General features: G+C 44.9%; 2 protein-coding genes and 2 long non-coding RNA genes across 12 annotated transcripts; 2 read left to right on the plus strand and 2 right to left on the minus strand.

Moving 5' to 3' along the window:
- The first annotated feature begins 23,642 nt into the window (after positions 1-23,642).
- On the plus strand, positions 23,643-25,546 carry LOC141942180 (uncharacterized). The gene is made up of 2 exons (XR_012628557.1): positions 23,643-23,715; positions 25,356-25,546. It is a non-coding gene; the product is annotated as an uncharacterized LOC141942180 (long non-coding RNA).
- LOC141942179 (uncharacterized) lies at positions 25,146-28,274 on the minus strand. 2 transcript variants are annotated; one of them, XR_012628556.1, is made up of 5 exons: positions 28,088-28,274; positions 27,114-27,223; positions 25,762-26,061; positions 25,573-25,657; positions 25,146-25,468 (listed from the first exon to the last, which is right to left on the minus strand). It is a non-coding gene; the product is annotated as an uncharacterized LOC141942179 (long non-coding RNA). The 2 variants fall into 2 exon arrangements; XR_012628555.1 differs by lacking the exon at positions 28,088-28,274 and having other exon boundaries at positions 27,114-27,775.
- Positions 28,275-31,834: 3,560 nt separating this feature from the next.
- On the minus strand, positions 31,835-61,262 carry G3BP2 (G3BP stress granule assembly factor 2). 2 transcript variants are annotated; one of them, XM_074866994.1, is made up of 12 exons: positions 61,056-61,262; positions 51,902-52,020; positions 48,409-48,490; positions 47,209-47,382; positions 46,217-46,307; positions 45,192-45,294; positions 43,563-43,743; positions 42,477-42,575; positions 38,107-38,209; positions 35,881-36,009; positions 35,573-35,691; positions 31,835-34,803 (listed from the first exon to the last, which is right to left on the minus strand). In XM_074866994.1, the coding sequence occupies exons 2-12, from the start codon at positions 51,994-51,996 to the stop codon at positions 34,531-34,533; spliced, it is 1,449 nt and encodes a 482-aa protein (XP_074723095.1). In that variant the 5' UTR covers positions 51,997-52,020; positions 61,056-61,262; the 3' UTR covers positions 31,835-34,530. The 2 variants fall into 2 exon arrangements, with proteins under 2 accessions (XP_074723095.1, XP_074723096.1); XM_074866995.1 differs by lacking the exon at positions 42,477-42,575.
- Positions 61,263-64,410: 3,148 nt separating this feature from the next.
- USO1 (USO1 vesicle transport factor) lies at positions 64,411-101,667 on the plus strand. Of its 7 annotated transcripts, none has more exons than XM_074866997.1 (25): positions 64,411-64,565; positions 64,995-65,081; positions 65,200-65,264; positions 71,395-71,474; positions 77,216-77,316; positions 79,300-79,402; positions 79,562-79,617; positions 80,260-80,380; positions 82,084-82,262; positions 83,043-83,183; positions 84,000-84,088; positions 84,847-85,001; positions 85,252-85,463; positions 86,316-86,336; positions 90,418-90,528; positions 91,201-91,319; positions 91,713-91,894; positions 92,849-92,970; positions 93,979-94,117; positions 95,367-95,530; positions 96,119-96,208; positions 96,996-97,082; positions 98,683-98,781; positions 99,255-99,470; positions 100,668-101,667. In XM_074866997.1, exons 1-25 carry the CDS (start codon positions 64,500-64,502, stop codon positions 100,743-100,745), a joined length of 2,883 nt encoding a protein of 960 aa, XP_074723098.1. In that variant the 5' UTR covers positions 64,411-64,499; the 3' UTR covers positions 100,746-101,667. The 7 variants fall into 7 exon arrangements, with proteins under 7 accessions (XP_074723098.1, XP_074723099.1, XP_074723100.1 ...); XM_074866998.1 differs by having other exon boundaries at positions 85,258-85,463; XM_074866999.1 differs by lacking the exon at positions 86,316-86,336.
- The last annotated feature ends 41,552 nt before the right edge of the window (positions 101,668-143,219 follow it).

Here is a 143,219-nt window from a genome sequence, read left to right on the forward strand (position 1 = left end):
GTTAAAGCAGTGCATTTTAAGGACTGTAAAACATGTCGCAAAATCTAAATGTAACAAACAGAATATGAGGCCCAAATTCTTAATTTATTAACTCCACAATCAGTATACAAACCAACTCTGAGACAGCACTGTTAACATTGCTACTGCATTGCATTTAACACGCTTCTTTAAACTTTTTTGCATGACAACCTTGTGTAGGAGAACTCAGAGCTGGGTGACCCAAGCATCAATTTCCCCTTTGGAAAGGGAAATTGTTCTTGTGGGCACTGGTGAGGGAAGGCAAGCTCAGCTTCAGTTTTGTGAGGCTAGCTCATACCAGCAGATCTCATGACTCTCGCGTGTTCCTCCAGTTACTAAGAATTCTATAGATAAACTTTATCTGAAGGGAGGAAGTTACCGCCGGATGCTGAGAGTCAGGAAGGACAGCAGCCTATTGCACAGAGCAATAGCTTTAGAGGAACAGACATTTTCCTATGCAGATGGGAAAACAAGATGGTTAACCACTCAAATGCCATGCTGCTAATTCAGCCTGCACTGGGCTTACTGCTTTGGCAAACTGGAAGGGAAGGCCTTTTCCCCTACAATTGAAAGGGAGAAAAGTAAACTATTGGGAGCATTTTGATAGCCTGAACTGACAGAAATTAGAAACCTTGAATTTAGAGGCTCTGAGGCAGGGATTCTGTACCTTGCACTGCAGCAGGTATCAAGCCTTTCCCTCTGCTTTTGACTCCCCATACATAACCTCAGCTGCTTGGGCTTAGTGATTACCCAAGAACACAATGCTCAGAACTGATAGCTGCTGATCCAGTCCCGCTGTCAAAGGTCAAGGCAGCTAGAGAAAGTACTGTATGCTCAAGAGTCGATCACACAATTGTTTCAAGAGTCACTTGGGCTATCTTTGGATGGCACTTGAAAAATCAAGCTGATCTGAGAGAACACAGATAACCAAGGCATTCTCTTTTCAGAAGTGCTCTGCTCAATCATCCCTTTTTGCACAAGTAGGAGATCTGAAGGCAAGTGATAGCACCTCCCATATCAGGCTGCCAAGCCCTGAATGATATTTGTCAAAATTATACTTCTGACAGATGGCTCTGCTTCTGTGGCAATAAGGCACACAATGCCCATCCCTATGCTCAGAGTCACCTGTTCAGAAGATAGCTTCAAATGTATGCCATGTCTCTTCCTGGGAAATGTCTTAACCTAGATGAGGCATCTTTTTGTGGGCTTTTCCCTTTTTGAAGTAAAAAAAGGACAACTTTTTTGAAGGAAAAGGAAAACTTTATGTATTTCTCTATTTGAGAATTTGGCTTGAGCATGTATATTGACTAAAATTAATTTCAACAGTACATTACTTTTTCTTGATCATAAAGAAAAGATCCCACTACTATTCCTTCAGAAAATAATTTCAATAGAGAACTAGTAAGATATCTCCCTTTCTTGGTTGACTGTCACTCCGAAAATTACTGTTGATTTTATAGTACAAGTTTGACGATAGAATATTGATCATCTGTAGATGAAGAAACAACAGAGCTGTAACAAACGTGAAGAGACAACAGTGTCTGAAAAACTGTAACTTCCTTTCTGGTAGAGAGCAGTGCCTACTGAGCTTAGCTACTGAAGATTCTGCTCATCTAAAGCCTATAGCAAGTACAATGAAAAGACAGACAAAAAATTGCTGCTCTAAAGAGACCCTAAAGAGACTCTAAAGAGACCCTAAAGAGACTTTCATGTAGGAGGGTGAGAGCTAGTTCTCCCTGACACTTCCCACTATCCTTCGCACAGGATTTCCAGACTCTCTGATCAGAGCGTAAGTGCTGGGCAAGCTGCTTGAGCTCTGCAAACTGCTGTACTCACACAGAGGCTCAACCTTGCAACAGACCCTCTTTGCCCATGCCCAGTGCATCCAAGCAGACACTAGGCATTGGTGCACAGTGTGCCCAGTGGCACTTGCGTATCAGAAGCACTGCAGCAGATTTAACAAGCCAAGGAACAGGAGACCTGTTTTCTCAGAGGAAATGTTCTCTCCCTGACATAATGGAAAGAAACCACTGCAATTTTAGGATACTTAAAGAAGAACACTGTAACACATGTCTACAAGTGATGCTGCTCCAAGGCCCATTTTGTCTCCCAGAAAAACATCTGTCCCCAGGGGCGGCACCAATATAGCCTGTAACAGATTAAGCGTGGCAATATCACAAAGCCACAAAGGTAGACAGAACCTCCTTGATTTAGCTGCTAAACAGATAACATAGGGAAAAAAAAAAAAGAGTAAAGCCTTCAAGCGGTTATCCCCCCATTAACCACTTCTCCTCCAGAGAGCTGAGACAAGGAAACAGATTCAAGGGCAAGTGCCTCACGAAGCCCACAGACAAGCCTCCCTGAACTGAAAATTAAAGAGTGGTTTGCTCTATTCCAGCATAGAATAATCCAGGCTCTTGGCTGGCAGGCAGACACAGAGCTGGCTCTTCTGTAATAACTGAAACAAGTGGATCAGGATCTTGTTTACAAAGAGCAGCCACCTGAGTTTGGAGATGGTGACCTCAAACCTCAGAAGCTGGGAGAACTTGAAATATTCCCAAGGCTGCAACACAATGTGTGTAATCCAGCCCAGGCCTTTGCCCTAACTACTTGGGTCTGCTGGTTTATGGGGGAGAGTTACAGTTCATAGTTCGCAACGTCATTTTATTTTTTTAATGCTCTAGGATTAAAGTCCTCCAGAACTTGCTCACCTTAAGGAACCAAGGCCCATCAACTCAGTCTTTACACAACCAACAACTTGTCACTTGGCCAGCCTCTACAGAGGCCTTATATCTGCATATCCTGATAAGATAAGGATACATCAAAGGTGTGACTAACTCCCGGATTGTCTTTCTGAGCTCCTTTAGCTTTGTCCCTGCAGCATTGTTACTTTGAAGTACAAATCATTTGCTCCCTACTTATATAAGCCCTTCAAGGAAATCTCTACCTTGTGTTAAGTGCAGTCTAGTTGTCCCTCTGCCAGAGGTAAGTTACAACACAAGGCCTGCCTGGAGCCCTCGAGGGAACAGCATGCCATAATAGCTTATCAGCATTAACAGCTCTGAGGCACAAGTCACCCCATGGCTTGGGTGTCACCTCACTAATCACTTGGTGCAATGCTCCCCATAATAGAGTGACTGGCTAATTCTGGACCATAGTAAAGCCTGAAACAACATCTGTGTTAGTACACATGTTCTCCAGGGTTTTCTATTCATTAGTTTATTTTATCACCTCTGCTGAAGGCCACCTTGCTCATTCCTTCATGAAAAACAGAACACTATACACAAATAACCTTCATCTGCTTCAGCGCCAAGCCCAGCAGTTCCCAAGCGCTTAGTACAGGTTAGTTAAGCAAAATCTCTCCAGTTCAAGAATAAACACAGATGCCTTCTGCAGACTCTGCTGAAGAGGTAGCAGACACCAGCTACTGGCAATAGTGAAACTAGTAGTCCTAATTGCATTTGCCCCTAAAATGAACACAGAATCTTTAGGATTATGGTACTGAGGTACTCTTGCTTACACAATTTGAGGTTTCAATGGAGCAATTTTCAGTTACAAATATAACCAAAATACAGGCCAGCAAACATACTGGTTCAGAACCAACTGCAGTAAGCATCAGTGCTGTGATGCACAGTCTGAAGGCATTGAGCAAGCTTACACCTTTATACAACAAGAAGTTAACACAAATACCTCACAGGAGAAGAGAATAAAGTCACAAATAGACGTTATCTCCCATGAGCAGACTCACCACAAACAAAGTAAAGAGCAAGAAAGCTGCTCACTTTCCTTTGCCCCTTTGTACTGGTCACAGGACAGATCAAGGGTCCTGAGTGATCCTTGCTCTGGAGGAAGACAGGCATTTAAAGAGGCAGTCACACAATTATGCTGGGAGTTACAGTAATATTGGCTGCTTGTTTGGCATGCCAGGTGAAAAGGAGCAGAAACCCTTACACATCCCATTTGGACGCTAAAACCAAATAGTGCCATTTCCATAATCTGCTCCTCACAAACTCCATCTCTGGTGAAAAGCATTTTTTTAATAATGTAAAACAGATCTGAGCTGAATCACAGTGCTGAGCCCCACTAGTGCAACACACCTGTAACTGGTAGTCCCAGCTTCTCTCATTCCTGAAGCTCTTAGCACAAAATTACTTTCTTTCACCTCTTCATACCAGCTTGTCAGATGTCCCACGTGCTATTTTATACACGTTTTGAAGTCTTTGGCAGGGTAGTTGGGCTAAAGCACAGGCTGCTGTAGCCAAAGTTAAGCAATTCTTCCCCAGAGCTGGGGCTCTATTGCATAGGTAGACACCACTCCAGAGCCATAGAGTCAATCAGAGGAGCAGAGTCACTTCATAACTGTAACATAATCTTTCCTTCTAAGGTTTTGATATGCTTTCTGGACAGGACATGGTTAAACAAAGTGATCTGCACAGCCTCAGATGACAGAGCTGGTGGCAGTCTCTTGGTTGCACAGGTTAGCATGTTATGTGTTATCCAGTGGTAACTTGATTATTCTAAAAGCAGAGTCACCCAATTAAGAATGCCTTAAGGGTGAAGGATGTTTCATGCTTTCTGAACTCAAGCTGGTCTCCCTGTACACCTGCACCCAAGAGACACAAACACCTGCTAGTCCCATCGAGTCCTCTTTATAACATTTATATATTTCCCTTAACAAATCAAATATCTGGAAAAAATGGCTTGGCAATGAAATTATAAAATCCACTGGAAGCTACAGAAAATTTTGATTTCATCCTTTGAAACCACCTTGATATTCAACCGTGCAGAGAATTCAGTGTTTGAGTGGGTTATTTTTTGGGTGATGGAGGGGGGTTGCAAGTCTCTTCATGCACTGAGCATATTGATGCTAGAGGTGCAAAAAGCAAGAGCCATTCCAGACAGGGAAGGGAAAGGAGGGGGCAGTGTGAAGCATGGATACGGACCACGTAGGCAAAACAGGAAGCTCCAGCCGAAGAGGAAATGCTTCAGTGCTGTCTTAAAAATATTTTTCTAACTCCAGGCAGCTAGAGAGAGGTGAAAGAAAACCAGCTTTCTGCTGACTCAGCGACCATGTTCTGCATGCTCATGTTCTGCAGCATACAGACTGTTGTGCCTTTCTCCCAAGAGAGGGCTGCAGCTTACAGCAGCTTGCGCTACCACTGTACAAGCAGCTGGAGGGAGGAACCAGCCTCCTGACAGCAAGCTCCGAGCACACACACTTTCATTTCATGTGCACAGTCTGCATGTGTCATTTCAGGCAGTTTCTAGAAGTAGACAGGGCACAGTCGTAATTCTTTGGTGGCATATGTTATTCCACATATTTGGAAGAAGCTTGTTCAATGATGAGATTGGCTGCGTCATGCAACATCATTTCCAGTCTCTGTTTGACTGTCAAGACACTATATAGGGGGATGCTGTACAGTGGCAGCCTCAAAAGGCTCAGCTGACACTTCACCAGCAGATTAGTTTCCCCAGGACACTCAGAAAGAATCTTCTGACATAAAGGTGCTAAGATAAAATGGATTAATTGGATCACAATGAACCATTGTGCACATTCCCATTTAGAAATAAAGTACCATTCGTTTGTCTTACCTTATTTTAGTGCATGTGTAAGTAAAGAGGAAGCAGATTCCTTTTTAAGGGTTAGGAGATCCTTAAAAGTGTGAGCAATAAGGAAAGGTTAGAAGTAGCAAGTGTCTAGAGATAAGAGCCATCCTTGTGTATCAGGTTGTAATGCCAGATGAGATGTCACACATATCACTAGCGCCTTGGCATGGTCACAGCCACACGGCTCCCTTCCTTCTGTGAATTAAAATCATTACAGACATTTAGCTATTCAGACACAGACTTTCTTCAAGCATTCATGAGTACTGCCCGTGAATGAATGACAGGATCAGAATCAATAAGCACTGTTCTTCCTAGCTCAGACATCTCAAGAAATAATTGAAACTTCATGGACCTCAGTTGCAACTGTCCATTTAGTTTGTTAAATACCAGGAGATCTCTTGTGCAAAAGCAAGTCAGCTTCTTAAAGCCAATTTGGATAATCCCATGATCCCTGGAACAACAAACGGGCAGAATTTCCAAGTACAAAGATGGCCCTGTAGTCAACATCTCTGAAGTTGAAAGACTCTTTGTTTCATGCAATCAGTATCATCTCAAAGTTTTCTCAGAAGCCAATGCAAAGAGGACCTCACTCCAACCTCCATTTTGTAGAGGGTAAACCTTTTCAGCTAATGTGCAGGGCTCCTTCAACACAGGGAGTAGTTGTTGTAAGACACACACAAACCCAAAAACACACACGCAGGCACACATGCATGAGCTACCCAACCTGATTTTGTTGCTGTGGGCGTTCAGAAAAGTCCATTATCCATTTTGCTGAGTAGTCTTTTTTTTTCCTACTCATGGTGAAAGGCAGTTTTCAGTTCACCATCAATGGTGATCTCAAACTGACAGGCCAGTGAAACATTGCATAAACCACAAAGAAGTTTGCTTTCCTTGGCAGCACGCCCAATTCTGTCATATTAATGCTCTGCCAACAACTATTGTCCTTGACAAGTGACTCTGCACCGGCAGAACAGGATCCACTGCAAAAAAATTCTTCCCATGTGCTAGCATCTTCTGAGCGTTTAGGAAGGCTGAAGTATCTGCCAACGCTAGAAAATTCACATCCCCTATAAAACAGAACTATTTTAAAAAGCTCGGGGTAGTGATTTGGCATTGGAAGGAAGAAACATTGTCCAGGAGAAATTAGGCACAAAATGGCACAAAATACAACCAGAAGAGACCTAGGCAGACTCCACAGAGCCGAGCAAGACATAGTAAATTGGTGGATGAGGCTGTCTTCCATTTGTGCTCCCTAGGGGTTTTTTTTGTTTGCTTGTTTCCATGTAAAAATTAGTTTTGGAGAAAAGGAAGTGATACATACAGATCCAGGGACTTGTCTCCTCCTTTAGAGGAATTAAGCCTGCAGCCAAGTGGCTGCATGCACCTCTTTACTTTTGTCTATTGCTTGGAAGAGAGAACAGAGGTAATGAGGAAAGGGTATTCACACTGTGCAAGGATAGGCAGTCAAGTTAGCAGACCAGTTAGTACACAACTGGCTTCTTTAGAGGCTGGCTTAGGGCAGGAGGTAAAAAACACTTTGGGGACTACTAAAACACCGTGTTTTGCTAACAGTGAAATATCCTGTCCAGGTTCTACTTTGTTAATACCCTGTCATTTGTGATGAAACAAAGTGCAGAAGCATTTCCAAATATGAGATCGAAACATTTTCTTTCAGTGAAGAGTAAATTCTTCTTCCTCCCATTGCAGAAGCTCTCCCACAGAAAGCTTTCATTCCATTTAGCTGCATTTTCCAATGAATAAAATGCTTTGTTGTGAAGTTGTCAGCCCGCCTAAGTGAAGCAGGGCACTATCAAACTGCTTAAATACTGACAGTAAGAATTTTCCTTTTAAAAAAAATGAAATGAAAGAACATTATATGAGTCATAGAAAACTTCCCTCATGTAAAAACAGAGCTGAAGGGGGATTTCTGGGAGCCAGTGAGACCCGAAAGTACAGAACTGGCATGCTGATCCACCCATTGGTGCCAGTACAGGGCACTTAACCTTCGGATAGCTATTAGCTTCTGTAGAGGGACTGCATCTCAACAAGGCCTTGAGGAAGTCTGTAAGTACTACTTTTCACCAAGGAACAGAATTACCTGAGCGTGCCCAGCTTGTGTTCAAAGAGAGACAATTTTCCACAACAAGAGTGACCTTGGTTACGGCTGCTGCATGTCAACACACTATATGCTGCTGAACCAAAAAGAGAGGTGGCCTCAGCCAGCTCAGTGCCCCAGTGCACAGCACACCACTCTGACTCGGGGGGGCCCTGTGGGCAGTTTCTTGAACTCCCTGAAAGGTTTTCCTGTGCTCAAGGAGACATTCATGTTTCCTACAGATAAGTCAGAATGTGTTAAGTTTGAGGTCATGATGTGTGTAATAGGCAGAGAAACCTAGGACTTAAAAGGACACCCATCCATGCTATGCCGGCTGCTTCTGAGGGGAGAGATCTCATAGCATGAGAAGTCAAATGGTTCAAATCTGCACTCTTTTGCCTTTCAGCTAGACAAACTTCCTGACACTTTGTCTCATCTACAGAGGAATCTTACCCCCCATCACTTTCACTCTGCCTTTAAGACAGCAGAGGAAAGGACACATGTTCCTCTTGAAGCACCTATAAATCTTCGAAGAGAACATCATGTGTCTGTTTTATTTATTTTTATTGATGATGCTATTATCCCATTCCTGCTTTGGAATATTAGGCAAACCTTCCTTTCTCTGATAAAAGAACAAAACCACCCTTTGCATATCTAAAGCAAGATGATAAAAGAAGCTCCATAAATGGTTTTGCTGTGTTTTTGTGATGGAATGTGTGTGCCAGAAGAGGATGTTCATGAATGAGATCTGAGTTTTACGGAAACACATTACACTTGCAGAATTTAAAAAGAAATCCATAGTTGCTGTGCTCTGACACCTGTAGCTTTTGCTAGTCTTTGCATAGACCTTTTCTCTTTTCATACTTACACAAGGCTGTGCTTCCTCTCCCACATCAGGGGACTGCCTGTGAGTTTTGAATAGAGTCACTTCTTTTCATAAATTAAGAAAGCGTTACCATTTTTGTGGCTGAGAATCACCTATGCATGAACAAAGCTTTAAAGACACAATTTCCGAAGGTGGCTGGGGATTTGACTACTCAATTAAACCAAGAGAAATTGAATGTCCCAATCCTCTGAGGTGCTTTGGAAAAATCTCTTGCTAAATGTAGCAGCTTAATGAAGATCTAAAGATACATAAAGACATTTTCATCTTTTTTTTCTGAAAAATCAAGGGTTACTTTCACACAGCGGAAACTTGACAGGCATTAAAGAATATCACTAATTCTTACTGAGGCAAATCTTACTCCATTCTTCTGGACTACAATCCAGTTAGTGGCCATGTTGTTTCTTTCCTAAAGTGTGGATAAATTATATGGCATGGGCAGCATATCTGCTGCATTTTGGGGCTGCCTTTCCACAGGCAGCATAGAGAATGGCACATCAGCAGTCTGCTACACACTGTTTGGATCATGGCAACTGCAGATGCAGAAGGTGTTCATACAGGTCAGGTGGCTTTGTTCAAGCTCACACCTCCATATTTCCATTCCTATAGATAATTACAAGAAGAATTTGCACTAGACAACTGACGCAAAACCTGTCAGAGCACTGACGGCACCAGGTGGCCCTTGCTGGCCTGACCAACTACACCTGCTGCCTCCACCACACACCCTCTGCCTATTGGCCCAGCAGCCTTATTTAGGCTCGGGCTCAGGCACTTGCTTCTTTTTTGGAGCTGTGCTGTTTTTTGGGGTTTTGGAGTGTTTTTTAGACTGTGTTTTGCTGTCATGCTGCTTTGAATGTGTTTTGGGGCTGTCTTATTTTTGTGGGGTGGTCTCTTAAAAGTTTAGGCTGTGGCTTGCTGTGGTTGCCTTCATTAGACTCATTGTGCCTGCTTTATTTAAGTAATGTGGGACTGTGCCCTGTGCTGCTGAGGGCACTGCCCTGCCTGCTGACAGTTAGCCAGAGATTCTGGCTTGCCTTCTCTTAAGTAACCTGCTTTTGCTGCTCCTTCATATAGGCATGCTAAGCTTCAATCTATCACTGGCAGTGCATAACAACAAAGGGGCTTCAATAAAATGCCTGAGAACCAGATCCCTGCTTGCTACAAAGTATAAGGTGCCATTGTACTTATAAACATACTTTAAGCTTAAGTGCAGCTGTAAGTGAGGATTTGATTGCTCTGTAAATTGTCATCACATTTTGTTGGCTGGTATATCCAGCAGGAGTCTACAATGATTTTAGAGAGCTTTGCTATCCCATTACTGTTTATATGTTGAAAGCTCTTTAATTTATAGTTTTGTTCAGTGCAATAAATTTTTTTCAGTTAGTCTCTTGGTTTATTTCATTTTAGAACTGTATACATGAGCTTGGTGAGTCATCTGGTAGTGAAACATGGTGAGAATCAGAGAAATGAGATATGTGCTGATGGGTTGTTCTGTTTATTGATAGGCCATATTTTCCTTAGCAGGAGGTATAAACAACAGATGACTTACTGAAAGAAAATTTGTGAAAGATGACTGATATTATCTATGTAAAGGTTGTCTATGATATTTAGAAAAAGTGATTTGCACAAATTCTGAAGCTCACACAATAGTTGAGGATTGCAAAATACATCCGTCTGGTAACTCCTTGATGTTTTTCAAGGCAGAACCTGTCAAGTGGTTTGGCTTAAGTGATAACTCAATCCAGATGTTGGTCTACAAGGGGCAAACATATTTACTAGGCAGAATAATTCCCTGGCTTTCTTGGTGATAAATTCCTCAGACACTCATCTTGTGAGAAATGAACACACTACTCGGAACAGTAGCAACTTTGCAGGAAGCTCCACATCTTATCAAATGGCTCGCTTAAACAAGTTGTTGACACCCACCCAATAATGACATCAAGCTTTGTTTTTGCCAAGAATTCATGGTGTGGGAAAGAGGGAATTTGGGCTCATTCTACCTTCCAGACTAAAGTTTCCTGCAATCTGATGTATTTACTAAGCAGGATGCAAGTCGAGGTGATTTACTACGAAGGGTAATGCAGTCTGTCAGCAGTCAAGTGCCTGAGGTGGGGGGAGCTTTGGGATTTATTTGGAGAACCTAATTAAGGAAAACTCTTTTCTCCCAGAAAGGATGTTAACTAACATGATTTTGCACCTGTAAGCTCCCTACAGACATTTGCTTTTGCTCTTGGTCATTCCCTGGGTGCACTCTGGGGATGTTGTAACACTAAGTCAGTCAAATCAGCAATGAAACTGGGAGCTGTACCCTGTTGCCTAATAATTCAGATAACTGCTTCCTTGACATTGCTTTGTAACTGGTTGAAAGTGAAGTGTGCTGTAGAAAATATGCAAGTATAACTACTCATGTTGCTGGAAAAACACTGCTAAACCTGTTAATGAACATGTGGGTGGATAGGAAATAAAGCAGCAGTAGTGGAAGATGTTTAAAGTAGTCTGAGACTTGCTGTAGAGTATTTAAGTCACCTCTTGTTTTCTGTGCAGCTTAGTGCAAAGCTCCCATTCCTGGCTCTATTCTGAGCATAATTATCTTGTCTTTGGTTCTACAAATTGAAGTTAACTGACAATACTGATAGCTGCTGCCCCACCAGGGAGTGTATGTAGGGAGAAATACAAATCATACAAGTCACAGGGAGGATATTTCTGTTGAACTACAACCTTTAAGTTGCAGCAGGAAAATGCAGACAGAGAGTGTTCAACCTACCTTCCCCACCTGTTGTCTAGAGACTTCAGCCAAATTCTAGTCAATTGTTTCTTTTAATCTATTCCCTGCACAGAAGGATTTTTGCGAAGGTGGAACCCAGACCCACGAAGAGAAACCTGTCACTGATTTTTCAATGGTGTATTTCTTTTATTAAATCTTTTGCTGAGTTAAAGACAGCAGCCCTTGCCACAAGGGAAGGTAATTGTATTACAAAGCTGGTCTATAGGAAACTTAGTGGAGATGGTTTCTATTAAAAAGCACCTGCAACAATTTCATGACTTAATTCAAAGGCCACCACACTGAGCAAGGCAAATGCTAAAACGGGAGGGTGTGGATTAAGCCCTGTACCTTCAAGTATGGCCATGAACATGTCTTCCCTGTAATGTAATCTTCTGGTACCACAGCAGTTAAGTATTTCAAAATGGATACCTGCACCAGCAAGTCTTTCTGTGCTCCTGCTGAGAATATTTTCTTGAATGCTGTGAGGGGCTTCCAGCAGGCAGGCCAGCTCATGAAAGCACTGCCTGGTACTCTGATGGGTCTGAAACTACAAGACACATGGCTGGGTAGTGCCTTGCTGTACTCTCCTACTATGTTCAAGAGGTGTGTACAGGAGCTGACAGCAGTGCCCTGTGGACACGTCAGGGGTGTGTGTTGTGGCAGGCTGTGTGCAGGGCTAGACTGAGTAACCCAGTTGCCAAACCATGGGAACCATGAAAAACTGTACCAGGCAGGCTTCATGAGGGCTCTGCTGCTGGTATAGCTATGGAGTGAGGGTTCAGACAAGCCCAGAGTGACTTACTGCACGCTGGCAGCTTAGTGCTAGCAAAGCTTGTGACTGGGTACAAACTTGGGCAGAGCAATGTGATGTTTCTGCAGGTCATTGTGGACTAGCTGGAGAGGTAGAAAATCACTCCCTGGTTTCCTTACAGAGCTTCTTGGGTCAACAAGCTGTTCTTCCAAATAAGGGTTAAGGAAGTAACAAAGGCAGACTTGAGCTGGACTGCCTGGGTTTGGTTCCTCCTGTTACAGCAGTAAGTTTAATACTTGAACTAGTTCTCATTTTAAAATTAAGTTTTGCTTGAGATGACAGAGTTCCTTAAGCAGTCTTTTGTAGAGATAATGGCAAGATAAGCTTCTCCTGCTGTGGTTTCTAAGTAATAGCTTTGTTTTTATGACAGTTTAGGAGTCACCACAGTGCTGATCCCTTTACTTATCTGAAGTGTGACATGCATGAGCTCTGTAACTGGCTTGCTATGATCAAGGATGGGTCTATGTTCTTGGTAGTAGCTCTCTTAGGAGAGAAACTGGAGCCTGGATCTAGGAGTATTGTGGTGCTTGCCATATGGCTGTTTCTCCCAGTTCCATGCATTGCCTTATGTTCCATTTCCAGCATGTTTCTTCTAGTGAGGTGACACCACCTGCTGCCAGCCTGCAAAGCTGCCGCTTTCTCTCCCTGGCCACTACAGCCACCTGCCAAGAGTCCATGCTGATAATGCACTAAAGCTGAGGCAGGGAAATTCAGACAAGAAATCGTGGACTTAGTTTTCTCTTAAATCTTTTCCCGCATCTTGGTGGCAAGGTTGCACATAAGGTATAGATTTAAATAGATGTGCTGAATGCCTTTGTGAAATCCTGACCAGATTTGGTAATTGGGAGATGAAAAAGCAAGTATTCATCTTGTCTGCTCCTGTTCTAGGATTTTGTGGAAGGTCATAAGATCATCAGCAAACAGGAGATGACTCTGTCTCCAAATCCTCCTGCAGAGATAGAAAATAATGCCAACCCAGGGAGAAAGTGCAAAGGTGTGGAGGCTTTCATGACTTCTTATTACAGCTGTGATAGTAAAAAAACAAACAAACCAGCATGACTTTTCCCACCACGGTCACAGGCATTTCCCTTCTGTGATAGCCTGTTAGGTTTAGGGGGTTTCTAGAACAGACTGTTGAAAACATCTCCTTTACAGCCTACATCCTTAACTGCCCAAGATAATGATCAGATTAGCAGCAACTGAAATAACGGAGAGGCATAAGATCATCAGCAGACATTCATGCAATAAAAGCAAATAGACAACAAAGAAGCACCCAGAAAGCATTATTATTTCTGGATAATTTCTGTGAGCAGAAATACCCAACCTGAGGTGGAAGTGACCAGGCAGAAATTGCAGCCATGAGAAGACTGGTCTTGCAACTTGGCCAATATGTGAGAAACAAAAAGTCATCTTAATCATCAGCTAACTGAGAAGCTGCAGTGTGTTGCAGGAGCAGAATTGGAGTCTGTTTTTTACTTAATCTTCATATTCTTTCATATATGCTGGCCAGAGTAATACATTGCCATGTGCTCGCCAGTTTGTTGTCACTTCTACCTTCAGTTTCAAAATTGCAGCCAAAATCTCTTTGTAAGGATCGCCATCTCTTTTTGCAATGATAATAGATATTGGGACAATCTTGAAATTTGTCTTTAAATCTTCTAACTGCTTCCTCCAGGATGGGTGAAATCTGTGACTAGCAGTTACCAGCATAAAGGTGACATCAAACACAGAATGTCATGTTCAAATTTTAGTGGATTTATTGGAAAATAATACAGGGTTTAGGCAGTTAGCTGAAAAAAAAACAGCTAGAAAATTGGGATTGAAGGAGGTTCTACTGTTTCCACTGCTCCAAAGTTACATCAAATTTTCTTAATGCTGTAGAGCTGCTGAAGGGCTGTTAGTACTTTCAAACATGCTTTTACCTTGCAGGCAGCCACAGTCTTTGTATTTGGCAGAAGCAGCCTCTGATAATTTTTAAGCACAGTTTACCCAGACTACAGCATCTGGCAAGATAACTATCAGCAACTGCCTGAAGAAATGTGTTAAAATAAGCATCTGTTTATTCTGATGCCTAATGAGAAAGCAGATAGTGTTTTGCAATTTTACACTTAAATGGTTAAGAGCTTTGAGAAGTAAATGACAGTAAACAGGAGAAATGTAATGGAATTGTGTTCATTTAGTTCAGTTACCTCTTCTACAGATTGTCAGCAGCGGGGACATGTAGACCTCAGAAATGTGAGACTGACCAAGAGCAAAAACAAGCCGAACCCCAAGATGGTAACACCTGGGGGGAATTTCTGTCTGGTAGTGGAAAAACAGCTGTTTTTCTAAAAATCAGTTTCTGCTGTTGTTAGCCTGTGTTCACCCACTTCTTGGATTTTTGACCTAAATGCTGATTTGTGGAGGTATAGGTATTTGATTCTCCTTTAAAAATCAACTGCTAAGTTCTTGGGTTTTGGGGTTGGGAGTTGGGTAGAAGATAATTGTAATTATTTCAATGGAATTCACAACTCAGCAATGAAAATCGGTGCTCTAAAGAAAACTGGCCAGATTCACCTATTGGAAGGTTTCATTTTTTTTTTTCCCTAATTTACTAAAGGACTACATTTTTTAGAAAGCTTGCTAGAGTTAATTGTCGGTTAGAAACAGAAGATTGTTTGCCCCTGTTACAATTTGACTGGCAGTGGTTTAAATAGATCCTATCAAAACAAAGCAGTGCTTTAATCGTAGCTGATGCTTTTAAGTTTAAATGAAGGCTTTGTTTCCTAAGTTCATTAAGCTATCCAACTGCAATTTCTTTTCTGAGGAATTCAGGTCCAGGGATATTTTAGATTACCATGAAAAGATTCTCATTTAAACTACAGAAATGAAAACAAGTATGTGCAGAAGGGTTTGCCCTAGGTCACCTGAATTTAGCTTCATTATTTTAGCAGAGCCAACTTCCTTAAGAAAATCTGAGGTTATGATAAAGAGTTATACTGGAGAATATATGTAGGTAACATAAAAGCTGTGTATAGGTATAGATACATATATATGTAGAATTTCCAAATAAATCCTGGTGTGACAGTATAGCAGATGGATTAAATGCAACAATGCCAAACTCTTGAAGGGAGAAAGGGACTTGGAAGATACCAAAGGGTACTTCATCAGTCTCTGAAGTGGGTCTGCAGCATCTGCGCATACTTGATGTTCCTCAAGAACTGAGTCACTCTGTCACTGATTACACCAGTCAGTGAGCCAAGACCAGAAATCTGCACAGGTAACACCTAATGTAAACATGAAAGGGAGTGAGGTGTAGGACACAGCAAAGAATTGCCATGGGACACCTGTCAAAAGTTGTTTTGGAGTGACTGACCATGACAGCCACCTGATCTTGCCATTTCTTGAATGCTTCAGGTTAGCACCTCTTGACAGAACACAGGTAGTGACTTAGCTGTAACCATGATGGCCAACAATAGCACTGAGCCCTTCTGAAGGGAAGAGTTTTATCCAGTGAAGGTTTTGTAACTACAGGCATCTTTTGGACAGAGTGCCTGTTTTGAGCAGTATGTTCCATGAGCCATGGTGGTGCCCTGCACACACACAGTCATCTAGCCAGAGGTTTGGTCAGTATCTGGCCTGTATGCTGGATTTATGTTGACACTATTGCGTTAGAACTGTGCCATGATCCAGGCTGTCTTTGAGAGAACAGGGAAAACAGCATTAGTGCAGGATTTAACACGAGGCATCCTGTCTTTTCTCAGTGAATGTGAAGAGATTTATTCAGTTCTGGGTGAGCATATCGATTCTGAATTCAGGAGTACTCAGCTACGGCAAACCATGCCCTAGAGCAATTGTTCCACTTTGCAGTCTGATTAAAGACTTCCTTAAACAAATTGATGTGATGTGGTCCATCTTCATAAGTCACTTTAGAAATTTTAAGGACTTAACACTAAGGGTTTTGAAAACTTCAAAAGCTAACTAAGACAGTGATGGCAGAACAGTGTTACTGCCTTTATCAGCTCATGTCTAAATTCAACATGTAGCAAGATGGTCTGCAGAAATAGTCATCTCAATAAAAATCTCACAAACCAGTCTCAACCAAATTGCACTCTTTGTTTCAGTTGAGGTTTGCTCCTAAAGCACAGAACTGTGGTGAGTGTACTCTCATCTGTAACCCACTTCTCATCAGCATTATAGAGAATCTTTCAAAGGGAAAAGAAGGAACAAGAACGTTGTTGCTGCATTGTACCCTCTGTTCCCCTGCTCCAAAGTTAGATCTGGTCTACCACAAGCCAGCCTCCAGATTCTCTCTCTTCTGAAGGCTAGCAGAAGAATCCCCCATATGGGGATTTCTATAGCTGTGCATTGTTACTGCTTCTTTAGTAGCTGAATTTCAAGCTTTGCATTTTTTTCATCTTGGTATGAGTCATTATAAAATGCAGAATTCATCTTCATTTTGGGGTTCAGTGAGATCCAAACCATTATGAAGAAAAAGATTAACAGATTTATATTTTTTTGTATCATGAGAATTTTCCCATTCCATGACTATGAACATAGTGTATTATAAAAGACGCAACTTTACACGAGGCAAATATTTGAATTAATTCCAGTAGAGCAAGAAGAAATTGTGGGTTTGGTACCAATACATCACTTGTTCAGGAAAGGGACTAGCTACCAGTGCCCCACTCCACTCATTTCTGTGGGAAAGCCTTCAGGATCCCTCTTACTTCTCCAGATACGGACTTCAGAAAAGTCCTCCTGCCACCAAAGCTGAGGGAAGCTGATTGTAGCATCTTGTGAGAACTGCTAATGCTATTGAAGAAGCAGCCTCACAATTAGATGTTGAGAAGGTCCTAAGATGCATCACACTGATGATCTGTGTTAGCTCACAGTCCCCAAAGCCAAACTTGAATTTTCATATGTGAATAGCATCACTGCATTGTTTTGCTAAGGGAAGGTGCGGTGTCACGACAGCTTTCCTCTCGGGCATTTAAAAATGTTAATTTGCATTACTCAGCTTTTAGACTTGCAAAAGTATATGAGTAAAAGTACTGCCACATTTATTTTGACAAAACAATAACGTGAGCTTATGGTTTATTTTTTCTAGCATTTATTTGACCATCTTCTAGCAAAAAGGAAAAAAAAAAAACCTCTGGTTCTATATTCTTGCTATGTTTTGAAGCTGCTCAAATGTCAAATTTTATCACATAAGGCTGGTTTCCAAAGATAAGTCTTTGTATTTCATGACAAAAGTTCTTCCTGCTCAGGTACCGTTTCATTTAACTATACTTGTCCATCTTTCTCTATGAGATGTTCATACACATTTAGACTCACCTATTCTGCCATGCAGTGTGGATAAAAAAAGTGCTTAAAATGAGTAAAATATCCACTAAAAAAACAGGTGGTTGTTTTACAGGTACAAGCACTACCTTTAGCCAGCGTTTCACACACAAACACGAAGAAGATTAATGAGCATGAAAGGCTGAGTTACAGGTATATGTATATCCCCAGTTCCCCTGACTTCAAATTTCTGCCTGGGTACAGAAAAGGGGGTTTTATTTTTGTGGAAACTGAGGCAAAAGTGAATTACCAAAACAACCTCAATCAACACAGCAAAGTTAATAATGTACAAAACCATTCTATCCACCCTTGGGCCTTTCTATGTATGATGACATAGTGGTTCTTATAATGTGCTTTTGTAAGAAAATATTTGTATTATCACATGCATCAGCAGGGGTGGTACCAAACTATCCCCCTGGCGGCCAGAAGGTGTTTGGTTTTTACAGGCTTTGGATTTTTTTAAAAATCCTCATCCTGTTCTAAATATGGGAAAATGGCATTCACATCTCTCTTTTTTTAAGGTCTGTCTCAGACTACTATTTTCTGGTTTAGAATGAAGGAAAACTATTTTGGTTTGGTGCTGACATAGAGGGAAAAGATCCCTGTAGAAGACTGGTGCTGTAAAAACTGAAATAAACCTTCCTGGGTCTTATTTAGCTTAAATGAAGACTCAGCATGTAGCTGGCATACAAAGTTTCATAGAACTAAAAGAAGATCCATTGATGGTAATGAAGAATGGTTTCATCCTAGCTGTAACTTGACTGATTTCCCCACAGGTCAGTGATCTGCAGGGAGGGTGAATGGTTATCTGAAAGCAAGCACAGTTGGGTGCGAGGGGTAAAAAAGGAAAATCAAGTTGATATAGCAGTGGTTAGTGAACACGGTTTGGGGCCATGTGGATCTAATGCTGAATATCAAGGTTATAAGAAAAAAGTTTGTACACCACTGAGTCAAGTTCAAACACTTTTCACATAGAGAGGGAAGTAGAATGAGTCGCCTTGCTAGACAAAAACCATACGGGTGAATCTCAGTGGAAAGATTTGTGGCAAAAAGGATGTGAGCTGGTGTGAGCCGATATGGGTAGCACCAAAATCAACTACAGAAATAAGTGTCACACCTACTTTTGGCTGTATCCGAGTTTTGGGCAGCCTGCATAGGCTGTCACAGGCTGGATGTTTTCAAGTAATAGTGAGCAGCTAGAGGTCCAGACAGCCTCAGCAGGAACCACAGCTGCTCTTTGCTCTCTGAGCACCCACTCCTGCCAGTATCCATTTGTGCCTGACCGGGACCCTGGGGAGAAGGACTGGCGGAGGGGTGGCATGACCAAAAGGTGCATCTGCATGCCCTGCCCATGCTGCGAGTGTCCCCTGCAGCACCCCAGTCTCTGGCAGGGCCACAGGGATGCTGGTGCCACAGGCCTGTTGGAGCGCTGGGCACCAAGCCCTTGGCTCTTTCCAAAAAGTCTGTCCTTCTGGCTGTTTTTCTGGATGATAAATGCTGCTGTTACTGCTGGGTATAGGTACAGATTTGGATAATTTGGAGTCAGATCCAAAGGTGCTTGAAAGCTAAAGCCGCAAGTTTCCGTGCCTGTGTTTGGCAGGTCACGAGCATGGCTTGGCAGCGAGTCCTGCTCTAATTGTACTGCATAAGTACTAGTTCTGCTCGCCCTCCACGGTATGTTTAACAACAGCTAAACATACTCCTTTTAGGAACATGCTGATACGTGCTCACGAGGAAGCTGACACATGTAAGTTACCGCCTGAGGTCAAAAATACTATCCAGAGTAATTACCTCAACAAAATATATCAGTAAGAAATACATACTTAGAAATAATAATCGCAATGCCAAGATTTCATGATTTTAAATATTCTCTCTCTTTCCCTCCAGAGTTCTCCTAGCTATGTAGGCCAACCAAAACACCGCAGTGATTGTGTTTAATAGTGGCATAAGGATAACTGAAAGTCATTGTTTCCTCCTACATTATTCAGTACAGCAACATACTGAAATTGAGCTTGTAACATATATTCACAGAATAATTTTTATATTGCATTAACAATCTTTGACACTAATGCTAATTCTTCATTAGAAGAAACATGATAAGCAAGCTGATTTAATATGCAGTTAGCACTGAAAGATTTCGAGCACATGAGATTTTTGTTACTGTTTGACAGCTTTGGGTATCTAACGCTCTGCTTAGTCACAGAGGAGGTGCAGACAGCCGCACAGCTTTTCCCCTCCCTTGTCTAAACTGCAGTGCTGATGCAGAGACCATTTCTTTGTGTAAATGCCCGGACGTTTAATCTTCATGCCTGTTTTATTTGAGGTCTCTCTCTGCAGACAGTGCAGAGGACTGGAGTGGACAGGAGCAGAGAAATGAGAGAATGCTTATTTGCTGGGTTGTTAAATTGAGCAACTAAGTCAACATTCCTGAGAGGCATTGCAAAGGTCGAGAAGAATTTGCGGGGGGGAGGTTGTTGCTGCCTAGTCAGTGACAAGCTACCTTAATTAACAAAACTTAACATCACAAAGATGAAGTGGCAACAAAACTTGTTTTAGTAACAGGAAAATCCAACCAAGAAAGGGTGAATTTGTACAGTACGGGACGGGGGGAAGGGGCGGGGGGGGGGCGGGGGGGGGTGGAAATAAGAGTGCCCACAAGCTATTACGTTTGGCACCAAGGGCCGGTTTTCCCGGTCTATTATTTCACCCGAGGCCGAGCCTTTAAGAGCAGGAGGGCAGATTTTCAGGCGCGGCGCTTGCTTGTGAGATTCCCTCGGGATTTCAGGAAGGCGCCGTTTCTGTGGTTCGCCCGTGGAAGGCAGTTTGGGCAGGTGGACGCTAGAGGGGGCACCGAGTCTCCCTGTCTGTCTGTCTCTGCCTGTCTTGTCTGTCTGGGAGCTGCAGCCTGAGCTAACACGCCATCCCTCTGCCCCTCCTGCCCTGGGCCGTCCGTTTCTTCTGTTCCTGCAACACCCCCGTCCCCGCACAGCTCAGGTGTTTGAACAACGGGCCGGAGAAGTGACCCAGCGTGTGCAGGCAGAAGAAAGGGAGCACAAAACAAGTACTGGCCAGGTGACGGACCCGTGTCCTTCAGCAGCAAAACAAGGGCTGTGGACACCAGTTTGGCTGGGGAGATGGGGGTGCTTGGGAGGGGGACTCCCCAGCTGCTCTGCATGGCTGAGTCACGCTGCCGGCCAGCAGCTAAGTCCTGAAAGACCTGGAACATGTCAGTCAAGTTGCTCTCAGTTACAGGCACCGTATTCTCAAAGCTTGGAGGAGCTGACACAGATTGGGCTGACAAGTTACATCATGCACTGCCAGACAATGCTTTTCAGCTCTTCAGCACACTGGGAGGAGGGGAAGACACATATAGGGCTTAACGGCCTAGAATGAGGATACTGAACAAAATTTCGATGCTCCTAAAACCAGCAGATATTTACCTGACAAGTCTCTCAGATGAATCTGTGACAAGAAGTAGGAGGTGGAGTTGGTACCATTAACTCACAATTAACCGTTGGCCTGCAGGAAAGAAGGGATTTCCTTCCTCCTCCTTTCACCCATCTCTCTGTCCGATACACGGAAAGGAGCGCAGTTCTTCTCACTGAGGCTTTGCTGTAAAGCAATGTTGGCGAACAATCAGGAGGAAAACCAGACGCTCGCCGACAGCTATACTTGGGGGAAAAAGAGATCCATATGTTTCATCTTATCTCATTTTCTCCTCCTAGCATTCGGACAATTAAAACAGAAAACCAGAGAGATGCCCAGGGGTGGGGAAGCAAATCCCAGACAGGGCATGAGCTCAGTCCATCAGGAATGTTGACTTAGTTGCTTGATTTAACAACCCAGCAAATCTGCGTTCTCCCATTTCTGTGCTCCTGTCCCCTCCACTCCCTTGCATGGGTTTGATCTGGGGGAACTGGAAGTCCTGAGTTTTACTCTGTGTTTGGTCCATGTTACGACATTGTATACCTGTTCTTGGTTCTCCTTGTCTTCCCGAGCCTGGCTGTTCTCAGTGATCCTGTGTCCCTGGGGCTGTGTGGCCATCACCCTCAGTGACAAGAGAGACCAACTGGTGTCTGTGTCCCTGTCTGGGGGCCAGCCCCATCAGGAGCTGAGCGCTCCCACAGGACAGTGACCCTATCGTTTGTCTGCCCTGACCCCGGACACAGCTTCTAGCTTCAAAGGCTCAGGGGAAGGTTCTCTCTTGTGGGGAGGGGGGTAGGTGTGGGGGAAAGGAGGAGGCTGGAGGAAAGAAAAGTGTCCCCAGATTGCTGGTTCATCTGGAAGGTAGAGCGAGTACCTCGCACAGGGGATCAGAGTGATGCGGCTGAGCCAGTGGGAAAGGCAGGCATGCTCTCTGTGTGCACGAGGGATTCACTGCAAACTGCTGGGTGATGCATCTACAGGAATTGTCAGGGGAACTGGTGGTGCTCATCGTCTGCACCGTCGTGTCTGGGCTCCGTAAGAGAACAGGGAAAGGATGAACAGAACAGTTCTTTTTGTTATGTTCAATAGGCGCCAGAAGTCCTCAGCACTGTTTATGTCCAGATGTTGATGATGCAGCATGATGCCCTCTGACGCTTCCTCACCATGATGGTGTCTGTGCTTCCTCACTCACCCCGTGGCCATCATCAGTCACCTCCTGCAGACATGGCTGCCCCTGGACAGGCACGTGTCCTGCCCCAGCCCCTGTGGGCAGGCAGAGACCTGTTCTCTGGTGGATGGGGGAGTTGGCGAAGGTGCTGGTCCTCCTTCGGGAAAAGAAGGTCTGAGTGTGGCCAGATCCAGCCTGGCCCTGGGCAGCCCCTTTGGGCAGGGAAAGCGCTCAGCTGTGTCGGGAGCATGACAGGTACCAGAGCCCACGGGCTGATGGGTGAAGTTCTGCTCCCTTGCAGTGACATGATGCAGCCGTGGAGGATCCTGGAGAGGAAATGTTTCATCCTAAAGGTTTTAGTGGAAAACTTAAAGAACTCAGGCATAGGACAGACCTGGGACCGACTCTGCCAATCTGAGGCCACTCTGCAGCTGCTCAGTGCATTTCTGGCCTATATATTTCTGCAGCTCCTTGTCTGCCTTTCTGACTAACTCTTCATCCTGAGGGAGTCTTGGGCATGCTGTGAACACCCACAGAGCCCCTGGAGTGCTGCGTCAGCCCTGTGCAGGGCTGGTGGTGGGGACGCCGAGGCCATTTGCGGCTCCCAGCCTGCGGGGCTGTTGCAGAAGGCTGAACAGCAGTCGGCAAAAGCCCCACGCGCAGGCGTGGGCTGGTGAGAAAATGCCTTGGTTTCAGGGGCGGTTTCGATGGAAGGTCTCTGCAGCTCAGCCATACCACCTCGGCAGTAGTGTCTGTGCGATGCAGCCTGGAGGCTGTCACCCTGCAAGTGGCTCCCCGACCTCCTGCAGTTCATCAGTGCCACCCTGGGAAGGGAGATGCCTTTTTCCCCACTCAGCCCCAGGGACGACTGTTCCTCAAGGGACACGTGAGGGATGGGCATCCCTGCAGGTGCGGCAGAGGGGACGGGTGCCTCGGCTGAGCTTCACTGCTTGTGGCACTGAGGCAGCACTGCAGCCGCCTCATCTCCTGGGGGGACAGATTGCTTGGGTTGGTTTTGCTTCCATTTTTTTTCATGGAGAAGCTTCGATCCTTGGGGAGAAAGGTGTTGCCCAGCTCATAACCGCTGCCTGCTGGGGCCTGGCCTCCCATGCCTGCTCACTGCCGGGTCCCTGCCTTCCTCCCTTTCCCAGTGCCGCTGCGGGCAGCCCTGCCCCGGTGCCCTCAGCACGGCCTGGGGGCTGGGGTAACCGCTGCAGCCGGGGCATTTCCACGGGGCCAACACCTGACTCGTTTGTTTGGTCCATGCCCGCCCGGGGAGATTTGTGGTTTCCTCCAGCCTTTGTTTATTTCGGTTTGGGTTTGTCTGCTTGGTTGCATTGGTTGTTTGGTTGGTGTTAGCTTGATAATCGCTTTGGTTTCTGTTGCAGTTTCTGCAGTGCGGGTCTCTAGGGGAGCCCCCTTTCAGGACTTTAGGGGCTGAGAAACATCCCTGTGTCCCCCCACACGTGTTGTGGTGCCGGGCCGAGGCCGGTACCGGAGCAGGGCGGGGCGGGGCCGGTACCGGGGCGGGGGCGCCGGCGCGGAGCCAGAAAAGCGGCGGAGGCGGCGGAGCGCGGAGGTGTTTCTGTGCCTGGTTCGGCGTCGGTCGGCAGCGGAGCAGGTGAGGGGCCTGGGAATCCTCGTCCCACGGGTCCGGGCTCTGCTTACCGGGACCGGGGGCCGGGCGCTGCCCCGGGACAGCCGGGGAGTTGCGGGGAGCAGGGGCAGCCCCATCCCGCCGCCGGCTGCTCCTCGCTGGGGCCGGGCAGCCTCTGCCGCTCCCGACGCGGGTCGGGCAGCGGCCGCCCGCGGGGCTCCTGCGCGGCCGGACGGGTCCCGGTGCCCGCACGGGCGGGGAAGGGCCCCGGCTGCTGCCGCCCGGGGGTTCCTGGGGACGGGCTGGGGGGGGAGGTTCCTCCTCTTGGAGAAGGTGGTGGAGGGGTCCCCCCCCCTTGGAGGAGGGTTGGGGAGGGGAGGAAGGGTGTGTCCCCCCCTCTTGGAGGAGGGTTGGGGAGGGGAGGCAGGGTCTCCTCCCCCCCCCCCCCTTGGAGGAGGGTTGGGGAGGGTGAATGGGGAGGTTTCCTCGGGAGGAGGTTTGGGGGGGCGGAGGGGGTGGTTCCCCAGGGAGGTTTGTGGGGGATGTTCCCCTGGAAGGGCTTGTAGCCTTCCTTACCCAGCTGGGCTGTGTTCCTGGGTGCCTTGGCAAGGCTCCCCATGGGGGGTTCAGGTGAAATAAAGCCAAATAAAGTGATTCCCTACATCTGCTGGAGCTGCCCTACAGAGACATGGGGCTGGACCCTCCCTGCAGGGCGGGGTGCCTCCACCCCAGTTCCCAAGCACTCCCCTAAATTCTATCTGGGAACCCTGGGCTGGGGGTGGGCTACACTCCCCCCACCTCTTCACCATCACATCACACATGGGGTCAGAAAACAGAATTTCAGTGCTGGGTTTTAATCCCCAACATGGAGATTAAGTGCTGTGTTCTGGGGGCTTGGATACATGCAGAGCAGGTTGTGTTGGGAGCTCAGAAAGGGACCCAGTCACGTTTTCAGCTGTTGGAAAGGGAGACCAAGGCCTGTGTTTGTGGGACTAAAAATGGAGACAAAGTCTTGCGTTTTTCATGTTCTGAAAACAGAGACTAAGGGCTGCACTTTTGGGCCATAAAAACAAGCTCTGGGGTCTCAAAAGCAGAGGCAGAGCCCTGTGTTCTGAAGTGCAGAAAAAGACTAAGTCATGCGTTTTCAGCACTTGAAAATGTAGGTTAAGTCGTGTGTTTCTGCAACTCAGAAAAAAGCCTAAGTAGTACTGTGTTTTGGGGACTTGGAAACGGAGGCTCAGTTGGCTGTTTTCAGCTCCCAAAACAGAGGCTCAGGGAGAACTGGGTGGGAGATGGTGAGGAGGGGGTGTTGGGATGTGGGTAGGGTGCAGGGACCCCCACTGGAGGTGGGGGTCTGGTCACACTGGTCCCTGAAGTTAGGGAGGCTGGCATGCACCAGGCCAAATTAAACATCTGAGACAGTCTCTGGGGCAAAAGGCACTTTTCACACCATCTTTGCGTGTCCAACTCTTTATTCCAGGGGTGTACAAGCACCAGAATAGTTCCTGAACAATATACACAAACTAATTAGACAATGTGTGTACAGTTATGACAGTTCATATTCATATACAAGTTGTGACAGTGATTGATTTACGACCATGCCAAGATTGGTGCAATTAGCTGGAGCTTTAAGTGGGTTGTAACAAGAGGGAGCGTTTATTAAGGCAGAGCTGGTAGCAAGAAGCAGCAGCATTTCTGGAGCTGGAGCTGAAACAAGCAGGAACGTCCATCAGCAGGAGAACCTCATGGCCAGAGCTGGAGCTTCAACAAGCTGGACCTGAAATTACCTCAGACTGAAACAAGCTGGAGTGTCCAGGAGCTAGAACTGAAATAAACTGAAATAAAGCAGCAGGAATTGAAATTACTTGGGGCTACAAATACCTTGTGCAGTAACGTGGTGAGGACCCCATCAGCAGGAGCTGTAAGAAGCAGGAACATCTCCTGTCCACGTGTCCATTAGCTGGAGCTGTAACAGGCCATGACCGCTGTCAGCCAGGGCTGCGCTCCCAGCACCACTGGACAGCGGAGCGTCCGCTCTCCAGAGCCTCTGTTAGGGAGAGCCGAGCTTACCTGTGGCTGTAACAGGCAGGAGTGACTATGAGCAGGAAAATCTCATGGCTGGAGCTGTTAACAAGCCGGAGTGTCCATCAGCTGGATCTGTACTCTGAGGCAGGGCTGGCCCTAGCAAGGAGCTCCGACAGCAGGGAGCCCGGCCTCTTCCCTCAGGGTCTAAATCCACACCTAGTGCCTCTCTCTGCATGGAGGGTCTCTCCTGGTCCCGTTCCCGAGGGCAGAAGGGAGGCAGGGGGGACCCCAGATCTCCTGGGGCAGGTGGGCACGGGCAAGGCAGCATTGGCATCTCCTCTGTACCTGTGGAAAGGGAGTGATGCACCACACAGCCCTGAACGGCCCCACGTAACCCATGGGAGATTCCTGTCCTCCTCCTGGACATGGGCAACCCTTCCTGTCCGCCTGCCCCTTGCTCTTGGCAGAGGCTGCCCAGCACTGCACCCGGGCAACAGGGAGGGGAGCGAGAGATGACAACGGGAGAGCTCGGGGCTCAGCCTGAAAAAAAAAAATTCCTCCCCAGAACAGCAGGTGAGAAAGCACACCTTGCTGAAAGCCCTTTGCTCAGGGAGGAGCATTTCAGGCACACAATGACACCAAGCAATACTGGGGCCGATGACGGGCTGTTCCCCTCCAGGGCCCAGCCTGGCACAGCATTTGCCCCCCACCAGCCCCTGCCCAGGAGCGGGACTGGGGGAGCCACAGGCTGCACTTTACATCCTGCTAAACACCACTGCCAAGCCCAGTTCTAAACATCAACTAAAGCTGAACTCACCAAAGTGCTAAACATCACGTAACGCTGAACCAGGCCAAGTGGGTTTCAGGAGAGGCCCAGAACAACCCGGAGCCCCATGTGGGAGCAGGACAGGGCTGTCCCCAGCCAGGCCGTGGCCGAGAGCCACAGCAGCTGCCCTGGGGCAGCTCTGGCACAGGAGCTTCCCGCAGCTCCCCCCTGCCGCCCGCAGCCACCAGGCCCAGACCGTGGGGCACAGCCCATCCCTGGCCTGGCCTCTGCCCAGGGAGCACTGCCGGCACAGCCCCGGACTGCCCTGCGGCTGGACACACAACACAACCAGAAGCCACAAGCTAAAAAATTTTCCTCCCAAGCCAGGCTCAACAGAGATGCGAGGTGCAGCCACCACCCTGACCCCACTGCAGTCTGGGAGCGGTGCCGGCCTTGAACCGCCCCGCAAACAGGACCAGCACCAGCAGCTCCACGCATGGCATGTTCTGCTCCTCAGCTGCCCAGGCGAGGCTTCCTCAGCTCACGTGTGTTTGGGGTGGTCCTGCGTGCCTGACCCTGCCAGACACCCCCAGAGCACGGCCCAGCTGCCCCCCTGCTTCAGGGCACTCACCAGACATTTCCTCCTGCGTCGGTGTCCCCGGGGCTGCCCGTGTCGGTGCCGTGCTCCTCGCCCTGGCCCAGGCTGAGCCTTTCGGCTGCTCCCCTGCGCTGGTACCTGCGCTGGAAAACCCCCTGTGAGGAAGCGGCGGCCGCGTCTCAGCAGGGAGGCCGCAGCTCTCGCTCGAGCAGGAGCTCCCAGCCCCACTCACGCCTACAGGCTTGCCCCGCTGCCCGGCGGAGCCTGGTGCCAATGCCCCCGCCCCGAGCCACTGCAGGGGCCGGGGGACCCCGGGGCGCGGCTGGGGCTCCCCCCCTCCCGCTCCCCCGGCTGCACAGAGGCTGCTGCCGGCAGCTCGACTCCCGCGCTCCCCCCTCCATCAGCGCCCTGCAGGCAGCAAAATCCAGCCAGTGAATGCAAACCCGGCTTTTAAGGACTAAAGCGGAGCGCAGTCGGTCAGTGCCCGCCCCCTGCTCCCCCCTCCTTTCCTGTGCACATGCAGCAGGGGCCGGATCCCCGCTCCTGAGCGCCCAGAGGCTGCGGCGTTCTGGGCAAACCAACCCCGGGGCCTCCCGGGGAGGCGCCTCCGGGGCAGGCTGGGCCCAGAGTATTTTCTTCCTTTTCTTCCCCCTTCCCTGGCTGCGGGCCTCCGCCTGCTCCCCTCAGTCCCCACCGCCCCGTGCCCTGCCCCGCCCTTCACTTGCTCTCCCGCAGCGGCTCTGCCTGCGCGGGGCAGCCCGGGGCATGGGCGGAGCCGTGCTGGGCGGTGCCTCCCGGTGTCGAGGCTCAGCCCCGGCTGCGCTCCGCTGGAGGCGCTGGCGATCACGGACTTTCCCCGGGTTTTCCCGGTACTGCGGGTGCGACCGGGCGGCTGTGGCTGCGGAGCCCCGTCCGCCCGACGGGCCCGGCTGGCGGCGGCACGCAGGGCTCTCACGGGCTGGGGCTGCGCAAACAGAAACAGGCGGGGAAACCGCGCACGGACACACCGGCACGGCGCGGGGTCACCGCCCGTCCCGCTCTCTGCCGGGTGACACGTTTATCCCCCAGGGAGGCACTACCCGGAGGGCCCAGCCGGGCTCCCGGCGCGGCCCAGGGCCGCAGGCCGGGACACACCCGGGCGCGGGCAGCGCTGGCCCCCGCAGGAGCCCGCAGGCCGCTGCGCCCGCGCGGGCTGCCCGGGCACAGAACGGACCCGCTGGGCTCCGGCGCGGCCGCCCCGCCCCGGCGGTAGCGCCCCCTGGCGGCCGCCGCACGTCACTGCAGCTCCCCCTGGCGCTCGGCCTCGGAATCACGAGCAGCGCGCGCCCTCCCCGCGCGCGGCGGCGCCCCCTGGCGGTCAGAGGCCCCTGGCGGCTCCGAGCGGCTCCGCAGTGCCCGGGCCCGGCCCCCGCCACACGCCGCGCGTGGCGCACCCGGGTACCCGCCGGCGGTGGGGGGACACACACCAGTGCCGCCCCCCCCCCCCCCCCCCCCCCGCCTCCAGGCCCTGGCCGCTGCCACCGGGGCGCGCATCCCCCCCCGCCGCACCCAGGTGGTGCGAGACATGACCCCCCCCCTCTCCCCCCGCGCGGTAGCGGCCACCCCTGCCGGGGGCACCGGCCTGGAGAGGGAGGGCCGGGAGGCATTTCCCCCGCGCCCGCCGTTGCGGTAGGGAACCCCTGTCCAGCAGCCCGCAGCCTGTCCCCTCTGCAGCCCCCTCGGCTAAAGGGGCCGGTTTCTGCATCAGACCCGATGCAGAGGAACATTAACCTCAAGCCTAGACATGCTGGCCAGGACTTGGAGCAACCTGGTCTAGAGGAAGGTGTCCCTGCCCAGGGCAGGGGGGTTGGAACTAGATGATCTTTAAGGTCCCTTCCAACCCAAACTATTCTGTGATTCTATGTTTTAGATGCAGAGTTTTTATTTATTTCTTTCACAGAAGCAACTCGAGGGACTCTGAGCCCTGGTGCAGCACTGAGTGGCTGAGTCTGCTCTGCACACCACATCCTTCCTCCGACCCGCTTCCCTGAGCTATTTTTCTGCCCACAACACAGAAAATTCTGTGTTCTGCTCCAACTCTTGGGGAGATCTTCCAATGGGGTCTGGCAGCGCCATGGCTTCATCCCTCCCCAGCACTGCACTGCCCGGCTGCAGCCTGCAGGGAGCAGATCAACAGGGGTAACACACCAGGGAAAAACTCACCGCTCCTCGCAGCTCTGTGAAACAGCAGCAGCTTCCGCTGCACCTGGCAAGGGGAAAGCCGCCACGCTCCAGCCCGGTGCAGTGGTACCACTCCTGCCCCTGCGAGGCTCCCACCCAGCTGTCACACTCTGCCCAGGGGCTTTGCTGCAGAGGGGAGCTGGGCCAGAGAGAGGACTTGGTCCTGATGATCTAAGTGATCGCCTCCTCCCTACCCAAGCAGACGCCCAAACACCCCTCACCTCCTCCCGTGCCCTCCTGGCAGAGCACACCCGCTCCATACCTGCTGCAGGCAGGGCACAGTGACCAAGAGCTGACACAACAGCTCCTGCAAGTTTGTGCATCTGGTCCATCAGGACAAACATGGTGACAACACATTGCCTGGAGCAGCATTTCAGTAGCTGCACTTTTTGCCGTCACCCCTGCAGGGCCCAACAGGGCTGGGAAGGTCTCACCAGGGGCTCAAATCCCACCAGATGCTTTGTTTTACCAACTCCGGGTTTAATTTCTGCACCTTACCTCTTGGGGGGCTTGAGGACTTCAAGGTTACGGAAAGGTCTGCAATTAAAACTGCATTGAAATAAGGCAGCCCAGAAGGGCATCACGTCAGCACCTGCAAAAGCTGCGGTCAGTTTTAATTCACACGTGCAAAAACACACAGACACTGTCCTTCACACTGTTCCCACTTGCCAGAGGGAACAGCAAGTGCTGCTGAGACAGCGTCAGAAGCACCGATACCGAGATGCCTCCTCAGCCCAGGAGACACCACTCAGAACACGAGTGAAAGGTACACTGACAGCCTGGGCTGGTTTTCTTCCCCTTGCAAGAAGCCAAACTTTAACCACGGACACCAGGAGGAGCTTTCCCAAGGATTATCAGGCAGCCTGCAGTCTTCTTCCATTATGTCCCATAAATCCACTTTTCCAAGTTGTATTTCCCCACATGAAACACAAAACCCCAGCAGTCACTGTGACTGCAAAGGCCTCTCTAAAGTAACATCCACAAAAGTATATAACGGTACCTGAGTGCGGGCTCTGCCCGCACGCAGTTACCACCAAGGGAACAGGCACTGTCTGACATCCTTCAGCTGCCCCCAGCATCTCCTCACTTTTTTATCTCCTCTAAAAGCCCCCCAGCCATCACTACAGTGTGCATATGGATTGACTTCTACCTTGCTCCGTTTCAACCACATAAAAAGAAAAGAATCTGTGCAGGCTGATCATGACACAGAGTCATTCACAAAGCCTAAACATCAGCTCAGGTGCTGATAAAATGTTCTCCTGAACAATTTTAAATATGTAAGACTTCATGACACAAGTAAAACTAGGTCCTGGCTGACCTTGTTTGGTTTCAAATACCGTTATCTCTGCCACCTCCTCCCCAGCCCCAGACAAATATGACTCTGCGGGCCTCCACAGTTGACCTTCTACAGCGGTACGAAGGTCTGAGCGCTGCAGGCCCTCAGGAGACGGCGCCCAGGGCATCGCGTTTCTTCGGGGGTCTTTGGCGCCAGCAGATCTCATAGCTGTTGAGGCTGCTCCTCGGAGGGCTTTCTCGTGACTTGGGCTTAGGGGTCCTTCTGCAGGATCTCATTTTTTCTTTCCGGGATTTCAACTCACACAACTGTGCAACTTTTCAGACACTGCTGTTTAGCAGAAAATATTACAGCCAAGGCATGTGCTGGGCAGCGGACTTCAAGACGCAGCAGACAGCGACTACCGGGAGTAGAACACTTCCGCATAGATTCCATGACTCAGACACAGTTTATCTACAAGCAGTGTAAGAATGACCCTTTTACCAACCTTTTTGGGTAAATGCTGGCATGGGCAATGCCACCAAACACAGGAAGGGCATAAACCAGGGATTATATTGCAGTGCGACAATCAGTTCCACAGTACCAAGAGCAAGTGACACTAACAGTGAGAATGAGCAACTCCAGATGGGTTTTTTTAAAGACAACTCAGCTCTCGTTCCTCCCAACACCATCACAGCACCCGCTTAAGCTCCGTCCCCAAAGCTGGCTGCCGCAGCCCCCACAGCCTGGCGGGGTGCGGGGGCATCCCACCTGGGACACGTTGGAGAGGAGCTTCTGTCCTCCCCGGGCCACGCGCGCCCCAAGGGGAGCGGAGCTGCCGGGTCGAGGGACCGCCCTGCACTGCGGGCAGCGCCTTGCTGGCCGCCCGCGACACCGACCAAGCATGTCCCGTTTCCTCGCCTTTCAGCTCTGGAGCCGGAGCGACCCAAGCCAGGACCCACCACAAGCCGTGAGGGGACCAGGACAGCTTCTCAGCGGCGCTGGCAGGGTTCTGACCCTTGTGTCTTCTCAAGCCAGCGTCCCAGGGAAGGAGCTCACGCTGCCATGGCAAACCAGAGCGTATTGACACCACTCAAGTCAACCACTTCAACTGAAGTACGTGACACTGCGCTACTACGGCTTCCCACTGCCACCTGACAAGCCAGCAACGATGTTTTTAAAAAAGCATTTTCTGTACAGCAAGGGATGACACAGTGCTCTACAGCGACCTGCATTCAAGAGAATTAGGGACATGGATAAATGCTGCAGACATCAGTAGTTTATTGGTATGTTTAGTCAAAACACATTCAGAATGGAAACTTAAAAAGTAAAAATACTTTCCACCTGCAACAATTAAACTAGAATCTACTAGCATATAATGCTTGACACGTTACAGCAATAAAGATGGTAATCCACTGTCTTGTATACCTACTAAAGCCAAGATGGTCAGCCAAGTTTGTTGAAATAGAACTGTAATGACAAAATACTCCCACCATCCACAAATCAGCAACTAACAGTAATGGTCAGTGAATCCCTTCCTTTGCTCTAAGAGGTACATTTACTATCAAGAGGGTCGAGAACACGTACAAGTCCACAGTACAGCAGGTGAGCTATCACCATGTAAACTTCTCCGGGTGACGTTCCAACGGTTGTTCATGTCACTTAAACAAGAAGCAAGCCAGAAAGCAGAATGGCTCAGTAGCTCTTTTTAATACTCCGTTTTTTGTAGTTGAGATTATTCCCAGGGCCATTTGCCAAACAAATGAATTGGGTGGCAGCAAAACACCACAGCACTACAGAAGGAGGAAAAAAAAAAAAAAAAGGCTACACAAAACCCACTGGTGGCAAACTGCTAACTGATGACAGCAATTTGTCCCAAAGCTTCAAACCTAAGTAGTGTTGCTGTGTGGTGAGCAGTTCAAGTACTATAGATTTCCAGGTAACAGCTGAAAATGCGAGACCTTCAACAAAAAACTGAAATATGAAAAGGGAAACTGGTAGAAATGCGCCCCGGAAAAAAAAAAGTGTATGAAAATAGTGCAAGACTTACCATCGAACACAGAAGACCTCAAGTCTGGGAGAAAACAGACAGATGCCACTTCACTTTGCCTAACGTATCAGAAAAATATGTGCAAAATCCTCCAACTTATTCAAAAACAGCAAATGATTGCATAATCCAGAGACAGATTGCTATGATGCCCTATCCGCTGTTGCTTGAAATTGCAATTATTTTATTTGAGGTCTTCCATGCTCAGAAGCAGCTTTAAGTGGTCACACTTTCGCACCAACGCACCCAGAGACACCCCCCTTTGACTCCTGACGCCTCGGAGTTGGGCGCTTGCTGCACGCCCCGGCATCGAGCCGAGCTGTGCTGTCTGCTGCAGCTGCTGTTCACGGGAATGCGCTCCAGAACGTCATCCAGAAACAGACCTCTCCATGGGAAAAACCCCCCAGTCAGACTGAAGAAGAGGATGTCTCCTTTCTAGCCTTCCGTCCGGAGCCACATAAGTGTCAACTTCAGCTGAGAGTTATGTGCAAAATGAGTAAGAGTTTTTTTAAAAAGTGCAACTGGAAAATGCAAATACTTAAGAGCTGCTGTTTTGTTCTCTGAAAATTGCAGTATCCTCGTTTGATAAGCTCACCCTCACAAAGGATGCTCAGTTCTACCAATTACGAGCTGGCCAAAAGCATTCACCGTTCCTTGACTGACTTCTGAAATTCACATCCAAGAGAGATTTCAACTCCGTTTTCTTTAACTTTGACACTGATTAAAGAGAACAAACAACCTGGAGACTACTCGGATGCCTTCTTCCTCCCTTCCCCCCCTCTGCAAAAAAACAGGCGAACTTGTTAATTGAAGAGCAAGGTGGATCATAATTTTAGCAACGTTTACTGATTGAAAGATACTGCAATTTTTTTAATACAATTTTTCAACGATTTCCTTTAAATGCTTTGCAGCCAATTGGCTTTGCAGCACAGTAATTCATACACTATACTGTACAAAATCACCAGCAAGACTGGAATGATGTATTCATAGAAGGCACCATCATGCTTATTACATTACCAGAGAACTCAAATACAGTCAAGACAAATTTCACTGTACAATGCTTATCGAAGGGGAAAGGGGAAGGAGGAGTGTGTTGAGCAGCCATCCCTGTACTGAAGAGGGGCAGATAGAAAAATCTGACGTGAGCTATCAAACTTGTTGCGTACTCAGGGCTACGACTTTGAAACTCTGGGTTCTGTTTAGTTTACAGCTAAATGGATTCCTTCTGGAATAAACTTGTAGTCTTATTAAGGTTTGTGTGTGTACGTATGTTGGTCACAGCAAGCAGATCAGATGCCCGCATCGTTTCACAAGCTATTCTGTCTGAGTAAGAGGATGAAGGTTTTTTTTCCTCCGATGCCTCCTGCAGATGTCAGTATAAATGAGTTCAGAGTACCCATTAGTGCATTTTGATGAGTGCGTAAACACGAGTTTGTTTGGAGTCGAGTGTTCTAAGTAGGAAAAAAAAAAAAGGCAAGCTTCTCCAATTGCACAAATTGCACTATTTGTGTTTCCAACAGTAATAGGCAGAAACAGTAACACTTACACAAAATGTGCAGCAGAGGGTTTTTGACTGAAAGGACCTGAATTCTACTGGGCATGTCCTTCAGTTCACTTTTGTTGCAGATAGTTAACCGGTCTTTTTTTTTTCTTTCTTTTTTTTTTTTTTTTTTTTTTTTTTCAGTCCTCAATTCTCCAAGTCTAGATTTATAAATTAACAGTGTGACTCCTGTTGTGAAACTGGGGAAAGAATGTCCACCTCAATTTAAACTGGAAACCAAAGGATGCTTTCACATCAAAGAAATGATCAGAAGGGCTGTGTCACATTCCAAAGCCAAAAAAAATTAACAAGAATGCAAACACGATGGATAATGTACCACTGCCAAGACTGTCTGCCCACAGTGGAGATTTCAGCGACGCTGTCCAGTGAAACGGCCTTCCATTTGCCCGGTTCCTCGTCCAGAGCCAAGTTTCTGTGCCATGCCACCTCTCGGAGGGGGTCCTCTTCCATCACGGTCTCGCATCATGCCACCACCCACTATTCCACGGGGACCCCCAGGGCCTCTATCATTGCGCCGAATATCCCTACGATCATCGCCTCCACCTCGGGTCTCTCTTTCACGAGCGGCTCTTGTTTTTTTCTCTTCTACGTTCAAGCGCACCTCACCCCGGAACATAATAGGCTTATAGGGAAAAGCGTTCAAGGCACACGTTAGTCACCATTTCACAAAGTCCATTTATACAAGGCATATGAAAACACTGCATTTGCTGCATGCCTCAGCCTACCTTCACTTACATGTGGAAGATAAAAACTAACTGTTAACAGTTGCCTGCAGCACACAACCTTAGCCCTAGAGGTCTACAGTAAATGGAATGGCGTTTTTAAATTCATTTGGCATGCAAGGAATTAAAATGCCTTTCTCAAATAAGGGCAGGGTTGTCTTTAGCCTCTCTATTGCCAGCTTTAGCCTTTTCACTTCTGGGCTAAAGTTCCTGAAGAATTGCTCTACCAGGTCTCACTCCCACATACTAGAACTGAAAACTGCTCCTTTCTCCTCTCCAGTTCCTCAAGCCACCAGCACAAATAACCCTGCTCCTCTTTCTCAGTCCCAGGATGCAGAATTCAGAGATCCATGCAATGCCTTTCAAAAGGTTGCATACCTGACTTTCACCTTAAAAGGATCTCTAAAAATAAGCACTGAGCTCCATGTGATGTCTATGTGCAGAGGTAAAAAAACCTGAATTCGGTATGATGCAGTTTGAGGAACCCTGGCGCAGCTTTTATAAGCTACAGAACACCCCTGACAGGATGAATATGCCAAAACTAGGTTTTTCTTACAACTGTTGTTTGAATGCCAGAAACAACAGCAACGCAAAGCGGGATAGCCCCCACTACATGGGGCCTAGGGCATTCAGTCCATCCTTTGATGGCTACTCAATGCCAATACTTACTTTTGCAACTAAAATTCGCTGGACCGGCTCAGAATCATCAAATACAACGAAACCAAAATTAGGCAGTTTTCCTCCCACTCCTTTAGTATTTATGCGAAGTTCTACCACATTTCCAAAGCCTGGGAAAACACAAGGGAAAAGCCATGTTATCAAAAACCACAGTGCCAGCTCTACCACCCCTGACTTGTTCCAGACACCACCTGTAGCATTACATCACGTAAAAATTCCCATGTGCCCCTAAGCAAACATTACATGACTTTTCAACATGGTTTTTCTTCTTAGCCTCTGCAGCTGAAACTGCTACTTACTCATGAAAAACTCTTTCAGTTCACTCTCATCGATATCATGTGGCAAGTTCCCAACAAAGAGCTGGTGGCTGTCTGGATAGCGAATTATCCGACGATTATCCGACTCATTCTGTTCCATGTCCCCTCTCCCTGTTGTCAACAGAAAGAAGAAGGTAGAGCCACTGAGGTTAGAAGATGTGTGTAGATTTGGATGAACACACCTACGAACAGCACCAAGCACGTTCACTCAAACAATTCTGTACCTTCAGCTCTTGAGCTTATGTTTACCATGGGTGACACAGCAGGGAGGATACTATCTGCCTCTTTACATAGTCCTGACAATTTTGTAATAATACCACAAAGTATTTGTTTTCTTTTCGTCCGGTTTCCCTAGTTAGGTTAAATAAATCCATGTTAACTAAAACATCTGGCATACTGGGCAAGTTTGTTTAAGAAGTTCTTGTCATATCTTAAATCGTTATACTGAAGAGGAGCTTACTACCTATTAAAACGTGCTTTTTGAAAGATTGGGATTTAAGTCACCTCTTCACCAATGCCTTAGCACAGTAACTGTATCCTTACTTCAGCACTCATATTAAAAACCATGTTCCAGTCACCTCTCTGGTTTTCATCCTCCACCATTTTGTCCCAAATACAAGTGAGAGTACCTCATAGTCTCTCCAGCTCAACCAAAGTATTAGTATGCTTAGCAGCAGGCAAGATAAAATCTTTCCTGGTATCTCCCTACTAAACCATTACCTGCCTTGCAGTGTGACAGCAGCACACTGCTATCCCTTTTTGTACCTCAAATATTACAGTGGAGGTATGTACCTCTTCCTCTCCTCAGCCTCCCCTACAACCCTACAACAAGCTTGCTAGCTCATTTGAAAGGTTTCCTTCAGCAGATAAAACAGCTCGCTGACTTCCTCTGAGAGTAAGACCGTAGGGCTGAAGCTCTACCATTTGGTCAACCGAGATTTCGGCTTTTTCTCTCCTTCCTCTGCCACCTCCCTGTGTAAGATCAGAATTAAAAGACTCGGGCTCTGTTACATGTTTTCTGTATGACTTGTATTACATCCAGGAGTAGTAGAAATGCAGATTTGCAACTTGATTTAGCCACAAGTTGCAGCTTTTGCTCCCTGCTGCAGATGACATATTAAAGAACCAAGAAATGTTAACCTGTAGCAGATCTCACAGTTCTTTCTCGGTGCCTTAAATTCTTTCAGTTTCAGTGTTGTCCCCGAGTGAAGACACACTTGCATTGATCAAAGCCAAAAGCACTTTTAAGCCCAATCCGTCCCACAGTTTGGCATGCACTTACTTAAAACTTTCATTAGAACCAATTTTAGCTAGAGCTGGTGGAGCTGCTTCCAGTCACTGAGACTTAACCACTTCTGCAGGCAGTGCTCTGCCAGCTCCTGCCAGTTTACGTTACCGCTTCAGGATAATTGCAACTACCACCCCTCCCCTTAGAACTCGTGACTTCTTTCCACACTTAGGGAAGCCGATGAACTGATCAACATCCTCTAACTCTGGGCCTTTGACAAGATTGCTTTTGCCCAGCACTGTGCTGGGGTTTGCCAACCAACCAGGCTGGACTGGTGAATGCAACTCAGAAGGCTTTCGCCTCTCAACACTGCTTCTGACAACTGTCAAGTAACGTGCATGTTTTCTAGCCAGACCATCCTACAGATTTGGATACTCCATATGAGCAAGAAAATGCAGAGAGCTGGCTGCTCATAAACTAAGGCAAAATGAGACAGCCAAAATGAGAACGGTATTTCAGACAATAACACAAGATTGAAAAATACGTATAAAATTATTAACTGACTGAGGCTGACACAGTGCAAAGGTTTTCTTCCAAAACAAAGAGCAACAACAGACATTTAAGAATTCTCACTTCCAAGGTTCAGTAAAACTAGAGGACATGGGAAAAAACCCATCAGACTTCCATACCAGCTGTTTAGAACTGCATCAAGCCACATGAAAAGTACTCAAGTGTATAAGCAAGTGGCCTAACTATTAAAAAACATTTCAGCCAAACAGAAACTTGGAAGTAATGCCTGATCTTTGCAACAACTCATCACCAGCTTGGACTCCAAATCATATTGCCCCATTTCTCACTGAAGGCAGTAGGAACAGACAGCTCATTATCAGCCAAATACAATACAAGTACAGACAAGACCCTCCAAGGAGACACCACTCATTAACTAGTCCCAAGCAGACACACAAGATGATCCACATTACCTGGTCGAGGTCCTCGGGGTGGAAAACCTGGTCTTTCCCTGGGACGCTGTTCACGTACACGAGGAGGTTGAGACTGAGCTTCAGGTTTAGTTTCAACTCTTGGCTAAAACAGGAGGAGAATATGCATTATTAAACACCGGCCCAGCAAAAAAACCCAAACTCCTAAAACTCACCAAAACAAAAAAACCCCACAACACAAGACATAGATAAGCAGCATGCACAAAACAAACTCCAGAAGATATACATCCATGTCCATGTGTTTGGGAATACATTTTTTTTCACCTCTATAAATTCCTCTGTACCAATCCAGGACTGCAGTGTTCAGTTATCTCTGCTAAAAGGTGCAAAGCAAACATCTCTCAATCAGAGCGTCTCCCCAAAACATGGCTAAGGTGAATTTTCCATGTTTGACCAGGCATTGAGACCCCAACGCTCCGTTATTCAAGAATCCCTCGACCTGACTAAAAACCCCAGATAGATGAAATAAAGCTTCCTCATGCCAAGCTCAAACGTCATGGGTTAGGGGGTAGTCTGAGATGAACACGAAGAGATACACAAATCACATTTTCTGTCTGAGTCCTTGAGGGATTCTTTTCCTCGAGTGCAGAACAACTATAAGAAAAGTACCAAAAAGAAAGAGGAGAACAAAACAAAAGCTCTCAGAAGTGTAATAAGTATTTCTGATACAATAAAGCCACCTCAAATGACAATTTCTACAGACTACCTGCTGAGGATATTCTTCAACTTTACTGATGTCAAGACCGTGATGCTCAAAGTACACCCTTCATATTCTCAGGAACTAGAACACCTATTCCATTTTTGGCAAGCAAAAAATGCTTTTAAAAGTAATTTGAGAAGAAGAGACAGAACAGTAAAAAATTTTTCTATGCAGCCTGTTGGTTACTGAAGCTATTTCCAACATTTTTTAAATTCCATTTTCTGTACAACAGCCCAGCAGCTGCTGCTGCGCTGGGTTCTTATCTTAGAAAAACAACATTATCCTCCGGAGCACAAAAAAGAACACTAGCCTCCAAGGAAGATTAAAGACAAGGACAATGGCTATAGGCCCAGACTGCTGTGGAGAAGTAGTTTATGTTAAACATCTCCCTTATTTTCCTTTAAGGACTCAAGACAACTGGCAGTTCCAGCCAGAGGGTACCTCACAGGGGTAAAAAGGTTGTCTTTTACATGAAACATGCAGGTATTAACACACCAAATAAATGTTTCGGCCCTCCTATCACTCGTTAGCATTAGCTTGTCCTTCCAGCATTTCTAGGATCATTTTTTCAATTCCAAGAATAAGCTAGAAAAATCAGCCTTCCTGTTAAATCTCTTTTCATTATACCTCCTCATGGGTCACTGGAGCTCTCCTGCTGTCTTTTACTCACACACCTTTACTGCATTATAAATTATACCTCAAAAGTGAAACTTGATACATTCAGATCCCCTTTCTTAGATACTTATGGCTATCAGGCTTAAACTCTCAGTCCTTCCCTCAACCATAGCAAAGACTTGATAAGTCACTGGTGTCCTTCTAGTCAATCCCAAACACCAGTTAACTTTTACCCGCTTGCTTTGCATTTCACTGAACTTCTCATCTATCACACAAGTACCCTCTGTCTACCCAAACAACAGCCAGCCAGTTGCAGTAGGTGCTTTCTAATCAGCATCATCCCTTTTCACAGAGGGACTGCCTCAGCATTCTCAGGCACAGAATAAGGATTTCAACAGACAGCGACTAAAGGGGTGCTCAGCCCAGGAGCCAGGTATGCCACAAACCTCAGTCTAATGGAGATTTGAGAACAATTAAGGAAAAGGTGACATGGTCTCTTCTCTTCAGGAACAAACTTGAGGAGGGAAACGGACCTCTGTCTGCTACAGTAATGCTACGGGCAACGACAGCAAAACCAGCCACAAGTCAGCCTTTACTCACCAACTCTGGAATTGAATACCCCCCTGAAACAGAGGAGGATGGGACACAAAGAGCAAGAGAAGAGGTGGCTCCAAAGGCTGGTACAATCCTATTTTTGAAGTCTTACAAGGCTTAAAAGTTTCTCTAGAGTGAGATGCCTGCCACAATCAAAACGCATGCATGCAAAGAACCAACTAGCCAAGCAAACAAACAAGAAACGACACTTCACATGAAACACAAGAAAACCCACATCATCTCACCAGAATCCCAGTAGCTAGATGTATACCTCAGACAGCTACCATGCTGTCTCTGAGGTAAATGTGGACCACATGACTTACTAAAGGCACTCATCAATCTCTGCCACAAAGGTGCTATAGATTATAGAAGAGTCTATCCAGAGTCCAAACAGATTTAAGGTGGTGAGAGAATGCAGCGTCTACAAACAGATCCGTCCCTGAACTTGCTGCTTCCAAGCCAGGAGACAAGTGTCAGGGAGCACCCTGTCTCCCTCTGCCCTTCCTGCACCCCTACTACAGCTGATCTGTTAATGCAAATGGGAAGTCAGAATATCTGAAAATGCTGTGAAGAGAAGGCCTGATGTATCAGTGTAGGCAGGTTGATTTCTAATTGTCCACTAGAAGAAAAAGAGCAAGAAATGCTGACCTGTTTAACTCCACAGCTGTGAATAAACAGGAACTGAACTGGTTTATATCCAACACAGTACACGTGCAGTCTTTTGAGGCGTTCTGAGTTAATACTACAGAGGTTATATTTTTAACTTCATGAAAGATAGGGGAAAAACTGGAGCGATGCAGAAAAAGGAATGAGAAGGGCAGTTAACATCTGCTTTGTAACATCACTGATGCTGACTAGAGCAGCATCCCAAAGGAGTCACCCACCCACTACTGCAATCTACTGTCCTCATTTACATGCACAGGTTCTAGCATTACTGGATTCAAGAGAACAGGAAAAAGCTGCTACTGATCTGTACTGTAACCCACTGTAGAAATTGTTCAGGTGCCTCTCCTATTAGCTTTCTGTATACCATGTCCGAAAAGCATGCAAGAAAAAGAGCTAAGAATTGACTAATTCTGTCTCCATAAGAGCAGAGGGTTTAAATTCTTGCCACTTCGATACTGTTCAGAAACTTCCACACAGAATTACTTAAACATGAAGTCACAGCAAAAGTAATCTAAAAGGCAGAAAGCACGACAAGCTACAGAGACAACACAAAAGAGTTTAAGGGAACATCTATAAGTTATATTCTCCTCTCTTGTACAGACAGTTTTAAATGATTTTTGCAGTCATATTACAAAAATCCAGCCTCTCTATGGGAAATAAATCAAAACCAATTATGGTTTTGCCTAAGAAAAATCTGTTCTGTACTGGAAAAATCACAGTTTTTACGGCTCAAATACCACCTAAACGCTCAAAGCCCTGTTGAGGCTGATGAAGACAGACAGGCTTCCCAACTCATTACGGAGCCATTATGTGATTTCCATGACAGCCCTGTCAGACCAGAAGCAACACCATACAAGGTGGGGTTTTTTGTTGTTTGTACATTTTTTTTTCCTGTTTTCTTTTTTAACATGCATTTGGCTCAAGGGCAATCCTAAATAGGCTCCTCTCTGTCAGTAAAAACAACAGCTGCATTAACCCAGCCACTCTACTGAAAATTGCAGTCTTTTAAAAAGGTTGGACGTGAGCTACCATGACATACAGTGCTTCAGTACACAGTGTCAGTAAGAAGAGGTTAAAGCATACATTTTCTATTTTGAGGGTTTTTATATAGACAGAGGCAGCTGAATTGAGAGTCTCAGACCGTCTCACACCAGCTTGGCATGTGCAGGACATGAGCTATCACCCGGTCAAACTTTCTTTCCTCTTTCCCCTCCTCACCCAGTCAACCTAGGAATGGGAAGATAGCATTGTCCTGGCAAGGAAATGTGAATCCTTCCATTCCTCACACAGTCATAAGTTGGTACAGGGTTCTGTGACAAGTTAATTATAAATGGATAATGAAATCCAGCATACTTCTGTAGATGTTAGCCTTACAAGGCAATCTTGCACCTTCTCAGAAACGGTGCTATCCCTTTTTACCGTTGGAGCACTTCCGCCAATGAAATACCCCCTTCAAACACACTTTAGAGAACTACCATTTTGTGGGGAATTGTTTTTTTTTTCCCTTGTAAACCAAACCATATCCCATTAAGATAGGTCAAAAAAATTTCAGTAGTGATTTCCTGTTTCCACACGAACAGATTTTAATGTCATCATCACCCAAAGTTACACCTGTTACGTGTACGTGCCTTCGCTTGCGACAGAAGGTGAGTGCATTAACATTTAAGACACAATTAATTTGTGCAATTTAAGTCAAACAAATTGATCTGTTAATTTAAAGAACTGAAGCAGTTTGCAGAAGTAATGAGACAATCCAAGGTGTTCACAGATGGGTTACCTGTGAGACTGGTGCTTTAACATGGGGTGGAATTCCAGAGGAAGAAACAGTACCACTAGGAGGCAGGTTTTTACTGGTCACTGAAGCCCAAGAGAAAGCCTGCAGGAAATGCAACAAACCTAGGCTACTAATCATGGCAAACCACTGACATTCCTACAGGGAAACTCGTCTGCTGAAAATACACTTTCGGTTCATATCTGACTATTAAATAATTGTTGTACAGGCATTACAACGAAGATACAGAAGGATTTGCAGTTCTAGCCATCTGTGGACTCCCAACAGCAGGGAGTAAGTGTGTACTGTGCCCACTATCCCTACCGGCGTGAGCCCAGTTCCCTCAGCGTCCCCAGATCACTGCTTTCCACGAGGTAACCAAACCTAGGACTGAAAACCCTGTCGTGTTAAGTGTCTTCTGCACAAAGAAAGAAAGTGGATGCCAGAAGTTAGAAGTAAAAATGGAAAGGAGAAAAAGAATTGGGAAAAAAAAAAACACCAACCCAAAACCAGGAGACACACTGGAGCTAGAAAATGACCTCTCTACAGCTTTCACTGTTCTTCCCATCCCTTTCAAACTACCTAAGTGTAACCATACCAGATGACGCACCGTGTGCCCGGTGGTTTTTAAGATTAGGCATCCTGCCTCTAAGGGAGACAGTCAATGCCCCCATATTCATTTTGAACCTATACTGCCAGCAATTTTGCAAGTGTCAATGCATTATGTTTTTTTCAAGGAAGAGCAGTGGTTCCCATTGTATGAGATTTTTGGTGGTGGTAGCTTGAGGTGTTTTCTTAACATATGTTAACTCCACATTTAAAAAGGTTTTCACATGCATAAAACCACACACACGCACTTTACAGGCAGAGCATTAAATTTACAATAGGTGACTTGAGCAGCACTTAAAAATAACTTCCTTTCCTTTTTCAGTGAAACTGCACTTTTACAAGTTCGGGGTTCAAGTCCAGCTGTTCATACAGCATGACACTGAAAAGAGGTACCAGTCTGGCCACTCAAAAAGGCTAAGTTCAAAACCAAATCTTCTGGTTTACCATCTGCACCTAGAAGCACAGATATGACTTTTAACTAACCTTTGGTGGTTCTTGTGGTAGCGAAACAGGTTCTACAGGAGGCGGAGATGGAGACTTCTCTTCTAGCTCCTCAAGGGTCTTTTCTTCTACTTCAGCTTTCAGCTCCTCAGTTTTTGTTTCAGATTCCAATTCTGGCTCAGGTTCATGAGATGATTCTTCTAGCGCCTCCTCTATCCCATTGCTAGAATAATCAAATGTGTTTTATGCAGCTTATCAATTTGCTTTGTATTTTATGACTTTTTATAAGCTATGCTATGGTAATGGCTGGTATTAAAAAGATCATTCTGTTTCCAGTTGCTACCATATAGTACCTACATATACAGTACTGTGAGAAGTTAAACTGTACCCCTGTAGTTGCATACAAAGCCAGATTTTACTCCTGCTGAAGCAAAGACATGTTTTACAATTCTCTGCAGAGAACCGAAAATCACACAGACCTATAAACACTTTAAGGAACAGGTGCTAAACTCAAGAACTGCTGCTCCTAAAAGAATAGAAGCATAGTGAGGGACCAATGGAAGATTAAGCTATACACATAAATTAAGCCAATTTTGGAATGAAACCCACAGCTTATTTACAAAAATGCTGTGCAGGTTCCTTACCAAAGGAGTTGAGACTTGTTTACTGAAAATCACATGCAACTTCTCTACTGTGTTTGAAATGTAAGGGATCTGAAGTTCCTCACTTCTCTCTTCAGCCCCCCTCAAAAGCTTACCAAATTCCAAATACTTCTGCCTATGCAGCTCTTGCAGGTTAGCGTATGCCCAAGCGACTATCTGATGAATGTTGCCTTTACAACTTCTTTTCGATTGGCACAATAATCCAAAACCAAGACCTGACTTAATACTTTTAGGCATCAAAAACTCCCTGCATTATCTTGAGCAAGTCACTGCCAGAATTCCTGCTGACTCCCCTCTTCCATAAGATTTCTCATGAAAAGCATTATGTGACCAGCATCTAGTGTTATCACTGATGCACTTAACAGATATCATGTAGCGATGTAAATGTTCAGGGTTTTTTTTAAACAAGGAAATCAGGAAGTCAGTTCTGACCCTTTAAAAGGCATTCCTATGTTTCAAAAAAAGCACAGGGTTTTGGTGGTGTTTGTTTCTTTGTGTTTGGGTTTTTTTTTTCTTTGTTATTTTAATAAAATGTATTTGCTTATAAACACATAAAGAAACTTTTTTCTTTAATCTTGGTTAGATTTTAAGACACTTGGGACAGAGATCTATTCTTCCAATAGAGCCGTATAGCAACTTCTCAAAAAGTAGACCTTCCTCTCAGTTTCCAGTGCTACCCAAATTTGAGGAGGAACTTATCATTAACCACCCCTTTGTTTTATATAACAAAGACTCCATTAAGTGTGCAAATAAACATGGTTGCTACCTTTCCAGCTCACATTTTAAACCAGAAGAGAAAATAACAAACATAAGAACATACCCCACTTCTTGTCACCATTCAAGAAACAATGTTTCAAAATAATGTAACATTAGCATAACACAGATCAGTATCAAATTATGTGTAGTTTCCTAAACTACCTGTTAAATCACATCCAGAATCCAAAGCCAAAGCAATCCTGGCGTTTCTACTAAAAAAAAGCAACTTCATATAATAAAATGGACTTCTTACGTTACAGGATGGTTTTCATAGTAAGTACTGCTTGCGTTCTCTTGCACAGGTTCAGGTGATGGTTGCCTTTCCTCCTGCTCCTCTTCCACCTCTTCCTCAGACTCTGATACAAAAAGAAAAACTTCCTTAAATATCTCTGCAAGTATATACAAGACCCACTCAAAAAATAAAGCTTCATCAATGAAGTAAGGCAAAATTAGCTGCAAGAAAATATAGAAGATCCTTCCACTTGTTCAAGAGGCTTCGTTTCTTACTATTTTCACTAAAAGGAGAAACTAGAGACATATTGCTGCTACGAAGTTCTGGGAGGAGGGTTCGAGGTTCTTTTAAAGCAACAGATGCTTTTCATATGGTGGCAGTAAAAGACAAAGACTGCACTATTAGCTCATAAATCTCGGTACCTAAAACTAAGACGATTAACCTCAAATGCAAGAATGATTGCCTAAGATGCTTTGTTCCCCAAAACCGAGACTAAAAAATTCCAGAAATTATCCAGTGAACACATGTACATACATTCTGGCTGTACTCTGATTTGCTTTGCCTCAGTGAACAGACGGGAAAAAAACCACCCAGGTCAAGTTCAGGCCCTGAATAGAAATGAATTACTGAATGCGATGATGATATGAAAGTGAACTACGTATCATATTTGAAAAGCCAATTAGATTTTTTCTTCAGATCACTTTACCTAAAAATTCAACTGATTAGAGAAATCATCTACCTGATGAAACTAGTGGCAGCAAAAGTACTATTGCTCATCATTTCCATTCTCTGCCAAGCCTCACCCACCCTGAGCCAGCCCTTCAAGGAATAAGGTACTACTATATGACCTTCATTTTACAGAATGTTTTGGATCAACAGATAGTTCCAGCAACATAACCTATACTCCATGCCTGATCAGCCCCTTCCTAAATTCCTACGCTCCATGACAATGCAATACAGTTCACGTCTTTCCACCTCCCCTAGACACCTCTGAAAGCTCCGTACACGTGCTAGAGGAACAAGAACGAGACAAACTCTGCATGTACCTTCATCAAGTTCTCCTTCTGAATCCCCAAATACTTCATCTTCATATCTGAAGATGTCATTATGGACATAGAACTTGTTTGGAACAGAACCCTGTAAAAGAGCAATGTGCATTTTTTTGCATATACAGTGTATTAGTAGTCAACTATAAGGATGGATTACAGATATAAGTTTTGGGGTACACACCAACATTTTGGAATAGGACTATTTCAGTAAAGCCATTTTCCAAGTGGTACCTCTTCTCTAAGCCAACAATTGAACAGTAACTTTCATCCAACTGAAAAAGGAAGTTTCAAGCAGAAAAACACCCCAATTTTGCTAAGTCATGGCAATCATAGGTGCTAACTAAACATAAAGTCCCTCAGTTTCATCAAGGAATTTGAATTTTCCCTATTACAAAAACTTTACAAAAAAAAAAAACCAGAATGAACTTTCACGGGGTGACTGTATGCTTATGACATTGCACAGGGAAACAATGAAGAAATTCAACAAGACTCTACAGTAGTAACCACCAACCACACACTAGTTTGTGATGAAGTGAGGGGAAAGAAGTAGAAAGAATACAAGACACCCTTTACCCTTAGAGAGCTTCACTCTCCCTAACAGCTAAATTTGAGCAGTAACTTGAGCAGCATCAACCCATACTTACATTTGCCAGCAGATTTGAAGAAAGTACACTACACTAGAACTACACTAGAGACTTGATCTGCAGAGCCGGGTATGAATTTTTGTATTTATTTACGCCAATGGCAACTCCCAAATGCAAGCTCCAATTTGCTTTGTATTACTGCTTCAATACTTCAAGTCTAAGCTCAGGACAGGTCCAATACACTAGTTTCTCTGCACTCACATACTGTGACACATTTAATGACAGCCTCTGGGGCAAGCTCTAAAAGCCAGATCATATTTTTTGCCCCAGTATGACAAACTGTAGCTTCAGGTCAGGTTTCCATCATCATTAGTTGAAGTTAAACACAATCTTACATATACTTACTTCTGGAGCAAGCACAAAAGTCTGCATGAACTTCCTCATCGGCTGCCCGTTGTTCGACAGCTCTCCCATTACTTGCACAACCACCCCATCGCTCAGTGTAGCATGAGCATCCACATGACGAATCTTGGTGTGGCATTCGCTGAACTGTAATGACATCACTTTCTTGTGTATCTCCTAGAAATAAAGAGTTACATTTTAGCTACGCTGAGTTCTGTACAGAGCTTTACACCTTTTAAATACCCAAGTCTGAACTAACACAAAAAAGCACCCCACTGAAGCTCAAAAGGTAAATACAGGAACCAAGAAGTGTCTTTCACTGAGAACAGTCTACCTGAGCTCATCTAACTTTTATTCTGAAGTTTTCCACCAGGATTCAATAGTTAAATAGCATACAACTTGGTATCCAATTTTTCCAGCTGTATTATAACATATGACCAATTTTAAGGCTTTCATTTTTTAAAGGACCTCTGAGAGGGAAAGGATTTACTATGTGTTTAAAAAAAACCAACCCACCACCCTACAAACAAAAAACCTCTAACCCTCTATGTAACCACAAAGCACCCAAACATCACAGGAGGGGGTAACATCTGCACTGTCAAGATTTTTGTGTTGCCAAATCAGGTTCTGCAGTGAAAGAAGAAACCAAACCTGCCCTGGGCTAAAAGCCACATTGCTCAAAGATGTGGCTACCACATGAACAGATGCTCCTAGGTGACAGACATTATTCTGATAAAGAGCTACAACCAAAGCTGAAACTTGTGTTTCCTGGACTTACTTCACTTCTTTGAAAGTTATCTTCCACTTGAAGAAACCTTTGCTCACAGAAGAATTTGGTAACATACAGAATTCCATGTAACTCGCAAAGATCAAAGTCCCTTTCCCAAGGAGCCACTTATAACTAAAATAAGAGACATCAACAGCACAGGTCTAACAGGTCCTCTTGATTTCATTTCCCATCCTAAATATATTTTCTGCAGTCCAGATGCAAAACTGATGAATCAAACACAACCCACAGTAGAAGCAGCAACAATCAAACAAAAAAATTCAAGCCAACAAATTCCTATCTGCCTCTGAACAGGACGTAGTATCACAATATGTTATTTACCAGATAATAAAGTCAAAGCAATTGGTAAAGAAAAAGACTGATTTATACAAGTTCTGAACATTAGGGAGGACTACAGGACCAATTTTGATACGCACAGCTTGACCATACACTGCTTCTTGCGGTTTCCCACTGGCATCCAGCCCTCCATGGACGTAAGAAGAATTCCTGCCATAAAACCTGGAAGTGAAGAGATGTAAAGGTCACAGCACTGAAAAAATAGATCCAAATCCAACAACTATTTTAGCCAAAAGTTGTAGAGCTCAATGCATCAGGAATTTCAGCAAAAACAGCAATTCAAGATATATTTTCTGCTTCCGAGGCTCCAAGAATACAGAAACAAACAAGCTTAATAGTCAGTATTCCACTTTGCCCAAGATATGTAGCAATCTCCTAAATCAACCTCAACCTTTCACTTGCTTCCGTTAAGCAAGGTGGCCATTTTGGCTTGAAGGTTCCCATTTGCCATCTCTTGGTTTGTCTTACTAAATCTGGAAACTCTTTCCAGTTCTACTTTCCTGAAAATACCAACCTGAGATTTTAATTCCCGTGACTATGTCCAGGAAAAAAAGTCTCTATCAGACTGTTTTCTTTGGTACCAACTGCATAACTATGTGTTTGAGCACGGTCCAGCACTTCCTAACAGCAAGGACAAACAGAAATTCAGCTGAAGCTGTGCACAAGCAGAAAGGAAAACATCTTTTCACTCTCTAAATTCCAAAGTAAGCCTTCTGACAGTCAGCATATCTTGCACAAAATGCTTTCACAGGGGGACCAGAATTTTGCCTTGCTTTTAAGGAACTGTTCAAACTCTTTGGTAGGCAGAAAATCTAACAAGTGGGAACTGCAGATCAGGGAAAGAGTAAACGTTAAGTCCCCAGTTATATGGAATTACAGATTTCCAGTTAATGGGCCAGTAAAGCCATATAAATTCACCTAAAGTGGAACGGGCATGCAAACTGCACCAGGTAACACCCATTTAGAGGGCAAACTGATCTCTGCTTACCCAGGATACTTGGTGCTCTTTTCAACCTTTTAGTAGGACAAATCAGTAGCTTTTACACTTGCTTTCCAAAACTCCCTTACCACTGACAAGAAAGAGCACATCAGCATCAGGAAGCCATGAAAACCAAAATCTTTCTGTGGCAGTGAGCAAGTTGTTGTCTAGACTACCAGCAAGAGAAAGAAGATAAGATGGCCTCTCACAAGAACATCACTCATAAACCAGGTGGGGCCAAAGAACAGAACAGTAAATGTCCTCCATATGTGAGCCTGTGTAGAAAAAAGTAGCTGCCTCCACAGCCCCAAAAAAGGGACAGCAGTGGCAGAGCCTAAAACTGGCTAGAAGTCATTTCACACAAGCAGTTCAAGAATCAGCTAAGATTCAATCAAACCAGATCAAAACCTTCAGGACACTTCTGTGCAGAGGTATTTAAGAAACTCCATGGATGCTACTGTGAGTGACACTTGTGCCACCTTTCAAGTGGACAGAGAATATTTGTGAGCACAGAGTATCACCTGCACCAGGGGAGCCTGCCTCATGAGTGTCTATCCAGCTCCTCTGACCTCAGCAGGGCCATTCCAGGAGACAGTTAACCCACTGGTCATCAACAGTCCATGTTCTTTATAAATGAAGAAAAATTCTGTAACGTTTTTGGACTAGAGCCCTCCATGAAAACACAATTCCTGCAAGAAGGTAAATTCTATGGACAGTTCCTACTCAACGTACCACACATAGAGCATAACTTGAAAAGTTGCATTTCAGAGTTGTTCAAGTAAAGCTTGAGATTTAGAGGGGTCGGAGTAATACCTAGTACCTCCTATAAAGCACCAAAGTTGTTTCAACAGGCTAAATTTCTCCACTGACACTGTTTTTCCTCACACATACGCTTCTGCCAATTTCCTATCACCCCAATGTGGAAAGATCAGTCCCAGATGTACCAGGAACACCAGTTCCGTAATGCTCCCATAGCGTGTGTTAATATTGATGCAGTAGAAGTAATGTGGCCATACTAAGAGAAAGCAGGAGGGAAGGCAAACCTGGCTGGCTGCTCCTCTTTGACTGAAGCAGATAGGGAGGAAGAACATATCAAAAGTATTTTGCTTCTTAAATCTAAACACAACCCCCCCTCTAAATCCTGCCAAGGTTACACTCACTATCATTGAAGGTAAATGCTCTTATGAGCAAAAGCAAACACTATTTTCAACACCAAGTTTGCGGCATGGGTGATTCACCCCAATATACAGTTTAACTGCCATTGAAAAGAAATTTTACAAAAGGAAAAAGTCTCACTGTATAACCGATATAATTCTCCCTCTGCCTTCAGTATTATGCTATGAAGCATGGCCTATTCATCCCTTATACACTCTTCCCTGTCTCTCTGTTTGTGCAAACAATTTCTGGGTTGCAGAGCAAAATGACAGTGTGCTTCACAAGAAACTTGTCTTACTAACTTGGGCTTTTCTATCATTCAGAAATGATGCTGCTGTTCTAGTATCAGGATTTCCATTGCATCATTCGCTCACAACTTAACGGTTGCCTTGAAAAACTAATATAGTCACACCCTTTCTAAGTTTCTTAAAAAAATTTCAACTTCCTGACCTTCATAGGCAATGGATAGTTACAAGCATCGACAAGATGCTAACTGCTGACAGACCTGTCTCCGAGATGCCTCCGAAGCTAACTCCAAAGCAAGAGGTCCCTTCTCAGGCCACCTCGAGAAAACACCCAGGACATGATATGTCCCTAAGGAACGCAGCTCTTGGGTCAGAGAGAGCTGTCAGTTTGTATGTCAGGTACCGATGTGTTACAAGGACATACTTTTCCAGTTGTTGATTTAATCTGACTCATTTGTTGAAGTTTTGAAGGCAAAGAAAAATTCTGCAACTGCTAAAACTCCTGCTTCTAACTTCTGTTAGATTACTAAACATAGATTAGGAAAGCCTGGAATACACAGCTCAAACACCTTTAAAAATAGATTTAAACGCAGAAAACAACATGGTTCCACAGTGGTTCAGTGATTTAAGTAAAAATGATACCATTAATTTTCCCTACCTCAAAGCTGTAGATAGAAAGAGGCATTATTCAAAAGACTGAATTCTTAAGTAAGCCATCTGAGAGCTCTAACCTGCCCTCAATCAAACAGTCCAATTTTTCACCATCGACCTTATGTCAAGTTTTGAGACAAGACCAACCCAAGCAGTGACTGCTTTTTTTCTTTTTATACACTGGTAAAGCTACTTTCACCTTTATGTGTCATAAGTCCATGCTGCTCTAAATCCAAATGTGGAAATGCAAAATCTTAAGTGACAAGTTGTATGTAGCCCATCAAAACCAGAAAAAGAAGGAAAACAAAAAGGGGGGGGGGGGGGGGGGAAGGAAGAAACACATCCAGAGTACCACTTAAATAGTGGACACAGCAAAAAAAAAACCTACTGTATTTTTCACCTACCTTGTACAGGCCATAAGAGCCCAAAAGTTAGCCAGGTCCATTTCCTCCCTTACTCAGAAATGTATGTTTATCCGATTTACAATGAACAGTACATACTTCTGTTCAAAAACATTAGTCCCTTTGTGTGTGAAAGCATTACCTGTGCAAGAAGTCAGGGGCTTTATTTAGCAGAGTGTAGTACTGTCTCACGAACTCCCGCCCTACGAGCAGGGGACTTGGCTTCTCCATCACCATTTCTTTGGTACACAGTGTCAAATGCTGTAATTAAAAATATTCATGTTAGTTTGAAGACAGGTCTATGTATCACAACTTCCCCACAAAAGGATGAGCATGATATTAGAATTGAAACAATTACGTGAACAGGAACTTAATTCACACAGAACTACACCAATTGAGGACACCCTCCCCTACCTCCTCTGAGGAAATAAAAACATTTCAGTCCATTCATGTGTTACTTTCACAAAGAGGAAACAGTGAAAACAAAGTCCCTTACAGGACAGGTGCTTTCAAAAAAAAAAAAAAAACACCAAACCAAAAAAATCTAACCAAAACCCCTGTTAAAAATGTCTAGCACCATTTATTTAACCATTTGGCAATAAGCGGATGAACAATTAAAAATCCAAGTTCAACAGCACTGCAAAAGAATCAGGAATGCACTTTCTTAAGTCAGCTGGTAACACTCCTTTATCTCAAAGCACATCTGCTTCAAAAGGCCACTGTCACATCCATAACACAAAGATGGTAGCACCAATATTCTGAAGTAATTATGAGAGCTGGATTCACATTCCCTGAAGACTGGGAAGGGAAACTTTTATGCCTCAGAGATGACCAAAGCTTTAGGTACTACTTCTCGAAGCTAACTGCATTTCCATTTGTCATAGAACAATTTAGGTCAGAAAGAACTTCCAGGGGTCACCTGGTTCAACCCTGGGGTGCAAAGCATGACCAGTTTCTAACATGTTGCTCATTAAAACAAGTTCAGAATAGTGTTATTTGCTAACAGGTAAACAGAACTTCCATTTGCAATTTTTGCTTGTCAGCTGTCATTTTAACATGGCACACCTTGGAGAAGTACACATCCACACCCTCCCACCAGGCACTTGAAGGTAGCAGTAACATACCATCACCCCACGGCGGTACTCTGTACTTCAGGCTGAACAAGCCCAACCCTCTCAAGGTCTCCTCTCTCTGGGTGCTCCAATCCTCTAACAATTCTGGTGGATTCTACACCAGACTCATTCCAGCATGCTGGGTTCTTTCCTGTATGGAGGAATTAAAACTGCGAGCAATACCCTGGGTCTGGGTGTCACAAGAGTCCAAATGGAAAGGAAGAATCACCTGTGTTCACTACACTCCTGCTTACGCAACCCAGGATGCAGCTGCCCTTCATCACTGCAAAGGTACACTGCTGACTCAAGTTCAACTTTTCTGCCAGTACACCACAGTCCATTTCTGCAAAGCTGCCTTCTATCCAGTCATTTCCCAGCCTTTATTTTTGCATGCAGTTTTTCCATGCACATGCAGAACTCTGGGATGTTCCGGTGACCCCATTTCTCCAGTCTATCCCTCCAGAAACTTGCTGTGGATCACTTAAGCTCATCATCCAGGTCACGAGAAAGGTGTTAAACAGCATCAAACAGCACCTGCCCCAGTACTGTCCCCAGAGAAATTCTGCAAGTAGCCAGCTACCAACTGTGCTTTGTATTGCTCACCACAACCTTTTGGTGCTGGCTGTCCAGACAGTTTCCCACTCACCTCATTGGCTATCTGTCCAGTTTGGCTCCAATGATAGTACAGAAAACTAAGGCTTCATTGAAATCAAGGTAAATCATATCTACTGCACTTCCTTCATCCACTGAGCCATTTGTGTCATTGCAAGAAGGCAAGCTGGGTGGTCAGTTGTAACTTGCCCTTGGTCCAGGCTGGCTGTTCCAAACACCTTCTTGTCCTTCATGGATCTGAACACAACTCCCAGAAGAACTTGCTTTTCAAGCCTTCCCAGGGATCCAGGAGAAGCTGGCCAACCTATAATTCCCCCAGTTCCCCCTGCCTTGAATGGTTCTTAGGTTCAGTTGCTATGCTCCTACCCATCCATACTGTCTTGCGGATCATCCATGTCATAAAATGATCTTCATCACTCTGGAAGTCTTTCTGAATGTGTGCCAGCACCTGCCACGTTGCTTTTCCAGCTCATGTCAGGAAGGCTGAACTCACTCATGAATAAGAGCATCTGCAATCATGAGAACCCCTCCAGTTCTCTAAAGAAAACTTAATCTACTTCCTTTCTCAAAAAACAAATGTGTAGACAAGGCAGCAGGCAAACAAGACCAAGTCAAAAACCCAAGTTTCCAACTGGGAGATAATCCTAGAATAAGACTTTTGTTTTCTTACCAAAATAATCTCAACACATCAATCCAAGCCAAAGCCAATACAAAGGACAGTTAGCAAGTAGAGCTGGACAGGACATAAAGCTCACAAGGTGAAATTAAGAGATTAACCTCAGTTTAAGAACGGCCTGTAATAAAGGTAAAACATACACAGGAATGGTGCCACAAACATGCCAGATCCCACATGAAAAAGGAACTCTGAAGAAAAAAGCCCACGTACTTAGCTCAAATACTTTACACTTAATGGACTGTCAAAATAATCACAATCCAAGCCACAAGACAATACCAAGAACTGTTCCCAAATACAGTTAGCCAAGAATCACACTTGAAGTAACCAGCTTGTAAGGCAAGGCAGCAGGCAAAAAACTTGTAGGCAAGGCAGCAGGCAAAGCCTGAAATACAAGTTTTGAACTTGGAGATAAGAAATCAGAAAACTTATTTTAGGATTATCCAAAATTCTTATTATAACCGTCCAACACTCTGAAACACAGTATTAGTTGTGACTCATGGGAAGCCACAGGGGAAGTAATTTTGATAATCAGACCCAAAACCAAATGTCAAGAACACTAAAGGACATCAAAAAGGCTTGAGCCCTGTGCATGTTCAAAGTGGGAACCTGCAAAGAAACAAAATCTGAGCAATTTGGGGATCTTCCTAAGATGATTCACACTACAGCAATGGCATGCACGTGGGAATTTTACTTAGAAACCAACCTTAAAAGAACAAGGATCTCAGTTTCTACAGGTGAGACTATTCTTTTTTTTTTTTGCTCCCCTGCCCCACAAGCAGATGATGAACACAAAAGTGGCGATACGATCTTCACCGAAAGCACTTGTGAGAATACACAAGGACAGAGCTTCATTTTTTATTTTTTTTTAAAGAACCTATTCAAAAGCAGATCATAGCCAGCACACATTCTTATGAATATAGCAATAAGCAAAGTACGTATGTTAACAAATTGCTGGCATACCACAAGGAACACTGAAAATGCCTCTGGGTACAAAACATAATAATCTGTGACAAGTCATTACACTACGTCAGATCTGTATCACACTAGATCTTTTCTTCATTAGAAGCTGTGCTATTTCAGGAAAGGCCACCAAAACCTTTCAGAAAATCTGAGAAAGGCAAGTACGCAATGATCACACACAGCCAATTCTTCCCTAACAACTTGAAACAGAAGTTGTGTTACGTGCTCAAGAGATGAGTACCGTCCACCTCTGTCCATATTTCAAGTGACAGCACTATTGATTTATATCACAGAATCACAGTATTTTACAGGATGTCTCAGTACAATTCTTCACCTGTCTCAGTATTATTTCCTTTCATTATCTCTTCAGAAATCTCAATAGGGGTAGCAGAGGCTTAATGAACTGTTCAGGTCTCCAAGTCATTAAAAGGCAGTAAAATAAAAATGCAGGTACTCCTTGCTATCAACATGGGTGCCATGAAACCAGGTTTTGAAAAGATTAAAATCTCCATGTGTCCCAATTAGTATAGGACCTCCTTAAACTCAAGGACCCGAGTCTTAGCAGGCCTGAGAGGTTTGGACGTAAAGGCACCAATTAAATTTAAGCTGAAACCCAAGGCAGTGGCATCAACAATTCAAACAGTCCAACCCTACAAAGAACAGTATCTCCATGTTTTACCAGGCCTAATGGAAGCCCATAGATCCACATACTCTATAAAAGCTGTTTTCCCAGTTTTAATTGGTACATACTCAAGAGTCAAGGAATAACAGCTAAAAAAGAAGAATCTGAATGCTCTTCTCACTTGAATAAAATGAGCCACATTCTTAGCTGAGCCTGAGCAGCCTTTGGGAAAGTGTCTTAACGAGAATCTACTGCTCGAGGCACTCACGTACATACTAGTCAGAAACAAAATACTGAAACTGGGAGGGCAAACACCAGAAATCAAAGAAATTCCTCTGTTAGTTTCTTCATGGTGCAACTGTACTGTTGAAGAACGCCCCTCCATCATGCACACTGATAAAAGCCATAAGCTACGCAGACAGGGTAATACAGATACCCATGCAATTGCTGCTCATCCACAGGTAATCCTGCCTACATCAAGCTGACATAACAATTAATTGATAGACTTAATTTCCGCTCTGTTCAGTACTTCCAATTCCTGTGCTACCAGGAAGGCACAATGGATTTTCAGTGCATTCTTGAAGTAAGGAGAACCGGCAGCCATGCGATATATTTTGTAAAAGACTCGCAAGCTGGAGGACTAAACTAAACATGGAATCCCTTTCTTCTCCAGACAAGGCTCAGAGGTAAGGGACCCAGAGGCACCCACCCAAGGGATCAGACTCCCAAACTGAAGGAACATCCACATGTACCAGTGCAAGACTTCTTGCAACTTCAATTGCCATGACTCAAGTTCAGAACAACTTAACTACAACTTAAGCCTACAGGAGGGACTGGGTAAGATTGTCACCATTACCTCAAACAACCAAGTTCCTATCTTGAGTTATTTCCATGGTCACTTCTTTCAAGAAAACAAAAACAATGGGAGAGTTAGCACAGAAAGGAATTACTTGTTATTTACATGCAAAGATAAGCAAATGAACAAAAGGAGAAAGGATATTTTCCGCCAAAGAGCAACACCATGTGCAACTGCAGTGCTGAAATAAATAGTAACACTCATTTAACTTTGTGACAACATCCCAGTTACGTTCCGTTAGATTCAGGTACAAGATTATTACAGACTTTCCTCAACTCTGCAAAAACCATCTTTTGATAACAAATGCCAGCTATGACAAATAAAGCAGGAAGTTAGCCTTTGCAAGTAGATGAAAATGTTAAGGGCTAAAAGGATGAGATACGCCTCATGTTTGGACAATTGTGCTGAAGTACTTGGGAACCAACGGCTACAATAATTTCACAAGTCCATGCTGAATTATTGGTGTAAAAATTCATCCAGCCTGTAATCATCTTTATCTATAAAACTTTATTTATTAAACTGTGTTTGTCACTTCTTCAACTAAATTAAAAGAAAAACCCAACCCAAACTATCACCCATCAGTCTGCACAGGAGGGCAGCAGCAATTTGTTTCTGAAGAAGTACTGAAGGCCACTATGTGTTGAGCAGTCAAAATATACACTGGCATGCATCTTGCTCAAGAAGCAGCTCTTGCATTAGAGAAGCTTTTTTTCCCTAAAATACATGTACACTTTCTCATTATTATTTCCCTTACCCTGTAGAAAAGAGAAGTGTGACTAGTCATCTGTGGCAAGGCATTAAGTTACCTGAGGCAATGACTGAGCTACAGAATGGTGGTGAGTGCTCAAATTTTGGTATTCCACAGAATAAACTTCAGCACAAAGTGTTTGGTTGCACCAAAAGAGCTAAAAAAAAAAGCAACTGAGTTCTGACAGGAGGTCAGGAAAGTGTCATCTGAACTTGAAGGTAACCTCCATCAAGACAAACTTTTAAGCTTTGGGAGGGACATGCAGGCCTCACCATTTGTTTTACTAAAAAAATATGAGTGAGCAAGTAAAATATTTTGGTTTATTGACAAGCAAATTTCATCCTCTGAACAATTCTTCCATAGAACAATTAGTCCACGACTAAAGGCACACCGACATCAAGCTATAGTTTTACATAAATCTGAAGCAGCATGGCTTGTTCTTAAATCCGTAAGTCGGCAACTCATGTCCAAGTCACTGATCAGATTTGAATATACTGCTTAAACTGAAAATAAAATCGGGCAAAATGCTCTTGCAAATCAAAAAGATGCTCCCCACACAGCAAGCACACAAAGTAAGCCATGAGGGACACTGTGCTGCTTCCCACAACACAGGAGACGAGGGAAAACGGAAGGGGAGAGCAGCTTTCACGATCTTGGACAGGTTTCTCCTAAATCCAGATTATCACTTTTAAACTGTGTTTCCTACTGCAGACAAGCAAATAATGCCTTAAAGAATGTGCCTGCTACTGCGAAGCATAAGCGTGACTCTGAGATCCCACTACTGCAACACATTGTGTGAGCAGCCACACCTTGAATAAAGCTAAGAAACCGAACAGTAGCTGACAGTCCAGCTGGCACAAGCCAGGGTATATGTAAAACAGCCCTGCAAAGGCTGGCGGGTACTCCATGGTAAAGTAAAATAAGCATCAACTGAAATGAAAAAATACTGAAAGAGACATCGAGAAGTCCCAAACAACCCAGTTCAGTACTGAAACCACCTTCACTCTTTCATGCTCTGCGAGATAAGCACTCAGATTATCCTTCATCTGCAGTAAGGGCCAGCAAACCTGTATAATCTACCAGAATCCCTTTACTTTATGATCTCCTTTACCTAATCTGCTACAATCTGAATTGGCTGTGCCCCAAGGCACAGCATGCAGTTCTTTCAAATCAAGCTGTCCTGCGGGGTTAGGGGTTTTTTGTTGGTGTTTTGTTTGGGTTTGGATTTTTTTTGAGAGGAGTTTTAATAGCACCCTGTATTTTAGGCGAATGACTATGATAGGGGACCATCTTCTGGGCAGTTAAACTGCACCATACAAAAGAGCTAACACGCACCCAAATAGCAATAACAGCAACTGCAGCCAACGGCACCAACCATTCTGGGGAAGCCACTGCATCCCTCTCTTTTCTGTGTCATCATTCAATGCCAGGTTCAGTGCCTTTCTTCTGGTATCTCATCAGATATACTTATTAGTCTGACATATTAACCTTCTCACATGTTTCCTGAGTTTCAATGCAGTTCTTCATTTGTCAAATACTCTCAAAAGAAATGACATCCAGTGTCACAACTGCTTCAGTAAGAGGGAAGACCCAAGTTCACCACTGTGCGTTAAGATACTGTTTCCTCAGCATATTTTCAGAACTGTAAAATATTATTTAAGTGTGATAGTAATGTATAATTCGAAACCTCAGTTCCATACAGGAAAACATTTTATTCATAAGGACACTGACAGATAAGTAGACTGGATGGTGGGCTATTATGTTTTCGGTTTAAACTAGCTATCGCAAGATTTTAATCTGCTAATGAAACAATCATATGATACAGATCATAATTCCACACGGCAAGCCCACATATGCCAATCAGAACATTACACGAATGTTTCAAATGGTCAACCAAGATTATGTCTCTTACACCCAAACTACCAGAGTCCACAACAAGGAGGAGTCCTTAAGAATGAAAAGGCTTTCCTGGAGCAGGTATGGCCCCGTAGGCATACTTACAGTCACAATGAACACCGAATGCCTCGTTAACGACAAATTAACTCCAGAAGCTGAAGCAATACCGGTTTGTCAGTAACACCACCCTCTCGGCTCAGAAGGCAAGTTGATAAACCCTATACCCAGCTGCAGTGCTATGACGATACAGCTACCCTGCCTTCAGGAACTTGGGTATACATAGCAGCGCTTGCTCCATATTACTTCAGGTGAAGTCTGCCACACAGCGTTGAGTAGGGCGGCATGGCCTACACTGCAGAGTAACCATTTCTGCTAAATTGGTCACTCATTTCATTCTGCTACTACTCCCTAATTAAAAGTGTCCCTAAGAAAAATTAAAAAAAAAACCCAACAAACAACCCCAAGATATCTGAGAGAGCAGAGAGTGCTGTATACAAAAAATAAACGCTTACTACGAGAGAATATCTTTCCCCTCATACTCCTCCATCCCATTACAGACCAAAGAATACTGTGCTGGCTTTAAACATACAGGCATATAAGTGGTCTACCTCCACAAGAGCCAAGCAAGGAACAAAATAACTTGCCCTACTTCTCAATTTTACACTTCTTTCTGTAGCAAAGGAGAATGCTTACACACTGAACTTGAAATGTTTATAAGACATAGAAGACTCAGGAATTGCCAAGTCAACATGGAAGGCCACAATAACAAAACCTACATGACTAAGTGTGGTTGAAATCAAACAATAATATCGTATCCTCTACTGCATTAGTCCTTTCATGCAGTGGTGCTTGGCACCAAGCTCAAGATCCAGGGCCACCCGACTAACCAAGGGATTTAAAGGCTTTGTCGTGGAGATGCTCCTGTGCACCAACGCTGGAACTGCAGTGACCTCTACTTTAGTCCTCTGAGGTTAAGGGGAGCAAAAGCCCAAGAACACACCGAGCCCAGCTCAGAAAAGAAATGAGAGATGCTTGGAGAAGATCTACTCAAGGCATCTGGATCTGCAGAATAAAAGGTGCAACTTCAGCCATATTACGCGTGAAAACAGAGAAGCTCAGGTTGTGATTGGGGAAAGAGGAAGTGGAGAAAGGCGAAGTCTGCAGAGCTGGGAGAGATCTTACAGCCAGCGATGCCATCGCAGTGCCAGTCCGTAAGAGAGGAGGAGGGCTCGCTGAGCCGCGGATGGGAGCCCAAGGCTGCTACTGCAGCACCAACGCGGCTGAGGAAGCGGCAGCCTGCCCCTTGCCGAAGTCCAGGCACCTCTAGAGGCCCCTGGAAGGCAATGCATGAGGCAAGCCGGGGAACGGTGGGCGCAGGGCCGAACGCCGCAGCGAGCACCAAGTAACGCGGGGCGCGACGCTGGAAGCGGCGGGCGAGGGGACGCTTTTCCCCAGCCTCCCCCCGCCGCCCGGGGCGAGGCGGAAGAGCGATCGCCGGCAGGCGACACACCGCCAAGGTGACGGCGAACAAAAGCCCCCACCTTCCTCCCCTCCTCCACCTCCCCGGCCCGGACCGGCCCCGCCGCCCCCGCGCCACACCGGGCGAGGAGCTGGGCCGGGAGCCAGAAGCCGGGCCCGGCCGCGCCGAGGCGGGGCGGGCGGCGAAGGGCAAAGCCGGGCCCCGGGGCGCTGCCCGCCCGACGCTTGCCGTTCCCCTCAGCCCCGCGCGCGCGCCGCGACCGTTAAACGGCCACCCCCCCCGCACCCCCCCCCGCACCGCGGCGGGGCCTACCCCCCAATCCCCCATCGCCCACCTAGAGAAAAAGTCTCGGTGCGCGGGGCCGGAGCGCGTCCGCCCCAGGACCTGCTCGGTGTCGGGCGCGGCGAGCCTGTCCCTCGGCGTCTCCCGCAGCGGGGGCAGGACGGGGCGAGCGGGGCGCGGCGGCGGCGGCGGCAGCGGCAGCAGCAGCAGCAGCAGCAGCAGCAGCGATGTCACGGCCGGGCGGGGGAGGGGCAGCCGGGGCTCCCGTGCGCGCGTGCCTGTGCGTGCGTGCCTGCGCGCCTGCGCGTGGGGAGGGCGCGGGCGGGGCCACGAGGGGCGGGGCGGGGAGGCGAGGGGGCGCGAGAGCGCGCCTGCGCTGGGCCCGCGCGGGGTGGGGCGGGGCGGGGCGGAGCTCAGCTCCCTTGGGGCGCTCTCCGCCAATCCCCGCCGCCCTCCTGCTGTGACGTCTGCCGGCGCGCGCGTTTTCCGCCTGGCGGCTGCGGAGAACGGCCCTTACCGGGCCCCGGGCGGGCGGCGGGAGCCCCTCGGGGGGGGGGGGGGTGCAGCTGGTAGGCTGTTGCGCCTTTCGCGGCCCCGCCGGTCACACGGGGAGCGCGGAACCACCGCGTTTGTTGCTCAGCTAACTCTGTTCTGCCTTCGGTACCGTAAAAGGCGGGTGTGGGAGTGTGGCGCGTTCTCACGGTACCGACCACCGTGGCGCAGCTGGTGCACGGGCTCGCTGGGGGCGAGTTGCCCCGGTCCCTCCCGGGGGGTTTCCCTCCTTCTGCCACCCCAGCTCGGCTGTTTCTGAACGGGAGCAACGTTTTGCTTCTAACGGAGGTCTCCAGCAACCTAAGAAGTGAGGGGTGTCATCAGCGTCGGTTTAAAGCGGGTATCTCCGTGCAGAGATTTCCCCCATTCGTAACTCAAGTTCAGAGCTCCACACTGAAATGGAAATTTTTTGAGCTATGCTGAGATCTAAAATAACAATTGTGGGTCAAATATCAAATAATTACTTCCCAATGTGACAAAAACTGGGCCTTGAAGCACATTATGCTTCCAAACTCCTTGTCTGAGAGGGCTCTGAATTGTTCCACTGACTTGTAAAAAGTTGAGGTGTGAATGCCTTTAGCAGTTGAGGCATATCAAATGTTTGTCTAAAGCAAATCTTTGTCCCTGAGTCTGTATATGTAAGGATGAAAAACTTTGAAATAAAGATCTCTGTTTTGTGGGAGAATGTGGTTTTGTTCTTTTTTTTTTTTCTTGGTGAGTGTCAGAATTTCCCTATGCCCAGCTTGAGCATTTCAGATGAGTTCTGGCATGTGTGCTGCTGGCCTAGAAAGGTAAGCACCTTGAACTGTCCCCATGAGGAAGGGGGGATCCTTTCTTAACCTTTATGCTATCCAAAGCCTTTTTACTCAAGGATTTGTTTTGTTTTGTTTTTTTTTCTTAAAGAAAAAACCTGTTTCTCCCTGGGCACTGAAGTGTAAGAGAGCATCCCAAGAATTTACAGACCAGGACAGTTGCAAGTAAACTGGTTCTGGCTCCACTTTGTTGAGCCAGTTGGCTGCTGGGAAGAGGGCACAGTGACATCAGGGATGCCAACCCCTTCCAGCTCAGCCTCTCGCCCCAGGGGCAACCTGCTCTGATGCCTTGGGGGAAGGACAGAGTGAAGCCAGTATCAGCTGTGTGCTGTGACGGCAGGCTGGCTGTGTCCTGCTGCAGACATGGCCATGTTTGCTGTCAAGCACCTGGTTATTTGGCGCATAAACCTCCCTGAAGGTTTCCTTGCTGCCCAGCAAGGTAGAAATCCTCTGCTTCCCGTGCTAGTTGGAGTCTGCGCAGGGAAAAAATGGAGTCAGTGGAAAAGGAGAACTGTGGCCAGCCATGAGGTTTTGGGTAGGTTCCTGGTGGCACAGCAGAGAGAGTGCTTGGCAAGTTGAAGTTTGGTTTTTCTTGCTCATTGTAGAAGATGATGCTGGGAAAAAGGCAGTTGCTTAGAAAAGCGGTTTTCCTCAAAGAGGGACAATGCAGGGCAGATGAGAGATGAATTGCAGGTGTGTGTCTGTGAAGGATTACAGAAATGAGATGGGATTGCTCTGCATCTGCTTAATAGGTTGAGGGGTTTGCCACATCCAAAAGCTATTAGTTTTAGGATATGGGAAGAGTAAATGTTTAGTTTCAATTACATATTTTAATTTAAAATGTTGGTTTCATTCTTTAGTTGATGGGGAAAATAAAATTCCCAAAGCTCTTAAATTGTGATGTGAGAGGGGTTTTCTCCCTGGAATGAAATGAACCAGTTTTAGTCCCAAGTAAGAGGATGGCTTCTTTTCTGTGTTAATTTGCGATTGTTGCTATAAAATATGCTGTAATGTAATATACAAAACCCCTAACATACTACTAAACTAAAAATCCTGTGGGAAACGGTCAGGAGGGCTGCATCAAGCTGGGAGCTGAGGTGCAGATGCACTGCCTGGAGCGCTGGCAGCACTGATTCTTGGCCGCTGCTCCTCAGCAGCATTACAGAAGGGGCTGCAGTAGCACCAGGTGAGGGGAAATTCAGCATCCAAAAGAAATTTAACTGCTTAGTGCTCTTCTCAGACTGAACCATCTCTGGTATCTGGCTAACCCTCTGTTTCTCACTAAGTTTATTCTGTTCCAAAAATGTAATACAGTAATTTTTTCCTTCTAGTTCAGAGTTGGTATCACAATTTTCTTTTTCATTATGATCAAACACAATTTCTGAATTCCAAGCCTTAGGGTTTGTCTTGGGGTTGTGCTGGACACGCAGACGCCCTGTGATGCCGGGGGGGAACTGGGTTACTGGAGTGTGTCGGGTTTAGATCTTAGGCAGGTTAATGCCACCAGCCTCTGTGGATCTGTTGTTTGTTCTGAGCAAATACATAGCAAAACCTCCTGCTGATGTGGTATTCACAGCTCTTCCCTACTTTATTATTTTTTCCTAGTGAAAAATGCAGGCAGGAAGGGGAGTAGCAAACACCACTGGCAAAGAGCACTATCAGCTGGGATGAACCTGGGTGTGAAGGCTGAGCTTCCTCGCGTTCCACCGTGTTTAAAAAGCTCAACGCGCTTGCTTGGTCATGAGGGGAAGGAGGGTGTTGGGGCTCCGTTAACTGTGGGTGGGACGAAGTGCCGCAGTCCACGGGCGGGCAGGACGGGGGAAGCGTGTGCGCCGCTGCTGCGGAGGGACGCGGGGCCACCGGAGACACGGCCCGCGGCAGCCGAGCGGCCCAGACGTGGCGGCTAGGGCGCGCGGCCCGCAGGCCCCGCCCACCACTGGCCACCCGCGTGGGCGCGGCCCCGGAGGGGGCGGAGCTCCCGCCCGGCCCCGCCCCCGGGCAGGCGGTGGCCACGTCGGCGCCACGTCGCGGCGCAGGCGCGGCGGCCGCTTCCGTCACGGGGGCGGCGGCGGGTCCGGGAGCGGCGGCAGCGGGGGCTGGGGACGAGGCCGAGCTGTGCTGGCCGCGCCGCCATGAACTTCTTGCGAGGCGTCATGGGCGGCCCCAGCGCCGGGCCGCAGCCCTCCGGCGCCGAGACGGTGAGCGGGGAGGGGCGGCTGCTCGGCGGGGCCTAGCCGCTGCCGGCGGGAGCGGGGCTGCGCCGGGAGCCGGTGGCCGCGGGCCTGTGCCGGCGGCTTGCTTTCGGCTAGGCCGCGGCCCAGGGAGCGATTGCGGCTGCCGGTGTGGAGCCGCCGCCGGCCGGGACAGCGCCGTGCCGAGCGGGTCCGTCAGCCTCCCTCGGCGTCCTGCCCCGTTCCCGAGCGTGCCGGGGTTGTACTGACGGGCTCGGGTTTGTGCCGGTGGTGCCGCCTTCTGCTCGGAGAAGTGACGTTATCGCTTGAACGTGGGGAACTCACGGCTCGCCCGGGCATTTCCCGAGGTCGGGCTGTGTGAGGTGGAGCGCTTTGGAATCTGTTAGGCAGCCGTGGCAGCCTCGCTCTTACCACGCGCATCTTCTCCGTTTCCAGATTCAGAAGCTCTGTGACCGCGTAGCTTCTTCCACTTTATTGGATGACCGGAGGGATGCTGTACGTGCTCTTAAGTCGTTATCTAAGGTAAGTACCAACTTCCTGAAGAGCTGTGTGAGTTTTTAATAGTTTTGTGATATATTGCTTAAAAAGCTTTGTTTGGACTTTGAACTAGACCATTAACTATTCAATTTTTCCCAAATAGAAATACCGATTGGAGGTAGGCATCCAGGCTATGGAACATCTCATCCACGTTCTTCAGACAGACCGGTAAGCGTGTGGCTGGCTTCTGGCAGCCACCTCCAGCTTGCCAACCTGACCCTTCTCTGCTGCTGAAACCAGCAAATACAGGCTTGGCTCCGTGTGCTTGCAAAGCTAGGAGCGGAGCTGGGTTTCTAACAACTGCTGCTGCGGTGGCTTTTAATGATGACAAACTTAGAGCATATCCAGAGGTGAGAAGAACAGAATTCCAGGAACTTGGATGAGAGGGACAGAAAGGCCAGTTCTACAGTAAAGGTGGCACCAAAGTGCATCTTAATGCTTCTCAGTGGTCAGTTTCCACCGCTGGGGAAAGCTAAATCTAAATTGACAATGTTAATTAAATACAGTATTGGAAAGAACCCAAATCAACCTGTTATTGGGCAAAAGGTGAACTAGACAGAAAGAAGAGAAAATGAAGTCAGCAAATGTGTGTCTTCTCAGATGTGTGTCATCAGATAAATTAGTAGAATAATTCTGTCATGGGGAGTAATGCAGACATTTATATTGAAGGGTTCCAGTAAACAGGAGAGCTGGACTCCATGGCTGCTGTTAAGACAGATGATGAGTCTAAATACTTTATGTGGGCTAGAATGTAATATGCAATTCAGCATGTAAAGTATCTTTGCTATCCCTCTCTTTCTGCCATTTATCGCATTGCTGTACTTGATTGTACCCACATGTTGTAATTTGGAACCTGTTTGCAGTCTTTCAGTCTGGATTTGAACATAAAGCTGGTAAACATAAAGGTTCATAAAGGCATATGTGGACTGCTTGCATGTGTGTACATGGGAAGCATCTTCTAATGTTAAGACAGAGAAGAACTAGGAAAAGCAGCAGTTCAGGGTCCAGAACGAGGTGTTATTTCAATTCTGTTGACTGGGTAGTTAAAAACGAATGTCTGGCCTACATGCAACTTGTGTGATGCAAACAGTGAGAGAAAAGGTTATAGATGTAACTGTCACTGACACGAAGGGGAAAGCCCTTCAAAAAATTAGGTCAAGGAGCCTGCTTTCATCCACTTACCTGCTCTTGAGGCCAGATTTGAACTTTGAGACGGGAGGCGGGGCTCTACTGATCTTCTTTCCTTTGAGATGCTGACCTGAACCCTTCAGGGCAGGAACTTGAGAGCTTTCCCTTGAGTGCTTTTTGGACTTCAGTTGTCCCTTTGGAATTTGTGTGTGCTGGAGCTCTGTGCAGATGTCTTGTGTGACTTGGGCTGCAGTTCAAAAAACAATAAATATATCTTTGTGGGTTTTGGGTTTTCAACTGAAAAAATGCTCTCTTCCACAAAATGTTGATAATCTGATTTCCTATTGCATGTTTTGTGGTAGAGCAGCACATCAGCTGGCCTACATGTTGTATGTATGCTGTGGCTCATTTGAGAGAGGTTGAGTTGTAGCCCCTGTGTCTGATAAGTTCACGTGTGTGGGTGTCAGTGACTGCAGAGGTGAGGCTTTGGGGACTCAATACAAGGAATACAAATCAAAGTCAGCTCATCTGAGTAACGGGTTGAATAAATGAGTTGCAGGCTCAGCTGTCCCTGATGCCCGGTGTGACTGGTATATTGAACTTGAGAGGATGGCGGCCTGACAGAGGAGAGCGCTGTCATCGCTGTTTCAGTGCGGGCCCGTAGGTGTGATCTTTGGGCCTTTGCAGTGTCTACCTCAGGTGCCCTGAAGCTTTCTGCAGAAGTGGAAAATGCTCATTCCCTTCTCTATTTTTTTGCATTGCAGCTGCTTAAGATTATTTTTAAGAAGCAGCAATGCAACTTCAGAGAAAACAGAAGTCAAATGATTGACTCAAGTTGTCTTCTCACATGTTACTGTAGTCATGTGAGTGACTTGAGTGTGCTGGCCCTGTACATTTACACTGTTGCTGTGAAGTTTAAGCTTACAGAAGGTCTAATTTGATTAGAAAGATGAAAGGACCAGGAAAACAGTATGCTGAAGTCAAAATAGTCACTTCTGTTTTCCTCTGCAGTTTAGCTTTAGGGAAGTGTGTGCTTTTTCAGTGATTATTAGGTTGGCCTGAAGATGGGTGACTGAGCTCCTGAGGTGAAACTTTTTGGCCATGAAGCTGCTGATGGTTGTTATTTTATTGACTGGAGATGTTACACACCTATCTGCCTGTTGTCTGGGATGTGCACCTGTAGTTGCTGTGTTTTTGTGTGCATCAGAATGTGAACATAATCCACGGGATTCCCCTCTTAGGTCCCACTTGAGTAGAAGCAGGGCTTGTTTGGAGTATATCAGATGAGGCTTAATCTGCTCTCCAGCCTTTTTTTTGCAGGGGTGGGGTGTTTGGGTGGAAAGAATTACAGGGGAGGAGCCAGCAGCAGGCATGGGTCTCTTGAATTCTCAGCGTGTGAGTGGCATGGATAGCTGGTGTAGAGAGACCTGTAATGTGAGAACAGTAACAAGTGCAAACACACTTGTCTATTATGTCTTTACAAAAATTAATGGAATAGTTCAAGATGCACAACTGTTTGATCTTCAGCAGCATTTGTCTTGCTGGAATATGTAATAGCAATATGAAAAATTGAAGCAACTTTCCTGCTAAGAGATTATTATTTCCCAATGCAAATAAGCTCATTGTGAAATCAGATTCAATCGAAAAGTCATCTGGTTTTAAGACCTTCTCAGCCAAGTATGATAGCACAGCTCTTATCTTTTCTGAGAATTGTGTTAGTAATTATTCATGCAACCTTTGAGTAAAAAACTAGCTGTCTTTCATCTCCGATGTATCTCCTGATTTTGGTGAATCAACTGTTCCTTCCCTTGGGATTTGAAGGGATAAGCACAAGTATGGTATCAGCTCTGTAGTAGTAGTTCTTTCCTTCCTTCCATTTGCACTCTTATTGCTGTGCTAATCATTTACTTCCCTTGCAGTGTATAGCGCCTTTCTTTATCTCTTTGGTCTTTATCTCTTTATAAGGCATGCTGATATTTTCTTGACTCCGAAGTTGTTAATACGAGGTGAGAGGCATTTTATAGCTTCATCTCCTCACTTTAGTAGGGAAAAGGCCTGGTTTGCATGGCTGTGCTGAAATCGTGAGTGCTTCTTGTGTCTTGTTCTCATTTCTGTCCTCAGATCTTACACTGTTGCTTCAACTTAGCTAGAGCCTTTATCCTGGAACAGAAATACACCACTTCTGTCTCTTAAATGAACATGTCATTTCACTTGTTATATGGTTTACTTGTAGAGTGCCTTAAGCTTCATCTCCTGCTTGATTGCTTAAAACTTGTCCTGTAGAAAACTGACTTCTTTCACTATTTTTTTCAGCTATGCACATCAGCTGTCTTGGAGCCAGGTAACACTCCTGAGGCAGCCTTTAAATGTTCCAGACTCTTATACACACACCTGTGTTCTTAGGCCAGATGTTTATTTTGTAATATGAAGTACGAAGTGGGATCTACTAGAGGAGTTATCCTGACTTGCTGTCTGGATGTTGCCACATCCCACCAGGGATTATTTTGAAAAAAATTTGGCATTGACTGTAGAACAGACCAGTACCGCTAACTGTTGGTGTGAGAGAAGGCACCAGAGCGAGAAGTCAACTTGATCTTTAACTGCTTTGGTTCTACTTACATAACAAGGTTTTTAAATTCCAGCGAGATAATTCTCATAGTTTGAAATATAATATGAACCTAAGAGAAAGTCACAAACCTGAGTTATTTATGTGCTATTGGTTCCAAATTTTCCAATTGTAATATGCTTTTCATTAAAATTTCTGTAAGAGGTAATATAAACGTCATTACCCCTTTGATAGCTTTTCCATTACTTGAGTTTTAGGGGTAACAAAAAGCCCTCGTTTCCAGGTGTGCTGTGCTTGATGACATGATAGAAACACTCTGCCTTTCCATGCTTTTTTTGACAGTACAGAAGATGCTTGTCTGTTCTGACAGTGAAAGGCTGTAGTTTTAGAACAGGTACAAACATTTTTGAGGCACCCTACCTGGGCAGGGCAATACAAGGGTGCCTTCACTTCCATATGATACTTCTTTGCTATTGTTTGTGAACTCATGGAGTGCTGCACTGACATCTTGGTCGTGTGCCACATGAAAGCACAACTAGCAGAGGGCAGGTGCCTGAGGTGGCTTATGCTGCCTTGTTGCACTGCATAAAGGCTGCATCTTTTATGGATGCATGAGAGACTGGAAGTCTATTTCTTGACTGATACTCACTACAGAGCAAAAGCTGCACAGCTTCAGTCTGAACAGAATAATCAATAAGATGTTGTATGTGGTGAACAGCAGATGGTAGCAAGGCAGTGAACAGCAAAGATAGTATGCTGTGCTCCTTGTTTTGTGATGGGTTCCTCTTTCAAAAGAGAAACAAGGCCTGCTTTTACCACATCTACATAAAATTTGCTTATTCTTTTGTAGCTGCTGTGAGGGAAAGGCAAAGCAAGGCTGCAGCTTGAGTTTTTTTAAGTTTCCAGGAAATAATTTCTATGTGTTTTTTCAGATGTGGAATTGTTTCAGTTACATTAAAAGGAAACCACAGGCTTTGTAGTCCTGTGTTGAAGAACTAAAATTACAATAAAGGGAAAACATAAGCAGGCTGGAAATCTGAGTATACCTGCTGGATGAGATGGTTTACATGGACTAAAAGCTTCTTTTACTTGCTTTGACTAACAGTTTGGCAGAGGAGGAGTTTTTTTCCCCCCCCCCCCCTTTTGTTTCCATTACAGCCCAGCTTAAAAGCAGGTGGTATGAGTTGAGTGAGGAAAAACTGAGGATAAAAGCATGTGTCCAGGGAGGATGTCAGCATGACAAGGACTCAATTCAAAACCTAAGGTGCAAGAACAAACTACACTGACATCTGATTGTTTCTACCTTTTGATTTAGTGTGAGAGTTGTAGAAAGGGTGGTGAGGTGTCCCTTTGACAGCTCGCTAAAGCTGTTGCTGTAGTGATACAAGAAATGTAGGTACGCGTTGTTCTGTTCTGTCTTCTCAAAGCTGGTGGATCACCCTGAAACATCTCTAGTTTTCTTGGTTGCAACAACTGCTGTAGGTCTCATCTTTAATTAGTGGTCTAGCAGAGATAGTTGGCCTCAATTAAGCTTTGGCTTTTAAGATTGCTGGTTATGTTGTTTTTAGGCCTCTGCTCTGAACTGGCCCAATAGCTTCTTAAAAAGCAAATTTATCTTTGGTGTGGAGGCCTTATTTTGTATGCCTTAGACGTCAGTGAAAGCAAATACTGAAAAGCTTGAATGAGAGTTCTTATTTTGCCAGCATGCTCTTCTGATGCTGGGGCAAGACATGAAAACAACTGTGAGGTATGTCTCCCTGCACTCTGAAGTGCCTTCCTTTGTGATGTTAGGTTTTCTTTTCCTTTGTTTTTTCACCAGCTGTGCTTTCATACTTTTCTGGTTTATAAGCAACAAAGCAATCAGCAAAAACGGTGAGATTTCCCCCCCTAAACTCTTGCACTCAGTCTTTGTTGTAGCATAAGGTTTACAGATTGTTTAGGCTTTGTAGTGCAGAAGAAATAGGTCTCTCTTAAAGCAGGGTTTATTAAGAGAAGAGATTTGGGTGGACTAATGTTTTGGGGTTATATTGGCTGCCCGGCAGCTTCCTGGGGATGCTTGGAGTTCAAAATCCCTTAATAACTGGGTGTAGTCCTGGTTGGTGACACAGAGGCTGGCCTTTTCGGGAGAATCCGCAGCTGTCGCCATGGATTTCATGTGGAGAGCAAGCTTTTGGCCCCTGGTTCTTGCTGACAGGGTAGCAGGGAGGGTCTTTCCTGGGACGGTGCTGAAGCTTGTCTGCAGCTTTCTTGAATGACTTTCTGGGAAGGGGTCTGAATCCCTCTGAGAGATTTCTCCCTAGTATACTTGAGTAGCAGGTTGGAAGGAGTGACTCAGGCAATGGAAGACATGCTTACAGTGAAGCTTCCTGTCTGGTCATCCTGTGTCACCAGACTTTCTGGATATGGCTGCCTGAGGGAATGGAACTGGGAAAAGGAGTTCGACTCCATTCAGGGACTAGGCAGCTCCATGGTTACATGGTATTACAAAAATGTCTGTCAATATCAGTCCTTCGCACTTGAACTAATTCTGCCTGTGCAGAAAAACAATGTTGTAAGAGTAGTTGGAAATAAGTCATTAAAGAAAAGTGGTTCTTTCATTTGCAGTTCAGATTCTGAAATAATTGGCTATGCCTTGGACACTCTCTACAATGTAATATCGAATGACCTAGAAGAGGAGGAGCAAGGTAAGCGCTTGGTAGTAATAGTTCTATTAACTGTGGGGGTGCTTTCCTTGGTGGGTTTTTTCAAATTATAAACTGTAATACTCTGTGATTTACTAATGCTAAGACTTGCTTTGTTATTGTGTAGCTGTTAATGACAACGCTAAAAATCTTGTTGTATGCAGCTTGCATTAAAGTAATACTGGATCTTTTGCTTATAAATTTCAAAAACTATGTGCTGTGAACAGCAGCCAGGTTGGAATAGGAAAATTCTTTTTAGTTTGTAAATAAAGAATCGAGTAATTTTTTGCTATCGGGAAAGGACAGTTCTGGCTGTTACTGTCAAATGGGACATTAAGATCTAATGATTTAAGAAGGATATTGAGAGAAAATCTCAGGTGCTTATGATGAGGTGGCTATATGTAAGTGTGAAAGCCTCCTTTTCCAGCCCTACTGTGGCATTTTAGAGAGAGACTCTGCCTGTCCTTCCCAAGATAGCTACATGTAGAAGTAGTCACTGTACAGCTAGGCTGTGAAACTCCCAGACCCCCCTGCCTTTATTTTCAAAGGCCTGTTTTGATCGGCCATCAAATCTGGTCTCAAAGGCCAGTTAAGTGGTTACAGCTCTTAAAAATAACCCCCTATTTCACAGAAACATCAGTACACTGAAGAAAATGACAGCAGTTACCCAAAGTAGGCTTGAGCAAGAAGAATGTTCCTTAAATACATGAATAGGAGCTGCGAGTGCCCAGACTGAAGAAGAGCCAGATGCTTGTGACAAGTAGAACAGCTGTGTATTATAACCATTTCAGGCTCTTGAAGAGTGCGGAGGGCAGGACAGTCAGAGTTTCCTTGTTTTGAACATCAAGGACGTGTCTAGAGAATGGGGATGGCATCTGGCTGAGGGCCATGCAAGTGCTAGCTTGGGAGGAGGCCTCAACCCAAGTGCGATGTCTGTCAGATGCTGAGCCTTTATGCACTTGCTCTCATCACCATCACTGGGGAGAATGGAGACCGGGTACTAGTTACAGTCATGCAGGCAGCTGCCAAGTAGGTGGCTCTGCCAGAAAGATTACTAGCCGTTAAGCTGAAGCAGGGTGTATAGTAGTGCCAACTGCGGGATTCAGTTGACCTTTCTGACATTTTACTTGTGCATTGTTGCAGGTGTTATTTGGAAACCCACTTATGTTTGTATTTGCAAATCAGGTCTTGGCTTGATCACTGTTTAAACTAGTAATTGAAGCCAAAGGGTTGTAGTCTTGCTTTCCAAGACTTTAAGGGGAAGATATCAACAACAAATAAAAAAGCTTGTAGGACATACATTCTAATGAATGTGAAAATCTATCATGCCAGCTTGCCCCAAAAAATTCAGAGGTCTTTGACAAGCATAAATAGAGTGTGAGCAGAAGATGGCTGAATATCTGTGGGTTCATAACATCCTGGTTTGCCATGGACCTCACGAGTCTTTCTAGTTCTTCACAGCACTTGTATCTCATTTTTCAGTTTCCATTACATGTAGTGGAGTGCAAATGCTCCTGTGAATGGGCAAAATATGAGGTGATGCTGCCATTTGAGTTGAAGTATCTTGTCTGCAGTATCTACCCCAAGATATTTCTTCAAAGGCTCCTTAAGTGATAAATAACCTTATGGAAAGTAGGTGAGGGTTCTCCAATATGAATAAATTTATGCCAGTATGTTGGCATTATGTTGCGTGATCTGTCCTTTCACAGTACCTTCTGCAATGAACTGTCTTGTCTTACGTAGCTGCAAGAGACTTTCAAGCTGAAATCCTTCTGTGATATGATATTCTTAACCATCTCTCAAATTGTTGCTTTGCTTATCTGTCCTCCTTTTCCTTGTTTGTCCAGTTGCCTGATCTTGATGAAAGAGGTTTTGAACAAGATCAGTTTTACAGTGCTGGTGAATCCATGTTCATGGTGGTGGCCTTGATTATGGACTCGACAGAATGTTATTAGCACGCTATTACAAGGAGCAAAGAACTGACAAACTTGAGTTATGTGAGATCACCAGTGTTGTAACAGTATGGGGTTGTTTAGTTCAGCCACTTTCATAAGAACTACTCGAAGGAGTAATTGCTGCTGTAGAAAGCTAGGATGGCTGCTTGTAAAATCTGAGCCTATGCTGCTATTGGTTGTGCTGTTTGGAAAGCTATTCAACTTGTAAACCTTTCTCTTGTTTCTTTTTCTTTTATCTGCATTGACAGATGATTCTGAAGGTAAAAACCTTTACTTGTATAAATATGGCACTTTGTTTTAGGCCTAGTTTGCTACTCACACCTGTAACACTCGCTACTGTTTAAAAAAGACACTGTAAAGACTTGCATTGAAGCTTAGTGAAAGATTTTTGCATTCTGCTTTGTACATTTTCTTTGGAGCTGAAGCATCTTCCCAATTTTATTTCTCATGTGATGAGAAATAATGGGCATGTTGAATGCCAGCAGGTCTCTGGAGATTATAATAATAAATTCTTGTTTAGGATGTCATGTGCAGCTTCAGAACTGGTAGGATTTTAATGATCAAAAGTTTGTGAACAGTGTCTGTTTTCAGGCAGCCCTGAAGTTCGACACAAATGCATGTGCTACACGTAAGCATCCTTCACAGTGTCTCTTTTAAGCAATGCATGTTAAAATACAGTGTTCAATTCTACTGTAAGTTACGACTAACACTTTGTATGTTCTCCTTTTAAAACTGGTTTTATCAAAATGTACTTTAAGATTAAATTCTAGTTTGCAGTGCTGCTTGTTAGTGAATCACTAAGAGCTAATCTTGATAGATGGAAGTTGTTCTCTTTGAGCCCTGTGAATGTGTAGATTTAAAGACCGATTATGGGTTGAAGTCTGGTTGCAAGATCTGTAGTGTATCCACATAAGTAGAAGATGTAGTTTTACTTTGCCTTTTTCTTTCTGTCTGGCTCCTCTCTTTTTTTTTTTTTAAATTTAAATTTAGTGGAAGAAATACTGATAGGAAAAAGCAAGAGTTGAGAGAGGAAAAAAAAGAAGACAATTTTAATTTGTCCCTTTTATGGAAGAATTCTAAACGTCCTGAACTAGAGTCAAGCTTTTGGAATAAATAAAAACTACAGCTAACTTGTAAGAGGCCGTGTAAGTTGAGTACACTGCTCAGGTTTTGCCTTGGTACTCAGAATTTGTGCAAGGACAAGAGTTGAGATTAGGAGGAATCCATAGGTCAAACACTTGCTATTTGTAGGTGAGTTTGGGAAAGAACAAGATGTTCAGTCACGGCCCATGGAAAATTCAAAATGAAATATTTTGACTTAAGCATCTATTTAAAAAAGTTTAGGTCTATGAGCTTTCCTTGGTTTACAGCAAGCTACAGCGTGTGCAATCCATGTATGACAGTCAGCTGAGTTGCTCTTATTCTACAGTAGCAAGTGCAGCAACTGAACTTTTGTGGAGTTGGCTTACCTGTTTTGGGTTTTTTTTGTTCAATCATGTAAACCAGGAGTGACCCAGACTTGATAAGCCCTTCAGCTTCAGAGAGCTCACTATCGGACTTGTATTCTGCTAGATGCTGCATGCCTGGGCTGGAGTTATTTTAGCACACAGTCTGTCCTCCCTTTTGGCATCTTTTGTTAGTATTTCATCGTTTCTGCAGCTGTAAATTTACAACAGACTGGTGCTGCTTCTCTCTCCCTCTTGTAAGCTACCTACCGATAAGCCTGCTCCAAGGGAGAACTGTAGCTGTACTACATTAGAGAAATGATCAGCTACTCTCTTTGTTTGGCCTTCCAGACACCAAACCTCCTTCCTGTATTGGAAATCCTTAAAAATGAGATCTTACAAACTGATACCTTGAAGCAAATCACCACCACTAACAGCTTGAATTGGGTTGGTTGAATTTACATTGTTTTCTTGGCACTAAATTTTTATGGTCCTTTCATTTCTCTGTTTTGCTATACCCCTAACAAGGTACAGAGTTTGAAGATTATGTGTGGTCTTTGACCCTTTTTACAGCTGCTCAGTTGTTAATGGTTTGTTAGTGACTCCTTGATAAGGCTGTAAATCCTGTGGTTTAAGCAGGAGAAAAAAATCCTCGTTTTGCCTTTACTTGACCAAATCAAGACCTTAGGATTTGGTCAGAAATTCAGTGGCTTTACCACGTATTTCCTGTGGTTTCATCAGCTAGTGTGGGATGGTGTTGCAGTCCTGAATGTACATCTGCATGATTTCTAGGGCAACCTGATTTCGAAGATGAGCAGCAGTGTCTTTGCTGCGGCTCTTCAGTGAAGCGTTGGGCTGCCTGAACTGCCTAAACTGCAGAATAGAGCCTGGGCAGGTGGCAGCGTGCTCTGTGGGACAGGAGAGGCTTGGCGGTTATGAAGAGAGAAGGCACCAAAGCAGCATGTTGTTTGCGGGATGTGTAGGGAGAGGGAGCTTTGTAGGGGGAAGGGTGCTTGGCTGGAATTGGGTATGAGTGGATGTACCCTGTGTATTGCTCCCCTAGCAGTTAATTTGTGTTCATTGGCTTCCTGTGATGTTGCAGAAGCCTTGTGTAAAGACAACCAAGCAAAACCCAACCTGTTTTTTAAACTTCATGAGAGACTCATTTCATATGGGGTGGCCACTGGTGTCATGTACAAGTGAATTCCTGCCCCTATTGAGAGGGACTCGATTTGAACTACTGGGGAGCTGTTGAAAAGCTGAGGTCTCAGAAACTGTACTGGACTTGAATGAAATGTCTTCTCTTCCTGTCCAAAATGAAAGTATAATAAAAAACTCCCTTTGAATTAGAATTGCTCTTCCTCAGCTTTTCAACTGAAATTCCTTAACTATGCCAACCAGTAGTACCTACATACAACTGTTTTGTGAAATAGCTTTGTAAATTGTCCTTCAGCCTAGAAAACAGCAGTGGTGCAGAGATGCTGTTTGCATGTTTTCTGTTGTTTTGTGGAATGCTTTTGATTTTTTTTTTTGTGCAACAGTGATGCATGAAATAATTGTGTAAGACAGTTCATGTACTACCCCAGCTCCTCACAACTGAAGAGTAAATAACAGAATGGGACTTCATTTCCCTTGTGGAATTAATTCAGATTCCAAAACTGAGAGGTTTTGATGCTCATCTGTGTCAAAGTTACTCTCCTTTCCTGATGTTTAGGTATTTTCTATTGCTAAACCAAAATAAATAAATGAGGTGTTTGAGCCATTTAGCTTTAGATGGTTTATATTCCCCAGCGCTTGCTTCAAGCCTCCTGGTATGAAATGTACTTTGCTTTTGTGCAGTAGTGAGTAGTCCTTATAAGGAACTTCTCTACTGGATCAGTTCAACTGCATGCGAACGCAACCACTTTGGGGCTTTCTGCTTCTCCTCTTCTGGGAGGATTCTTTTTTTCTCTCTGAATTCTCTGCTCACTTAAGAGTGTGCTTGGTTATACCTGCAACAGGCAAGTGTGAGGGTGACAACTGTGAAATTGGTTGATTATGATCAATGGAGATAGGATTTTTTTCTTTTAATGCTGAAATGAGTTTGTTTAGTAGATTCTTGGTTCCCTCCTATTTTTAAAACAAAATATCTATTAACAGAATCTATGTTTAGAATAATGTAGGTTTTCTCTTTTGAGCAAAGCTTGTGTCAGTGTTTATTTTGAAAATAATTCAATCAACATTATAGCAGTGACTTTCAACCTTTTTGTCACCCATGGCCCTATTTTAGTAAGAATAAAAAAATCACAACTACCTGAAGTTTTTCCAATTGTGTGCTGTAATACATTGTTTTTTACTATTACAGAAGAAAACTTACCGAAACAAGTTGATGATTTGGGAAGTCAATTTACAGAGATTTTCATTAAACAGCAAGAAAATGTCACACTCTTGTTGACTCTTGTGGAGGTGAGTAACAGTATTATACTTGGAATACTGAGGGATATGTAGTGCTGTAAAGGGAGGTTATCTTAATGGTTAAAGCTATGTTTTTACCTTACTGGTGAAGCCTATGTCAAATGTGAGGTATTCTTAGACACAGTGAATGTGGGTTTGGAGGTGAGTCAAGACTATGACCTGGATGAATGCCATTAGTGCAGCTTTTAAGACAGGATAATATTGAAAGGGTTTTAGATATTTGATTAGAAACAGTAAAAATTATTGGTCCACGAACAGCAACTGTTGTCACTCATAGAAGGATAACTTTTCAGATTACCATTAAATGATAATGAGATAGTAATGGCTGTTGAGATGCACTTCAAATAGAAAGAGTGACCGCTTTCCATCAGCATGATGTGTTTAACTCATTTTCCTGTGGTTTTATTCTCAAGGACTGCTTCTTTATTTTCAACTGCTAAAAATTTTATTTCCAAACTAAGAATATGATTGTGCTAGAGAAAGAAAAACATGAATCTTTTTTCTTTTTTTTTTCTCTTCAGTCCATCTTCAGTAAAAATGTGATGTTGTTCTCTTCCCGTAGGAAACTTAAGTCATGCTTTCAGCAGTATTAAACATTTGTCAATATATGTGAGGCTTAATCCCTTGAATGCTGAATTTTAGCCTCAGTAGATGGAAATGCAAATCAGGAGCACAGTTTTGTAGGCTATGATTAGTGAGTTAGTGAAATTATTTTTCTGAAACTTCAGTTTGTGGCTGACAGTCCTATAAAACTATTTTGTGAGGTGAAAGGTTGGCTTATAAACATACTCCTGAGATTAATAAATGCAATACATGCTTTAGGAAAATCCAAGATATACTTGATTGATGTATCTGTTACAAGTTAGACTAGGATCTACTCTGCAGCAGGGTGCTGTTGATTTTATTGATCCAAATCTGAGATCTGCCAGTTCAAAACAGCAAGCATCTGTCCTAAAGATAGGTGAAACCTGTACGTGGAGCTGCATGGCTGTTGGCACTAGCTTGGTGTGCAGTTGCACACACAAGTGTCATTTGATAAAAATGTATATAGCATTGTGCAGAACTGGAAGCTTGCAGTGAGTTTTTTTAAGTTGTGTTCTTTTTTCTCTGCTGATGCCATAGTTCAGCATCCTCTTTGCTAGCAATATCAAGCCATTCAGAGTTTGTCCTGTACAAGAGTCAGTTTTAGAAAAAGCTTTATAAACCATCTAGCCTGTTTGATGAGGCAGTTAGAAAATTGATTAGCTACGACCTCTCTCTTGCAAGAGTGGAGAAGTTTACCTTGACCAGTAGCTGAGGTAGGTAGGGTGCTGAGGAGAGGATGACATGCACTCAGTTTTCACTTGTAACCAGAAACAGGGTTAAAATAAGACTGCTTGTCCAAATAAATGATCAGCTGGCTTACTTGCAGGTGATGCTTTAAAACCAGCGGGGTTGGAAGTACAGAAAGCTCTGTGAGGTGACTCAGTTGAGATGTGGGTCCAGACACCAGCTGTTGAATGAGTTTGAGCTGACTCGGGGAGCCCAAAGGTTTGTTGTGCTTGGTCAAGTCTGTCCATGGACTCAGTTCCTGAGTTTTTTTCTTGCTGACAAGACCCACTTTAAACAGAGAAGCTGCTGTTACTGTTTGGGAATAGGAAGAAGATATAAAAAGGCTTGCTGTTCTTTCCCTCTTGGATTTATGAGTAATGTGGGAGGATTGGACTGACTGGTGTTTAGAAAGAAGAAATACCTAGGAAACCTACCCCCAGAGGAGAGGGAGGAAAGGAAATGGCTGGGAGTCCATGTTGCTGATGGTAGACTAGAAAGAACCACAGAACAGGATAGTGTTTTGACTTGCTGGCTGTGTGCTGTAATAGGATGGATGAAAAAAGTGACAGATTAAATTCTTTGGTGTCTATTCATAACTGACATCTAGAAGAGAAAGGTGAATACTGAGGAATTTATTAATGTACTTTTTCTCCATCTTTGCAGGAATTCGATTTCCATGTTCGCTGGCCTGGAGTGAAACTACTTACATCCCTCTTAAAGCAGCAAGGAACTCAAGTGCAGCAGATAATTCTTGTCAGCCCTATGGGTAAGCAGCCAAGTTTATTGCTGATAAACTTGAAGCTGGAAGCTTAGCAAACATCATAGCAGAGGGCTAGAGGAGTGCTGATCAAGGTGTTTTAAAGACCTCTAGCATGAAAAAGCTGCACCTTTTTTACACTCTTCTTTTTTAATGCATTTCCTACAGGTGTTTCCAGACTCATGGATTTATTAGCAGACTCTAGGGAGGTTATACGAAATGATGTAAGTACAGAACAAAGGCAGTTTATCCTCTGAATAAATAGTAGCTGTCAATTGAATTGCTTAGTACTTGTGCAGAATTTGGATTAAGTTAAACCAATGCACGTGATAAAATCATTGTGGATGCTAATTGGGAATATTTCATTCCTCAGTTGAGCTGGGTGGCTTTTTGGATGTCTTACCACAATTCACATACACAGTAACAGTTTGCTTTTGTTATTTAATGCAAACATTGACCCTTGTGTAGGGTTTTCCTAGTATGTTAGCTGATCTTCCTCTTGGCCTTTTGTCAGGTTCGCTTCAGTTCTTCCTCGTTACTCATCAGATGTCAGAATGGTCTAATTACTGCAGAAGAGATGATGTGCTTTACAAGTTCCCTCTTTCTTTTGAATAGCCACGTCGCATCCTTTTTAACAGTACTGTGCTTCTATGTTGAAGTGCAGTGAGGCATGAAGGAGCTATCGTGTGGTGTCCATGGTGGGTTCTGTTAGATGTGCCGAATTGCAGGGCATGCAGTTCTGTCCTGTGATTCTGGCTGAGGATTATGTTGCTGATTTAGCATCCTTTTAAGAGCTGTGACTTGTGAAAAGCAAGGTAGTTCTAGTAAAACTAAGTTTTAATTTCTTCTCTCTCCCACCTGTTAAGGGAGTCTTGTTGTTACAGCAATTGACAAAAAGTAATGCAGCCATACAGAAGATTGTTGCCTTTGAAAATGCCTTTGAGAGACTTCTGGATATCATAACAGAAGAAGGAAACAGTGATGGAGGTACAGAAAAGTCTATGACTTAGTCTTGTACTTCTGTACAAACTATTAGGTGACAATGTTTACAGGCTGACGTGAGTATGTAAGTGGAGCTAGGTCAGTGGATAGAAGGATCAAAACAAACACCCTGGTTGTAACAAATCAAGCAAAAAGAGATTGAGCAAGTAGGCAGGGTTTCAAGATCTTTGAAAACTAGTCTTGAGATAGTTAAAACATCAGTTAATTTGTCTGCGCATGTGTGCATGAGTGTGTATGTTCCTGTTTGGCTTAGGTCTGTGGATGTCTATAGTTCGAATGGCAGTGTCAGATATGTGTATGCTGCATTTGTCACAGAGTTAAGCATCTGCATTCCTCCTGCAAGAACCTTGAATGCTAGGAGTGGCTGGGGATAACAGCTTGCTGAGTTTCCCCAGCTGCAGTAATAACTTCAGTTTCCTGGTCAGCTCCTTGCTAAATCATTTACCTGTTGTGGGGGGAAAGGATATAAAAATGAGCAAAAATGATGCAGCACTTAAGTGCTCTTTTACCACCAGTCGTAGTTTGCTACAGGATCTGTTTCAGTAACAAGACAGGTTGCTGCTCCATGACCTTTCTGTGGGTTGCAGGAGCAGTTAATGCTTCTTTCCCAGCTCAATTATTCTAGGTATGTTGGCATGGAAGGATTAAGCAAACCTTTGATTCAAAGCTGCTATTTTTAGGCAGTTAATAATTTTAGGAGACTTGGTATATAAATTCCCAAGTGCTTCCCCCCTGCTTGCGTGTCCATTCCTCCTGCCTGCAGCCCTGCTGAGGGCTGCATTGCTAGCGGTGGCTCTGTAGCAGGAGTGGGAAGGGGGAATGTGTCAGCGGGTCTCTGTTCTATCACTCCCCAGTCTGGCACTGCCTGTGTGTTTTCGGAAGTGCAAGGAGTAAGTCTTTATCCTTTCTGTCGAGTCTGGATTTGGAGGCATCCCAGCAGTACTAGAAGCGGCGTGCCTTTATTTGTGTTATCTTCTGGACAGAGTTGTCTGAGGGTTTTCTCTTCACAGAGTACATAGTTGATGAGCATCTGTAGTGCTTTTTCAGTACAGCTAAAATCTGAGGGCAAAAAAAAAAGCTGTTGCAACTCCAGTGAGTTGAGTTTGAATTGGCTCATTGTAAGGGCTATTTCTAAGAATTGTTTCTCCACCAAAATAACCCAGAAAGAAGCTGTGAAATGAGTTGAAGATGTAGCCAGCAATTAAAGAGAATGAATGTGTAAGCCAGTAAGTATTGCTGCATTTGAATCACAATGCAGTTCAAGAGAAACTTCATTTTAGTGCTTAAGTAGACAGTGTAGCCTGACTCTGAAATATGTATGCTTCAAGACACAAAGTGATTGTGAGTCTTTGTTTGAAGTTCTTCCCATTCCTACCCATTAACTCATACAAACTGTATTTGCTTTGGAAATAATGTTTTTGCTTCAGACATGTGGAAGAAAGACAACTATGGTTTCCTTGGAAATATGCTGGATCAACATCGATATATTTAATTTAGAGTGACCTTTGATTATTTTTTCACACGTGAGGTTCACAGTGCTTGATCCAAATCTAATGTTTGTTAAGAATGAAGAGTTCAGAAGTGTGTGCTCTCTTCCATCTGGAACAGCCTTAGTGCATGGAGGAGCTAGTTAGTTTTCTGTGTCATCTTTTGACTGATATTTTGATCTTTTTTTTTTATCTCACCAGGAATAGTAGTGGAAGACTGCCTCCTCTTATTACAAAACTTGTTGAAGAATAATAATTCAAATCAGAATTTCTTCAAAGAAGGTTCATACATTCAGCGTATGAAGCCTTGGTTTGAAGTTGGAGATGACAACTGCGGGTGGTCTGCACAGAAAGTAACTAATCTTCACCTAATGCTGCAGGTAAAACAATTCATCTAACTCCTAAGCACTGTTGGCAGTGCTTTTTCAGCTCTCTTGCAATGAAGAGTAAGTGTAATGTAACAGTTAACTGCGAAATCCATGTGTTGTCTAGCTCAGAATTGGCTACCAACATTCATGAGATGTACTGCTTTCAGCACAAATACTATTGCCGAATTGTGAATTTGTAACGGCTGGCGTATCGCATAACTTCAGTTTGTGAAACTTAAGATGTAACAGTGATTTGAGTGAAATACATAATCAGGGGTGTTCTGTACAAAGAATCCTCCTGTATGAATCCATGTATGGCTGTGGTGCATTAACAGAGTTCCAGTAGCTGCTTTCACTATGGGTTCATAGTTATTGATTGTTGGACATCTTACCTTCTACTCATCTCTCCAAAAAAACTGAAATAAAGTTTTCCTGTTCTGTGCACTTTGTGTGGAAACTGAACATTAATGATGAAGGTAGTTTCTCACTCTCTGATATGTAGTTCTGACAAATGGTGAGCCAAATAATAGATTAGTTACAGCTTGAGTTCTCATCACTTAGTTGCAATGTTTGCAATGAAGTCAGATATTTGAAGATTTTGGCGGTTTTCACTTGAACTTAAAATCAAATGGCCATATGTAGTAACGAGATGAACATGCTGTTTAATTGTTGTCTTCTATTTCCATTTTTAGGAGCAATTCTGTTTCATGGCTAAACTTCAAATGGGCAAATTTTGTTTGCATTTCAGAAGGTCTCAGGCTCTCTTCACATAGAAACGTTTATTTTTTCTAGCTTGTGCGGGTACTTGTGTCTCCCACAAATCCTCCCGGTGCTACCAGCAGTTGTCAGAAGGCAATGTTTCACTGTGGGTTGTTACAGCAGCTCTGCACAATCCTGATGGCAACTGGAGTTCCTGCTGATATCCTGACAGAAGTAAGAGGGAGCAAGTAGATGTAGGGATGGGGGCAACTAAATGGGTGAAAGCAGGAGTCTACAGGGATAACTGGTTGCTGTAGAGACCAACTGCAATTAAAGTACTTGCTAAGAAAGTAGCAAGAAAGGTGCAAGAGATGTCAGCTTCCTGTGTGGGCAACAGAAATGTAAGGTAGCTTTTTACGTTATATTCTGCAACCAGGAAGTATTCAGATTTGTTTTTCTGTTGGATTTCAGCATACCCCAGGGTGGCTGAACTGATTCATGTTTTTCCCTGTTTTAGGGGTGTGGTTTTTTTGTTGTTGTTCTCTTTTGAGAGAGTCTTAGAAGTATTCTGACTTGGCAGGTTTCCAATGATGAGGGATTTCTAGCTTCTAGAAAGCCCTGTCAGCAGTGTAGGATGAGGTATTCATTCCTTGATAAAATGATATGCTTAGATTGAGTGTAGACTGGTTCCTTTGGCATGGCGTCCATTCCAGTGCTTTTATCTCTTAAAAGGTTTCACCTTTCAACTTTAAAATGTGCACTTTAACTGGCTGTCATAGCAAAACTGATCTGACATAGAAAATTAAATTGGAGGTAACTAGGTATGACAGAGCTGTCTGAGATTTCTGTCCCTTAACCTTTGCTCAGCATGCTTCACAGCTGTTAGTTGTTTGGATTTAAATTGAAATGGTTTTATTGAATAAATCTCTATGCTGAGACCTGGTATGAGTTGTCAGGGTGATCTTGAATAATTTTGAGTGATCTAGATGGTAATTATGGCTCACATTTAATTAACTGTCCATTTAATTTTTTTCTCTGTCTTTTCTGTAGACTATTAATACTGTATCAGAGGTCATTCGAGGATGCCAGATGAATCAAGACTACTTTGCCTCTGTAAATGCACCTTCTAATCCACCAAGGTAGAGGAAGAAAAGTGTTTAACTGTGTTAGGTAATGATGTATTGGTATGGGCAATGGCAGTCTAATCCAAAGGATTGTTTAAATTCAGAGTTTGGAATTAGGATGCAGAGCAACAGCTTCAAGTTCACGTTGGGTGTATTAGATATAGCATGGAGGTGTCGGGTGTGTTTCCACAGAGATGAGGCCTAGAACTGATTTTATTTGTTGTGTGGTACCTGAAAAGCAAATGGGTAGTAGTTGAGAAAATCCCAGATTGGGACAAGCTGCCAGTGTCAGCCAGAGGACAGTCTGCAAAAGGATTTACAGGCTAGGAAAATAGGCAGGTAATTGATATTTACTCAGACTGGGGAATAGCAGGTGTTAGCTTAATGAGATCTTAATCTCAACATTTGAATATGAGGGTGAGGGTAGAAAAAGAGCATTCTGTATTACAAGTTGCTGGTGGCTTTATGAGGCATCTTCTATGGTATCACTGAAGCTATCAGGGAGTAGCAGGGGACTCAATGGGAAATGAAAATATTGTGGAGGAACACTAGCTCGCTGCAGTCATGTATAATGAATCTACTGGTTTGTGTTTTAAATAACTGAAAAACTTTGGAATTAAAATCAAAGGTTTTACAAAAGTGTTTGAAATGTAATAGATGGAGTAGGCAAAAGTCTGTTTGCTTACCTGGAGAACATGCTCCAGATAGTGTATCTGCAGTTGTCTTCATTCACAGCTTTGTCCTAATGGTTTTCCTTGTTTCTTTCCAAACAGGCCTGCAATTGTCGTGCTTCTGATGTCCATGGTAAATGAGAGGCAGCCTTTTGTGCTGCGTTGTGCCGTTCTCTACTGTTTCCAGTGCTTTTTATACAAAAACCAAAAAGGACAAGGAGAAATTGTTTCAACGCTTCTGCCATCTACTATTGACGGTACACAAAGCTAACGTCTCTGCAGTGAATTGTAAACTAGCACAAATGTTTACTGCATCAACTGATGTTTTTTCCAAAATTATTTACCTGCCATTAAGTGTGATCCAAGCAAGATGATTTGGCTTATGACTTCTCTAAAACTTCACTAGTTTCATTTTTTTGGGTTTTAACTGTATGTTGCTGTCTTAAATATTTTGCCGGTTTTGTGGCTTGTTTTAATCTCACTTATACCTCTTGGCCGTTCTGGTAGCGACAGGTAACTCTGTCTCAGCTGGCCAGCTGCTCTGTGGGGGCCTCTTTTCCACGGACTCTCTCTCAAACTGGTGTGCTGCTGTGGCCCTGGCCCACGCGTTACAGGAAAACGCCACTTTGAAAGAACAGCTCCTGAGAGTTCAGCTGGCAACAAGCATCGGCAACCCACCAGTGTCGCTGCTGCAGCAGTGCACCAACATCCTCTCGCAGGTACGGCACCAACTGCCCCCCTGCTTTGGGTTAAAACTCCGGGAATCCAGGAACAATGCTGCTGTTGTGCAGGTGCATCTCAGGAAGACATGAGTGCTAGCTTAATGAGGACAAGGATTTTGCAGATGTTTTTAAGCTTTACTTAAAGCACTCTATGCTTCAGGGGGAAGAGAAAAGCAAGAAATCTTGCTTTTTTATCAGTGATTGCTGCTTGATGTTGTCTGGAGGTAGGCAGAGGGTCCTAAAGCATCTAGACCTTAAACTTGGTTTAAGAGGCAAGGCAAACTGGCAGGATCCCCAGTCACATTTTGTTTCTGAAGTGGTGCCTGGTTAGTATTTAACCTGTAACTGCTAACTTGAAACATCTTGAAAATACCAGGCTCTCATGTATTGATTGTTGTTGGTTTTGCTATTCAAAGCTAAAAGCTTTTTTGAACTTCTTCAACATGTTAACACATGGCTTAGCAAATGAGAAGTGAGTGGACTTCATCTCCTAGCCTGTGCTTCTTTGTGACATTTGCTTCTGTTACGCATGCTTTTTTCCCAAATGGTTGTAATAATAATGAGCTGGTTAACTCTGGCAGCAATTAGACTTCCCTGCAACTGCGAATAATGGCAGAATGCTGGAATTTTGTATTAGTTCATGTGACTTTTAAAATCTGTCTTACCTGAAAATAGACAGTACTCCTTTTTATCTGTTGCCTGGCATTTTTGTCTAAGGTAAATTACTGAGTCAGTAAAACTGCCTGTGGCTCTTTAGCCTTAAATGACCCAAGGGACTCAAACTTGGGGGGGATGTTTCTGAAATGTGTTCCATTCAAGGTTCTCAAGTAATGTGTATATAACTTGCAGGGTGATAAGATCGACAGACGGGTATGTATGTTTTGGCACAGCTTCGGCATTTTCTTGCCAAAAGCAGGCCTTTTCCTATTGTCTTGGGTTTTGCTGGGGAGGTTTTCTTTAACTGCTTTTTGACGTGTTTCCACTTACAGCTTTGTGTTGCAGTTGGGTTTGGGTTTTTTCCTAGCATAACAAGCTCTTTCTGTGTCTCCAGGGGATTCTCTGGGGGTGTTCCACAAAACTATGGGATAAAGATCTTGGGTAGCACGGGTGCTTTCTTTCCAGTGGGGCGAACTCATTCACCGTCTGTTCACCTAACAGATGCACTTTCTTGTAAGAAAAATTAAAACTGTTAGAAATGCTGTTTTCTTAGACGGGCCTGTAGCAAACAGCTGGTACAATCTGAAGTGGGAACATGCTGCTGATTTTCTGACTGCTAAAAGAAAAACCTTCTGGCCACTTTCTACATTCTTAACAGCAGAAGCTTTAACCTTGGAGCTACTAGTTGTGAATAACAGGGATCTCATTACTAGCAAATGACCCCTGGAGCAAGTTGTTTGACTTTCAGGCTGTGTTACATAAAGCACTGCTAAGTTGGTTATTGGCATCCAAAAAAACAATTTTGAAACATAGCTGCTGTGGAATTGTCTGCTTTATTTACCACATTTATCACAGTTGTCCTGGGAGGTGGGGTTGTGTTGTTACCAGTCCTGAATTGTAGAACACCAGCCATGCAGAGCTGTCATCTATCACAGTAGGCATTATGCTATGTCTAGAAAATAGCCGTGTGGGTTTTTTTTAGATGGTGTTTTGGACTGTGTGGAAATCCTTAGGCAGAACATGTTAATTTGACCTCAGAATAGCATGTGGTGCTTGAGAATAGATGTGGTTTGTGACTGCTTCCAGCAGATGACTCTAAATGCTGGGTCATACAAGCAAAAGTAACTTTGTATTTCTGACAAGATAAGCAACCCTTCTATCAGTGTTGTCTTAAGAAGCACAAGGTGTGCCAGTGTGCTGTAGGGCAAGACTGCTAGTTACAGTGGTTATTTCCAGCATGTGACCTGGCTAGTAGTGTTGGGACCGTAAGAACCTGTATTTATGAATGTGAATAAGTGGAAAAGGGTTTCTAGTGTTGCTTTTTTGTTGTTTTTGAAGAAAGCACTTATTTTTGTTCAGTGAGGGGAGAATTGACTTGATCTTTTGACAAATTTTGGCATGACTGATGTCTTTGTGCACATAATGGGTGTCATAGCCATTTTGTCAGTAATTACTTAGTCTGAACTTTTTAACTTCCTTGGACTGATTCTGGTCACTCCAAGTAACTTTTGTCTATCCCAGAAGGGTGAAAGCAGCATTGCATGGGTGGTTACTGGGGGATTAAATGCAGACTGTCAGCAATTAAACTGGTTAAGTGTAGCAAAGTCTGGCATTTGTAGAAATAGGAGTTTGGTGGAGGTGGTTAAGCCAAGTGGCCTGTTCTCTGGTTTGATAGAGGCTTTACCAGTGAGCACAGGGAGGGGCACAGCTCTCCCCCTAGAGTGGAAGGACTGGGGCAAGGGTATTCCAGGAAGTTTTGAAATAGTCTGAGGTTTGAAGAGCAATGAGTGGGGAAAAAGGGCAGTTTTTCTGTTGCGTAATGGTAGTTGCAGGTTGAGAGCACGCTTCAAGTGTGGAGGATGGATGCTCCATGCATCCAGTGGATGCAGAACACTCACTCCATCCTTCAGTGCTGCTGCGTTAGGGTCATGTTTCCTGGAAGGGGTTTCTGGGGCAGGTTAAGTCACACAGTTGGCATTGTCATGAGGCTGTTAATGCATCTAATTTGGAAGTAATTTGGGCAGAACTGGTGCTTTTACAGCACTCTCGTGGTGAAGCAGTGTATAGCCAGTGTGATTTCCAGGGTCCGTTTCAACTGAAGTGACCCTGTAGATCTGTGAGATGGCAGTGAGGAAGCAAATCATCTGTCTAGAGGCAAGACGGGCCTGCGTGTTCTGCAGGTTCTTCAGCTAAGCTGCTTGACAAGACAGTACTATGGTAGTTCACTACACTAGTGTCATGTGGCAGATTTTCTGTATGAGCTTGTAAGACCTATGATTTGTCACCTTGTGTCTTAATTCATGCTTCACCTGAAGACTGGAGTGAGAACACAGTTCTTAGCCTTACCTAGTGGATAATAAAAAGTGGTGAGACAGCTCTTTGGGCATCCTGTCTTGCCTTTGTAGGTAAACCTCCTATATGCTAGTGAATATCTCTTAAATGTGTCTTGTCATTAGACTGTCTTTGAAATAAATGACACCTCATGAGCAGAGATCTGGAGGTGTTGTGTTGCATGCAAGTCATTCAGCTAATTACCAAGTGCAAGCTGGGTAGGGGAGATGCACAATGGTGATGGGGGAAAAAAGCTAAATGAGCCAGTGCAGGGGAAAGGAGAGGGCAAGAGGAGAAGTTTGCAACTCGCAGTGAGGTCTGGGTCATTGGAAACCAGTTGTGGCCTTCGGCTAGAAGGGTGGCAGCAAGGAAGATAATCTATGTGTTAATGCAGCAGCACGACAGGGTCACAACAAGGCTGCAGACAAACCTATAGCAAAGAGTAAACTGATTGCTAGTAGGGTATGTAGTACTCACTGTGAAATACAACAGGTGGGCGCTGTGGGGTTGGTGGTGGTGGCTGTGTTCTCTGCTCTGGCATCATTCACTTGGGTCTCAGGAAGTAATGATGATAATAATAAAAAAGGGCCAGATGCTTCCTCTCCTATGCGTGCGGCATTAGGGATGGCAACCACAGCCTCGGTATCTGTAATCTGTGTTCTCCTCCTCTAAGGAGGTCATTTCATCTTAGTGGTGATGATGTACTGCAGTCAATCACAGCACCTCAGAAGGAAGTCCTTGAAGGCAGTCTCTTCAGAGCTTGGTATTTTCTTTGAGTTGCTAAGACTCAATTCCTGCCTGTCTTGTGGTCCATGGTGGCAGTGGGGTAGCTGGGAGCCTGCTACAGAAGAACTTTTCACCAGACTGCTGCTCACTGGCTGTTTTGATGGGCAAACTGGCTTATTCAAAGACACTGGGGGGCTTCCCCCACCCCCCTAATGCTTAGCTAAAGTTAAAAACAACACTGTCTTGAGCTCCAAAGCATAGGGATTATCAGAGGAAAGAATGGAAGTTCAGTGTTTCAAGTGCAGATAACTGTCTCAAGCACAGACTTTCTTTGTTATTGATGGATACTTCTCTCTTTTGCCACTGTCTTGATCCCTGTGACCACTTGTTCCAGTGTATTTTCTTGCCCTTTCTGAAGATATTCCAGCAGTTCTGTATGCCTCATCTTGGCTTTAAGACTTGACTTTATCTTCCAGTTACTTTACCCAATTTATTAGGTGCTTGTGTGAAGCTTAGTTTTCCATGCAGGGAACGCTGTTCTTGGTTGCCTTCTGAATGTTGACTATTGGAAGAGATGTATGCCTGTCTTAACGCTGCTGTGCCCACAATATCTGCAGCAAAGACAAGGGGGACAGAAATGAGAAGTCAGTTTGCACGTGAAGACTAATTTTCCCTGGTTAACAAAAACAAATACTGCAGTTAGCATTCCTCTTATGGCTTTATGTGCATATTGTCTGAACCAAAAGTCACTCCAGTATTATCCTTCTTTACTTAGAAGATAATATTAGGAACACATAGCTTTTTTTTTAGTCAGCAGGGGAAGTCTTAGTGATGCATCTCTTCTTATAGGGAATCCTTACTTGACTTAATTTACACCTTGTTCCTTCTTTACAGGGGTTGTGTGTGTGTTCCTTCATGTTACCCTAGTATTAATTATAAATGCAGAACTAATTTGTTACAATTTGTATTGGTGCTAATTTGTACTGAGTCATATTTCACATCTGTGTTGCTTGTTTTGCCCTGAAAACAGTTAAATATGAATGGTGTAATACTTGTTTCATCAAAGCACTAAAGCTGTGTTCAGTATAACTAACTAATACGTATTTTGAAAGACATGACTTGTCATTTTTAAAATGATGAGGTGAAAGCGGGCAAGTTCTGAATGAGTACAGCTTTTTTTTGGTATTTGAGTCCTCCACTGTGGAAGGATAACAATGGGGGGTTTTATTCTTTTCAGGGCAGCAAAGTACAGACGAGGGTTGGATTACTGATGTTGCTTTGCACATGGCTAAGCAACTGCTCGATTGCTGTCACCCACTTCCTTCACAATCCAGCCAATATACCTTTTGTATCCTTGACCTGCTTGCAGAGAACCGCTTACCTTGAAATTACTTGGATTATTCACATTCAGGTTAAATGTTTATCTAGATCAGTTTGCAGGGATACTGCATGACATGACAGAGAATGCACTGGGGCAGGAGATATAACCAGCCTTGTGTTGACAGTGCTCTGCGTACGCTGACCTGTCGTTAAGATGTGCATGTAAAGTATGGTGAAAAGTTACATCATTCCTGCCAGCAAAAAGTATTTTTTTATTGTGACAAGCCCATTGATATTTTTAGTGTTACTTACGCTTATACCAAAGAGGTAGGAAGAATGTTTCCTATTTCTGTTGAAGCCTATTTCTGTGCTTGCTTTTCAGGAAAAAATGTGATTAAAGTACGTAATGCTAAACTGTCACCTTATCTAAACTAGTTGTTCCAAAACAAACTTTCAAACCTCTTCGGTTAAGCAGACAGTTACTGAGAAAAGACATTTCAGGGAAGCCTAAAATGAAGAACCCAAGTCCTTCAAAATAGGAGTTAGCTTTGTGAGGGTTTCATCAGTTATTTTGCCTGCTTCCTAATCAAGCTTGGGTTTATGAGTGAAAACAATTTTAATTGGGAGTTTATACAGCGAGAAGTATGCTACATGTGTTGTGCTTATGAAATATCTTAAATATCCTTAACATGAGCTCTAGCTCACAGGGCAGATAGCCGAAAACCTTGGAGAAGAGGAGCAGCTTGTCCAAGGCCTGTGTGCACTTTTGCTTGGCATTTCCATCTACTACAATGACAATTCCCTTGAAAATTATAGGAAGTAAGTATGATGTAGAAATAAGAAAACTGTAGGAATGCTTCTGTGAATGGGCAGATGGTGGTTTAAGAAAGAGGCTTTTAACTGAGGCGGTGCAGTTGAGAATATTTGGTTGAATGTTTCCTATACGTGTTCTTTACAGGATGCAAAATAATGCCCCTCTAGCTAGGCAAAGCAGGTAGTGGTTTTGCATAGATTGTCTTAACGTGTGTATTTCTGGGCTGAGAACAGATGCCAGTGGCAGCTGAAAAATTGCTTCTTGAATATGAAGCATCTAGTGCAGTTCAGACTTGAGACAGATAATCCGAGTTGTAACTGCAAAAACCACCTTGAGGGAAGGATGGGTTCATTTCTCTTCAAGTGCTGCACTGTGATAGATTTATCTCTTCCTTTCAGAGAGAAGCTGAAACAGTTGATTGAGAAGAGGATTGGCAGGGAGAACTTCATTGAGAAGCTTGGCTTCATTAGCAAACATGAACTTTATTCCAGAGCTGCTCAGAAACCACAGCCTAGTTTTTCTAGCCCAGACCACATGATGTTTGATCATGAATTTACCAAGCTTGTAAAGGAATTAGAAGGTGAGATGTTACGCTCATTTCTGCAGTTTTTGTGATGAACTGATGACTGAACTACCAAATGTGCTGGATGTAATCCTCCTGAAAAGTAGTGTGATGGTACTAAAACGGAATGTTCTGAAAAACATGTTACAGTAATGGCTCTAAGCAGTCATATATCCAAGCTCACGGTTCAAGTATTTGGTAAAAATACTCTCAGTTCAAGCCCATAATCAGCTTGTACTAACTGGATAACTATATTCTTAGGTGAAATGATTCTTAATACATGCAGTGAGTTATCACACACTGTGGCCAAGAGGTATATTTACCTGTACTCACATAGAGACTAAATTATTGAGCATATACGATGGTAATAGAAGCTTGATTCGTGCAAGTATGCAATCTAGTATCTGCTGTTTCTGATTCATTAAGAAAAATGATGAATGCTGAATTTTGTGGCTTGTTAAAAAATAAGGACTTTCTTCAGGGTTTTCTGTCTTTCACAAAAGACAGGTTGTCATCATCCTTACCCTCTAACTAGTGTCCTGTTTATTAATATTGCCCAACTTAAATTGGTCTAGAGAAGGAAAAAACCTTGAAGCAGCAACAGTAAAGATGGTTTTGCCCAGTCACATTTCATCTGTGTGTTGCCCTTGTAGTCTTTAAGTCTTTCACTTATTTGCACAATCACTTGGGCAACAGTTGCAGTAGAGCCATAATGCAAGTAAAACATACCTTTTCTGATAGGAAGGACTTGAACCACCCATTTGCTTTTCTGAAACTGTGTAAAGCAGTAAGTGTGCAAACCTTGCTATAAAAAAAAATGCTGTTTCCTGTTTTCTTAAACCTTTTTTTAAAGTGCAGGTTGAGTTTCTAATGCCATGAACTCAGTTAAATTGGGTGAGGCTGCGAGACTGTTTTGAGGACAAAAAAAGATAGGTGAACTGGGCTTTAGTTGACGGAAACTCTTTTTGGCAGGTGTCATAAGTAAAGCTATTTACAAGTCCAGCGAGGAAGATAAAAAGGAGGAGGAGGTCAAGAAGACATTGGAACAGCATGACAACATTGTGACTCACTACAAAAAAGTCATTAGAGAGCAGGTAAGAGGGAGTAACACAGTACATGTGCCTCCAGATGTTGTTTGTTCTGGCTTTCAGAGGCACCACAGTGCTGTCTGATACCTGATGTTCCAAAACAAGTAACAAGGGATCTAGCAATGCGGAAACACTTCTGAAAACACTTAAGTTCTGGTTCAACTGAAATGTCAGTGTTAGAACAGTGGTTAAGTATAATTCTTTTCCTGGGGTACATCAGCTCTTCCCCGTGTTTAAGTGTTTCTTTTCAAATGAGTAACCGGAGAACTTGCAGCCCTTTGCAAAGAGATGTAATTCTTAGTTCTGTGCTCTCACCTTTGAAAAGTGACAGATGAAATGTGGCTGAATGAAGAAATGAAGTTTGTCAGTGAACTTTGGGTATACTTGCTGTGGTTGGACTCTTCAAAAAGTTTTTTTCCAAAGGTAGTTCAGTTGTTTTGTTGCCACAGCTTAGACTGAGAAGCAGAGGAGCAGCTAATCAACTGAAATGGCTGATGGGGAACTGAAGTAGGTGTTTTTAGTTCAGGGGTCTGGAATGGACACAATATAGTGGTACGTGTGGAATTAAGGGGTGCTTTTGAACTGCTGGTGAGGCTTTATTGAACATGTGATGACTGCAATTACCATGACTCTTTTAAAGACTCTTGAAGGGACCAAATGCATGCAGGCTTCAGTGTGATGGAGAAAAATTACAATCATCAGATAGATTTAATGTATTTTCTTTTTCTTTCTCCTGCTGTCCCTGGTGTGGGGATGCTGGAGGTCTCCTCCAAAAGATTTGGAAGGCATTGGTCTGGTGTGACAGGCTGCTTCTGTCTTTCCCAGGCTTTTTTCCTAGAAATAGCTAGCTAGGTTTGTATGAGGCTTTTCTGCTTATCTGTCACAGGTAGCACTGACAGTGTCACTAACCAGTGCTGTGTAACGGTAGAGTTAAGGTTTTTCTGTCTTTATTTGCACTCCTGACAGTACTGTATTGCAAAGTGTTATTACTCTGTCTTTTTTTTTTCCTCACAGGACCAGGAGCTTGAAGAATTAAAACAACGAATTAACACTTTAACATCTCAAAATGAACAGCTCCAAGGAACAGTTACACAGCAGGTGTCGCAGATCCAACAGCATAAGGACCAATATAATCTCCTTAAAGTACAGCTAGGTAGGCTGCAGAAAGAGTAATAAAGTAATCTTACTAGTGCAAAGATACATTGTGTGATTCATGGTAAGCTACAGAACAGCTCCAGCAGATGACCTGCTATCACTTCAGGCATGCTGTTGTATGTTCTGCAGCGTACGAAGACTTCCCATAGCAATGAAATGTACCTTTTTCAAGTTGATGTTGAGCACTGCAAACAATTTTTTTTGAGCATCAGATTTGCTTCAGTATCTAAAAATATTAGGTTTTTGCTTTAAGTGCTTTTAAACTTGTGAATGAGGTTTAATTTGTTGTTGCTTTGTGCTCAAGTCTTGGGTCTTGAAATAATATTACCGTTTTCTGCAAGATCTGTTTGAGCACTTCAGCTAGGACCTATCTGCCACGTAGGCCTGTTCATGGGGAAAACGAGCACTTGAAGAAGACCACCGTAGACCCGACAGTTCACTTAGATGGACCCATAGACATACTAGGATTAGCAGTAGCTTCTGACCTGATCCTGGTATCGCTTTGGTTGCCCATGATGAAAGCAAAGCCCTTCCTGGCTACCCTAGCTACTTCCCTGCAGCTGTGCCTGGTGGGGGGTGAGAGCTGAAGCTTGCTGTAGGAACCTTTGGCTATCAGGGAGCTGCTGGTAGAGGCTTCCTACACTTTTGTTTCTAGTTCAAAGCAGTTGTTGCTGTTCAGACTTAGAACGTGAACAGATGTGCCACTGTGTGTGCTGAAGTTTGGATCTGTGAATGAAAGCATGAATTAGGGAAGAATTGTGGTATGGCAGATGTGCAAGATGGGGTCTGTTACTGTCACTAGAGAGATTGCTAACTGAATGCTTAAATCAGGGCAGTATATTCAAGTTATTCAAAGGTCAAGATGTCTCATAACCAGGATATGACATGATTTCAAAAAGTAATTCTGCCTTCAGGATTATTTATGATTAAAAATACCTAAGGAAACAATTGTTCTTTGTCTATAGAATGATTTGTCTGTGAGCTTACTTTGGATTAACTGAATGACTGAAGCAGCATGGAGATGCAGCCACAAATACATACTTGAAGGAATGGCAAATTAGAGCTCTTCATTCAGCTTTTGATAGAGAATTCTTAAATACTCTGCTTTGGTTCTTGAGTTAGAATGGCTTGCATTGCTCTGCGGGGCAGGAGGAGGACAGGCAATAAATACTTTAATTGGTGTATTTTAAACTAACTTCAAAATGATGCTAGTGTTTGTGACCTTTGTTATAAACTTCATTTTTTAGGAAAGGACACTCAGCATCATAATTCCCACAGTGATACGTTTCAGATGAATGGCATTCAGATGGAAGAAGTGAGCAAATTGAAAGAGGAGTTGGAAGAATGGAAAAACAAGCATGAACTGCTGCAAGGGCAGTTAAGAGAAAAGGATTCTCTGATTGAAAAATTGGTAAGTGCTACCTGTCTCAGCAGAACTTGATGCAGCTTCCAGTTCCTGTTTTCAAATGTAATTTGCCTTAAGCTGTGTAAGTCCTCATTATGATGGCAGCCAAGCAATCATAACTGATTGCATGCTGGTAATAGGAAATACGGTGGGAGATGGCTTGAGCAGAGCCTTTTCTGCTTCACACTGTTTCCAAGAGTAATTTGTGCAGCTAACCTGTTGTGCTGTAGAATCAGTGGGTTTTAGCATGTTTTGATTGGGAAAAAAAATGGTAAGCATCTCCTAGGAGCTTAGTGGGGGTAATGCCTAAGACATGGTGGCCTGCTTGTCAAAATGCAGGATGACACATGCTGCTTTTATTTTGTGCATGTCTTCTGCATTTGAATTGGTGAAAGATGCTTTTGCATCCACTTCAAGAGACCATCCAGCTGCTTTCATTTAATGGGAGAGCTTTGACATGTATTTCTTAGCCTGTTTGCACCTTCTCTGCTGGGAACTCTTACCACACAAGCATACAGTTTGCTTAGTGTTCTGACAGCATGACTGTATTTAGTCTGTCTAGTTCTGTGGCTGATTTTCCTGTCGTTATTACAGAAGACTTCACAACTGGAAATGGGAGCAACAGAGCAGTCTTCGCAGACCAGCAAATCTGGTGGCTTGGAGCTTAGTAATGAACTGCAGAAGGTGAACTTGTGGTACTTCAGCAAAGCTGCGGCAAACAGCGGTAGCTCGGCATGGGAAGGGAGCTTTGTCAGACTTCAGGGAGGAGCACTGACTCCTGAGCATGTTGATGCCTTTAATGGTGTACCTTTATGTGATGATGGTACCTAATCTTGGAGCATCAAGATTATGCATCCAAAAATGAATCAGTTGTTTTTGCTAAGCGCATTTGAGCCAGCAGAAGACACTTCAACTGACTCTTCAGACTTGCAAAATCTATCTGTTTATCCATTGCAAAACATATCTTTAAATGTTGTTATTAAAGCTTCCAGGTATTAGATGTACAGCATAGAGTAAGTGTTTAAATAGCTGCAGATTCAGCACCTTAAGTTAGCTGTTACTCAAACAATACTCAGTGTTTCTCTGAGAACTAATAATACCTGGATTGATAAGTCATAATGGGTTTCTGCACCAAGAATGGTAATGAGGAGAGGATGCTAATGGGAGTGCTAGTGGTGTGAAATGCCTTCATAAACACAGCTGAGGATCAGACAGGTGCCTTGTTGGGTGTTCCACAGAAGAGAGTTAGTAAGAGCAGGATGGAAAATGCTGCATATTGCTGACTAGTTTTGTCTTCTAGAGAAAAGGTTGCTGTGCTCTCATTGAGAGAGAGAGATGGGCTTTCCTCTCATGTATGCTAGGATGAAGCAGTTAGTCTGGTAGCATTTTAACTGAAGAAAAATTTAATGTGAGTAACTACCTTGCTTTATCAAATTAACTTAAAAGTATGTTTTGTCTTTGTTTCCCGAAGGAATTAGAAATGCTTAGGAGTCAGATTCAACTACAGTCTGCAGAAATCTCTAAGCTTCAGATTGAGAATCAAAGGCTACAAATAATGGTACCACTGAAAAACCTCCTTATTTTCTCTTTGGGGACTAAATCTTGAAGGCTTTGCTTTCCTGCTTATGCTGTCTGTAGCTATTGTCCTAAATCAAGCTTGTTTTAGGAATATCCATCAGCAAGTGATTCCAACAGTGTTTTAAAGGAAGTAACATGTTAACTAGACAAATCCTTTATGAGGAAAGAGGTGACTTCCAGTGAAATTAATGCTCTGTGATGCCACTGGTCCTTCGTATTTTTAAACAAAGGAATACTAACCATTCAGTGTGTTAAGCTTATACCCTGATCAAAGGAAATAGTCTCCTGTGAGACACAAATACATGATATCATGTACATGAGAAGGGATGGTTATTCTTCTGAACAGGTGAGGATACTTATTTGAAAGTTGATGTACAGTTGAATGGCAACTGGTAGGTGCATCTGTCTGTGCAGATCTCCAAATGCTTCAGAGCTGTGTATTGAAAAGGTTAGCCAATAAAGCCTTATAGAATAGCTGAATAAATGTGATTGTGTCCTCAAAACTAGCTAACAGCATTAGAAAGTGAATGTTGAGCTAGAGAACTTAAACAACAAGTCATGTGTAAATGTTAGATGTTTCCACAGCACAGCTAACAGATAAAGCTGCAGGAGCATGGGCCACACAAACAACTGAAATGATGACAATATGTGATGTTTGGTGCTCAAGCCGAATGAGGGTAGCTCTTGTGTGCCCTGCCTGACAACTCTGCTATAATCAACACAGGGTAGTTAGTCTGTGGTAGCTGGATTCCCCAATTTAAATTCGTGCTTCTGGCTGGTTTGTTCTGACTTGTGCACCAAATACTAATTTTGGTATTGCAAGAAAGAGGACTTATGTGGGGAAAATATCAAGCGTTTAATGTACAGATCATCTGAGAGAGGAAGGCTTTTAAGGCTTCCACTGTCAGCAGTCTCAGCTGCTCTGATACAAGATGCCGTTGCACATGTGTTGGCCTTGTGTGTTCATGAGGCAGAGGCAGTGCAAGTGCTCCCTGCTGCCGCCAGCTGTCAGACCAGCTCCTCGCCGTCCTACAGACTGCCTACCTCTCCTAGAGCTTTGCTTAAGCCTGGTAGAACTGGAGAAGCAATTATCTTGAATTCATGCCATGCTGCAGTTTTAGCTGAAAGACAGCTGCCACATTTTAGAAATAATTACTTTGGGTAGGGCTGGCTGAGACTAAACTATTGGTATTTTTAGTCACATACAAAGATTTGGATATTTAGCTGAATAAAAAAAAATCTTTGGCACTTAAGAAGCATCTGAGTGAAGGTTGGTGGCCTGTAATAGACAGGGTCTGCCTAGAAAAAAACTAACAGTCTCTTTAGAGGGCAACTTCTATGAAATAAGGGTTGTACCTTGTGTTCTGCTTTTTGTGTGCACTTGCATATGTGTTTATTGAGACCCCAGGAAACATCGATCTGTTTCCTGATGCCTTGCAGCACAGGATGTATATAACTGCCACACTGTAAGAAGACAATATGCTTTTAAATTCTACAACTGACTTACTGTGTAACATCTTAGCTTGCTTTCTTTGTATGTGAGATAGTCAGTGCTCTGATACCAAATTTCTTGTCCACAGAACACAACTGCAGATCCTGTGTTAGGAGACACTGGTGCAACAGCAGCAAACAACTCTGAATTGGAGGGACGACTTGAGCAAGAAATAAAAGAATTGAAGGTTGGTAGTGCATGAACACCAAACAAAGTCACTTGTGATGCTCAGCCTTCAGTTAGGACAACTCCTACAGTAGGAAAGGCTTTGGGTGGAAGTGGTTTGTTTCCTCAGCATCTTGTTTCAGGCTATGTAGGGGAAGCTGGGTGTGCCTCCTCTTTTGTTTTTCACTTGGGAAATGTAGGCCTTGTCTGTCTTTAAAGAGTTGATAAAGGCAGTTTATGAAATAGCTTTACTCTGATATGGACAGTCCAGTTTGGCTGGAAGCAAGGTAGCCAATGTTAAGACTTCTACCTACCTTACTCCTGGTTGGTAATAAGGGGAGTTTAGGTAAGGAAGTGTGTGGGAGCAAGGCCACAGGGCATTTGGTGGGGTTGGAGCTGTTAAAGGTAGCATATGGAATGTGTTTGTAGGAAACAAGGCTTCAGCTGTTCCAGTGCTTATGGTGTATGTTGGGGTGGGATTTTTCCTGTTGCCAGAGTGAAGTCAAAGCCCTTTCTGAGGAAAAAGAATCACTAAAACAGCACCTGGATTCATCCAGTAGTACGGTTGCTATCTTGCAAGATGAGAAAAGCAAACTTCAGCAAGAAGTTGCAGAATCGAAGAAAGAACAGGATGATCTTCTGGTGCTTTTGGCTGACCAGGATCAGAAACTATCTGCACTGAAGATCAAATTGAAGGATCTTGGTGTACCGGTAAGCAAAACAATGGGTCCAGCAAGTTTTCAGGTCCTAGGCAGGTCTGAGCAATGTGGGTATGGCAATACTTGATCCAGTAAGTCTGGTGAGGCATCTTTTATAAATAGGGGGTTGTTGAATCTACCAGAGTTGCTTTCTCGACTTATATTGGCAGCCATCAATAACAGAAGATGACTGCCTTGTGAAAGAAGTGTTCAGATTAGGGATGTTTGAGACATACTTGCCAAACTCCTGTGAGGAACACTTGTCGTGTGTATGTCTGGAACAACACCTGACCACGTGCCTGGCCTTGCCGCAGCTTATCCTGGCTGCCAACTAGAAAGCAGATGATGGCCCTGTTATAGTTCTAAGCAATTGTTCCACAGATAATACAAGTGATAACTAGAAATCTTTAGTCTGCTGCTTAAGCAGCACTGAAAACTGTCAGGGCAGTTTCTGGGAGCCTTGTCTTCTGGCCGATCTCTTTCAAGAATGTTTGTGGCTCACAGCTGGATGTGTGACTGACTGTAATTAGGATGTAAAGTGGCTGTTGTGCTGCAGTTACTGTGGCTGAACGCCAGGCTAGAGCCTGGGTCTCCTATCGGGAGACAATCATTCTGTCGTTTATGTGATCCTGCTTAAAGAAGGGGTTGCATTTTGGTAGTTAACGGTCATCTGGTCCAGCTTCAGCTGTAGGAATGGGGTTTTAAAGAGTGTGTTGGGCAGAGGCATTATTTGTATTGAAAAATATCCTGTAAGTGTAGCTAAGGAATCTTTGAGTCTGACTTAAATTACTTAAATGGGGAGAAAATACCCTAGAAGACATTAGTAGCTTCACCTGTTGCACTGCAAAGCACTGTACAGACATGTTTTCCTCTTCAGCCTATTTGGTGAAGAGTGGGGCGTTTTAGTTCGTGCAGCTGTATGGGAAAGTGAACGGCATATGAAGTTGGGTACTCGAATGTACCGGGCAGAACTGATGGTGGTGAACAGAGGTGGCTGTTCCCAGCAGTCAGCCACCCTTAGGAGGGGAGTTAAAAACTCTGTGACATTACAAGATGACAGCTGCCTTTAGTAAGCACTAATTGATACAGCATGATAATTTTAGGTTAGCTTTAAGCTTACTTTGGCTCGCTTAGCATTTGTCTTGCCTTCAAAAGGTTGGATTGGAGTTAAGGGATGTTACTGCTCACAAGAAATCTTTCTTAATTTCAGGTTGAAGATGAAGATGATATTGAATCTGGAGATCAGGGGGATGAAGATGAGGATGGAGATGAAGAGGAGCAAGATTAGAATGCTTTTGTGTGTTACCATGAAAAATAGATTGCATTGCTATTGGGGAAAAAAAAATCTATTATTGGTATACAAAGCAAAACGTCTGCTTATGAGAAGCAGACAGGGAAATGGCAACCAGTGGGACTAGTTATAAGTTACTGAAGTGTTTGAAAACCCTTCATACTAGGTAAAGCAAACAAAAAAACACTGTTTAAGTTCTACATGAGTATCCCAAATTGTACTTGTTTAGAAGTTGCTTTAGACACTGTTTAAAGCATGGGATGACAATGTTGCTGCCTCAGTTCATTGTCATTGACAGAAGTTCTGTGCATTTGTCTATGGTTTTAACCTTCTGGAACTCTTAACATAATTAAATACAAAAGTATTTGGTTTAACATCTGTCAAATGGAATCATTGCCCCTGCCTTCAGCATGGAGCTTCAGTGTAATTTGTGGCTTCCCTTAAAGAGCAGCAGCGAGGTGGAAGGGTTGGGGTGGCTGCGGTGTGCGGTGGCCACTGCGCCGGCCTCGTGGGCTAGTTCTCTAGGTGTGGATGGACCTGCACAGCGTCGAGTGCCTTGACACCTGATACGGCTGCATGCGGAACCTCCCCGGGGAACCGCAGCGTTATGCTAATAATGTGGAAGAGGTTTCATGGAAACCTGCGTAAGAAAGGTAGCGTTTTTAAGAAGAATCTCTATGGAAAAACAAAGACCAATATACTCTTTCTAAAGATCTAATGTGCTACCGAGTCAGCATAAAAATAATTAAAAATCTCGTTGACTACTTCAGTAAGGAAATGAAAACTATGATTTATATAATTTATTGGCTCTTGATGAGTGAATAAAAGACAAAATTTTAAAAGAAAAAACAATACAGTAAATGCATCAATTTCTTTTTTTGGTAATAAAAATAGGTATGTCCACTTAGTACTCATTTAATTCTCTTGTCCTGTTTTAATAAAGTATATTTTAATACACATGTAAAATTGTCTAAAACCAGTCTAGGGCGGCAGATGAAAAAAACAATATGCCACCTACTGGGGCTCTCATCACATGAGTATGTAGGGGTGCTGGTTCAGTTTTTGCATTTTTCAAAACCATGGACTTCAGTAGGTGCTTAACTTCAGGCTTTTGTTAAAAATAAAATCCTTAAACAAATGGTAATTTGAGGAAGATCAGGACACAGTCTCTTTCAAAGGTACTTCATACAGTTGATGTGTGTTTTAACATGAAATTGTTGGAAGAAGTAGTTTAAATAAGCTCTACTCTTGCACTCCATCCTTGGGCAGATTTTTTTGGAATTGGGATGAAAAGAGCAAGGATGAGAAGCAATGCTAAAACAGGAGCTGAAATGCTGGGTGACTGTGGGGAGCTTACTTCCATGTAACAAGGCCTGGTCCTTACTTCTGCGTGACCAGCTTTCTGCTTAAGATTACACATCAACAAGGAGTTTTGAGCAAGCAGATCATGGGTGTTGCCTGTCCACCTTTTTTCTATGCAAAAATCCAAGAATGAGGGCAGAAGCAGCAGGCCCTAGAAGGCTATTCTAGATGGCTTTGCCATGTTTATTTACATAGCCAGAGTTGCAGATAGATTTACTGGTAAGAGTACTTTGATTCTGAGGCAGATTTTTGTTTTTTTAAAAGGCAGGAGATGCACAAACTACACCGAGTTAAAAAGCCAGGGTGGAAGGCCTGCAGTGCTCTTGCTGCTTCTCAGTGATGTGAACAAGTTCTAAAAGAACTGATAGCTTTGCTGCTTGCAAACCCACATTGCATGAATTCAGCCCAATATAGTGACTTAAACAAGTACCTCTTCCTAGTATGAATATACTCTTCTTGACATGAAATAGAAGAAAGAGGATAGTCTGTGGTCACTGTTTAAGTGGAAGGTGGTACAACAGCAGCATTGACAGCTAATAGGTCTTGTTTTTTTAAATTTTTTTTTTTCAGTGCAAATGCTGGAAGTGAAGGGTTTTTGCTTTGCCAATGGTGTTCTGGAGCTCTTGTATCAAACTGGATGGAGTGCTAGCTTTTAAAGTCAGCAGGGGGAGTAATAATAAAAACTGTGACTTAATGCTCAAGCTTTCTGTGTTGGGACTTAGTACAAAGTGGGTGAAATGGTATGCAACCATCCTTACTACAGTCACAAGATAGGATTGTTGCAAATAGCTGAACAATTTAAGTACCCAGGTCCCACTGTATGCATGGATATAGGCTGATATTTCTCATCCCTTGAAAATTCTGTTTGTGACTAGAGTTCTTCAGCCACAATGCAATAGGAGTTTTTAAGCATGGTGCCTGTAATCTGTTAAAGAAAAAAAAAATCTGGACTTCATGGTATGGGTTTTATATAATGATCTAGATAATTTTTGTTGTTGGGTTCTCTAAAGCTCATGTTAGATTAGACTTGCCTAAACTGAATTTTGTCATCATGATGTCTTCTGCAAGCTTTAAACTAAACTACTTCCAAGTGTTGGAAGCCATCTGTGCATTGCAGTTTCTCCTTTCAGTGCATTTAAGCATGAGATAGTTCCAGTGTCATTTACTGCTGCATTTGCTTGCTACCATGTGCTGTCTCTCCTGACCAGATGCAAGGCCTATTAACTATTCCCATTGGACTTTATTCCAGTGTGGTTGAAACACAGAGTTAGCTTGACTGGTAATCAGACTGGGGATGGAGCTGTCCTGCTAGTTTCAATGTGTCTTACATAAAATGGTGTTGATAAGAATTGCAGTGAGATTTTTACTCTTAACTCCAAGCCTCACTTGGGGATTCCTAGAGGTCAGTGAGAGGTGCGTTGATGTAACTGGGGCTACAGTTGGGCTTGCTAGGCATGTAGCTGTACCCATGTGCCACTGTGAATGGAACTTGAAGAGTGGAAAGAAGGAGTATGCTCACTTTTTAAGGAGTTTAAATTTGCACTGAGTGATTCAGTCACCAGTGTTATCATCTGAAAAAATGGGAGCAACTTTCTGCATGTCTTGGGAAGTCAGTTTTAAAAACGCCTTTTTTAATGAACCCTGGTACAGGTGACAACTTCAGCACCCAGTGTCCTGTGAGCGTTGGTGTTCCCGGTTGCTGCTGTCAGCAGTTTCACCCCCAGGGAGCTGGTGGCAGTTCATCCTACCCTGCTTAAACAAGATGGATCTACTTTGTACCTGCTTGAACCTCTTCCCCCATCACTGTCAGCTGTCCTATGAAGCAGTGCTTTTCTTTGGAATTGTTGGATCTTCCCGTAGAGAGGGAAGGTGGCAATGGAGAAGGAGTGGTGTCAGGAAGCATCGTGGCTTTGTCATGTGCGGAGAGCCTGGAAAGCTGATGTGGCCTGTAGAGCTGGCCAGCAGGGAAATCTGCTCTTCCCTCCCATGTCTCACTAGGTGATCTGTGACCTTGCAGGCTCTTTGTTTATTCTACGCACCTTTTACATTGCCCCAGATGTTTTTACTTTATTGTCTTCTGGGTGCCCTTCTGTTAGGTCTTTAAAAATGCTGTGGGCAGAAATAAATAGATATTTATGTAAGTTGTTCTTCAGTATGCGATCATGCCCTAGGAGGCAAGCGTGTCTCTAGAGGGAAGGGGAATACAGAAAGGAAGATAGGGGAAAATAAACAAACCTTTTCCTTGCACTGATGAGACAGAATCACCTGAAAAATAAGCATAAACACAGACTCAGTATGTGAAAGCACAAGGCACATGATTGATGGTCTGGCCTGATCTTGATCAGGAGCTGTTGATCTGGCAACCTTACCTGGACATCCGTGCCACTCCCGAAAGATGGTATGCTGCAACATTTTTTGTTGCCGTTCTCTGCAGTGTTATGCTTGGGAAATTCTTCCTTTTGGATGCAACTTCAAAATGTTTGAAATAGCAAAAAATGAAGGAAGAGATAACTAGGTGGGGTAGGAAGTTCAGGAGACTGACAAACTGGTTACAAACAAGTTCTAAAGAAGCCTGTTCAAAGCGCTTTTCCCAATTAGAAAACCTGTTTCACTGATTATTTTATTGCACCATCCTAGTGGTATATCTTCCTGCTGGTAGCAGGCGCGTCTGGATTATAACTGTATCATTGTCAAACGGGTGGCCTTTGCCCAGGAGGTATTCACTTGACTCTGCGTTCTTGGCTGTGTCATGAAAATTAGGTTTATTCTTAATTTGTTGGAATCTGTTCTTGTCCCATTATGATTGGGACATCATGAATGCAGGGTGTTTTTCCTCACTCGGCACAGCATTTGGATCCTTTCCACATAGACTCTTTGTCAAAGCAAGCAACTGATGATAGTGAGGAGGTAAATACATCATAGATTTCTAGGTTGCTTGTTGCACATACCGACATCAATACAGATAAACAGGCCAAGAGGGGCTGAGCTGCAGCGAATACCAGGAGTGAAGACCAGAAGCAAGTAATTCTGATTATTGTATGCTAACAGTAGAACACCATAACCCACTTGGAGTCCAGAGCTGGTGCTTATGCGCCATGTCCAGACCAGGCAGTGTGGGTCCCTCCCTGTACACCCTTTCAGGGCAAGGGTTTTCAGAAAAGGTCCAGTGCTGCCTGGTCTGAACATGGGAAGTCTTTGTAATTTCTTTAAGATGGCTGCTACACCATTTTCTGGATCAGTTGTTTGCAAAGCACAGACTTCAGGGAAGCAAAAGCAGCCTTACCCGAGTTATGCAGCCTGCACCTGCCACTGGTCTTCTGCAAGCTCAGAAATTGCCAAACACTCTTCATTTATGTGAAGTTCTTAAAATCAAACCAAAGTGTTCAGTAATGCATACTTAAGAGATCTCTTTTTTTTGTAAATACTTTACTAGAAAGAATGTCTCCCATTCTTTAAACTATAGGAATAAGGGAAAGTTTGAATGAGGAGAGATGGGAGACAGATTGAGGGGGGAAATTGGTGGCTGAGCCACCAAATCCCTAGCCTGTGCGGTGATCAGGTGAGGCAAGTGTGGGTGCCCATGGAACATGGCTGCTCAGTAAAGCCCTTCGGCCAGCTGTCAGTGTGCTCAGTGCTCAGTGGTGTGAGCAGGACTTAATGCTAGCAAGCTTGACACCTCTCAGGGTGGATCAAGTGCCCCTGTACCACGTGCAGCATCATTCTCCCTTCCACCAAGAGGATTTTTAACCGTTCTGCACTCCCCCAGCCACCTTGCTTGCTGAACCAATCCATCCCACAAGCAAGGTTTGCCATTGTCCCACAGGATCGTTCCTCCCTCAGCCCCCAAAAGACACTGGAGGAGAACCAGGACCTCTTCTCCTGTTCTTCCTGAGTGCAAGTGTTCACCGAACAGCATCTCTCCTTTAAATAAGTAGCTGACAGGATTACCCCAGCCTCGAGCATTCATGAGCAAAGAAGAGCAGTTGCAGGACAACTGCCATCAAACAAGAGCAAAGTCCCTGTGGTTGGCCGAGTTGTGCTCTTTTCTTCTGTAGCACAACTCTGTTGTGAAAAGAGAAGTGAAACACATTTCTTTAATTGCTCGCTATCCCTCTCAATTGCTATTTAAAGTGGGACTCTGTCATACTACTTACTTCTCTCTGTTACACTATTTGGCATGTTTCTAAATCACACCTCCTACCTACATGGCACTGTTGTGTGCATGTATGTGCGGCCTGTAGGAAACAGTCTTGGCAGTGACCCTTTGCAGAAATGGGTGTTGGGAAGTGACACCTACAGCTCAAGTGCCCACAAGGCGAGATGTTGTATCTCACCCGGCATGCCAATCCAACTAAACTGATCTTTGAAAATCCACAGGCCCTCTCTGTGGAGGCCGGTGGTGAATCTATGTCACTAGATAGATAGTTGCAGCACTTAAAAATTGCTCTCTGCTAATTTTATAGCCCTGTTGTGAAGGCTGTAGGTTTTTCTGTACATATCTGACTCCTTTGCTCCATGAAGCAGGTGCAGAACATGACATTTATTTGAAATGCCTTTTCAGAAACAAGAAACAGCTCTGGACAAGCCTGTGATCTCTTCCTACGACTTATATAAGAAACCAATAATCTTATGACACTGTTCTTGATAAAGGACATCCTACTGGGAGTAGACTGTGATGCAATGGACTCAGATCCTGAGGCTAATGTGAAGGTTAGGCCAAGGCTGAAAATACCGTTGGTGCATCATGTTGCACCTTGAAGCTGAAAATTTCACTGCTGGGCAAAGAAGGGACAGTCTGTAGTCATTGACGGTTACTTGCAGGCAGCACGTGTTTCACTAAAAGCAGTGTAATAAATCACAGGGCAGACAGCCTGCTTGACTGGAAGGAGATACTAGTGCCAGTCAAGAAGAGCCATTGCTCTTCAGGCTGGTCCATTTACACATGGGAAGATCCTTGAGAAAGCACATGCTCTGGGGTTAGTGTTACAGAGGGGCCCCAGCTCAACCCCCATGAGAGCAAGCAGCAGATGAGCTCAGCAACAAGAAAAATGAATTACCCCCAATCATCGGTGAGACCTGAGGCACAGGACAGCTGAGACTCCACCAGCCATGTCAGCAGATGCAGCCGTTGCAGTCAGATCACTATCTCCTTACTGACCTGGGGTGTTGAGGCTACGTGACAGACTGGGTGAGAGAGGTGCTTCCCAGCTCACAGGACTGACACCGAGCACACAGTCGCAAAATCAGGTCCATGCTATGGGAACGAACCATTTCTGGCTATTCTGTGCAGCGTCTCCATTTAGGCAACAGAACAACAGTCTGACTTTTATGCAAGCCCCTGGCTGTGCCTGGAAGCATCACCAAGAAAATCAACTGGGCAGTATGGAGATGTGCCTGGCTCTGCAGTCTCTGCCCTCATCTAAGATGGTCAGCATGGGAGGACTATATCCCACGTCCAGAGAGTGAGAAGGCTCTCATCTGAGTTTCACCACCAGTGAGGGGTTCCCAGAGCTTTCCTGATGGCTGCTGAGTTGTCTGGCACAGCCAGGGCTCTTGGCAGGGCAGGGATTTCTCAACACCCTGTCTTACACCAAGGAGCCACGTGGTGAGCCCAAGGAAGGCACGTTCTGCATCCACAACAGGAAAACAGCTTGCTCTTCGGCTGCTTGGCTCTCCATTTGGGCCACACTGGGGCCAAAGACAGAGCTGGTGCTCATGTACTTCTCAGTCATGCTGGCCCAGATTTCCAACAGAGCAGGAGCCAACTTGTGGAAGCACGCGAGTCTAGGGAGAAGCTTTGCTGGTGCTTGCATGACTCTGAATTTGCTTCTTGAACTCCCAATAACCTGCTCCTCCCTCTGCAGACAGATTTGTTGCCTGTACCTTAACATATTTCCAGGGATGTTACCTGAAAGACCTTTCTTATTCATTCTGTATCTGACTTACCCCAAGTTTTAGCCTGTCCTGTCTATTCATACTTCTTCTTTCAGAATGAAGTGCAGAGTGGAACAGAGGGTCTGCATAGCTGCTATTTGCTGCTTAAGACATGAAATAGGTGCAAAATGGTAGGATCTCTGCTGCCTCAGTAGAGGAAGGGCCAGGTTGCTGCAGGTTCACATCTCTAACTCTACAGGCTCCCTCGCTGATGTGTACTCACACCAGTAAATCATGGAGCTGGACATTTCACTGGCTGAAGAGCTTAGCTCCTGGATACGCATACAGTCCAAAGGCAAAGGAGAAATGGTGCTTCCCCACTAATTAGGGGAGTGCTGAGACATGTACAGGTTTAAGCTAGTAGTACAAGCCTTCCTGCACCTCATCTGCTGACAGATTCTCACTGCTGAACACTCACAATAAGATTCAGTCTAAAGTGAGACCAAAGTACAACCACCTGTTGTCTTCATGTCATCTCCCACGACACCAGCAAGTTGGGTGATGACAGCACAAAGTCGCATGCTGTGTCTCCACCTGCCCTCCTGGGGGACCCCTGTCTCTCACCTGCATGCTTTGAGCCCCCAAAATGATGATGCAAGGGACAGCGGGTTTGCTGCAGGCTACATTCTTCTGCCGGTGGCTCAGGAGGGTGTGCGTGTGGCTGGGAGGGAGAAAGCTGCCGAGGTAATTAGTTAGACCTTGTTTATCCTTAGGCATGTCTCTGTAGCCATCTGGGCTAGTGATCCTGGGTAAGGCTTTGCCACCAGATGTCTTGACGCTCGCCGAACGCTGGCATGGCCACCAGAGGTCATGGTGTTCACATGCACGGCACCGACACCCAGCCAGGAACCCCGCGCCTTGCCGGGTCAGTGGAAGGGTTGCCAAGCTAACTAGACAGTCGCTTTTGATACTAAACAGAGCTGTAGGGCTAACAGCTATAATATAACTTACTCTCCTGCTACATAAGCCTAGTAATTCTCAACCTAAAATAGTTTTAGCAGCTGGCACAGTTTGAGGACGTAAATTTATCTGAAACAAGAGCTTGTCATGGAACTTGGGTTTGGACTTTGCAGGCTCACGGTGGTTCCGTTAGTGTGCTCCTGCCTGCCAGCCTCTGAAATCCGAGGGTTTTGTTGTGTAGTTGTTAAACAGAAAACAAGGCTCTTCTGCTGAGCTCCCCAGTAAAATGGACCTGCCTGGCAGTTTCAAGGCAGTCAGTCCCCTTGTTCCTACTCCTTAGATGGAACAGAAAGAAACCTGTTTATGCGTCAGCTGTCAGGCTGAAGCCAGCACTGTGTCGACTTGGGTTCAAACCTTCCAAACTCCCATTCAGCGTTGTAGTGACAGACGTGGAAACCTGAAGGCCTGTCTTTCCACTCTTTGATGGAGAAGCAACAGAGTCCAAGAGGGAGAGTGCTGGACCAAGTTAAAAGTCCTGTTTTGTCACTGATCCACTGTGCGACCCCCGCAGATGAGCGGCTTGATGTGCCTCAGCCTCCACGCAACTTCCTTTCCTGGGCTTTTGCAAGCTTCTGTGATGCATGTTGTGCTGTATGTGGATACGGTGCCAACATCTCTGGCTGTGGGGCTCCTGGAAAACGCAGGTGAGAAAGCAGGCACAGCTAGCTCCCAAGCTGAGGACAAGCTCAGGCGTTGTGCTGCCCTCCCATCCTCTCCCCTCCCCTCTTGCTGCCTCCTTTTTGTTTAAATTGCTGCTCCTGAGTTCACTGCAAGGTGACTGGAAGGCTGCTTGTTTACTTATGTCTCAGTAAATGAAGGATTTACTAAAAATCACCCAGGTTGAATGAAAAGCTTTACTGACCGGAAATACTGGCATGCTTGAGATCACACAGGGTGTGAGTAGCAGGAGAAAGTGTTGAGATATCTTGTTAAAGGTTTCTAAGCTGTTTTAAAGCACAAAATGGAAAAAAAATCTGGAAATAAAACCAATGCTAACTCTTCCCCATTTTTCAGTGCAAAATGTGTCAATGTCTCTCTCTGCTCACACAAACACCAGGAACGAGAATGGACTGCCTGAAAGGTTTAAATGCAGGAAGCCATTTATTTGTTGGGAGGGTTGTTTTTTGGTTTCTTTTCAGGGAAGCTGTTTTCCCAAACATCTGTTGGTGGGAAAAACATTTTCCCAGGTGGTTATGGAAGAGAGCATCTGTTAGGATGCCTGGTGAATGAGCAAAGGGCTTCTCCAGCCTGTCAGGGCCAAGAGTGAGTACTGGAATACAGGAGGCTGCCAAGGGTCTGATTTACTGGAGCTGCTTGTGGTAGGAGGCAGTCGGTTTTGGCCCAGACCACCAAGCAAAGAGCAGGCACGGCACCCCAAGGCGACAGCAGTGAGACGCTCTCTAAGCATGTTAGTTCTCCCCAGCTCCCTCCAGCACAGCCACCCCTGAGGGTGCACAGCACAAGGGCTGGTGCTGTGGCCTGTGCAGCTGAGGTGAGGACAGAGCAGGCTCTGACAGAGCGCTTGTAAGGGTAACTGCTCCTTTCCCAGTAAAAAAGGACAAGGTTGTGTCAGCCTGCTCAGATGTACAGGCACATGCCAAAGGTAAAGTAGGAACATGCCAGGCTCACTCATCACTCCAGGAAATCCGCTTGGATAAGAACAAACTTTCTCTACTATTTTTTTTAAATCTCTCAGACACCTACACTCAACTTTTTGTCATAAGCTGTCTGGACCTGATTTTATCTTGCACGCTATGCACTTGAATGAGAAGGAAGGGGGTGATGGTTGGGCAACTGATATAAGGCCTCCACTGTGAGTAACCTCAGCTGCAGGTAGCCCATTACTCACTCCTCTTCCTGGCAGGGCCCTGTCTACCTGCTTTTCAAAGTATTTCTAAACACATGTGTGGCTGCAGGCCACAGGACCGGCTGCCATGCCAGAACTAAATGGGCTTGGATTGGGCTCTGCAGGGCTGGAACTGCTGGGAGTTTTGCTACCTTTTGGGCAGCCTGAGCAGGTCTGCCTCTCTCCTGCAACCACTAAGGACTGAGAGCAACTGCTGCTTCTGTCCCCCATTTTTTCTGCTCTGTTGTACAAGAAGAATAACAAGTACCTTTCATCTAGAGGCTAGAAGCTTTCAGCAGTGAAATTATACCTTTATTCCCAATGGTATTTTCAACACGTTATTCTTAATCCAAGACCAGACCTAGAGGCATGTTTTCTCTGGGATTTCCAGTCCATGTGGCTGCCTATTTCCCACACATGTGAGTGCACATCCAAAGGGGAACAGAGTAAACGAGGCTCCTCAGGACTGTTGCTCCCAGCTCTTGGTAGATCATGCTTTGCCCCGGTCGCTTGTGTATTGTGTTGGTGGTGTTTCCACCACAGCCACTGTAGCTGGATACAGTATAGACATCTGTTTGTTTGGTTTGCTTTTAAAATAAAGCTGGGATGCTGAAGAATGCCACACCTCAGCCCACCCCTCCTGTGCTGTGTGCTGCCGAAGCCAGCGTATGCCAACTACGGTCATATGCCACCACTGTGCTGTTGTCGTGATGAGGTTCCATCTCCGCAGGTTGTCCTGCCTGTGCCGGCCGACCAAGTGGGCTCAAAGATCTGGCTGTGCCACTGTGCATGTGGCCTTGCTTCATGTCTCTGTGCAGCTTTGAGGACTCTGCACTACTGTTCCCTGAATGACACATGCTACCAAGCAGTCCTGCCTGCAGTGCTATGTTTTTCTGGTCACAGCTGAGTCGGTGGCCGTGAAGGGCTATCTCAATCACAAGAAGTGTCACAACTTGCACTTGTTTATTGTGTGCTTTGCAAGTCCACAGAAGCAACTGGACTTATGGCAGCTATGTCAGACACCGGACAATTTCGCAAAGATGTCCTTTATCCAAAGCTATGCTCTAGATGTGCATGCACTCTTAGGCTGGTTGCATCATCCAGACAAATCACTGACTTGGCCATCTAAAGACAAGGGCTCCTCCTATGCGCATAGAGAGCGTGCGAGTGTCTGAGCTGGGCCCAGAGCTGTGGGTGAAGTGCTCTGATGTGATTACTGTGGGACTTGAGACAATTTCCTGAAGTTTCATATACACTTGAGTCACATCTGCCCCTTGCTCTGGAAACCTTCTGCTTTGACCTCGACAGACAGTGGAAAAGACCAAGTGAGAAATTCCCTTCCATTTCTGCTTTTACCCTTGAAATGTAGCTTTTACAATGGGGCTGGCTATACAGTATTCTTCATCCTTCAGCTCCTGTTTGAATGTTCCTGGTGACGCTCCCAGCTCCTCATCAGAGGTTGTGCTGACTTCTGATTGTGCAGATAACGTGGCTGTTATTCTTTCTTCCCTATTGCTTCATTGTATGCAACAGGACATTAGTCAAAACAGTTGCTTCCAGGTACCTGCTGTTTCAAGGATGATCTATCTACAAGTATCTATTATTTGCAGATTTGCTGCTGTATTTCCCTGAGGAATCTCCCAAATGAAGTGTCAGGGCAACAGGACTGATGATGTAGCACATCTTTCCACCTCTGGGAAGATGACAGGACTGACAGCAGCTATAAGTCCACATGAGACTAGGAACTGCACAGAGGTTCCCTGCTTTCTGCCAAAGCCACTCCTTACATCCAGCCCTCTCTGCCGGCAGGGGAGAGCAGCACCCCTTTCCTTGGAGGATGCTGGCCAAGATGTGCTTCTAAGTGCCTGTTGCATCCTGCATTCGGCAATGTGCATGAGCTGACTAAAGCTCTGGGGCCTGCCTCAACTGCCTGCTCACATATGGTGCCTGTGACCCATACCTGCCAGAGGCTGTGGTGCTGCCTGGAAGTAAGGAGCACACTTGGAGAGACGAGTGCTTTTGCAGCATGAAGCCCACGCTCAGTTTGTCCCTGAACCTCTGGCTGTGGTTTTCCATGCAGATTTCCAGGTGTGGGTGTATGTCTTGCATCCATCTAGGCCCCAAAAAAACACCCGAGTCCTAGACTCCTCAGGAAAGAAATGGAAGGAGATCCCAATTTAAAATGGCCTCTCTCTTAGAAGGTCTCAAACCATGCATGTGCCACCTGTATGCTTTCCACAGCTGCCCCTTATGTCCAGTTCGCTCAGACACAGGTGAGCACAGAGCAAAACTGTTTCAACCCTTTGTCTTTCTGTTCTTTGTCCAAAGGACAAGTGAGAGAAGATTGCTGGTGTGATGGAAAAGCCACACTAATGGGAAGAGAAATGGGGATCACCTTGCAGTTGTGGCCTAAAGACAATGTTGTTCATGTGGCCTGTGCTCAGCTCCTTGCTGCCCAGCCTCTCCGATACCTCAGCTGGACAAGAGGAGAACAGGAGAGGTCCTGCCTGCTCAGTGTTTTCTGGATCAAAGCAGAAAGCAAGTAAGTGAGGAAGGAGCTGGCCCCATGTAAGCTGGGTTCTTGTAACGCCTTGGAAGACAGTCAGCATGTTGGAGCAACAGGCAGCAGCCAGTGCCTGAGTGTGCCTGGCAGAAGACCAAGCAGGCAAAGACAAGCTCTGTCTACTGAGTAAACGGCGAGCAATCTCCTGTGAAATCTTGGCAGCGGGAGGTATTCTGTAAAATCACAGCTTCCGCTGCGGTGTTTGTTTTGTATGGAGCTGGGTTTTGTCCCATCGCCGTCGGCAGAGGGGAGCTGCTCGGTTTGTGTGAACAAAAGCACTTGGGAAGCTCGGGCTGCTCGGACAGATTCCAGCCTTCCTGCTGCCTTTTCATGAGCTGAGCACATACAGCCACCCAGACATCCTTCACACGCCATGCAGACCTCAGTGCCGAGAGCTGGTCTTTGACTCACCTGTGCGCCCACTGCCCTAGCCCTAAAGGGTGGAGGACTTCTTTAGAAACTTCCAGCCACTGCAGAATAAAGACTTACAGGTAACACAGCTTCATACTAGCGTCCTGCACACCCCGTGCTGACAGAAGAGTATAGAGTAAGAGCACAAGAAGCAGTTTTGCCTTCCTATATCACTGCTTTTGTTTCCCTCAAAGCACCAAGACTCCTGGGAGTTGCACACCCGACAACTCTAAAGACTGTGATGGCACACAGGGCAACTGCAGGTCTGGTGTGCTTCTGGTCTGTGGGGATTTCTGGTGTCACGCTAAGTAGTTTTGTTGTATCTGGGCTGTGCTCTGCTGTGGGGAGGGCTGTTAACACCATGTCAGTGAGGAAACTTGAATGAACATGTATTTTCCCAAACCTGACTTCACAGTTTTCCAAACACCAACAAAAACAACTACATATATATTATAATATATGTATATATATATAAAATATATATATACACACATACACACACACACACGCGCTTATCCTGCTGAAAAGCTGCAGGCTAGCCAAAGTGAGACTGCTCTGGATTTAGCAAAAGCAAATCAGACATGGCAGCTTTGACCTATCTATATAGGATGCTGTCAACTAACGCTTTTCAGTTCCTCTCTGTGCTTTTAAAAAATTCATTTCAAGAGGGGCCTCGTAGAAACATTTTGTTGTCATTATTATCACATGAAGTTTTGAATGGGGCTCCAGAAAAGGTGGTGCTTAAAAAGCACCTCATTTGAATTCATGCCAATGGCATATTTATGATACAGGACTGAAATGTGTCCTGGAGATGGATTTATGGCATGTGATGGAAACACTGCACCAGAGATGGATTTTGCATGAGTATGGATACACACATCCATGACTGTACCTTTAAACTGCCTGGGACTCTACTTAAAATTTATTGCCATGGCTGCAGGTCAAATGACATACCTCCAAGTGCCTCAAAGATCCTTCTATGCTAAGATCTTAGCTGGCATCAGCAGAGTGGGGGCACCCCCCTGTTATCTCAGAAACTCTGTACTAATGGGGCCTTGCTCTTCAGTATCTATCTGGAAAGAGAGATACTGCAGTGCTGGGGTTAACTGCATCAGGACATCTGCAGGGGACGAGTATGTCCAGGCCACAGCAAAACCCACAGCTGCTGATGAAAAGTTCCCATTGACCTAAGAAGCCTGTGGCTTAATATTTGTCAAAATATTTGGTTTTTACTGTGGCATGAAACTTGAAAAGAAACTATGGCAAGAATATATTTAAAAGCTACCACTGGATGCACTACTATTATTTTAATCTGGTGGATTGTTTATACACTCAAAGAAATACACTTTCAGGAAACAAGGATTATAGCTTAGATTTGGCAAATACATTTAGCTGAGTCAAGGAATAGGAGCGGGTGACATTTTTCATTTTAGTTTCATTTTGTTTTCATATAATTTAATTCCTTTTAAGGAAACCCTTTGGATTTTTTAATTTTTAAATGTGTTTGTGATGAAAAGGATTAGATGTTGAAAAAAGGAAATGCTTTGATCAACACCAAACAAAGTTTTTATGAGTCCTCCTTTCACTCTGTTGAAAACATGCTTTCAGGTTGATGCAAAAGGCAGTATTTTCTTGGATTTGGTTTTTTTTGGTTCCTCTTTAACAAAAATGCCCCTCTCATCCTAGCTTTTTAAATATATCTACTCAACAGATATATTTCAAATATATCTATTCACAGCCTGTGAGTTGTAAAGCAGAACGTAAAAATAAAAGCAACACTTCCAAGTTGATGCAGCTGCACCACCCTTCAAGGTGCAAACGCCGCTTGACCAAAAGTGGACTGAGACAAAGTGTCCGTTCTGCTCAGTGAAGCAGATGGTCGCATCTGAAAGCCAGTGAATTTCTGTGGTGTGCTTGTTCCAAAGACAAGGCTGTTGTAGCTGATCTTGTTGATCTTGTATGATTTGGAGTTGGGTAAAAAGAGGCTTAAGCTGGCTCCCTATTAATTCAGAATACATACTGACCATATACTCATAAACACTGGCAGCTCACAGGTGTTTAGGAAAATGGAAGATTATGTTTCCTTCATTGTGCTCAGGAAAAGCTTTCCCAGTGCACCACCAATCCAGCCTCATTTGAGGCAGCTTCATGTGTAGACTGGGAAGATTTAATGAATTTTATTTTCTACTTGGGAGAGTGGAGGATGCTTTGCAGAGTCTGTAGAAAGAATGCAAGGCTTTGCATAGCCCATTGGCAAATGAACAAAGAATGCTCCTGTGTTGCTCCCTTTCTTGGTTTCCGTTTCTATACTATCAAGGTTATTTTCAGTGAAACAAAACTGAGCAAACCCTCTGGCTCACAGAAGACAGAAGAAGAAGGCACAGACTCAGCTGCCAGGATGAATTCTCCCAGTTGCAGAAGTCAGGACTCACTCCCCCAGTCATAAAATTAAAAATGAGTTAAACATCCAGCAGGTGTTAATGGAAGGCACGAACCAGCTGGCAAACCACAAGCCTTGGAAGAGGTACAAACTAAACGCAGACAGGAAATCCCCCACCCAGCCAGGACCTGGAAGTTGTCTACACCTGAAGGAGAGGTAACTGGGGATGGTTTACTTTAGGTCGATTATTTGCAAATGACTGAATGTGAGTGACGTTCATTCCCTTAGTTCTACAGTAACGTTATCAAATGAGTGAAAAATCAGTCCTTGCTATCACCCTTGACCAGTTTCCTCTAACTGGGAGGTTCTCTCCTCTCTGACGACCTGATCCTGATCTCCTTGAGTCAATGGCACTTCATCATGATGCAGGTGTCAAAGGAGCACTTCTGCCAGCCAGTATCTCTCTATACAGCTGGCTCACAGTCTCAGGGCATTCAGGGCTGGCTGAGGGATGAGGAAAGGGAATTATGTCCATGAGCTGCAAGGAAGGCTAAATTTCTTGGTAGAACTGGGCTGCAATGTTTCAAGGATTGCTGCTTACATAAAATGTCTTTGCTACCATCTTTACCATTCCTTCACCAAGATCCAAAAGCTGACAAAGATTACAAGGCAACAGATAGAGGTGCATATTCTACAGATATAACAAAACAGTCATAAACACAGACAATACTCACAAGGAAGAAGCTGGCTGGGACAACAGTCCCGTACTTTTCTCTCTGGCATCCCATTTCACCTGGCCTGAATCTTCGCTAGAGTAGCATATCTTTTCTGAAATCCACCCACTCTTACTATTAATCAATTTTTCATTTCCCTATTCACACACCTCCTCTGCCTCAGCATGCCCTTGTTAGTTCAGACTGGCTCCAGCTAACTCTACGTGTATTTATCTTGCAGAAACAATCAATCACTTACGTCTTCTGGTTTATGGATGTTCTCCCATCTGGCACCTGGCTCCATTACAGTCTGTTGTATTAATGACCTCCCTGTCCTCCTGGAGACTCTGCTATGGCTCCCAGCTCTGTACGTCAGTGCCAACAGCCACAGGTTAGGCCCTGCAACAGAACAGGGAAGGACTGTGTCTCTACAATGGCCAGTTACTCCTTTTTGCTTTCCAGGTATGCTTTTGTTGGAAAATGGGAACTCATTTACACTGTCTGCTGACAAAGATGGACTGGGCTGGGTGAATTTCAGAGTTCGGATAGTGCTATAGATGGGACATAAAACTGATCAGAGAGACACCAAGCAACTGATCAGAGAGACATTTTCACAGTCATTTTTTTGGCACAAAACCTGGGAAACAGAGAAAAGAACAACTAAAGGCCTGTGGAGACAGAGGCTGCAGTGGTGACAAGCTATGTTCCTGCAAGAGGTATGAGTTTGGTCTTGTTATCTAATTCTTAGTGTACCAAGGGAGCATATTTACATTGCAAAGTGCTCCTCGTATATCAATGGGTATATGCAAGGCAATTAGTAAGTATTTTTAAAGCTTTCCAAATAAACTCCAAAGCTGGAGCACTTCCTGTTGGTAGGGAAGGGCTGGCATCCAGAGGGAGCTCTGAATGCCACCTGCTAATCCCTTCCTTCCTGCCGTCAGGGCTCTCCCTGCAGGTGGGCTTCTCCCGCCTTTCTTTCCTAGCAGAATAGCCTCATGAATCATGAGAAAGCTCTAGGAAAAAAAACAAATATTGAAAAAAGAGGCTGGAGCAGCAGGCCTCAAAGCAGAGGCTGGAAGAGTTACACAACACCCAAGAGTGCTGCCATGAGTAAACAGTGTCATGGAGGGGACTGCTCTTTATCACCTCTCTCCCAGTTAGCATTACTTGTTTCAGAAGCAGGAGTACTCAAGTCCGATGAGGCCAGCACATCAGATGCATGTCTGGCTGGACACGGGCTAAAGAGGTAGAGCAGAAACAAGCGGGAAAGAACTCTTGCTCTGCCACCCCACTGACATTCTGGCCCCCAGGAGAGGGGTGTACTGCCAGGCCCCCACTGCTGTCCACACCCTAGCTCAGTGGCTCAGTACGTCCTCGCTGCTCAGATGCTGATGCTGGAGGGAGATGCATCCCTTTCCATACACAAGATAGAAAACATGTCCTGCAGCTTCCTAAGTGACAGCTGTTTTCTGTGAGTGCTGGCAGGGTGAGCCAGGAAAACCTTTGGTGTGAATCTTGGGCCAAGTTTTCTCTTGCATCACACGCCTTTATTTTTCCCAAACTATTTGAAATCAAGTGAATTAAAAATTGAAAATCAAACATAAAGGAATTGCACCTCTTTAGGGAAGATGCCTTGTGTTAGTTATAAGATCTGATCTGCCTTCTTTCTGGGACTATGAGTACTTAAGACGCTCCCTTCTTCTCCCAGTGAAATTCACTGCTGGCTCAGGACACCACCGTGTTTCTCTGCTGCCTCCTGTCACTACCCCCAGAAACTTGGGTCCCTGGTGGGCTTTGGGAAATGATCAAGGAGTGGAGCAGAGGCAGACAGCTTGGTTCTTTGGTAGCCTGAGAAAGCTGTGGTTCTTCTCAAGGCAGACCAGCAATTAGATGAAATGAAAGGCAGTCATTAAGTGAGGATGCTCATGGGTTACCTGGCCTGCCTTACCCATACCCACAGTATTTCCCATAGTCAAGTGTCAGATTGCAGGGCACATCTTAGTTTAACTGTAGACCCAGTGTAATTACAGAAACATGTACCTTTTGGAAACATAATTGACACTTTGGAACTGACACACCATGAAGGTGAAATTAAAAAAAGCAACAATGCATTGCAAATATTTAGGCAATTTCCTCTTGGTACATAATTGCCTGTTTTGTGACCTAAAAACCAGTATTCCTTACAGTCCTTCACAGCGTACAGGTTACTTAAACTACTTATAGATGCTTTGATCCTTTCTGCAATCGAGGTGATGATACATGGATCAACCAAATGTGACATAATTCTTGATGCTGCCATCTTGAACTATGCCTCATGTGACCTAACAACTCCTCGTAGTTGCTGTGGGCACACTTTATCAGCTCCATCTATTGCAGACTTCGAAGAGGTCCCTCCCTAGCACAGAGGATGCTTGAGAAACAGAGGATACCAGGCACGCTATGTTGTGTCATCGGCCCTTGATGAGGGAGTGAGGGAAGTGCATCCTGGCAGTACTTTTCCACTTGCTTTCCTACCAGGGAGGTGGTAGCTGGGTTGTTACGACACATATGAGCTTCAGTGAGGCTGATCCTTGCAGAGCTAAGGTCAGATTTGGCTTGGAATACCTCAGCAGTTTGGTAATGCTAATGCAAAGTGAATTATTTTCAGGTATGAGAGATCGTAGATATTCCTTCCTTCCAGAAAGCACCTGCAGTTGAATTGGAATGGAGCTAGATAATACATATTCAATGATTTGTGTTCTCACTGGAGATGTCTGAAAAACATGAGGGTTAAAGTCTTTGGAGCCCCTTTTCATTCAGCAGTGACTTTATAGCATTTCCCATGGTCAGACAGGAGCAAAACTCTAGAGCTGGTAATTTCCCATAGAATGGAAATCCTACAGAACATGAACTTTCTGTTTTGACAATGCAATTGCTTTGTTTCCATAACATTAGTGTGTTTCATTTTGACAATGGTGAAAAAATTTGTCTGTCAAAAGGTAGTAATGATATAATGCATTTAAGATCTGGGACAGTATTAAACATAACTGTGAAAAGCAAGTTGTAACACAAAGAAATTAATGAAAATTACAGTCTTTGGAGGTAGGATGAGGGAAGGGGAGCAGTCCCTATGAAAAGGAGACCTGAAGAGAAGAAAGAGGAAGAATAACCCACACAAGAGAGTGGCTGGAAAGCCAAGAGACTGGCTGACAAACAGATGTACCTGTCCTGGTCACCAGTGGTGCACACATCCACCTTGACACCTTTGCTGGGTAAAAAACTGGCTGGATGGCTGGGCCCAAAGAGTTGCGGTGAACGGATTTAAATCCTGTTGGCGGCCGGTCACGAGTGGTGTCCCCCACAGCTCAGTTTTGGGGCTGCTCCTGTTTAACATCTTTATTGATGATCTAGATGAGGGGATCGAGTGCACCCTCAGTAAGTTTGCAGATGACACCAAGTTGGGTGGGAGTGTTGATCTGCTCGAGGGTAGGGAGGCTCTGCAGAGAGACCTGGACAGGCTGGAGCGATGGGCTAAGGCCAACTGTAGGAGTTTCAATAAGGCCAAATGCGGGTGCTGCACTTGGGCCACAACAACCCCCAGCAGCGCTACAGGCTTGGGGAGGAGTGGCTGGAGAGCTGCCAGTCAGAGAGGGACCTGGGGGTGTTGATTGACAGCCAGCTGAACATGAGCCAGCAGTGTGCCCAGGTGGCCAAGAAGGCCAGTGGTATCCTGGCTTGTATCAGAAATAGCGTGGCCAGCAGGGACAGGGAAGGGATCTTACCCCTGTACTCAGCACTGGTGAGGCCGCACCTCGATTCCTGTGTTCAGTTTTGGGCCCCTCACTACAAAAAGGACATTGAATTACTCGAGCGTGTCCAAAGAAGGGCAACGAAGCTGGTGCAGGGTCTGGAGCACATGTCATATGAGGAGCGGCTGAGGGAACTGGGGTTGATGAGTCTGGAGAAGAGGAGGCTGAGGGGAGACCTCATCGCCCTCTACAGCTACCTGAAAGGAGGTTGCAGAGAGCTGGGGATGAGTCTCTTTAACCAAGTAATAAGCAACAGGACAAGAAGTAATGGCCTCAAGTTGCGTCAGGGCAGGTTTAGACTGGATATTAGGAAGCATTTCTTTACAGAACGGGTTGTTAGGTGTTGGAATGGGCTGCCCAGGGAGGTGGTGGAGTCCCCATCCCTGGAGGTGTTTAAGAGTCGGGTCGACATAGTGCTGAGGGATATGGTGTAGTTGAGAACTGTCAGTGTTAGGTTAATGGTTGGACTAGATGATCTTCAAGGTCTTTTCCAACCTAGACAATTCTGTGATTCTTGATTCTGTGACATGAAAGATGAGCACGCTCCTGTATTGAGTCTCGATCCTAGACTGTAGCCTATGTCTCAACTTCCTGCCCCAAGAAAACATTTTGTCTTGAGGAAGAGCTTGTTCATCTCAAGGGGTAGAGACTGGAATAGAAAATGTAATTTTTTTTCTTTTCTATCCCAAAGACAAGCTAGAGCTGGCTTTCCAGGAGCAAGGGCTTGAGTCCTGTGCAAGGCAACAGATCTGGTGAGCAACACGGGAGTGGTGGGACTGGAGGACTGCTCTGCTGGAAGGGCTGTCTCAGGAGGGAGCAGGCAGGGCCTGTAAGAGATACTTCTTGTCTTGTTACGACGGGAGCAGGCAGAAGGGCACTGAGGATGACTTCAGAAAGCTGAAGATCTACAGAAGGAAGTGGGAGAGGAGCAGGAAGCAGTGAAGGGCCAAGTGCTATGTCGAGTCCTTCCCTCAGGACCTCAATCTTGAGATCTTCCACAGGAATAGTTTTGACTTCTAGTGGGCAGAGCCGCCTTGGGTGGTGTGGGAGTGAAGCGGGACTCAGGTTTCAAGCAGCTGGAACAGTGAATGACGTTGCTCAACTGATATCCCTGTGGATTTGCTTGTGATGACTGCCAACAACTACCCTCAGTTCCGTTGGCCTCCTCACTGGGGAGGATGGACTGCAACACCAGTGCAATTTACAGAGCCCTTACCCTCAAGCCATGGGTGGAAGGGGAGGAACTTGCATCCCGCTCTAGATCACAGATACATCAGGCTTCGTTGCTCAAGTTCAAGGATGTCAAAGATGTATTGAGGCCTGGGACAAGCTGCAGGCTTTCTGGACCATGACTTACTAGAACAAACTAGTCAGATTTTGATCCAAGGCAAAAGAAACATGGAAAAGGCTCTTCTTAGAGACTGTATCACCACTGCAACAGTGAGGATTAACCTGGAACTTTCAGCATGGATCTTCTGCTTGTGAAATCCTGCCCTTTCAAAGCCTGTATTCCCATTTGAGTGTCTTCTGTAGTTTTATTATAAAAATCTTACATTACACATACAGGGGAATTCCCCCGTCTCCTGCCCAAGAAATTATGTGACATATAAGCAAAAGAGCCTCCAAACAGAGCATGTGAAACAAACCTAACTAAAGTGGCCTGTTTCTCCAAAATTACTCTTTCCATCAATATTTTCTCCTCCCATTTCCAGTGTGCTACTTGTTACGTTATTTAAGTCAAATCACCATGTGGCAACTGCTAACATACATAATCTGACTGTAACTGCCCTAGGAGCAAGTGAAACTGCATGGACGAGAAGGACAAGTAAGTGGGAACGGAAACCACTAATATGGCAAAGTGCAAACTGATAAACCCAATAAAAGGCCCTCTCCTTTCCTGATCGGCAATGGACTACATTGGTAAACTGGCCTTTAACATTGGTGACAGAGATCTACTTCAGGAAGGTTTTTTTTAAAAGACCAGAGGGCACAGTGTTTGGGCTAACGTGGCAGAGTCTAAGGCACATCTGCTGATGACTCAGTGCCTCTGATGTCATTCCTGCTGTTGGCACAAAAAGAGAGAAAGAACAGTGACTTCAGATAGGACCAAGGCAATTTCTAACTTAAAATGGTGGTGGGATGTGGCACAGCAAACTCTAGGAAGGCAGCAGCGTCCAGTCTCCCTGACCACCTCCTCACTAAAACTCCTCCTCCCTCCCTACAGAAAATAACTGGGGCCAAATCTTCTTTTCCACCCCAGGTACAAGTGGCTGCCATGCTCTGCACAGTCTCTCTGCAAGGCTTCATCACACTTAGTAGAAGGTGAAAGGCCTTTGCACCGAGACAGGGAGGTATTCAGCCCAAGATGAAGAGGAATATTTTGCTGGAAGTATTTTAACAGTCAAGTGGTTACTAAAGGCAGGCCCTCTGTGTGAGTGGTGTGCCCGCAGGCCTTTGTCTCTTTCCTACTGCACCCAGAGACATTTGCATCTTGTTCTGGTCCTGTCTCTGGAATGAGCAACGCTATCTTTTTGCAGGTGGCCTTTAGGGATGCATGGGCCTGTGTCTCAGTGCCAGCCCTGTAGACTCTCCACAGATATGAACCTACCCCTTGCCCCATGCCGCTGTGCTTCTGCAGATGGTTTCTCCTAATGCTGGCTATTTCCGAGGCTGTGTTGGTGCCCATTTTGCACCAGCCGTATCTCAAGACAAGAACTGACAGTGCTGGCTCCTCCTCTGTGAAGATGCTTTGGAGTCTGCAACTGTTTTTAATTAAGACGAAACTCCAGCCCCTGGAGTAATGGTTGCATGCCAGTTTGAGGGAGACAGCATTTCTAAAGCACCTCTTTCTCTCTTGTGTCCAAGAGGCTAGAGGCTTCTTCTGTTGTCATCCTTACTCCCAATGATTTCCTTTCTCCCTTTTTCACGAAGCAGCAAATTCTTCCCTGCATCGGCATATCCTCTGCAGCCTGCAGGCAGCATCAAAGAAAACGACAGCAAGTTGTGGCCTGTCCCATAGGAATGCCATCAGCAGGCAGAGGGAGCAGCGGGAGGCACGCAGGACTGACCTTGCTGGTGGAGGCAGACTGCAAGGCAGGGAGCTGCGGAAGATAAAATGCACCTGTTTTATTGAAGGCGTGTTTACATCGAGGATCAGATCCTGTCTTACCCTGCTAAAACCGTAAAGTGGAGTGGCTTTTCTGGAACAGCTCCTGAATGGGCTTGTCCAAACAGCAGCAGGGGAACATCAAAAGGTGCAGTGATCATCTGCAGATAAGCACCTGAACTGTCTGATCCTGAGCTACCCCCAGGCATGGCTTAATAGTTTGTCTGCCCATGATGAGCTCTGTATAGCTCTCCCTTATACCAAAGCCTCTTTCCATGGCGACTGCTTCATACACATGGTATAATGGTCAAGAAGGTTTGATATCCAAAGAATAGTTACTTGTTGGATAACCTTCAGCGTGAAGCCCTTTGAACAGAGAAAGGAATGGGAATGCAGGCTTGGGTCAGTGCTAGAGCAAGCAAGTCCCCGCTGCAGTGACCCAGCTACAGTGGGAAGTGTGTTTGCATCAACCATCTTTCAGTAATTATAGCAACAGATGACTCAAGATCAAAGTGTGTTTGTGAATGATGTGGCGAAGTAAATCTATGTAAATCTGAGGGTTTTTATCTCTGGATCTGTCTTTAATGCTGACTTCTGTCCAGCTTTAACCTTCCCTGGGAAAACATCTCAGCTTCCACTGCTGCAGCGCTGGTCTGGACAGACCCCTGGGAGCTGCCCGGCTTCCTCCATGCTCACCTCTTTGCCTCGTGCACAGTCTGGCTGCTGCTAGTTCACGTGGCAGCCATGGCGACAGCAGCCACTGGTCCTTGGGGCCTGATCCCCAGAGTTTTTCTCAATGCAGAAGGGCACGCTTGCTGTCACAGTGAGTCAACAGAGCCAGGTGTCCGGGTGCTTTGTGCTGACATGCTGAGCTGCTGCTGGTGGTTGCCACGTCCAGGGTCTGCCCCTCCCATGATCAGCACACCAGCGGGCAGCTGCTCCTCTGCTGGCTGTGGCCCAAGTGCTCCAGAGACGCCTCTGATCCAACCTCTCCCAGCCTTGTCCAGCTATAAGACTAGACTCCAATGAGGGTTCAACAGGAAGGCCCTTCATTCAGGGTGACACAGGTGACAGCCAGTGGCTGACCAGCATATGGAGAGGGTACCATTTGCCCAGCCCTCTGAATATATCCCATGATGGCCTTTCATCTAGGTTGAAACTGCTTCATCTTCTTTCTGTCACGTATCCTCCTATCATCTTCTATCATGTGTTTATCCTGTATTTTCTAATTAGTTAATTACTTTGCCCATGATGCTAAGCTCCAGTTGTTACCCACACCAGGTGTTCTCTTTGTGCCATCGATCTGTAAGCGCTCCACTGGGACGTCTCCTCTCTGCATAACCTACTCTGGACAGCACCACACTTGTCTGCAGAGATCTTTCCAAGCCCTTGAATGCACTGCAACTCTCCTGCTCGTTAGTCCAGTTTCCAATAGTTTCACAGGCTTGCCTTCAGTTCCCTTTCATTTGCACTACTGCCAAGAAAGTACTTTTTTTTTCCTTCTTTGTCTTTATAACATAGCTTTTGCCTACACCCTTCTGCACATGAGGAGCAGGAGAATTCTTGGTGTTAGCTTAAAACACCACACAGGATAAAATCCTGCCAGAGGAGTAACTTGCTGGGTGGGAGTGCTAATGAGAACCTTAGCTGTCCTTGCCTGTGTCCCCTCAGAGGCCTACCACTAGGGGCTTGGTTCCAAATGTCACTTGTCTGAGCTGCCCTGCAGGGAACAGGACTAAATGCCTTCTAGGGCCATGGTGAGAAGGCATTGTGATGATCAGTGGTTTGATCTGCTTTGTCGCTTGTGTCATGGATATCCACCCGCCTCACCTCATGCTGCATCATGTAGAGGATCTTTGGTTCTCCAACAGAGGTTAGAGGAAATGAGGCAGGGTGAGGTTTTCTGAATGTGAGAAACTAAGAGAGAGAAGTTCCTCCACACATTGGTCTCTCGTGTGGTTGCACACTGGCTCCAGACATCTTTCCTGCACAGTTCCTGGCTAAAGGTGTTTGAGTCACAAGCAGCAGAGTGTGGACAAAGGCCAGGGTGGCTAGGAGTTAGGTGGAGAGAATGGATCCTGACTTAGAAAGTGTTCCCCAGATGTCCCTGAGACAGTCTGTATCTTTCTTGGTGATTTCTGTTGCTTTCATTTGCTGTTTTAATTCCAAAGGCAACTCCATAGCCAGTGCCTTCTGCACAGTTAACACTGGCAAGTTAATGTGGCAAGGATGGCCATGTTGGGTAAAGTTTAGAGTTGCCACCTGGGATTATGAACCGATGCCATCTCTACACAGGATATCCCAAATCACATCAATCATCTAGATTTTTCATTGCTTATGCTGAGATGCTGTGTTGCTCCTACATGTTTATTTCTCAATAGAGAGGCTTAATTATTGGGTTGCAAAGCTCCCAAGGGTCTTATGAAAATTGAACTGGAAGAGCGAAGTATCATGACGTACTGGGACTCCTTAAACTGTGATAGGCTGCTATCTGGTGATTTGCTGTAATCCAGGGGAAGTCTGTCCCCAAAACCAGCTGCCCAACATGCATGTGTTTTGGTTGCTATCATCAAAGCCTACAAGATGAACAGGCAATTCGTTATCATTTAGGGTAGCACTTTGAATGTTATCATTTGAGTTTCTTACAAGCTTAATCTTTCTGTCCCTGGGATCACATCTTCCTGATGAGGAACAATTAGAGTATCCTGTGGTGAAACACTGGATTATTATTAATGAAACTTGTGCTGCCCTGGAGTTTTAATTGACTCAAGTGTTTAAAGACATGCCTGAATTAAAACATGTGGGCACTCTCATGCCTGCCACAGGAGCTACCAATGCTTTTCACGCAATGCCAAGAAATGTTAACTATTAAAAACACATTTGATCATTTATTAACCTTAGTTGCTCATATTTCCTACTCACATCCCTCATTAGAAACTGCTGTGCCCTTGAAACTAAGCAGGGCTTTAACTATATCTTTCTTTCCCTTAAGTCTTGCAGGAAGAAATGTCTGGATTTTGTCAGTGCCACAGGTATTGATAGATTTTTGTTTGCCTCTGAGCCACATTCAGTTGAGGTCTGTAATACCTGGAACCATTTTTGTAAAAATTTTCAAGACAGGAACCAAGCTTTGACATTTGCACACCAAACTTAAATATCAGGACACTTTGACGGTGGCCCTTGGTGGCAACATGCTTTTGTCAAGCTGTATATAAGCTTACAGCTGAGATGAAAGCTCAAACAGCTTATGTGGTAGGGACAAAGGGGGTACCCTGGGCCATGACTGCCACCTGAATCAGATGACAAAGACAACATAGCTGAGGTTTTTGCCCATATGCAGAAGGCAAAGGGAGGTTTGCTAATTATTTAAAGGAAGTCAGGGTTTGACATCAACGCATCTATCATCCCACCCTTCCAATTCTCCTTTCCCATTGCAAGCTATCGGATGAAGACAGTGAGGTTTCGGGAACATGCCCTGTCTTTGCTACCTGTGTACAACTGGGATACAGCTGCATCTCAGTTCATGCATGGAGACTCCCAACCACTCCCACACTACTGGTTGAGTTTCCTGCACCGTGTGCTGGAGCAGATGCAAGGTGCTTGCACAAAAAGGAGCAGAGATAGCTGGATTTGGTGCTCTGGGCCTTCTTCTAGCTGTATCTCATCTTCATGGGAGAAGGGCCAAAAGGAGCAAAGGCACTGGTTGCTGCCAATGGCTATCAACGAGGAGCACTTCGTGTAAGTCACATGTGTGCCCTGCTAAATGTCATGATCCAGGAATGCACCTACTGCTCAGGCACTTGCCAGCTGGCCAAAGCACCTGCAGGGGTGTATCTTTTTATTTGTTTATATATGTAAATTGAGTCCAAAGTCTCAAACGATTAAGTCATGCGATGCAAGGCATGTGACAGAGTGGTTAAGAAATAGCGAAGGGCAGACAAGGGTGAGAGGAGGAAAGCATTTCAAAGTGGCAGCTGTGAGCTAAATCATGTTGGAATTGGGTAACCTGGATTTAGGGGAGAGGTTGGAAAGGAAGGGCGTAGCACTGGGAGAGGAGCTCTTTCTTTTTTTTCTCTGGAAAGGGTCCTGATCCTCAGGCTTGAGCCCAGATTTGTGTTTTATGCCTGCTACTGCAGGGCTGATGCATGCCCATCAACTTCATCAGAGAGGGTCCTGACTGATGCCCAGAGAAGCCACAAGTTACTGGGGTCAGCTGCAGGTTTTGCAACATGCTCCTGGCACAAGCATGGCCTCCACCTCTTTCTCCTGTCCTGTTCTGTCCTGTCCTGTCCTGCCCTCCTGTCCTCCTCGCCCTCACCCTCTCACCCCTCATCTCAGAGCACAGGGGATGGTGGCCTGTGGCAAGCTCGAGCTCTTGGCAGCTAAGGTCAGCTCCCTGAGAGATGTTCCAGCTCACAGCTGGGATGACAATATGCTCCTTAGTCCTCCTGATCTCCCTTTTCTTCTTTGCATGAACAGTGGTGGCACGTGGGTCTCTGCCTTGCTCCTCGATGTACAACTGGATGAATTGCCCTTCTAGGTGCACATCTTTTTTCCCATGGGGGCAGCATTAATGGCTTTTGGCTCTAAGTGCCACTGTTCATAGGTGCCAGAGAAGTTATTGAGCTATTTGGTAGACATGCATTGCCCCAGTAGTTTACTCCTGGCTTCTCCATGGCACATGAGAGAAGGCAGAGAGGTGAATGAAATGGGCTTGTGGACAGGACTCTGTCTGCTGGACTCATGTTGGATCACATGGGAAGTCTTAAGCTGAGTGGAAAATGCTCACTTTAATGGCAGCTGGATTTGAACCCTTAATTACCACAACCATCACATGTCTGATTTGCAGTTGTGTGCACAAACAATGACTTGCCCATGCACTGATTATGCTTCATATTAAATGCTCCTGGGTCCTGCTTTTTTAAAAAAAAAACACAAAAAACCGTCTTTAGCAATACTGGTCTGATCCTCGTGGAGATGAGTACGAATTTCTGTATTGACTTCAGGAGAGTTAGACTGTACCCTTACACACAAACCAGCCCAGTGAGACATCAAATGATGTTGTTCCTAGCAGTCTACTGATGTTATCACCGTTTCTTTGAGTAGTTAGAAAGAACAAGATCCTACAATGACAAACCACAACGTTTGTTGTGGTATATAAAGACAAGTAAAAAAAAAAAAAAGAAAGCTTCCCAAATAATTATTAAAAAAAAAAAAGTGCATTTCATGTCCCTTTTGTTTTTCATGGACCAAGCACCTTACAGACAATTTGCTCATTATCTGCCATACAAAGAGGACTAGGGTCCACCATGGAATACAGACATAAAATAGCCAGAAAATCAAGCCTAGAGAGGACAACTGCACCATTAAAAATGAATCATTACCTTATCCATAAAACTATAAATAAGTACAACATTTACTAAGCTTTGAGGCATACAATTCCAGGGGACAATGAAAAGCTTATTTTAAATTAATTGATATTGTTGCTTCTGAGTTTCTTGTTGGTGGCTGCTTTCATCCAGAGACTAAATGCTGTTTATAGCACTGCCACATGGAAAGCATTGGAACAGCCAGTAATTGTTTCACCTCCACTGACTGTTGGCATTGTAGAAATGAAGTGTTTGCATTTTTACTATGAGTATTTTTCTTTTAGGCATAAGGCTAACATAGAACCAGCACAAAGAACTAGGTCTGAGTCTTTGATAAGCAGGAGTGTTTAACAGGCTGTTGTGGCCTGGAGTTTTTTTCAGAAGGGATTTCCAAACTCTTAAGCTCAGATTCATCAAATCCTGTGAGTTTCTGAGTCCATAATAAATCAGCAAGGTGGATGTGGAACGCGTGTTAAAGACTGAACTTGTGCCTAAACCCAGTTGAACGGAGAGTAAGAAGTGTGCAGACACTCAGCAGGAATGTATGGTGACATTCTTAGGGCAGCAAAACTAAGTGGGTTTAAACTGGAGTATGATAAATGAATTAACAGGATTATATAATGTGTTTGTTTGCCATACCGGTGGCTGGACTTGATGCACTAGGAATTACTTTCCAGTTCTGTATTCCTACACAAAGCCTAATACGCATATTAAGTAAGTAATCTAAATAGAAGTGCTTCCTGACCTCACTGGATGTTGCACAGATGTGGCACAGGGGGGAAAATAATCAGACTGTCTGTATTTAAAGTTTAGTCACTATATATTTACACTAACACCACAATTTACACACACAGCATCTATGTGTGTAAACGTTGACCTAAATTTGGAGGTTTGGTTGAAGGTATTTGCTCCAACAAGCCATATTAGTTTGTCCATTTCCTTGCTAGATACCCTTGGCAGTTCTCCCCTAGAAGAGTGGCCGCTCCAGAAAGACGTTAAGAGTGTTGAGTAATATGCCCTATAGACTTCTATGCCCTGTCATCACAAGGCCATATGATTTCATTCAATTACCAAGTCCTAATATGCATGTGGCACTTCGGATGGATTGTCTGTTGGCTTTTGCAGAGTTGTTAGACAGAGGGGGAAAGTATTTTTTCCATCGGTGCAGTTTGTTATTCCGCTGTGAACTCCCCCAACTCCTTAGTGTCAAAACACCTGGAAGCGCTGTCATGTTGGTACTGCTTGTTTGTCCTGTTACCCCAAGTGCCGTGGCAGGTGGGAATCTGGCTGGGCCTGGGGAAGCAAGCCACATCAAACACAGGTGCTTGGAGTCGCATGTGGATAGTGCTGCCTGTTTACTCCCTGCTGGGATTCAGGTAGGCTGGGGGTTTGGATTCAGCTTGCTGGGGGAAGGTGATCTTCTAAGAAGATGTCACTGCACTGATGAGAATGATAGGAAGGATCTCCATAAATGATACGGGGTTAATGTGGGGAGCACAGTGATTCTGGACTAACACCACCAGCTTAGATGACACCCAGCCCCACTGGTACGGGCCACAGAGGAGTTTGTAGAAGTCAGCTTTAAGCTTGAGGCAAGAAACATCATGTAACCATACAGAAGTTAAGTCCTACATCCACATTTGCATCACCAGGTCTGGTTGCCCTCTTTCCATGGTTATCAGAAGGCCCACAGACTCAGCCAGGTCAGCTGCAGCCTCTGCCTACTGTATGGCCTCACATAAAGCAACTTTACCAGCACCTGCAAATCCAGTCTGGTCCCTGGAAAAACGTGAGTGGAGCAGTGGTACTGACCATACTTCAGGGTGGAGACTCCTGTCCCCAAACCAGTTGCAATGTCTGTTGTGTAATGATGCCAATGAAGTTTTGTAACTCCCTCACATACTGGGAGGATTCATTTGATCACAAGAGTCATTTCACTTTCTGGCATCTATCATCCATCAGAAATTCCAGGCCATAGCTTTAAAAAGCAACTAATGACTTAGGATCTCATGACTGCTGAACATTTGGATTGAGGTATCTCGGCAGGCATGCACAATCCTTCTCCCCAAACCTCCTCCTCATAGCAGACATCAAAACTGTGGGTCGCTCCAAAAGCCCTAGGCTGTGACGTGGAGCTAACACTTGCCCAAGGTGAGTCACAAAAGCTCCTCTGAACCACGATGTCAGCTCTGAGCCCCCAGATGAAGATCCCTGCCCAGAATTTCAGGGAACACACGCATCCTTCCCTCAGCTATGGGACCACATACAAGTTTTAGGCACAGCAGTGCCACAGGCACGAGGGGCACAGCTTAGGAACACCCAAGGCCACCTGCCAGCATTGGCAGAGGCCACAAGTGCTGGCAGTGTTAACAGGCTTTTGGCAACACCAAAACATGACCACTCTCTGCCTCGTGCCAGGCTTTGGAGCTCATGCAACCAGCTGGCTGACATGTGAGGGGGGACATGGACACAGGGCAGGGTCGAACACAGAGGGTCTGATGGAAGTTGTATGAGCCTATGCTCCTCTTGCATCTTCCTCCAGAGTTAGCTCCCAAGGAGGTGCCAGGTGTGACCTCAGAACGCTTTCCTCAAAGCAGCCCTGCCACATGCTGTGCTTTATCAAAAACAGCATGACAAGGGGACGTCCAGAAGGCACCCGGGGTGCTATGCTGGCAACGGCCTGCTGCCGAGTTGGGTTTGTGGTCCCAGGGGTCTGCTTTGAGGAGCATGGCTCCTTGAGCCTAAGAAATTAGTCCAGTCGTGGTGTTTCCTATCAGCTTATCTCCCTTCTTGCATCATGTGGCTGGTCTGTATGCTGTGGGCGACTGGCAAGCATTACCTGAACTGCTGCTGCCTGTTGGGTATGGAGGGAAGGATTGGGAGGCCTCTGTATTTACATTTGCTTCAGGAGACCATCAGTAGGGCTGAGGGGACTAAGCAGGCTTGTCAGCAAACTGGCAAGGAGAAGCTCGGTGTGTGTTTGCCAGCTGGCAATCAGGATTGTAAGTGCAATGGGGGCCATGAGCAAATTGGAGAGTCTGCCATGGTGTGGGGGCACAACAGTTACCTCCCCAGCTTGCTGAACTGTGCACAGGGGGCTGCAGCCACACCGCATGGCAGCCTGCCACCTCCAGTCTCCAGCAAACCCACCCTCAGTGGCCCCGGGGTGGGTTTGCTGCTCAGCCTAAGGTGATCTGAGCGCAGTAACACACAGGGCTTGTGGAGGGCTGTTTGGTGGTTCAGTACTTTTGCACAACTTGCACCAAATCAGCCTCCTGATACTCAGAGCCAGTTCCTGTTTTGGACAGGCTTTGGACAAGACTGGGTTTTCTTTGTGAGATCCTGCAGGGGAAACCTAGCTAAGTAGCTCTGAGACCTTTCCATCTAGCAAGATCGATTCTATTTGGGTGATGCTGCTAATGAAATGAACCCTGAGAGACTGGGCAACTCTATTTTACAGCTAAAGGTCTTTAGTTAAGCTATAAAAAAAGCATCCTACCTTCCCTGAACCCATCTTGAACTCTGCCCTACACCAATCCCTAGCAAAATGGTACCTGCATCTGTTCCACCTAGGCGTACAATCAAATGGTGACTCACTGTCACATATTCATTCATTTATTGCCCAGATAACTCTCCATTAAGATAATGAGTCATTCTTTTACACCCACCAAATGCATAGCTGGGATGCTCTTGCTTTCTGCTATTCATAAATTAGGAGGAGAACAGAGCCTTGATTCAGAAAATGTATTTCCTCTAGAGAAGCTCTTCAAAGGATACACAGCTGGATTTGTGACCTCTCCACAGAGTCCCATTTAGCACATTTAGTGAAAGTAGGGGTATGTTTTTCCTATGCATTTTATTTTGAATCTCGTCTGCTGTTTAAAGGCAAGTGGACCCTGGGTGGAGGAGGGAGGAGACTGCTGATGAGATATGTAAGTCTGACAGGTTTAATAGGATTGACTAAAATGTATTTGTTAAACAACTGTCCAGGACCCTTGCAGCTCAGACACTGTCCCTTGCTCATTGCTTGTGAATCGAGTGAATGAGATCCCCAGCCACACGGGCCACTCAGCTGGAGTTCAGCTCCTTTCAGGTTACTGCTGGCTCCGCGCATTGCCTGCACTATCTTGAATCCAGCGCAGCGTGTAAATCTCCAGCAGGATCCAACAACAAAGAGAGAGGTAGTGTTCACACAACTCTACTGATCCCAGGGCATCAGTCTCCTAAGATGTGTTGTCTCTTAAAGATTTCTGTGACCATCACAAGGATCAGACCCCAAAAAGCATCCCCTCCTGATCTGTGTGAATGAGGAGTTCAAAGCTCCATGAGGGTTGTCTGATATTTCTAGGGGCAAGCTCCATCTTCCAAATTCAAGAAACTGGGTTTTAAGTGTGTGTTACAGGGGACAAACAAGGCCCCAGTGACTACTGTAGACAAGCACTGAAGAGCTAATGTTGCTTGGTTAAGTGCCTCATACCAGTCTACTTCTAGAGCTGGAGGATTTTGATCAGGGCTCTGCAGGCCTTGGATGCCCAGAACTTGTTGGCCATGTTTGCAGCTGCTTCTCTGAGATCAGTAAATTTCAAGCAGGCCAGGAGACAAACTGCTTGGCATAGCATAACTATACGTAAGCACAATCTATGCAAACTACTCTGACATATTAGACTAAGAATTGCCAGTTCTTGCTAGTTTGGCAATATTTTGAGTACTCCTTAAGACCCCAGAAGATGGGGATTTCTGAATGAGGCATGAATCTCTGTATTTTTTTCCTTAAAACAGGTTTTGTTCCCTCAGGGCTGTGGACAAAAAAATTGACAAAAAATTTCAGTGCATCCAACAAGCTGAGAATTCAGTTGGTAAATAAGGAAGTGTCTGTAATACATATTTCTGTGAGAATAACACAGTTTCTGTGCAGTATCAAAGTTATGAGGCCCAGTCATTTATTTTTTACATGCTTGATGTGGTCTGTAATGTATAGCTGTAGTGGAATGCTCTTTTGACCACTTGTGGCTGAGTAGATGAGCTGCCTGAGCCTGAGCCTTGTAAATAAAACAGTGGCTTGGTGTCAGGGAGAAAGGTGATGGGAAAAGTTCTACTGACTTTCTCTCTGGTTTGTGTTGCCGACACAGGTCAGGAGTGTTAAACCAGACCATAGTTTCACACTGACCTTTCATCTGCCGGACCAGTGGGAGCCCTCAGCCAGTGAGCTGACATCTGCTTAAGTCAACAGCCAACCGGTTCAACTTCTTAAGGCTTATCAAATTATTTGCATAAACACTGTGATCAGAGCAAGAATGAAGGAAGGATGGGCTTGAGCTGCAGGCAGGCTTTTTCCTACAGTTTTTTTATCTTCACTCATCTGTCTGTCCCTGTGCTGCCTGTTTAAAGGACTTGCTCCCCAGTGACTGATGAACCCAGGTTTCCTCTGGATTGGTATCTAGAGCTGGAGCCTGTGAGCTCTTTGAGCTGAGCTTGCACTGCCAGTTCCTACTTTGTGGAGACACTGAGGGGATTTTGTTCTTTCTCCAGTGAGCTGTACTCATGACACAGACACAAACATCATATCCTTGAGATCCCCGATGTGTGTCTGAATTTGGCCTGTTGTGAGAGGGGCACTAAGAGACACGCGTTGCACAATAGCTAAGACTCATTTCCTTCAGAAAATAAGCTACAGATACTGTGCTGTGATGCAGCATTGTGGCAGGCCTTCTGTGGCTTCACTGAGTAACATGAGGTTTCTGTACTGCAAAGCACTTGGGCACATGAGCTTTAGGCAGCTTTCTTTCTGAAGAGGGGAGGAAGGTGTGGGAGGGTGGTCTTCTTGATCATGTCCCCTGCCAGCAGCGGCCAGAGTGCAGGGCAGTCTAGGTCAGCATAGAGCCATGCCTGCACCAGCCTGTCCATCTCTTGTGCCCTTGACAGCTGCTTTCTCCTTGCACTGTGACTCACCGCACAATAATCCATGCAGAGAAACTAAGGGCATTTCCAGCCCATGGTTCCCTCTCTGGTCAGTTCAGGTTTCAATCTGGGGACACTGCTCTTGCAGGGAGAGGAGAGTGCAAACCAGTCTATATGTGCATGTAGTGAAACAGCTCCCATGGTTCCTCTGTCTCTGAAAGTCCAGACTCCTCACTGCACTGCATAGTTTTGCTAACATTCTTCGCCTCTTTTTCTAAACAATTAGGCATATTTTAAAAATGTTGAGCTCTTCTTGCTAGAAGCTTTTGATAGTTTCTAGAACTTGCAGAGGATCCCAGACCTATCATCTTTGCTAAGCAAAAAAGTTCTTCTCACATCTGTTCCAAAGGGGAAGGATGTAATATTGACCAATATTGAGTAAGAAATGTACTCTCCTCATTTCAGAGGCAATTATTGGAATGTCCTTGGTATTCACATGATAACTTACGTCTGTATCAACTTGCTGAGTGATGTCTTGAATCACATGTTGATGAAGTGATGTGTTTGAGGATTCTGAAGGCAGTATCTTGCTATCATTCCCTTTTCAGTGCTGTCACTCAGAGCTCTTCAGCCTTGCCTCTGTCAGCAGGTAGTCAGACTAGAGTCCTATTCAACTAAACCTAAAATCCATCTGGGCTTACTCGATTATTGATTACAAACAGGCATTGGAAAAAACAAGGAAAACAATCTTTTCCTGAACAAGTTTGCTTAATAACAAACAGCAACATTATGTTTTCCCCCAGTGAATGTAAGCTGAAAAGCAAGACACTTCCAGCCACCCATATAGCCCAGCTTTGCACAGGCCATGTCATGTGATTTTTGGGGTGTTGGCTTCTCTCATTTCGAGGCTATCTCCTACATAAATGGGGTTTAATTGCTCCTTCCATCAAGCCCAATGGAAGAGTGCTAACACACCCACTGGCTGTAAGCAGGCCTGTGACTACAGATCAAAGTCAATCCGACCTCACGGCAGCAGCCATGAGCACATTCCAGGGTAACAAGAGCCCTGCAAAAGGTATGGAGAACCTTGTAGCCTCGCAGTGCTCCCCACCCACCGCTGACTTCCATTAATTAATTAACTCTGCAGCTTTATTCCCTTATCATAATCCTCCCAGCAACGGCACAATAAATTGTACTTGCAACAGATGCTTAAATGAGATGATCCCAGGTCTTTGCAACTTGAAACAAGGGCGGGAAACTCATAGCTTTGTGGTGATCTCCAATTCATTCATTATACGATCAGATCTTAATTGCTTCAAGAATATGATTCTAGTAAATCTGGCCTCTAGTACCACTCATGTTAAATACTTCAGTTGCTAAATCTCCACTGCTATACACAGTCAGTTTATCACTTGTGGTCTTTTTTACTTCAGTGGGGTCTAAAGTATTGAATTATCTGTAGAAACTAATGCTGTGTTTGCCCACCCCATATTTACCCACTGAGTGGATAAGTACCAAACTTAAGTTAGCTGTTTTGAGATAGTGAAGGAGAAGGCATTTCTATAGGGAAATTAATTTAAAATGAGGTACCTAAAATAATCCAGATGAATCATCCACTGGAGATGTTTCTTTCTATTGGCTATAGAGGAGGATAGGCATGAGATGCTTAATTTACGGATTACTGAAGTTGACTCCAATAAAGCCCACCTTATGTGCAGAGACCCAAGTATGAGAATAAACAGAAGGTTGCTTCAGTGTAAGATCTGATGTGAGAAGTGCAAGGGGACTGATGACTCATCCTAACACAGGGGAAGAAGTCTTCAAGTGGGGAGATCAGTATCATTTGCCTGACTGGTAAAAAGTTCTGTGAGTATGCATGGGACAGAAACAGAAGTGTGCACATTTCAGCAGCCATGCAATCAATGATCTGCATGACCAGACCAGGAAGCATGCAGCTCTGAGGAGGCACTTTCTAAGTCGAATGAGTTCCTCACAGAGTTAAAAACTTATTTGCGAGAGCTGGAGACACAGGAATTACTCTATGTCTGTGTATGTGTGCGTACTGACAGAGATCAGAGAGAATTCCTGGCGACCAAATGCTTTTAATCTCAAGATTTTGAGAGTGGGGGAGAAAAGCTCTTATTTTCTGATCTTTTCAAATTGTCAAGCATCACTTCAGACAGAACACCGGCATTTAAAGCACAGGAGTGTTTACCTGATCTACTGTGCAGTTGGGTTCCCCAGTATTTCATCTGGAGCGTAACTCTCAGCAGCATTTTTTAATAGTTCCTGTGGAAGCCCCATGTTAGGAACAGGTAACATAGAGTAACATCCTTGGGGTGGTTTTGAAGATGATTCTTTCTTAAAAAGCAAGACCGCATAGGGCAAACCTCAAAGGCAGGTTCAGGTGTCACTGGAGGCAGCTCTGGTGACTCAGTAGGTGGCAGCCTTCCCCTTGACTTTGCAAGGACCTGTCACCCTGTGGAAGGTGTTGGGGTATCGCTGAGCACGGGGGACAAAGGTGCCCCTCTCCTGGCACAAATTGCAGAGCCTGGACAAAGCCAGCTGTGAGACTTCACCCCAGGGTGTGAAGAGCCCCATGACAAAGTGCTAGAATAACTGACCTCCCGGACAACAAGTGGTCTTGTGGGTTGGCTGAGATTTACAAGCCCAGGAGGTACTGCCAGCATCTCCGACTCCAGTACACTCCAAAGGATCTTTATGTACAACCAATGCAATTAAAAAGACAGACTGAATAAGTCTGGCACTTTGGAAGAGGTTTGGATCAGCAGAATTACTGCTCATTCATATGGTAAGCGGGAAGAGGGAGCAGAATAGTTTTTCCCTAGTTTTTTTCCGGGAAATTTGCTACAGGGAAGAAAATGGAGCCTGTGAGAACTGTGTTTTGGGAAAGGGACAGTTTGGGGAGCAAACAGAACCTAGCAGACCTTTATGTGGAAAGTAACTCACATGTCCATGAAGAGGGGAACACTTTCACCATGCAAGTCAACATTCATTCCTCAAGGAAAGTGGAAGGAGAAAGTGGGGGGGTGGAGTCTGGCCACAGAGGAAGCCAGACAGGCTCCTGCTGGTGAACGAAATTGCTGCTTTCAGCCTGCCTTCTCCTGAAGCCAAGATCAGGGACCAGCCCCAAAGGACCAGTTTGGTGGGGGGCAACATCCTCCACCTGGGTGGGAGAGTGCTGAGCAATAGGGGCAGAAGCCTCTTTATGTGGTTCAGCTGCAGCTAGACTGGTCTAGCTAACCCCAGCCTTGGCCTTCACATCGTTTAAAACCCAAAGTGTTCCCAAGCATGGTAGTTCTGATTTGAACTATGACACTGTACCCCTTTCCAAAAGTTTCAGGCACTGTCAAGCTGAAATGTTTTGAACTGTTCACCGGAAAATGAGAGGAGGAACCATCCTGGTTCCCTCAGTGGATACTGCTAACACCTACCTTACTACTCAGCATTATGCCTGCCTACCCTTCTCTCTACCTCCAACAAGCTTGAATGAAACAGCAAGGATATTTTCTCCTCTTACTGAGAGGCAGATTTATACTCACACTCCTGACATTCTCTCACAATACCTTACATAAATCACCACTGTTTTTGGAGAGATGCCAAAACAGTTTGAAGGAATGTGTACAGGACCTATCAGAACAGGGTTTCCCCATCTTTCTGACTCTATAATCCCCTTATTCAGAGCTAAACCAATAGGTTCACACCTCCTGCACAGAATACCTTTTCCAACTCCATCGACTGCCTTTAAAAACAAACAAGGAAACCCACAAACTCATGCTCAGCTATTACCATAAAAAACAAGAGACACAAAGCAGAAGAATTTGCTGCATGCAGATCTATAAATGTTAAGTACACGAGGAGACATTTGTTTTCGTTCCACGTAGTCAAACATGTCTTAATCTTTAAAACACCTTAACTCTAAAATTGCAGCTGATTGCTTAGTCACAGGGGATTTGCTATTTATGCAAGGGCCTTTACTGAGGCCCCAAAGTGGTGATAATGCTAGACTATAAATCTAGGCATGGACAATGTTTGGGGAAGAGACTTCTGTGAAAAGCTGCCTAAAGTAAGGGAATTGGCAGGACTTTCCTGGGACCGCCATATTGCCATCATAGATCGCAAAATTCAAAGCCGCAGCTCAGAATCAGCTCTGCGGGGTGAGCGTTAGGTATGGAAAACATTGGGTATTTACTAAATGCATTGGTGACTAGTTTTGTAAGCAGTCCACTGACTGTCAGGAAAGACGCACTGCCCGGAAAAGACCACAAGTTGAGACTTTTGCAGACAAAGAGGGTAAGTGGCCTGCCCAGTTCCACAGAAGAGGACTAATGACAGGGGTGATGTCAGATATAACAGTACCCAAGCATTCTCAGTCAGCTCCTACTAGCTCTATCTGCTGGCCCTTGCACTTTCTGGCAGACTCTCCTGCTCCTTCATTATCAGACTTCCACCTGAAACAACCACAAAGACTGCTTCAAGCTGGCACCCCCTGACTCTGGGAACTGCTGCTCTGAATCCCGTTGCCATTCTCCCGTATGAAGAGGGAGGGTCTCGTTAGTGCAGTTATTCCAAAGGAGCCAGCTGGTGTGAGGATTACTAGGGGAGATGTGATAAAAGTGGGGACTTGCCTTCACTGTCATCTTTCATCTTCCACAGTCTGCTCCATCCACAATGACACTGTCTTCATCTCTATGTCAGTTGTTTGCCCTGGGAGGAGAAGGTACAGTTAAAACATGAACATCAGAGCTAATCCCTCTAGCTTGTTTCCTTCTTCAGTGATTGCTGGTTCTGGAAAATCCACAGACCTGCTCTTGCATACTTTCTCACAACCCAGGTATTTCCTTGATCACCCACTACCTGAGGAAACACACCGTACAGCCCCAGTGTGTCCATCTGGGTGCAGCCATCTACAACCCAGACTGGAGATGTCAATGATAGCACTGAGTGTGGCGTGACAGGAGCAGACCTGGGTTGAAGTGGTTCGTACAGAAGGCCCTTGCATGTCCTTTATATGCAGCTGGATCCCTGGGCCTAAGGCTTTCTGAAGAGAAGCTGATTGAAAAAAGAGAACCTTTGCTTTTTCAGTGTCAGGCCCCAGCCAGAAGCACTATGCCATCCTTTTGCCCGCCTCGTGGATAACACCAAGATATCAATGCACACACCATGCACAGAAGGCCTCACACAGGAAGGTTTTATTTCTGCCTTTTCTTGTGCTGCTTCTTTGTGACACCAGCATGCCTGCCATCCAACTCCTGTCCGCACCAGTGCTTAGCTGTATAGCTTTAAGAAGTTTGAAGGTTGCCACCAATAAGCCATTATTTGCTAGCACTTCCACAATGAATAGAGCATATTCCCCTACAATTTAGGACAGGAAACAGTGAAGGTTTTCCCAGCCCTTTGAATAGTAAGTATATGGGCATATGAAACCATCTGAACATGGAGGTTTTTCTGTGGGACCTACAAGTCAAATTCTCCTTTGACAGCTTTTTGTGGAGAGGTAGTTTACTTCAGACCAGAGACATGTGCCTCAGAGCACATCCATCCCAAGACAACATTGAGCATATGTTTTTTTTGCTGACAATGGGAGCTGGGAATACACATGTAATTCTATATACGCTGACTATGCATAAGTATACAGATCTGGGAATATTTCCCACAGTCATACCCAGCATGGAGGGCTGCAGAGATTCAAAATGGGAACTGAAGGCACATTCCCAGACCTACAGAAGACTTTCCTCCATTTTCAGTGTCCTCTCTCACTTCTTCCCTTGCAATACTCAAATACAAGAGTATTTCCAAACTACAAACACCTGTGAACAATGAGTACCTTGTAAAACTGTGCACGCCACACATCTCAGGAAAATAGTACTTGTGGAGAGTCCACAGCCTCCTCTGTGTACACACAGCAATCTCTGTTTTGGGGAGATTCACCTTCCCAGAGCTCAGACTACTGTCCTTGAATAGTCATATGACACAGGGCAATGAACTGCCCTCTGGGTGAACCTACGTCCTTTCCACTGACAGCAGACAACTGGCAGAGACCCGATGTCTCCTCTTCTGACGACTAATGTTAGGTTACCAAGTGTGCACTACACAGCTACGGGGACTGCACTAATGTATACAGACTACCAGAGCTCATGGCTGAAATGGTGGCCTGATCCCTGTCACTGCACACTAGGAAACAACAAGCGAGAGGTGGAAAGATGCTGATGGAGGTAGGGTTCCCTCCATGCTAGCAGCCATCCAGCTCTGACCCCCCCTAAAGTGGAGCTGTCAGTGACACTAATGGTGGCAGAAATTGGCTAACATCAGAAAAGCTTGCCTACATGTCTATAATAACTGCCTGGAAAAGGTTATAATCCCTGTGGGGCCTAAAGGAGGTACTTAGAGAAGGGCAGGCCTGGGGTGACATGCTTAAGGGATGGCTTTTTGAAGCCGATTCCCCTAACCCAAAGGGAATAGGCAAGCAGCAGTGGATATACTCAGGGAGTCTCCTCTAAGCACCACCTACTATAGCACTGATGTGGCAGACAGCCCTTCATTAAGCCCTGAGTGCTTAACCTGCTCTGGTGCTTCAGAAAATCCCTCAGCTCTCTCTCAGCCCTTCAATCTCTGTAAACACCCCAAAGTAGCACAGGGTCCTTGGGTGTCACAGACCAAGTTAAGTGTAGACACCTAAATGCACTTCTGCAGGCTGGCTAAGGAAAACAGGATTGCTCAGGCTTGCAAAACAGCGTGAGAACATGTGAATGAAGTCTGCAGACTTCTTCCTTGTTCCCAGTTCACTCTGGAATAATTGTTTACTTTAGCCAAGTTCTTCCTGATCTCTATCCATAGATCAGCATTAGGCTCAGCACTGCAGCCCGTCATGCAGTATCTCCAACATGAAAGCAGACAACAGAGATACGACAGGGCAATTTTCTCCTTCGCACTGCTCTGCGACAGCTTTGAGGATGTCGTGGCTTTTAGGCATGAGGCAGCGAATCGGAGGCTGGTACTGGGTTTGAGTCACTGCCTTTCAAGCCTGAGCATCTGGCCAGCTGTTTGGCCCCAAAAGTGCATTGCCATTTTCCTGAGCAAGTGTGGTTGTTTTGTGGTTTCTATTGTTTACGTGCTCAAGAACCCCAGCTTTTATTCTCTGGTTACTTGCTCGCCTCCCACCAGTCTTTCAGGTCTCGTGTTTGGCCAAGTGCGTCCTGGGAATCTCCAGTTGCATCTGGCTGGTCCCAGTCACGTGGTTGGTCTGGGCTCCTGCCTGCACTTGTTTGATGTGTGACCCATGCACAGGCTGCCCCTTACCTGAGACGCTTTCATGCAAACAAAGGAGTGACCCGTCTCTTGGGGTGCGATACAGGGGAAGGCTGCACTCAGACACCCTGTCCTGATGAGAGGCTCTGATGCTAATCACTTGCCTTTGATCCATTTGCCTTTCAACTAAAACTACAATCTTCTCCCTTGTCTCCCTCCAGGCTCTTCTCCAAATGAAGACCTGCACAGCTGCCAGGGCACATGATAGGAAGTGCCACATCCAAGCAGATCAGAAATCTCAAGCCTTGGCGAGGATTTTCTACAGGTAATTGAGGGTGTTTGCATTTTGCACAAGCAAAATCAGTACCGGTTTGTGCAGCTGAGTACATGGCTGCACCACTGCCTAGTCTGGACATGCAAATAGTCCTTGGTGAGAGCAAATGCAGCCTTTGGAGAGACAATACAAAACTGAGACCTCAATTTCATGTCTGCCAGCCCCAGAAAACTGGCGTTTACTATGCTAGCCCAAAACCAAGTAAGAAGTTCAGTCACTAGAAACCAGTGCCAATTTCTTGACATCAGTGATCTATTAGAGGTGGGTGAAATTACACTCACAGCCCCCATAGATCTTCCTTTTAAAGCAGGAGGCTTCTTCTAAGTGTAATTTCTGTACACCGGTATTAGAAATGTTAACATTTGACAGTTATTTTCATCTTTCTCAAAATAAGGATTACATGAGATTTCCACATCAGGTTATCTTCATGGTCTGGGGGTGAATTTTATTCTGCTCTTTAGCTAATAGGTTTTAAATACTTGCTTTAAAATTTATCCCCTAGATTCACATCTGGTTGAATATCAATCTCATCAGCATT

Source organism: Strix uralensis, chromosome 4 (assembly GCF_047716275.1).
Source record: "Strix uralensis isolate ZFMK-TIS-50842 chromosome 4, bStrUra1, whole genome shotgun sequence".
NCBI classification, from domain to species: domain Eukaryota; kingdom Metazoa; phylum Chordata; class Aves; order Strigiformes; family Strigidae; genus Strix; species Strix uralensis.

Excerpts from the sequence above, each read along its gene's own strand:
- G3BP2 (XM_074866994.1), bottom strand. The coding sequence starts at position 51,996 with ATGGTGATGGAGAAGCCAAGTCCCCTGCTCGTAGGGCGGGAGTTCGTG. Across the intron at positions 48,491-51,901 it reads GCCCCTGACTTCTTGCACAG|GTTTTATGGCAGGAATTCTT; the intron begins GTAATGCTTTCA and ends CTTCACTTCCAG. Across the intron at positions 45,295-46,216 it reads AGAAGGAGAACTTGATGAAG|AGTCTGAGGAAGAGGTGGAA; the intron begins GTACATGCAGAG and ends TTTTTGTATCAG.
- USO1 (XM_074866997.1), top strand. The coding sequence starts at position 64,500 with ATGAACTTCTTGCGAGGCGTCATGGGCGGCCCCAGCGCCGGGCCGCAG. Across the intron at positions 65,265-71,394 it reads CACGTTCTTCAGACAGACCG|TTCAGATTCTGAAATAATTG; the intron begins GTAAGCGTGTGG and ends TTTCATTTGCAG. Across the intron at positions 77,317-79,299 it reads TCTTGTTGACTCTTGTGGAG|GAATTCGATTTCCATGTTCG; the intron begins GTGAGTAACAGT and ends CCATCTTTGCAG.